The sequence below is a fragment of the Tachyglossus aculeatus genome, chromosome 1, assembly GCF_015852505.1.
Source record: "Tachyglossus aculeatus isolate mTacAcu1 chromosome 1, mTacAcu1.pri, whole genome shotgun sequence".
Classification (NCBI taxonomy): Eukaryota; Metazoa; Chordata; class Mammalia; order Monotremata; family Tachyglossidae; genus Tachyglossus; species Tachyglossus aculeatus.
This window is the reverse complement of record NC_052066.1, coordinates 78,013,781-78,157,959: the sequence shown is the minus strand read 5'-3', so window position 1 is coordinate 78,157,959 and position 144,179 is coordinate 78,013,781. Positions and strand designations below refer to the sequence as shown.

Genomic DNA, 144,179 nt, shown 5'->3' with positions numbered 1-144,179 from the left:
TTCACCACTTGTCTGATGTGTGACTTTGGGCAAGTCACTTTACTTCTCTGGGCTTCAGTTACCTCATCTATAATATGTGGATTGAGACTGTGAGCCCAGTGTGGGACAGGGACTGTGCCCAACCCTATTTACTTATATCCACCCCAGTGCTTAGTACAATTCCTGGCAAACAGTCAATACTGAACAAATACCATAATTATTATTATTATTAATGATTAGCATTACTCTGACTCCTAGGCCTGTGCTTTATCCGCTTGGCCACGCTGCTTCTTTTTTGGTGCATTCTGCTATGGCACCCCTGGGGAGCTCAGTTTTTCTGGTTCTTCCAGTCATGCCATAATAATCCACATGGGACAATTTGTGGGTTATTAGCCAGTACTGTCCCAGGGGACAGCAAGGGGCAGGAAGGGTCAATGAGTTTCCCAGGTTTTTTTTTATGGTATTTGTTAAGCGCTTACTATGTGCAAAACACTGTTCTAAGCGCTGGAGGGATACAAGGTGATCAGGTTGTCCTACATGGGGCTCACAGTCTTCATCTCCATTTTAATAATAATAATAATTCTAGACTGTGAACCCACTGTTCTAGACTGTGAGCCCACTGTTGGGTAGGGACCGTCTCTATGTGTTGCCAGCTTGTACTTCCCAAGCGCTTCGTACAGTGCTCTGCACACAGTAAGCGCTCAATAAATACGATTGAATGAGTGAATGAATAATAACAATGATGGTATTTGCTAAGCGCTTACTATGTGCAAAGCACTGTTCTAAGCGCTGGGGAGGTTACAAGGTGATCAGGTTGTCCCGCGGGGGGGCTCACAGTCTTCATCCCCATTTTACAGATGAGGTAACTGAGGCACAGAGAAGTTAAATGACTTGCCCATAGTCACACAGCTGACAGTTGGCAGAGTATGGATTTGAACCCATAACCTCGGACTCCCAAGCCCGGGCTCTTTCCACTGACCCGCTCTGCTTCTATAAGTGCATCCAGAAGGTTGAGCGTGCAGCTGGGCCCTTCTATTCCAAAGTCTCCTCGCCACCTGGTGGAAAGTTTGCTCGTCGGAGAGCAGCAGATTTAACTCCTCCTATCTCTGCTTGGTGCCTTGACGCCTGGGAAACCAATCATCATCATCATCATCAATCGTATTTATTGAGTGCTTACTGTGTGCAGAGCACTGTACTAAGCGCTTGGGAAGTACAAGTTGGCAACATATAGAGACGGTCCCTACCCAACAGTGGGCTCACAGTCTAAAAGTGGGCTCACAGTCTAACAGTAACCAATGATTACTGCATCTCTGTTCTTCACCTGCAAATAGGGACAATCATATGCACTTGTGTTTCCCTCTTCAGCGGGGCGGTGATGGTGATTAATAATAATAATGATAATGATGGCATTTATTGAGTGCTTACTAGGTGCAAAGCACTGTTCTAAGCGCTTGGGGAGGTTATAAGGTGATCAGGCTATCCCACGGGGGGCTCACAGTCTTAATCCCCATTTTACAGATGAGGGAACTGAGACACAGAGAAGTTAAGTGACTTGACCAAAGTCACACAGCTGACAAGTGGTGGAAGCAGAATAATAATAATAATAATAATAATAATAATAATAATAATAATGGCATTTATTAAGCGCTTACTATTTGCAAAGCACTGTTCTAAGTGCTGGGGAAGCTACAGGGTGATCAGGTTGTCCCACAGGGGGCTCACAGTCTTAATCCTCATTTTACAGATGAGGGAACTGAGGCACAGAGCAGTTAAGTGACTTGCCCAAAGTCACACAGCTGACAGTTGGCAGAGTCGGGATTTGAACCCTTGACCTCTGACTCCAAAGCCCTGCTCTTTCCACTGATCCATGCTGATTAATAAATAAGATCCCAAGACTGAGCTGTCTGATGCAGTGGGGGTGCATTTCCTCCTCATTATTTATTTTTTATACTTATTTTATTTTTACTTATTTATTCATATTAATGTCTGTCTCCCCCTCTAGACTCTAAGCACATTAAGGCAGGCAACTTGTCTGCTAATTCGGTTGTATTGTGCTCTGCACATAGTGAGTGTTTAATAAATAAAATGGATTGACTGATTGATTAATGCCAGCTCTTAGGGACACCACTTCATCCTCCACAATTCTCAAGGGACTACCAAATCAGATGCGGGCAGGCAAAGGTTCATGAGGTGTCATCAAGTGCTGATTATCATTGGAATTTCCTTCCTCCCGGCCCCTCCATCCCACTGCCACTTTCCTTATTTTCCTCCTACATCCAGCTTCCTCTGGTGCACTATTGTAACTCCTCAAATGGCACTGTAGCATCTCACTACAGTATTTGGACTCTCTAGTTCATGACTTGCACGTTTATTCAACCCTGTAATCTAGTAGGATTTTGAGGAATTTTTTTGTAAAAGTTTCGTCTCTAGAAGATCTGCTGAAGGAAAGGTTGCAATTTTATAGGCATTCTCAAGCTTCAGAATCACATGTAAAGCTTCTGTAATAATATGGTAGGTCGGAAAATCAGCCAAACATGTATTAAAGAAGAAGAATTGCTATAATTTAAGGCAAATGTAATTCATTAGGTTCTTTTGGTGTTTTTCAAATTTTCAAGGCCCAGGAGAGTATCATTAATGTATCATTGGCACTCCTCAGATGCAGTAGCAGAGAACACAGTAGAAATTCATTGATTCTTTTTTTTTCCAAAACCATATTACGGGATTATGTCTTCCAGGAACCAAATAGCTTTCATGATTTTTTTTTTAGGTAACATAATGCTTCCAAAGCGTTAGATAAGATCAAAGGATTATGCCCTTGTCTGTATTATTTGAGAAGCAGCTTGGCATAGTGGATCGAGCATGGGCCTTAGATTCAGAAGGTCATGGGTTCTAATCCCACTCCTCCACTTGTCTACTGTGTGTCCTTGGGCAAGTCACTTCACTTCTCCGTGCCTCAGGTACCTCATCTGTAAAATGGGGATTGAAATTGTGAGCCCCTCATGGGACAGGGACTTTGTACAAAATGATTTGTTTGTATCCACCCAAGTGCTCAGTATAGTGCCTGGCACATAGTAAGTGCTTAGCAAATTCCATAATTATTATTACTATTATTATTTTTACTGGGCGAGAATACACAGATTGGAATTAATACATTCCCTGTGCCTCAAGGGGAGTGGGGAGCTCAGGGAAGAGGGAAGCCAAAATTTCACTGAGGAGAAGAGACTGGAGAGAGAGAGACATCAGGAATGATGCAACATTCATAGTGATAATAATAATAATAATTATGGTACTTAATAATAGCAGTATTTGTTAAGTACTTACTAAGTGCCAAGTACTAAACATTGGGGTAGATACAAGGTGACCAGGTTGGATACAGTCCAGGTCCCACATGGGACTCATTTTTTTATGCTGTCTGTAAGTTCATATTATGTGCTAGGCACTGTACTAAGCACTGGGGTGGCTACAAGAAAATCAGGATGGGCACAGCCCCAGTCCCGTCTAGGGCTCACAGTCTTCATACCCATTTTGCAGATGAGGTAACTGAGGCACAGAGAAGTGAATTGACTCGCCCAAGGTCACACAGCAGACAAGTGGTGGAACCGAGATTAGAACCCACATCCTCTGACATCCAAGTGCTTGTTCTTGCCATCAGGCCCTGTTAAGCGCATGGCTCAGTGGAAAGAGCACAGACTATGGAGTCAGAGGTCATGGGTTCAAATCTTGGCCCCGCCAATTGACAGTTGTGTGACTTTGGGCAAGTCACTTAACTTCTCTGGGCCTCAGTTACCTCATCTGTAAAATGGGGATTAAGACTGTGAGCCCCCCGTGGAACAACCTGATCACCTTGTAACCTCCCCAGTGCTTAGAACAGTGCTTTGCACATAGTAAGCACTTAATAAAATGCCATTATTATTATGTGCCAAGCACTGTTCTAAGTGCTGGGGTAGATACAAGTTAATCAGGTTGGACATAGTCCCTGTCTCACATGGAGCTCACACTCTTCTTCCCCATTTTATAGATAAGGTAACTGAGGCCCAGAGATTTTAAGTGATTTGCCCAAGGGCTCACAGCAGACACGTGGAGGAGGAAGGATTAGAGTTCCAGGCCCATGCTCTATCCAAAAGCACACAGAATAAAAGCAAAAATCAGCAGGCTGCTGTGGCTATAGCGGAGCAGGCTGCTAGGGGCAGAGTCCAAGGAACACCATGGGGTCACTTTGCCACGAAGATGATAATAATAATAATGGCATTTATTAAGCACTTACTATGTGCAAAGCACTGTTCAAAGCACTGGGGAGGTTACAATAATAATAGTGATGGCATTTATTAAGCGCTTACCCTCCTCCCCCCTCCATCCCCCCCGCCTTACCTCCTTCCCTTCCCCACAGCACCTGTATATGTATATATGTTTGTACGTATTTATTACTCTATTTATTTATTTATTTTACTTGTACATATCTATTCTATTTTATTTTGTTAATATGTTTTGTTTGTTCTCTGTCTCCCCCTTCTAGACTGTGAGCCCACTGTTGGGTAGGGACCGTCCCTATATGTTGCCAACTTGTACTTCCCAAGTGCTTAGTACAGTGCTCTGCACAAAGTAAGCACTCAATAAATACGATTGATTGATTGATTGATTCCAAAGCATTGTTCTAAGCACTGGGGAAGTTACAAGGTGATCAGGTTGTCCCACGGGGAGTTCACAGTCTTAATCTCCATTTTACCGATGAGGTAACTGAGGCACAGAGAAGTTAACTGACTTGCCCAAAGTCACACAGCTGACAACTGGTGGAGCTGGGATTTGAACCCATGAACTCTGACTCCAAAGCCCATGCTCTTTCCACTGAGCCACGCTGCTTCTCGATGCTGGAGGGCAGGATGGGACAGAAGCTCTATCTGAACAAACAGTAGGCTTGCTTGCATTTCATGTATTTTTATGAAAACCTAATTTGTTCCTTAAAATCATGAATATGTAACTGCCAGGAGTATACATGACACTTGTTTTTCGATGACTCCATGTGTCTAAACCATACTGGCCAATGAAGCAAGTTGAAAGGCGATATACTAGTGGTCAGTGAAACCCTAACCTTACCCCCAAAATCCCTATCCTAACCCTAACACTAACTTGAAACCTAGTCCTAACTCTAAACATAAATATAACCGCAACCCTAGCCCTAACCCCAAACCTTACCCTAGACTTAACCTTAATAGTAACTCTAAAACTAGCAAAAACACTCACCCTAACCCCTCCCCTTAACCCAAACCCTAACCCTAGCCCTAACACCAAAACTTACCCTACTACTAAACCTAACCCTAAGGCCAACCCTAACCTTAACCCTGATAATAATAATTATGGTATTTGTTAAGTGCTTACTTGTCCCATGTGGGGCTCACAGTCTTAATCCCCGTTTTACAGATGAGGGAACTGAGGCACAGAGAAGTTAAGTGACTTGCCCATCCATCAGGTCTGACCTCCCCAAAGTCAATCCCCCTACTTCTCCAATCCCCCGGCTCTCAACACTCTGCTACTCTCCCATCCTTCCCAGCAGTATCCTCAGAGGAGCTCTCCTCCCTCCTCTTAAGTGCTACTCCGGCCACCTGTGCTTCTGACCCCATTCCCTCTCATCTCATGAAATCTCTCACTCCGTCCCTTCTCCCCTCATTAACTTCCATCTTCAACCGCTCACTCTCCACTGGTTCCTTCCCCTCTGCCTTCAAACATGTCCATGTCTCTCCCATCCTAAAAAAACCCTCTCGACCCCACCTCACCTTCTAGTTATCGCCCCATATCCCTCCTAAAATTCCTTTCCAAACTCCTTGAACGAGTCATCTACATGTGCTGCCTCGAATTCCTCAACACCAACTCTCTCCTCGACCCCCTCCAGTCTGGCTTCTGCCCCCTACATTCCATGGAAACTGCTCTCTCAAAGGTCACCAATGACCTCCTGCTTGCCAAATCCAATGACTCATGCTCTATCCTAATCCTCCGTGAACTCTCAGCTGCCTTCGACACTGTGGACCACGCCCTTCTCCTCAACAAGCTATCCAACCTTGGCTTCACAGACTCTGTCCTCTCCTGGTTCTCCTCTTATCTCTCCGGTCGTTCATTCTCAGTCTCTTTTGCAGGCTCCTCCTCCCCCTCCCATCCCCTTACTGTGGGGGTTCCTCAAGGTTCAGTGCTTGGTCCCCTTCTGTTCTCGATCTACACTCACTCCCTTGGTGACCTCATTCGCTCCCATGGCTTCAACTATCATCTCTACGCTGATGACACCTAAATCTGCATCTCTGCCCCAGCTCTCTCCCCCTCCCTCCAGGCTCGCATCTCCTCCTGCCTTCAGGACATCTCCATCTGGATGTCTGCCTGCCAACTAAAACTCAACATGTCCAAGACTGAACTCCTTGCCTTCCCTCCCAAACCCTGCCATCTCCCTGACTTTCCCATCACTGTTGACGGTACTACCATCCTTCCCGTATCACAAGCCCGCAACCTTCGTGTCATCCTCGACTCCTCTCTCTCGTTCTCCAAGCCGTCACCAAAACCTGCCGGTATCAGCTCCGCAACATTGCCAAGATTCGCCCTTTCTTCTCCATCCAAACCGCTACCCTGCTCGTTCAAGCTCTCATCCTATCCCATCTGGATTACTGTATCAGCCTCCTCTCTGATCTCCCATTCTCTTGTCTCTCCCCACTTCAATCCATACTTCACGCCGCTGCCCGGATTGTCTTTGTCCAGAAACGCTCTGGGCAAGTTACTCCCCTCCTCAAAAATCTCCAGTGGCTACCAATCAACCTACGCATCAGGCAGAAACTCCTCACCCTCGGCTTCAAGGCTGTCCATCACCTCGCCCCCTCCTACCTCTCCTTCCTTCTCTCCTTCTCCAGCCCAGCCCACACCCTCCACTCCTCTGCTGCTAATCTCCTCACCGTGCCTCGTTCTCGCCTGTTCCGCCGTCTTCCCCCGGCCCACGTCATCCCCCTGGCCTGGAATGCCCTCCCTCCCCACATCCGCCAAACTAGCTCTCTTCCTCCCTTCAAGGCCCTACTGAGCTCACCTCCTCCAGGAGGCCTTCCCAGACTGAGCCCCTTCCTTCCTCTCCCCCCCCTTCCCCTCTCCATCCCCACCGCCTTACCTCCTTCCCTTCCCCACAGCACCTGTATATATGTATATATGTTTGCATGTATTTATTTGTTTGCATGTAGTTATTACTCTATTTATTTATTTATTTTACTTGTACATATCTATTCTATTTATTTTATTTTGTTAATATGTTTAGATTTGTTCTCTGTCTCCCCCTTCTAGACTGTGAGCCCACTGTTAGGTAGGGACCATCTCTATATGTTGCCAACTTGTACTTCCCAAGCACTTAGTACAGTGCTCTGCACACAGTAAGCGCTCAATAAATACGATTGATTGATTGATTGACTGTCTCTATATGTTGCCAAATTGTACTTCCCAAGCGCTTAGTACAGTGCTCTGCACACAGTAAGCACTCAATAAATATGGTTGAATGAATGAATGAATGAATGAACTAGCCCTAAAGTAAATCCTAATCCTTGGCCTAACCCTAACCCTAACCCTAAATCCAACCCTTACCCTAGCCCTAAAACTAACCCTTACCCTAACCTTAATCCTTACCACAAACCTAAACCTAGTCCTTACCCTAACCCTAACCTTAATTCTAATTCTAACCCCAGCCTTAACCCAAATCCAAAACCCAATCCACATCCTATGTCTAAACCTAACCCTAACCCTTACTCTAACACATCATAAACTTAAACCTAACCCTTACCCTAACCCCAACCTTAACTCTGACTGCAACCCTTGCCCTAATTTTAACCCTAACAATAAACCTAATTAGTTGTAACCCTAATCCTAGCCCAAACCCTAATCCTAAGTGCCCTAGCACTGGTCTAACCCTAACCTACCCTATACCTAACCCTGTTCTTAGCCCTAAACCCTAGCCCTCATCCTAACAATTGTTGTAACCCTAACCATAACCCTAATTTTAGCCCTCTCCCTAACACTAACCCTCACCCTAGCCCTAACCCTAACCCTAACACTAATCCTAGCACTAATGCTAACCATGACCCTAAACCCATCCTTTACCCTAACCCTAACCTTAACCCTAGCCCTACATTTAGTCTTAATCAAAAAAATGTTTTCAGATGGAGCATTACCCTCTGGTAACAAAGAAGCAGCATGGGCTCAGTGGAAAGAGCTCAGGCTTGGGAGTCAGAGGTTGTGGGTTCAAATCCTGGCATTGCCAGTTGTCAGCTGTGTGACTTTGGGCAAGTCGCTTAACTTCTCTGTGCCTCAGTGACCTCATCTGTAAAATGAGGATTAAGATTGTGAGCCCACGTGGGACAACCAGATCACCTTGTATCCTCCCCAGTGCTTAGAACAGTGCTTTGCACATAGTAAGCGCTTAACAAATGCCATAAAAAAGCAGTATGGTCTAGTGGATAGAGCAGGGGCCTGTGAGTCAGAAGGACCTGGATACTAATCCTGGCTCTGCCACATTTGTTTATTGTGTCCTCTGTTACGTCATCTGCAAAACGCAGATTTCGACTGTGAACCCTGTGTTGGACAGGGACTATGTCCAACCTGATTAACTTGTATCAACCCGAGCACTCAGTAGAGTGCCTAGCACATAGTAAGCACTTCATGAATGCCGTAAAAAAACAACAACATACTATGTGCAAGGCACAGTTCTAGGAGCTGGGGAGGCTACACGGTAATCGGGTTGTTCCACGGGGGGCTCACAGTCAGTCCCCATTTTGCAGATGAGGGAACTGAGGCACAGAGAAGTTGTGACTTGCCCAAAGTATACAGCTGACAATTGGTGGAGCCGGAATTTGAACCCATGACCACTGACTTCAAGGCCCGTGCTCTTTCCATTGAGCCATGCTGCTTCTCTAATAGGACCACACCTGTCTACTTGTCCTGTTTTGCTGTCTGTCTCCTCCTTCTAGACTGTGAACCCCTTATTGGGTAGGGACTGTCTCTATATGTTGCCAAATTGTACTTTCCAAGTGCTTAGTACAGTGCTCTGCACACAGTAAGTGCTCAATAAATACGATTGAATGAATGAATGAATGAATGAACAACAAAAAACTGGCGCTCATTCCACTAGCTCATGCTTCTTCTCACGTACATTAAGTGCTGTGGGGCTGAGGGATTTGGGCAATGTCAAGTTCTTAAAGGGGAGGGATCCAAGTGCCCATTCGTTTAATGTCTTCAGCATAATGCCTTTCTTGGAGAGGCTCTGTTCATTCAGCTGCACAGAGCCAAGCTTTCACCACTGGCAGTCATCTGTCATGCTTGCAGTGAGCCGACCCTCTGATCCACCCAAAGAGATCTTGCCAGTGACCTGTCAAGCCGGGGCACAGGGAGTGGGTGGGGCATCCATTCAGGCCCCAGTGCCAGGAGCAGAATGGCACACATCCCTCAGATTCAATACTGTTGCTTTGTAGACTGCAAGCTTATTCATTCATTCAATAGTATTTATTGAGCGCTTACTGTGTGCAGAGCACTGTACTTGATGCTTGGGAAGTACAAGTTGGCAATATATAGAGATGGTCCCTTCCCAACAATGGGCTCACAGTCTAGAAGGGGGAGACAGACAACAAAACAAAACATGTGGACAGGTGTCAGTTCATCAGAACAAGTAGAATTAAAGCTCGTTATGGGCAGGGAATGTGCCTACTAATTTTCTTGGATTGTACTCTCCCAAGCACTTAGTACAGTGCTCTGCATGTAGTAAGTGCTCAATAAATACTATTTATTGTAGGAAGAGAAGAATGCATAAAGAATCTGCTTCAGTCTATACTTTACTCTGCTGCCCGCATTATCTTTGTACAGAAATGCTCTGGGCATGTCACTCCCCTCCTCAAAAATCTCCAGTGGTTGCCTGTCAGCCTACGAATCAAGCAAAAACTCCTTACTCTCAGCCTCAAGGCTCTCCATCTCCTCGCTCCCTCCTACCTCACCTCCCTTCTCTCCTTCTCCAGCCCAGCCCACACCCTCCACTCCTCTGCCAGTAACCTCCTCACTGTGCCTCATTCTTAACTGTCCCGCCATCGACCCCCGGCCCACATCCTTCCCCTGACCTGGAATGCCCTCCCTCCGCACATCTGCCAAACTAGCTCTCTTCCTCTCTTCAAAGCCCTACTGAGAGCTCACCTCCTCCAGGAAGCCTTCCCAGAATGAGCCCCCTTTTTCCTCTCCTCCTCCCTTCACCCCCTAGCCCTACCTCCTTCCCCTCTCCACAGCACTTGTATATATTTGTACATATTTATTACTCTATTTATTTTACTTGTACACATTTACTATTCTTTTTATTTTATTAATGATATGCATATAGCTATAACTCTATTTATTCTGATGGTTTTGACACCTGTCTCCATGTTTTGTCTTGTTCTCTGTCTCCTACTTCTAGACTGTGAGTCTGTTGTTGGGTAGGGACTGTCTCTATATGTTGCCAACTTGTACTTCCCAAGCGCTTAGTACAGTGCTCTACACACAGTAAGCACTTGATAAATATGATTGAATGAATGAATGAATGGAGCTATATTCTGGCAAAATAATACTGGAATTTAGTTATTTGGAGGTGAGTTTGAAGTTCTGTGTTTATGTTCCACACAATTTGTTCGAATCCCAGCTCCACCACTTGTCAGCTGTGTGACCTTGGACAAGCCACTTAACTTCTCTGTGCCTCAGTTACCTCATCTGGAAAATGGGGATTATGACTGTGAGCCCATGTCCTCCCATCACCCCCCAGCCCTACCTCCTTCCCCTCCCCACAGCACCTGTATATATTTGTACATATTTATTACTCTATTTATTTTACTTGTACATATTTACTATTCTTTTTATTTAATTAATGATGTGCATATAGCTATAACTCTATTTATTGTGATGGTTTTGAAACCTGTCTACATGTTTTGTCTTGTTCTCTGTCTCCTCCTTCTAGACTGTGAGCCTGATCACCTTGTATTCCCCAGTGCTTAGAACAGTGCTTTGCACATAGTAAGCGCTTAACAAATGCCATTATTATTATTATTATTGCAGTCTTCGCCCCATAATACATTATTCTTGCTCTTCCACACTCAGAGGGGACATGATCAGGGGCCCCCTAAGGTTTTCATTCAGTTTGCTTCCTGGGATTTTTTTTTTAATGGTATTTGTTAAGTGCTCACTATGTGCCAGGCACTGTTCTAAGTGCTGGGGTAGATACGAAAGTAGTCAAGTTGGACACAGTCCAGGTCCCACTTGGGACTCACAGTCTCAATCCCCATTTTACAGAGGAGGGAACTGAGGCATAGAGAAGTGAAGTGACCTGCCTAAGGTCATGTAGCGGATGTGATTGAGCCCTGATTGGAACCCAGGTCCTTCTGATTCCCAAACCTTTGCTCTATCCACTAGGACACTTTGCTTCTCCGTGGATGTGGAGTTTGCCACAAACGTTTAGGTGGCAACTGAGACTAGATAAGAAATTTAAAGAAAATCAGTGCACTACGACCCGGTTTCATGGGATTGGTGATCACTTATAACAATAATGGCATTTATTAAGCACTTACTATGTGCAAAGCACTGTTCTAAGTGCTGGAGCACTGTTCTAAGTGCTGAGTTCTCAGTGGTTTATAGACTGGGAACTTTTCACTTTTTCTCCCTCCTAATTAGACTGTGAGTCTCAAGTGGGATCTGATAATCTTATATCTATGGGCCTGGGAGTCAGAAGGTCATGGGTTCTAATCTCAGCTCTGCCACCTGTCTGCTGTGTGACCTCGGGCAAGTCACTTTACTTCTCTGGGCCTCAGTTACCACATCTGTGAAATGGGGATTGAGACTGTGAGCCCCACCATGGGACAGGGACTGTGTCCAACTCGATTTGCTTGTATCCACCCCAGCACTTAGTACAGTTTCTGGCACATGGTAAGCACTTAACAAATACTATCATCATTATTATTATAATTATTACCCCAGTGTTTACCATAATGCTAGACACAAAGCAAGCACTTAACAAATACCACAATTATTATTAGTTATTGTGGGATGGGGTCGGGAGCCATCACACCATTGACCTGCCCCTAACCCTGTCCCTTTGTTATGCCATACAGAAGGTCACCAATCCCAAGAAGTCTTCTCCCTGGACATGCCACTTAATGGTAACAGTGGGAGCAGTAATAGCAGTTATAGTATTTATTGAGTTGCCCCCGGTGCAGTGCAGAAATAAGTGCTTAGAAAACGGCAGCACAGAAAATACACGTGAGCCCTACCCTCCAGGAGCTTCCCTGTGAGGGGAGGCAGGCAGAAACATGTTTATAACAGGAGAAATAAAAAAAAATACTATACCATTAAATGACTATAAACATCCAAGTGACAAGGATGAGTGCTAATACAATATGCAAGGGTTAGGAATGGATGGGGAATTGTTCCGTTTGGGGTATTGGTGTTAAATAGGGGAGGCTCGTTGGAGGAAGTGGAATTTGAGCAATTGGAATCTGAGTATGGGGAGGGCCAAGATCTGATCAATATGGGGAGAGAGGGAGTTCAGGCCTGGGATTCTGGCCATAGGCTCTGCCAATCTGATGGAAGTCTGCCCTCGTTGGCTAGAGATGCTGCGGTGAATGCTATTCTTCCCACTGAGGTCTCACAGTTTAATTCTAGCAGTTGTGCAAGTGGATGTTAGTGGCTTAGTGGATAGAGCATGGGCCTAGGAGTTAGAAGGACCTGGGTTCTAATCCCAGCTCCACCACTTGTCTGCTGGGTGACCTTAGGAAAGTCACTTCCTTCTCTGTACCTCAGTTCCGCCATCTGTAAAATGGGGATTAAGACTATGAGCCCCATGTGGGACAGGGACTGTGTCCAACCTGATTTGTTTATTCTACTCCATAGCTCAGTATAGTGCCTGGCACATGTACATCTTTAACAAATGCCACAGTTATAATAATAATAATTTCTATTATTATTATTATTTAAGGAACGGGAACCATTTTTTTCCTACTGAAGCAGCTTTCGTTCATTCAGTCATATTTATTGAATGCTAACTATATGCAGAGCACTGTACTAAGTGCTTGGAAAGTTTAATTCAGCAATAGAGACAATCCCTGCCCACACTAGGCTTACAGTCTAGACTAGGGGTAACATTGGGAACAACTTTGAATGCAGGTAGTATAATGACAAAGACTCAGGAAAGAGGTGTTAATGCTGCTTTGGGTATGGTACAATCTAATAGAATAACAATAATAATAATAATAATGGTATTTGTCAAATACTGTGTGCCAAGCACTGTTCTAAGCTCTTGGGGGGATACAAGGTAATCAGTTGTCCCATATGGGGCTCACAGTCTTAACCCCCACTTTACAGATGAGGTAACTGAGGCACAGAGAAGTTAAGTGACTTACCCAAAGTCACACAGCTGACAAGTGGTGGAGCTGGAATTAGAACCTATGACCTCTGACTCCCAAGCCTGTGCTCCTTCCACTGAGCCACGCTGCTTCTCTAAAAATTGCTTCCCATGTGTCAAGCACTGTTCTAAGCACTAGGGGAGATACAAGGTCATCAGGTCGTCACACATGGGGCTCACAGTTTTAATCCCCATTTTACAGATGGGGGAACTGAGGCCCAGAGAAGTTAAGTGACTTGCCCAAAGTCACACAGCTGACAAGTGACGGAACTCTAACCCACAATCTCTAATCGAGTTCTAACCCACAATCTCTGACTCCCAAGTCCGTGCTCTTTCCACTAAGCCACGAAGCCATGCTACTTCTAATAATAATAGAACTATTGTGTGTTCGTGAAAATGCCAAATCTTATGAAATTGTGTGTCATGAATCATTGAGTCAATGGGAATGAGAGGATTAGGTTCCTGTTATCAGTTTCAACTCACCTATTTCCCACTGACTCAATGATTCAACATTCACAGTTTCAAAAGGATTGGACAAAATCATTATTTATCATTTTTTATTATATCTGCATAACCTTTTTTCAATGAACTTAGGGTGCAGTGCCAGAAATTTTTCAAATAATGAATATTAAACAAGTCTTAATCATAAAACAGTCAAGTGTGGCAGGGAAGAAGAGTGGGACCAAGAGTAAGGGGAACTGAATAGGAGCGTGAAACTGGAAATTAAAAGATGAACAGAAGGACAGTGGAGATGGGAAACAATCAAAATGAACAGTTCCAGACTCTGCCATTCAATGCAACGACTCCTATTGCCAAGGGCAGTGTGGGATAGTAGCCAGAGTGAGACCCTCCCGTGGTGAAAATGGAACCATTCCAGAGTGAGCAGCTCTTCTGATCTTGGTTTCTCATCTCCATCTGCTTTCATCTGAGGGTGAAAGAATTTTAGAGAACAATCTCACATTATTTTATGTGAGCCTCCGTTCCTCACTTGCAACTAGCTCTAGGAAGGGAGGGGGTGCAGAAGAGAGGTAGAGAAGGATCAATCGATCATATTTATTGAGCGCTTACTGTGTGCAGAGCACTGTACTAAGCGCTTGGATCACAAGTGTAGTCATGCAGATTAAAGAAAAAACCTCTCCCATGCCTGCAATACAGTGAGATAATGTGCTGCATGACTACAGGTTCCCTAGTAAATTCAGGTTCCAGTACATTCCTGGAATCCTCTCCCTTTTCCTCTACCAACAACTCAGTATCACTCCTCTTGCTAAAACCCTCTTGCTATGAAACTCCAGTTTATAAGGAAGGGGCTCTGTAGGAGTAATGTTCCTAGCAGCACTGATTCATAGCAGTTGTTTTCAAAACAGATGGGGGAAAATGAACAAAATGGGAGAAAAAGGTTTAGTTAAGTGGATCTATGACACATCAGAAGGGAGACAAGCTGTCAGTGTCAGGGCTGTACATGTCATCACTAGATTACTTATTACCTGGGGACTCAGTACAATACCTTTGAGTTAGAGTAGCTGCAGCATCTGATGAGGGTTCTAATCCCGGCTCTTCCACTTGTCTTCTGTGTGACCATGGGCAAGTCACTTAACTTCTCTGGGCCTCAGTTCCCTCATCTTTAAAATGGGGATTAAGACTCTGAGTCCTGTGTGAGGCAGGGACTGTGTCCAATCCGATTATCTTGTAACTACCCCTGTGCTTGGTACGTAGTAAACACTTAACAAATAGCACAATTATTATCATAATTTTGTGTTTGGTAAAAACCATAATACATTATTATGATGCATAAACTGTTGCTGTTGACTCGAAAAAGCCTCATCCCTCCCTGGTTTCTTTACTGTAGCTATGAAGGTGTCTTTGAAATTCATTATATTATGGTCAAGTAGCATGCATTTAATAGAAACACTCTGATATGACTATGCAGAAGAGTTTTAAAAATGTAGCATGCTTACAGCACCTATAATAAATTAAAAAAATATGTAATGGGGTGCTTGCAGTCTGCTTTTTTATGGTATTTGTTAAGTGCTTAATATGTGCCGGGCACTGTACTAAAGTGATGATGATGATGGTCTTTGTTAAGTGCTTACTATGTGTGAGGCACTGTTCTAAAGTCTGGGGTAGACATGAGGTAATTGGGTTGGATGCAGTCTCTGTCCCACAGGGGCCTCACAGCCTTAACCCCCATTTTACAGATGAGATAACTGGGCACAGAGAAGTAAAGTGACTTGTCCTAGATAATAATAATAATAATGATGGCATTTGTTAAGTGCCTACTATGTGCAAAGCACTATTCTAAGCGCTGGGGAGGTTACAAGGTAATCAGGTTGTCCCACAGGGGTTCACAGTTTTAATAACCATTTTACAGATGAGGTAACTGAGGCACAGAGAAGTTAAGTGACTTGTACAAAGTTACACAGCTGAAAGTTGGCGGAGCCGGGATTTGAACCCACTACCTCTTACTCCAAAGCCCATTCTCTTTCTACTGAGCCACGCTGCTTCTTATGATCACACAGCAGACAAGTAACAGAGGCAGGATTAGAACCCGGGTCCTTCTGACTCCCAGATCCATGCTCTAACCATTAGGCCATGCTGTTTCTGGGTAGATATAGATACAAACTAATCAGGTTGGATGCAATCCATGTCCCACATGGGGTTTACAGTCTTAATCCCCATTTTATGGATGAGGTAACTGAGGCACAGAGAAGTTAAGTGGCTTTCCCAAGGTCACATAGCAAACAAGTAGCAGAGCTGGGATTAGAACACAGGTTCTTTTGGGTCCCAGACCCATGCTCTATCCACTGGGCCATGCTGCTTTCCACTTGTCAGTCATTCTCACATGGGATATAGAAGCCAACTGATATAAGGCAACAGTGACACAAGCACAAGACTGTCTAGGGCTAGTTTTGTCTGCTCGAGTGATCGAGTGATTCCATTTCGATCTCCTTTCTCTCCTGCTTCCCAAATATTTGTAATATAATAATAATAACAGTACTTGTAAAGTGCTTACTATGGGCCAAGCACTGCTGTAAGCGCTGAGACAGATACAAGTTAATCAGGTTGGACACAGCCCCTATCCCACATGGGTCTCAAACTCTTAATACTCATTTTACAGATGAGGTAACTGAGTCTCAGAGAAGTGAAGTGACTTGCCCAAGCTTACACAGCAGATGTATGGCAGGGTTGAGATTAAAACCCAGGTCCTTCTGATTCCCAGGCCAGTGTTCTACCCATTAGGCCACACTGCTTCTCTTCAGTTGTACATCATGATCAGATGTTGGGGGCCGAAAAGTTGCTGGCTCAAGCTGATGAGAGCTATTTCCTAGGGAAGCTAGGGGCTGATCAGCCTTTTTGGACGACCACGTTTAAATGATCCTACCATGAGTCAGGATCCAGGCTGGGGGGTTTCTGGCCAGGGGGCAGTTTCACAATGGGCTTGGTCCCTTGGATTCATCATCATTATCATCATCAATCGTATTTATTGAGCGCTTACTATGTGCAGAGCTCTGTACTAAGCGCTTGGGAAGTACAAATTGGCAACATATAGAGACAGTCCCTACCCAACATTGGGCTCACAGTCTAAAAGGGGAAGACAGAGAACAAAACCAAACATACTAACAAAATGAAATAAATAGAATAGATATGTACAAGTAAAATAAATAAATAAATAAATAGAGTAATAAATATGTACAAACATATATACATATATACAGGTGCTGTGGGGAAGGGAAGGAGGTAAGATGGGGGGGATGGAGAGTGGGATGAGGGGGAGAGGAAGTCATGGATGCCGGGGGAGGCCCCAGCCCCTGGTGAGCTGGGCTGCTGCTCTGGCATTCCCCAGTAATATACCAACAATTTAAGCCAGCACACTGAGATTGTAATCATTATGATATTTGATTATTCTCCTTCTCTTCCTTTTTGCCTGGAGTGGTTAGTCATTTTTCCCTTCAGGCATTGCTGGAGGGTTTTGGGAGAATCGAAAATAGAGGGACTGGGGAAAGGAGGCCACGGAGGAGTGAAAGAGACAGAAACAGAAACAGTTTCAAACAAACTCCTCACCACTGCCTTTAAAGCACTCGATTACCTTGCCCCCTCCTACCTCACCTTACTACTCTCTCACTACCACCCAGCCCGCACACATTGCTCCTCTAATGCAACCTTCTTTCTGAACCTCGATCTTGTCTGTCTTGCTGCTGACCTCTTGCCCACCTCCTGCCTCTGGCCTGGTGTGCCCTCTCTCCTCATTTCTGACAGACAATTACTCTCCTCCACTTCAAAGCCTTATCGAAGGCACATCGCCTCCAAGAGGTTTTCCCTGACAAAGCCCTCCTTTCCTCTTCTCCCACTCCCTTCTGCGTCACCTTGACTTGCTCAGTTTATTAATTTCCCCTCCCAGTCCCACAACACTTATGTACATATCTATAATTCATTTATTTCCATTAATATCTGTCTGTCCTTATAGACTGTAAGCTTGTTGTGGGCAGGGAATGCACCTGTTTATTGTTATATTGTACTCTCTCAAGTACTTAGTACAGTGCTCTGACTACAGTAAACATTCATTATATACAATTGATTGACTGACAGGAAAGAGGAAGAGGGAGGACAAAGAGGCAGACATGGAAAAGATGGACCTAATGATATGACACTAGAATGTGGACCTAGAAAGAGGAAAGAAAATGGAAGAGAATAACCTTGAAACAATAACCTTGTTACAACTCTCCTTCAGGCCCCTTTCCCTTTCACTCATTATTCTTCTGCATCTTGGCCTAGTGGTCCCTCGTGGTGAATCTCACAGTATTGGAGAGCACAACTGCTCTCACTCTTGGAACTCACTTAAGCACAGGCCTAGGAGTCAGGAGGTCATGGGTTCTAATTCTGGCTCTGCCACTTGTCTGTTGGGTGACCTTGGTTAAGTCACTTCACTTCTCTGGGCCTCAGTTACCTCATCTGTAAAATGTGTAATAAGACTATGAGCCTCATGTGGGACAGACTTTGTCCAACCCTATTCCCTCACAGTGCTTAGTACAGCTTCTGACACATAGTAAGTGCTTAACCAGTACCACAATCATTATTAATCCTCCAGACAATTACTTTCCCTCACTTCAAGGCTTTACTGAAGGCACATCTTCTTCAAGAGGCCTTCCCAGACTGTCCCACTTTTCTTCATCTTCCCACTCCCTTCTGCATCAACCTGACTTGCTCCCTTTGCTCTTCCCCCCTCCCAGACCCACAGCACTTGTGCATATATCTGCAATTTTATTTATTTGTATTGATGTCTGTTTATTCACTTTGTTGTCTGTCTCCCCTCTTCTAGACTGTGAGCTCATTGTGGGCAGGGATAGTTACTCTTTATTGTTGTATTGTACTTTCTCAAGCACTTAGTACAGTGCTCTGCAAATGGTAAGGGCTCAATAAATATGATTGAGTGAATGAATTAATATAACAAGACCTTCTCTCCGAGTGCCCTGTTTCTACGGTTTTCTGTCTCCGTGGCTGATCCAGTCAAAATGTCAAGAATAGAATCCATTACTTCAGTGATTTAGTTGGAGTGATGCAAATCTTGCCATTAAAATGCATAACGAAGTCCTCGAGAACAAGCAGAATCATCACCATCTTAGGGTGAACTCGCAACAGTGGACCAAGCTCTTCATGCCATTAACAAGTCTTCTGGACCCAAAGGAAATATTTTAGGGAGAAGCTGGCAAATAGTGGGAACACAATCTAATAGAACTTATGAAACAAACTGTAAAACCGTTGGCCAATTTAAAGTACTAGTTTAAAAAAAATGGTAACAAACAACAAAAGAAGGTTAGCCTAGGGACTCTTTTTGGCAAAATTAAGCATTGGAGATGATTCACAAGTAGGGAGTTATGGTGGATAAAAAAGAGGGTGGATACTGAAATGAAAATCAGACTAGATATTTTGATAGGACTTTTGATAATTGTGGTCATGTATGGCGGGGGCAAAGTAAGTCAGGTTGAAAACATTTATAGAGCTTTCCTGCTTCTTAAGGGAGTCCCTAAAGACTCAGTTCTGGTTCCCCTTCTATTCTTCATTTGTACCCACTTGGATAATTCATTTGCTCCCAAGGCTTCAACTACTATCTCTATTTGGATGCTTCCCAAATCTACCTCTCCAGCTCTGATCTCTCTCTCTCTGCAGTCTCGTATTTTCTCCTGCTTTCAGGACATCTGTACTTACCATGTCCTAATCAAAACTCCTCATATTCCCACCCAAATCCAGTCCTCTCTGTGGCTTTCCCATTACTGTAGACAGCACCACCATCCTTCCTGTCTCACAAGCTCATGACCTAGGCATTATCCTAGACTCACCACTCTCATTCAACCCACATATTTAATCCTGTCAGTCGCTAAAATCCGCCCTTTCCTCTCCATCCAACTGCTACCACATTAATCCAAGCATTTATCGTAGCCCACTTTGATTTCTGCATCAGAGTCCTTGCTGACCACCCTGCTTCCTGTCTCTTGCCACACTTCACTCTGCTGCCTGTATCATTTTCCTATAAAAAACGTTCAGTCCATATTTCTCCACTCCATGAAAACCTCAAGTGGTTTCCCATCCACCTACTCATCAAAGAGAAACTCCTTACCACCAGCTTTAAAGCCCTTAATCACATTGTCCCCTCCTACATCTCCTCAGTGCTCTACTACTACAACCCAGCCCTCATGCTTCACTCTTCTAATGTCAATCTACTCACTGTATCTCCATCTCATGTATCTCGCCACCGACCTCTCACCCACATGCTGCCTCTGGACTGGAATGCCCTTGCTCTTTACATTTGACAGACAATTACTCTCCCCACCTTCAAAGCCTTAAGGCACATCTCTTTTGAGAGGCCTTCTCTGACTAAGCCTTCATTTTCTCTTCTCCCACTTCCTTCTGCATTATGCTTGCACTTGGATTTCTTCCCTTTATTCACCCTTCCCTCAGCCCCACAGAACTTATGTACTTATCCCTAATTTATTTATTTATATAAGTGCCTGTTCCCACCTCAAGACTGTAAACTCACTGTGGGCAGGGAATGTGTCTACCAACTCTGGTATATTGTACTCACCCAAGAGTTTAGTACAGTGCTGTGCACACTGTAAACACTCAATGAATACCATTGATTGATTGGCTGATTGAATTCCACTTCGTGCTAATACTAGTTCATACTGTCACAACTCAACCCAAATTCAGCCCTATGCCAGAAGATTATGGTCTTTGTTGTTGTTGTTGTTGTTGTTGTTTATTGGTATTTGGTAAGTGCTTTCTATGTGCCAGGCACTCTCCTGAACACTGTGGTAAATTCAAGTTAATCCGATTGGTCATAGGCCACACCCCAGATAGGGCTAACAGTCTTAACTTCCATTGTACTGATGAGGTAACTGAGGCACAGAGGAGTTCAGTGACTTTCTCAGCATCACACAGCAGACAAGTGGTGGAACTGGGATTAGAACTCAGTTCCTCTGACTCCCAGGTCTGGGCTCTTTCCACTAGGATTGATTCAGGAGTCAATTGTTAGCTGTTCTTCAATGTGATAGCCCCTCCTCTCACACTGCAGCCAACCTGCCTGGACTCTGGGGATCCAGAGTGGAGGAGTGGTGGAGGAAGAAGGCTGGGTGTGGAAAAACTTGAAATGTATCTGCTAATTAAACAGATTTGCTGACATCAGGCTTAGAGTCAGAGGTAATGGAATGTGCTACAGAAGCATTAGTGTTGTCTGCAGTGGGCCAGCTCTGCTAGGGTTCGTTTCAGGATTCATTCATGACTTAATAATAATAATAATAATAACAATGGCATTTATTAAGCTCCTACTATGTGCAAAGCACTGTTCTAAGTGCTGGGGAGTTTACAAGGTGATCAGGTTGTCCCACGGGGGGCTTACAGTCTTAACCCCCATTTTACAGATGAGGTAACTGAGGCACAGAGAGGTTAAGTGACTTGCCCAAAGTCACACAGCTGACAACTGGTGGAGCTGGGATTTGAACCCCTGACCTCTGACTCCAAAGCCCGTGCTCTTTCCACAGAGCCACGCTGCTTCTCCATGGATGGAAAGGAGGTGGGGAAGCAGAGGTGGGACAAGGAAGAAGTAGGAGGAAGGGGCTAAGTGAAGAGGAGGAAGGAGATGGGGGAGAAGGAGGTGGAGGAAAGAGGCAGGGGGAAGTGTGGAGGAGATGGGGAGGTGGAGGAAGGGGGTAGGGGTAGCTGGGAGGAGGAGATTAGGGAGAAAGAGGTGGTGGAATGTGGGGTGGGGCGGGGAGAGGGGGGCTCTCCATCTAAGAAGGAAGTTACAGGTATGGAATTCACATTTCACAGATGAGGAAATTGAAAAGTTAAGTGATTTGCCCACGGTCAAATAAACATCCATGAGCCACAGTCAGAATTAGAACCCCAATCTTTGAGAAGAATAATAATCTTAATAGCAATTATAATGATATTTGTTAAGCATTTCCTGTGTGCCGGGCACTGTTCTAAGCGCTGGGGTGGATACAAGCAAATCGGATTGGTCCCGATTTTCCAGATGAGGTAACCGGGGCCCAGAGAGGTGGGATGATTTGCCCTAAAATCACATAGCAAACAAGGAGCAGAGCCGGGATCAGAGCTCATTCATTCATTCATTCAATCAATCGCATTCATTGAGTGCTTGCTGTGTGCAGAGCACTGTACCAAGCACTTGGAAAGTACAATTAGGCAACAGACAAAGACAATCCCTACCCAACAACAGGCTCACAGCCCAGAAGGGGGAAGGCAGACAACAAAACAAAACAAGTAGACAGGCATCAACAGCATTAAAATAAATACATAGAATTATAGTTATATACATGTCATTAATTAAATAAATAGTATAATAAATATGGTCATATATACACAAGTGCTGTGGGGCGGGGAGGGAGCAGGAGTGATAGGAAGGAGAGGAGGAGCGACCGTCTGGTGTTTCTTACTGCCTTCTTTCTGTTCACGTTAGAGGTGACCTGCCTTCGTATGGGTTGAATGTTGGCTATGGGTATCTAGATTAATGCCTGGAGAAAACTAATATCCATCCCACGCACTAGACCACTCTCATACTAATCTGCTGACTGTGCCTGACTCTTGTTTCTCTTACCATCAACCCCTCCCTCGTTCTTGTAATTCTCTCCCTCATCAGAGCAGACAAACCACCAGTCTCCCCATGTTTCAAGCCTTATTGAGATCACGGGTCATCCATAAATTTCTCTCTGACTAATCATTTCTTCTCTTCCCACCCTATTTTCCCTCCCTACTACTTTACCCAGGCATTTGAGTCAGTACCTCCTAAGCATTTACCCCCTGCCCCCTCATACTGGTTGCTTCCCTTACTTTTAATTTATATTACTCTGTCTCCCCGACTAGACTGTCATCTCAGTGAGGCCAGCATTCCTGTCCACTTTCCCAAGTCATTAGAACAGTGATGTATACATTGTAATCACACAATAAATATCATTGATTGATTGACCATTGCCTTCCAGGGATTGTCTGTTAAGTCCTGAAATACCTGAATGACAGGGCTTGCAAATTTATACTTAATCTATTTTGACCAATAAAGTCAGAATCATAAGATAAATAACTAGTGCCTGGATACATGATTGACACAACCTCTTCATGTCTCGGTTTCTTCACCTGTAAATTGGGGCTAACAATACAGGTTTTAATGCATATAAAAATCCTCAGAGATATGCTGAAAAAGCAAACAATCAGTCAATCCATTAATGATATTTATTGAGCATTTGCTGCATGCAGAGCACTGTACTAAGCACTTGGGACAGCATAGTACAGTAAAGTTGGTAGACATGATAATTTATAAATTATATATTACAAATTATTTATTTACGTTAATGTCTTTCTTCCCCTCTAGACTGTAATCTTGTCATGGGCCGGGAATGTGTCTACCAACTCTGTTGCATTGTACTCTCACAGAACTCTGCACACAGTAAGTGCTCAGTAAGTACCATTGATGAAGATGAGCCCTGCCCATAAGGAGCTTATAGGCTATAAGGGAATACAGATACTAAAATAAATTACAGATAGGGGAGAAGACAGACATTAAAATAAATTACAGATAGGGGAGATGGGAGATTATAAGGATAGTTCATAGATGTGTGGGGCTGGAGGTGAGGTGAATATCAAGTGCAAAAAGGGTACAAATCCAAGTGCATAGGCAACGAGAAGGGAGTGTGAATAAAAGAGATGATAATAGGAGAGGACAGGGTGGGGAAATGATTGGTTAGTCAGGGAAATCCACTTAGAGGAGATGTGATTTTAATAGGGCTTTGAAGGTGGGCTGTCGAATATGAAGGGGGAGGGAGTACCAGGGCAGAGGATGTGGGCAAGGGGTTGGCAGTAAGTTCTTGAAGGAAGGGTTATAGATGAAACCAAGTGTTTTACTCTTAGAGTGGAGATATTATTGCAGTCCAGGAAGCAGATCAGTAATTGGGAAGCAGGAGACTGAACTCTCTCCCCAAATCAGCCAGGGCCTTGCTATGTTACTGTGGTACCTGTGATTTTTTTTTTAATCAAAGGAAATGAAGATGACAATACCTTGTCTCTAGCTAATTTATGAGATGTATAGTGCCCTGAACATAGCAGAGGCTCAATAAATACCAGTAATGGTGGGAAGATGATCTACAGAGTAATTGCTAACCAAATCTATGCTTCAGTTGGTTTGATGTTTCTCTGTAATTTATATGAATATTGCAGTAATTTTTCATTTAGATATTTCAACATGGAGGGCAGGGGCCATGTCTTGTTTTGGTACATGTCCCAAACATTAAATACACTGTCTTGTGTAAAGTAGGCAGTCGTTACCACTGTTGCTTGATATTCCCTTTTTCCTCCTGAATCTGCTTGTGAGGTCATGTTATGTTCTGTGGTATTTGAGGCTGATATTTTCCTTGCTGGACAAGTGAGTGGTGAAATAGATCTTAAAGCAAGGAAATATTTATTCACTCTAACATAAATATTCAAGGAGAAGAAAGGAAAACAAAGGAAAATCTTGGTAGCCTTTGTTCTTACTTCGGGAATAGTGTTCCTATTATCCTCCTGGATAGAAGCCGGCCTTTGAGATGTGGCACTTGTCATTTCATTATGGTTTTATTCAGCCAGGCTCTTTAAAGACTGCCGATTTAGTTCAGTCATCTGAATACACGTTGAACAGTGATGCACTTTGTTAACATGGTGCTTGTCCTGTCGCCTGCTGACTGAACGGCAGAAGGCACGTTTTTCTTGCGGGTAAAAGGTAAATCTACAGAGAAGCCAGCATGCGGAATGCAATTCCTCTATTTTCTCAGTTTTCTGTTGGTATTTATTTGGTCCCAAACAGATGGAGGAGATAAGTTGAGACAGCTGAGGTTGGAAAGCTACAAGGTAGTAGCAGAGGGGAGGGGCAGTGGGAAGAGGGAGGTGGGGAAAGAGAAAGAAAAGGAGGAAGAGACGGGAGGAGAACAACAACAGACACCGGCAGCTCCTTTGGGGGTCTTATAAACCACCCAAGAAGCCTGTAGGTAAGAAGTTTCGACCCCAGCACCACGGCTGTATTCGGAAGAAAGAACATTTCTGCAGAATGTCTCGACAATGGTGAGTTGAGTCTTTTTTTATGGACTTGGTGCTAAGGAATTTCCTTTCATCCTTTCCTCTGCTGGTGCGTTCATTACCTAGACGATCAGGGCACGTAGAAAAATTTACTTCTTCTCGAATGGCACCCTCTTTCCCCCCCACCGCATTCGCGCCCCCCGCCTCTATTTCTCCATTCTCTCGGGTGTCTATGCAGGCTCATTTTGCAGCAAAGCCAGCTCCCAGCTTTAACTCTTTGCTAGCTGGCACAACAGGCTGCCGTTACCCTCTCTGGTTATCTCTCCGGCCCCGAGAGACGGTCTGCATTTAACCGGTCACCCCTCAGCCCTGAACTTTGACCCCCCCTTCCTTCCCAGGGCGTTCCCCCTGAAAGCTTCAGCCCCGGTCTCTCTCCTTCGGCCCCAGATATGCAGGGGGAAGGGGACCAGGCGGGGAAAATGAAGCCACCCTTCCCAGCCTAGGGTCTCTTCCCTCCTAAGGTATGCTTCCCCCTCCCACATTCCTGAGCTCTGATCTTCTCCCTCTGGCTCAGGCCCGGGAGGGGAAGGTGGGAGTGTTGTGGGCGGGAGCTATCCGGCGTGCTGAACGCCCCGCTTGGCCTTGCAGGCCACCCCGGGAGGCTGAAACCAGAGGTCCATCTTGCACGTGTGTGAGTGGGTAGATATTTATTTGCTTTTGCATTAATTGTATTCCTGGAGCGCTTACCGTGGGCAAAGCGCTGTACTGAGCGCTTGGGAAGATTCAGAAGGAAAAAGGGAATATCAACCAACAATAATAATAATAATGATGGCGCTTTATTAAGTGCTTACTATGTGCAAAGCACTATTCTAAGCGCTGTGGAGGTTACAAGGTGATCAGGTTGTCTCACGGGGGGCTCACAGTCAATCCCCATTTTATAGATGAGGCAACTGAGGTACAGAGAAGTTAAGTGACTTGCCCAAAGTCACACAGCTGACAATTGGTGGAGCCGGGATTTGAACCCCTGACCTCTGACTCCAAAGCCCGTGCTTTTTCCACTGAGCCTCTCTTCTTCTCTAATAAAGTATTAAAGACTGACTACTTTACACAAGACGTTGTATTCAGTGTTTGGGGCATATACCGGAACAAGACATGGTCCCTGCCCTCCAGGTTGAAATATCTCAATGAAAAATTACTGCAATACAATAGAGAATAGCAAACGCATTCCCTCGCCCACAACGAGCTCACAGTCTCGAGGGGGAGAGTGGGTGAGTGTACGTGTGTGCATGGGTTTGTGTGTGCATGATGGGCGGGTGTGCATGCTTTGTTTTGTCATCTGTCTCCCCCCTTCTAGACCCTTGAGCCCGTTGTTGGGTAGGGACCGTCTCGATTTGTTGCCGATTTGTACTTCCCAAGCGCTTAGTACAGTGCTCTGCACCTAATAAGCGCTCAATAAATACGATTGACTTAGTGAGTGTGTGTGTGTGTGTGTGTGTGTGTGTGTGTGTGTGCATGCGCGCACCCCCCATCCCGCCACTTGCCAAAGAGCTGGTCTGGGGTCTCCTACGAGCAGCCGCCTCCCCCGGCCCACAGGGCTACAGAGCTGTGAGTATCCAGGCTTTCATGTTGCTCCCGGACCCTGCGAGCCACCGGGAGAAACGTTCAGTGAACGGCGTCGGGCTCATTTAGGAACCAGGACCCTTCTCCCAGTGTCCCTCAAACCTCGAGGCAAATCCCTCCAAGAGGAAGCCTTCTTCCCCGTCTTCCCCCTCCTCCCCCACAAAAAGAAGATCCCGGGAGGTAAGGGACAAGGGAAGGAAGTCACGGATACAGTGTTCCAGGAAATTAAGGTATTAAAGCTTCTGTGACCACCAGCCACAATGAGGATGAAACAAGTGTTCCAGACGTTCCCTAGAATGGGCAGAGTTGTATCTGAAGTCACTGTGATAGGCCTGTGCTCTATAGGGTTCATTCAGAACCTCAGGTTCTGATTCTGTGCAGAACCATGGCCCGTGCCCCCCCCCCCCAAAAAAAAGACTATCTTTTGTTTTCAGTGTAAGGAAAAGCTATGTATATCTCTTTACGAAATAAGCATATTTTAGTTCCTGCAGACTACATGAACCACTAGCTAAGAGGGGATCTCATTGCTGAATTACCTATAACCTGCTTGGTAATCTCTTTTCTTGGAATTTGTATCCCCCTTTCCCTGACACCAAAAACAAAAAACCAACAACGAAAAATAAAAACCCCGAAACATGACTTATTGTTTTAGTTAATGGATGAGCAGGTTTATGAGTTATTATTTAGATAGAGCTTTTGTTTGGAAATGGAACCCCCTCTCTGAGAAGATGGTACATTCTGCCTTATGCTCTCTGTTAAGTCTCTTCAGTTTTTTCTAGGTTTTATTGATGGTGTTCAATGCCTATTTTTTCATCAAAGGAACATTTATATTTTAAAAAAAGAAAACCGTAATTCATCGAGGAAAATCTGTATTGAAAACAGATTTGGTTGTATTTTTGTTGGGTGAATCAAGCTAATTTGCAGCTTTATTTGTATTAATCTTTCTCAGAATCTACATTGTACTGAATCAATTGGTCAAGGCCTTTAAACTAGTCAGGCTGAATAATAGAGTTTTGAAGTCTCAGGATCTCTGAAATTCAGCAACCTGTGTAGCATAAAGCCTAATATTTACAGTCCCCACCTGGTGGCATTTTCTTTTCTCAGTTTCCTGTATGGTAGGTATGCCTAGAGGGGTATTGCTATAAGATTTAGGTACAGCGGGATTAATAATGACTTTTAAAGTATAACCGTGATTGGTCCACAAGTATTACTTCAACAATGTCAGTCAGTTGATCGTATTTACTGAGCACTTATTGTGTGCAGTGCATGGTACTAAGCACTTGGGAAAGTGCAATGTAATAATAAACAGGCACATTCCCTGCCTGCAATAAACTTACAGTCTAGAGGGGGAGACAGGTGTTAATATAAATAAACAATTATAATAACATAAATGTAATGTTAATACCAGGTCTTTAGGTAGATAAATATGTTCCAAATGCTAATAAAAACATCACCAAATGGAAATATGTATTATATATGATACATTAATTCGCAAAACACTGAAATAAGTACAGCAAACCTTATTCACCCTCACAAGTCAACCATAAAGTCGGGATGGAACAAGTGCTATTGCCCCTGTTACACTGATGAGGAAAATGAGGCTCAGGTAAATAACACCTTTCACATGTTAACATAATATCTTTATCTATAATTCATTCATTCATTCAATTGTATTTATTGAGTGCTTACTGTTTGTAGAGCACTGTACTAAGCGCTTGGGAAGTACAAATTGGCAACATATAGTACAAGTTGGCAACATATAATCTCATTCATCACCCACAATCCCATTTTCCAGGTGGAGAAACTGAAGTGTAGACTGTGAAGTAAGTTGTCTGTAGTTACATAGGAAGGTAGTGAAAGAACCAGAGATGGCCCACTCTGCTTGTTAGCCGGGCTCAGAACAACAGATTAAGCTGTTCCTTGTTCATTGAAAGTTTGACACCAGTGAGCAGAGGGGACAGGGGTGAGTGAGCTGGCTGTTTCTGCTTGGGAGAATATAACATTTGGGTGGTACTAGGCCACAAGAAGCAGCACAGACCTGGGCATGAGAGGACCTGGGTTTTAATCTTGGCTCTACAACTTACCTATTGTGGCTTTTGGCAAGTCATTTAACTTCTCTGTGACTCAGTTCCCTCCTATGTAAAATGTAATTCAATACCTTTTCACTCTCCTATTTTGACTGTGTGGGACAGGGACTTGTCCAAACTGATTATCTTATACCCACCCAGGCACTTAGTACTATGCTTGGCACATAGTAAGTGCTTAACAAATATCACAGTTTTTATTGTTATTGTTATTATTATTAGTAGTAGTAGTATTACAGATTTGAATCTGTGGAATTGAGATCATTGTAGTTGATTAAAGTCTTTAGAAATCTTTTTCTTTGCTCACTTTTTCCAACTCCGAAGATTGTGAGATGCTCCCCATAGTTCTCAAGAATTTATGATTAAGAAACATATACGAATCATATTATTTCTGAAAAGACAAATTCTACCCTTCTGAGAACAATTCCTTTCTCAGACCTTATCAACATTAGTGCAGTGAATGAGGTGATATGAAGGGAAAGATAAATGGATAGATGGGTCAATGGATGATAGAACTGTGAGGTCTTTGGTCTAAAAGGAAGTATTTCTTATTGCAAAAGGCATACTGAACAGCTCATTTAAATATCTCTATGCTTCTAGAATATTTAACAAATGGATTCCAAGGTGCATAGATCTAAATCATTTCAACTACCACAGGCAGATGTTTGCCCTTGGCCTGAAAGGTGATCAACATTTCTCAGGTAGCAAAAAAGAAAAGTGAGTTTGGGCTAAAGATTAATGACATATTCTCTGCATTATAATCCACTTAGCTCAACATGGGTATTTAGGCTGAATCAGTGGAATTTTCTCAGAATTCCAAGGCTAACACATGGTGGAAAATAGCACAGCATTACAAATGTTGTTAAAATGCTCAGCGTTCTTGCTATTTTGCTATCTTATGGACCACTGCTGTCTGAATCTTTGTTTCTGCCAGAAGGGAGTTGGTACTATTAATCCACTTCTCCCTACAGAGGCTGACATCTGTATGGTACAAAACCATCAGCCATCAGAAAAAGAAGATTACTCAGCAAATGGTTAGATTTTTTTTCCAGAGTTTCTAACTGCCATTTGTAGGACTTTCACAGACATGATATTGACTGTGTGACAGGAAGCTCATCCACACCTTCTGTTTAATCAAGGAGTTTACTTGATTGACAGCCGCTTCCCAGGAGTTCACTCCTTGAAATCCTGCTGGCCAAAAATGGAGGGGGCTATGGCTGGAAAAATCTGAACTACTAGTCCTCGCTGATGTCATGGACCTCAGAGGGATGATTATTATTATTATCCATAACAATAATCATATTTATTGAGTGCTTACTGTATGTGAAGCACTATATTAAGCACTTGGGAGAGAACAATATATCATCAAATACATTCCCTGCCCACAATGAGCTTGAAGTCTAGAGGAGGAGACAGACATTAATATAAATAATAAATAAAATACAAATAAATAAATAAATAAATAAAATATAAATAAATACATTGCAGAGGTATACAGTGCAAATGTGTGTGTGTGTGTGTGTGTGTGTGTGTGTGTGTGTGTCCTGTGGGGAAGGGAGACAGTATTAATGAAGGAGCAAGTATGAGCTGCACTGAAGGGAGTCATAGAAGAGGAGAGGAGGGCTCAGTCAGGGAAGGCTTTCTGGAGGAGATGTTCCTTCAATAAGGCTTTGAAGTGGAGGAGAACAATTATCTGTTTGATATGACGAGCGAGGGCATTCCAGGCGAGAGGTAGGATGTGGGTGAGAGGTTGATGGCGAGATAAACAAGATTGATGTACATTGAGAAGGTTAGCATCAGAAGAGTGAAGTGTGAGGGCTGGATTGTAGTAGGAGAGTAGAGAGGTGAGGTAGGAGGGGGCAAGGTTGTTAAGTGCTTTAAAGCCAATGGTAAGGAGCTTTTGCTTGGTGAGGAGTTTTTGCTTGATGCGAAGGTGGATGGACAAACGCTGGAGTTTCTTGAGGAGTAGGGAAACATGGTGTGAACGTTTTTGAAGGAAAATGATTCAGGCAGCAGGATGGAGTATGGACTGGAGTGGAAAGAGACAGGAGGCAAGGAGGTCAGCAAGGAGGCTGATACAATAATCAAGATGGGATAAATGCTTGCATTAGTGTGGTAGCAGTTTGGATGGAGAGGAAGGGACAGATTTTGGCGATGTTGTGAAGGTAAAACTGGCAGTATTTAGCAATGGCTTGAATGTGTGGGTGGAACGTCAGAGAGGAGTCAAGGATTATAGCAAGGTTAAAGGCTTATGAGACAGGAAGGATGGTGGTGCCATCAACAGTGATGGGGAAAGTGAGCAGGAGGACAGGGTTTGAATGGGAAGATAGGAAGTTCAGTTTTAGCCATAATAGGTTTGAGGTGATGGGAGAACATCCAAGTAGTGATATCTTGAAGGCAGATGGAAATGTGAGCCTGCAGAGAGGGAGAGAGATCAGGGATGGAGACGTAGATTTGGATGTCATCAGCGTAGAGGTGATGGTTGAAGCTATGTGAATGAATGAATTTTCCAAGGGAGTAGGTGTAGATGGAGAAAACAAGGGGACCCATAACTGAACCTTGTGGGAAACCCAAAGTTAGGGGGTGGGAGGCAGAAGAGGACCCCGCAATGAGTGGCCAGAGAGATAGGTGGAGAACCAGGAGAGGACAGAATGAGGAAAGCCAAAGTTGGAGAGTTTCCAGGGGAAGGGAGTGGTCGGCAATGTTAAAGGCAGCTGAGAGGTTGAGGAGAATTAGGTTGGAATAGACTAGATTAATAGGTATTGAATATGGCTCCACAAGCACAACCCTCATCTGTGCTAAACCTTCCCCACAGATGTTAGTTTGGCTCTGTATGGATTTGATTTTAAAAGGCTTAAATTTGGGTTAAAATATTTTCTGCTGGAAAAATGTAGGTCCCTTGGTTCAAGCTAAGCAAGTCTCTCTCTAGAAACAGTGATGCCCGCTTATGTGTGTAGTACTTGGAGAGGTGTCGGACTCTATGATGAGAAGATCGTTATGATCATTGTTACCTTTTTCAAACTCGGCATTTTCTATTCATTAGAAGCAATCGATGTCTTGTGCTTCATGTGGCTAATAGAAACCCAATGTGGGAATGCAGCCAAGACTGATCTTTCCCTCTAACAGTTGACAGAGGAATAATAATAATAATAATAATAGTAGTGGTATTTGTTAAGTGCTTACTATGTTAAACACTGGGGTAAATACAAGTTTGTCCCACATGAGGCTTACAGTCTTCATCCCCATTTTAGAGGGTAAATAATAATAATGATGATGATAGTATTTGTTAAACAGTTACTATGTGCCTCAGTTTCCTCATCTGGAAAATGGGGACTAAGACTGTAGGCCCCATGTGGGACAACCTGATTACTTTGTATCCCTCTAGCACTTAGAACAGTGCTTGGCACATAGTAAGTGATTAACAAATGCCATTATTATTATTATTATTATTATTATTATTATTTTTCTCAAGGAATCCTCCCTCACTAATCCCTCATCTCCCCATCATATTTTATGCCCTCTGGTGTCACCTATATACTTTGAGTCCTCATCCTTTAAACATTAAAGTTCCCTCATCTCTTCTATCCACCCAGCCCAAAGTATTTATGTATGTATCTTTAAACTTTGTTGCTTCTCCTACATGTAATTAATTTTAGTGTCTGTCTTCTCCACTATATTGTAAGGTCCTTGAAGGCAGGGATGGTATTTGCTAACTCTATTGTACTTTCTCTCCAGGGTTTAGTATAGTGCTCTTCAAAGAGTGAGCTCTTGATAAAGTCTATTGATTGATTTAAGTGGATGCTTTAATGCTGCAGCTGCTGCTGCTACTACTACTCAGTAATTAAAATGATATTTGTTAAGCGCTTAGCAAATCAGACAGAGTCCCTGTCCCACATGGAACTCAGTCCAAGAGGAATGGAGAACAGGTATTTTTTTTCCTTTCTTTACTGATGAGGAACTGAGGCTCAAAGAGGTTAAATAACTTGCCCCAAATCACACAGCAGGTGGGTGGCAGAGCCAGGTTTAAACCCAGGTCTCCTGATTTCCAGGTGTATCCTCTTTTCACAAGCCCATGCTGCTTCTCTAGGCCAAACTTCTACAGCATCACAGATGACTCAAGGGTTGTAGTTATTCTGCCCAGGAATAACCGTTTTTATCAATAAAGTCCATCTTCTGCACATACATGTACAGGCATGTCTTTGGAAAAGTGGGGGCATTTATTGTTGGAAAATTAGGTTGTGGAGGAGAGATTGGCAGGAGAGGGGAAAGGGAAAGGAACGGACTTGATAAACAGTTCTGTCATTGTTGAGAGAAGGAGGGCAGTTAAGGGTTTAGGGGAGGATGCTTCCAATTCCTGGAGCCCTGGTAAACAATAGCCCAGGGGTTATTGGGACAATCAGTTGATAAGTCAATCAGTTGCATTTATTGAGTATTTATTTATTATGTCTGCTGCACTTTACTAAATGCTTGGAAAAATACAATATAACAGAGTTAGTAGACATGTTCCCTTGCATACCACGAGCTTACAGTCTAGAGGGAAAATCGGACATTAATATAAATGAATTCATTTTTTATATGTTCATAAGTTCATTCATTCATTCAATCGAATTTATTGAGCGCTTACTGTGTGAAGAGCACTGTACTAAGCGCTTGGGAAGTACAAGTTGGCAACATATAGAGATGGCCCCTACCCAACAGCAGGCTCACAGTCAAGAAGGGGGAGACAGACAACCAAACAAAACATATTAACAAAATAAAATAAATAGAAAAAATATGTACAAATAAAATAAATACATAGAGTAATAAATGTGTACAAATATATATACATATATGCAGGTGCTGTGGGAGGGGAAGGAGATAGGGCTGGGGGATAGGGAGGGGGAGGAGGGGGAGAGGAAGTAGGGGGCTCAGTCTGGGAGGGCCTCCTAAGTGTCATGCAGCTGAGGGGGGAGTGAATAAAGGGGGCAAATCCATGTGCAAAGGTGATGCTGAAGAGAGTGAAAGAAGAGGAAATGAGGGCTTAGTTGGGGAAGGCCCCTTGGAGATGTGCTTTTAATAAGGTTTTGAAGGTAGGGAGAGTGATCGTCTGTCCGATATGAAGAAGGATGGAATTCTAGGCCAGAGGCATCATGTGGGTGAGAAGTCAGTGGCGAGACAGGTGAGATTGAGGTACATTGAACAGGTTGGCATTAGAGAAGCAAAGTTCGTGTTCTGGGTTGTAGTAGGAAATCAGGGAGGCAAAGTAGAAAGGGGCAAGGTGAGCAAGTGGTTTAAAGCTGATGGTAAGGAGTTTCCATTTGATGTGGAGGTGATGATGATGATGATATTTGTTAAGCACTTACTATTTGCAAAGCACTGTTCTAAGTGCTAGGGAGGTCACAAGGTGACCAGGTTGTCCCACGGGGGAGCTCACAGTTTTAATCCCCATTTTACAGATGAGGTAACAGAGGCCCAGAGAAGTGAAGTGACATCCAAAGTCACACAGCTGACAGTTGGCAGAGCCAGGATTTGAACCCATGACCTCTGACTCCAAAGCCCGTTCTCTTTCCACTGAGCCACCCTGCAAGCAACCACTGAGGGTTCTTTAGGAATGGGGAAACATGGACTGAACAGGTTTGTAGAAAATGATCCAGGCAGCAGAGTGAAGTATGGACTGGAGAGGGGAGAGACAGGGATAGTACTACTCTGGCACCTGTACTAGTTACTGTTTTTAACCACTAAGGTTTTTGTTTCTGTTGCACAACTCCAGTGTGGTATTTCTTAGGCAATTACTATGTGATGAGCACTATACTAAGTGTTGGGATAGATGAAAGATAATCACATTCTCACATGGGGCTCACAGTCTATTTAGGAGGGAGACTACACTTTTTATCCCCATTTTACACAGAAAATTAAAATGATTTGCCAAACTCAGGCACAGAGAATTGAAATGACTTGCCCAAGGCCACACAGCAAGCAGTTGGCAGAGCCGGGATTAGAACCCAGGTCCTCTGACTCCCAGGTCTATGATTTTTCCACTAGACCACATCATTTCTCCACTGAAGCAGAACTTGTTTCCTCAAGTTAACTCTATTGAGTTAAGGAGGAAAAAAAATGCTCCTCTGACTTGGTCTCAAGTCATGAGTTATACAGAAAATAGAACAATCCTGCACTCCATGAGAGCAATTGTAAATGTCTCCCAGGAACAGTCTGAGAAATTTAACAATTAACCTTTGATCGTCAGCAGATGACAGCCCACCCAGGTGGCAGGAAACCCTCACCCTTTGATGGGACAATTTTAGAAACAGGATACCACCTGGGAGATAGGTGTCTTATTTGGCTTTCTAGCTAACACTCAAGTTATAAACATCAGTAATTAAATTAAAAACAAATGGACCAGAAATGTGCTTCAGAAATCTAGCATGCTCTGATGGAATAGAAACAAAATAATAAAACCACCCATAAGTCAAAACCTAAATAGAACAAAAAAAACCCACCGACTCATTGATTTCTAAAAAAACATGTATAAGAACCAGAATGATAGTAAAATGTGGATTAAATGAACAGAATATAAGAAACAGCATTGCATAGTACAAACTGACCAGGACTGGGAATCAGTACATTTGGATTTGAATCCTGGCTCCACACTTGCCTGTTGTGTAACCTTGGGTAAATCACTTAATATTTAGTGCCTCAGTTTCCTCATCCGTAAAATGTGAGCCCCATGTGAGGCAGGGATTTGGTCTGACCTGATTGACATGAATCTTTAGAGAAGCAGCTTGGCTCAGTGGAAAGAGCACAAGTTTGGGAGTCAGAGGTCATGGATTCTAATCCTGACTTCACCACTTATCAGCTGTGTGACTTTGGGCAAGTCACTTAACTTCTCTGTGCCTCAGTTACCTCGTCTGCAAAATGGGGATAAAGACTGTGAGCCCCACGTGCGACAACCTGATTACCTTGTATCTACCCCAGTGCTTAGAGCAGTACCTCACATAGTAAGCACTTAACAAATATCATCATTATTATTACCCCCATGCTTAGTACAGTACTTAACAAATATCATTTTGATTTTCATTATTATTCTCTTTGCCTCAGTTTCCTCATCTGTAAAATTAATTCATTCATTCAATCATATTTATTGAGCACTTACTGTATGCAGAGCACTGTACTAAGCGCTTGGTAAGTACAAGTTGGTAACATATATAGACGGTCCCTACCCAATAGCAGGCTCACAGTCTAGAAGGGGGAGACAGACAACAAAACAACAGATATTAACAAAATAAAATAAATAGAATAGTAAATATGTACAAGTAAAATAAATAGAGCAATAAATCTGTACAGACATATATACACGTGCTGTGGGGAGGGGAAGAAGATAGGGCAGAGGGAGGGGGAGGGGAATGAGGGGGAGAGGAAGGAGGGGGCTCAGTCTGGGAAGGCCTCCTGGAGGAGGTGAGCTCTCAGTAGGACTTTGAAGGAAGAGAGCTACCTTGGCATATGTGCAGAGGGAGGGCATTCCAGGCCAGGAGGAGGACATGGACCAGGGGTCGACAGCGGGACAGGTGAGACCGAGGCACAGTGAGGAGGTTAGTGGCAGAGGAGTGGAGGGTGCAGGCTGGGCTGTAGAAGGAAAGAAGGGAGGTGAGGTAGGAGAGGGAGAGGTGATGGAGAGCCTTGAAGCTGAGAGTGAGGAGTTTTTGCCTGATGCGCGGGTTGATTGGTAGCCACTGGAGATTTTTGAGGAGGGGCATAACATGCCCAGAGCGTTTCTGCACAAAGATGATCAGGGCAGCAGCATGAAGTATAGATTGAAATGGGGAGACACAGGAGGATGGGAAATCAGAGAGGAGGCTGATGCAGTAATCCAGTCAGGATAGGATGAGAGATTGAACCAGCAGAGTAGCGGTTTGGATGGAGAGGAAAGGGTGGATCTTGGCGATGTTGCGGAGGTGAGACTGGCAGGTTTTGGTGACAGATTGGATGTGAGGGGTGAACAAGAGAGCAGAGTCGAGGATGACACCAAGGCTGTGGGCTTGTGAGACGGGAAGGATGGTAGTGTCGTCAACAGTGATGGGAAAGTCAGGGAGAGGGCAGGGTTTGGGAGAGAAGATAAGGAGTTCAGTCTTGGACATATTGAGTTTTAGATGGCGGGCAGACATCCAGATGGAGATGTCTTGAAGGCAGAAGGAGACATGAGCCTGAAGTTAGGGAGAGAGAGCAGGGGCAGAGATGCAGATTTAGGTGTCATCAGCCTAGAGATGATAGTTGAAGCCATGGGAGTGAATGAGTTCACCAAGGGAGTGAGTGTAGTTAGGGAAAAGAAGGGGTCCAAGAACTGACCCTTGAGGAACCCCTACAGTAAGGGGATGAGAGGGGGAGGAGGAGCCCACAAAAGAGACTGAGAATGAATGGCCGGAGAGATAAGAAGAGAACCAGGAGATGACAGAGTCTGTGAAGCCAAGGTTGAATAGTGTGTTGAGGAAAACGGGGTGGTCCACAGTGTCGAAGGCAGCTGAGAGGTCGAGGAGGATTAGGATAGAGTAGAAGCCGTTGGATTTGGCAAGCAGGAGGTCATTGGTGACCTTTGAGAGGGCAGTTTCGGTGGAATGCAGGGAATGGAAGCCAGATTGGAAGGGGTCGAAGAGAGAGTTGGCATTGAGGAAATCGAGGCAGCAGGTGTAGACGACTCTTTCAGGGAGTTTGGAAAGTAATGGTAAGAGGGAGATAGGGTGATAACTAAAAGAGGAGGTGGGGTCAAGAGAGGGGTTTTTTTAGGATGGGGAGATCGTGGACATGTTTGAAGGCAGAGGGGAAGGAACCAGTGGCGATTGAGCAGTTGAAGATGGAATTTAAGGAGGGGAGGAGGGATGGAACGAGAGATTTCATAAGATGAGAGGGAATGGGGTCAGAAGCACAGGTGGCTGGAGTAGCACTTGAGAAGAGGGAGGAGATCTCAACTGAGGATACTGCTGGGAAGGATGGGAGAGTAGCAGAGAGGGTTGAGAGCTGGGGGGTTGGAGAAGGGGGAGGAGTGACTTTGGGGAGCTCAGACCTGATGGAGTTAATTTTACTAATGAAGTAGGAGGGCAGATCGTTGGGAGTGAGGGCTGGAGGAGGGGGAGGAACAGGGGGCCTGAGAAGGGAGTTAAATTTATGGAAGAGCTGATGGGGATGATGGGCATGGGTGTCAATAAGGGAGAAGAAATAGTTTTGTCTGGCAGAGGAGAGGGCAGAGTTAAGGCAGGAAAGGATAAACTTGAAGTGAACGAGGTTGGGAATGAATATCTGTTCTCCTCCCCCCTTGGGCTGTGAACCCCATTTGAAATACATCATATCTACCCAGGTGTTTTAGGACAGTTCATGGCACAGAGAAAGCCTTAAACTAATACATCAATTGTCTTGTCTTATGCTATCATGTCATCTCTAACCCATAGCGACGCCATGGACACATCTCTTCCAGAGTGCCTCACCTTCATCTGCAATCATTCTGGTAGCATCCCCATAGAGTGTTCTTGGTAAAAATACGTAAGTGGTTTACCATTGCCTCCTTCCGTGCAGTAAACTTGAGTCTCCACCCTCGACTCTCTCCCAGGCCGCTGCTGCCCAGTGCAGGTGAGCTTTGGCTTGTAGCAGATTGCTTTCCACTCGCTAGCCACTGCGCAAGCTAGGAATGGAATGGATATTCATTCATTCATTCATTCAATCATATTTATTGAGCGCTTACTGTGTGCAGAGCACTGTACTAAGCACTTGGGAAGTACAAGTTGGCAACATATATGCCTATTCTGGACTCTCCCTCCCATAGTCGAGGCTGGTAGAGTACTGGAAACTCCCCATATGTGACCCTGGGCGGGGAATACCCCAATTACTAGTTATAAAAATTTCACTGTGCTCTCTAGAGAATTGGAAGTGCATTGCATATATAAGTTGTCCTACAAACTTCAAGAAGGCACCACTGAAGGTGAAAGTGACCCAAATGTGCCAACATGATTAAGAAGTCCAGTTAGTGACCCCAGGTCCTGGCTAGATTGTGTACGCAAAAAAGAAAAGGGTGACACTTGTTGCATTGCCATGTTTGTTGCCTGCAGTACCTGGGACTACTTTGGTTAACTCCTTTCACAAGGCACGTTTTTTCTAATGAATCCTCATAACATACCCTAAGAGAATTTAGATGTATTTGTGTATGTTTTATAATCAGTGACATTTATTGAGCACTTATTGTATGCAGAACACTCTACTGAGTACTTGGGAGGATACGGTACATACAATACACATAACCTCTGCCCACAGGGAGCTTATAATCTTGTTGGGGAGAAAGGTAGTAGAGTAAATTACAGCTAGGGGGAATGGCAGAGTATAAGGGTACATACACACATAAGTGCTGAGGGGCTGGAGGTGGGCTGAATATCAAAGTGCTTTTAAGGGATACAGACCCAGGGGCATAGGTGATACAGAAGGGAGAATTAATAGGGTGGGGAAATGAATGGTTAGTTAGGGAAGTCTTCTTGGAGAACATATGAAATTAATAGGCTTTTGAAGATGGGGAGAGTGGTGGTCTGAGTGTATGAAGGGGAAGGAAGTTCCAGGTCAGAGGACAAGGGGTTGGCAGCAAGACAGATGAGATACTAGGAGGATTGCAGAACTAGTATATATTTGAAGAAACTGAGGCACAGTCACAACCCGGCATTTTTTCAATTTATTGAGCTTAAAAGTCAATTCATCCTACTTCTATTTTCTCTCTTCATCATCATCAATCGTATTTATTGAGCGCTTACTATGTGCAAAGCACTGTACTAAGCACTTGGGAAGTACAAATTGGCAACATATAGAGACAGTCCCTACCCAACAGTGGGCTCACAGTCTCAAAGGGGGAGACAGAGAACAAAACCAAACATACTAACAAAGTAAAATAAATAGAATAGATATGTACAAGTAAAATAAATAAATAAATAGAGTAATAAATATGTACAAACATATATACATATATACAGGTGCTGTGGGGAAGGGAAGGAGGTGAGAAGGGGGGGATGGAGAGGGGGACGAGGGGGAGAGGAAGGAAGGTGCTCAGTCTGGGAAGGCCTCCTGGAGGAGGTGAGCTCTCAATAGGGCCTTGAAGGGAGGAAGAGAGCTAGCTTGGCGGATGGGCAGAGGGAGGGCATTCCAGGCCCGGGGGATGACGTGGGCCGGGGGTCGATGGCGGGACAGGTGAGAACGAGGTACAGTGAGGAGATTAGCGGCGGAGGAGCGGAGGGTGTGGGGTGGGCTGTAGAAGGAGAGAAGGGAGGTGAGGTAGGAGGGGGCGAGGTGATGGAGAGCCTTGAAGCCCAGGGTGAGGAGTTTCTGCCTGATGCGCAGATTGATTGGTAGCCACTGGAGATTTTTGAGGAGGGGAGTGATATGTCCAGAGAGTTTCTGGATAGAGACAATCCGGGCAGCAGCATGAAGTATGGATTGAAGTGGAGAGAGACACGAGGATGGGAGATCAGAGAGAAGGCTGGTGCAGTAGTCCAGACGGGATAGAATGAGAGCTTGAATGAGCAGGGTAGCGGTATGGATGGAGAGGAAAGGGCGGATCTTGGCAATGTTGCGGAGCTGAGACCGGCAGGTTTTGGTGACGGCTTGGATGTGAGAGGTGAATGAGAGAGCAGAGTCGAGAATGACACCAAGGTTGTGGGCTTGTGAGACGGGAAGGATGGTAGTGCCGTCAACAGAGATGGGAAAGTCAGGGAGAGGGCAAGGTTTGGGAGGGAAGACAAGGAGTTCAGTCTTCGACATGTTGAGCTTTAGGTGGCGGGAAGACATCCAGATGGAGATGTCCTGAAGGCAGGAGGAGATGTGAGCCTGGAGAGAGGGGGAGAGAGCAGGGACAGAGATGTAGATCTGGGTGTCATCAGCGTAGAGATGATAGTTGAAGCCGTGGGAGCGAATGAGGTCACCAAGGGAGTGCGTGTAGATCGAGAACAGAAGGGGACCAAGCACTGAACCTTGGGGAACCCACACAGTAAGAGGATGGGAGGGGGAGGAGGAGCCTGCAAAAGAGACTGAGAATGAATGACTGGAGAGGTAAGAGGAGAAGCAGGAGAGGACGGAGTCTGTGAAGCCAAGGTCAGATAGCGTGTTGAGGAGAAGGGGGTGGTCCACAGTGTTGAAGGCAGCTGAGAGGTCGAGGAGGATTAGGACAGAGTAGGAGCCGTTGGATTTGGCAAGCAGGAGGTCATTGGTGACCTTTGAGAGGGCAGTTTCCGTGGAATGTAGGGGACGGAAGCCAGACTGGAGGAGGTCGAGGAGAGAGTTGTTATTGAGAAATTCTAGGCAGCGCGTGTAGACAACTCGTTCAAGGAGTTTGGAAAGGAATGGTAAGAGGGATATTGGCCATGCTTTCACTTTGCCATGCTAATCAACTGGTCAGTGGTATTTATGGAACGCTAATTCTGTGCAGAGCAATGTACTAAGCACTTGGGAGAATACAGTACAACAGAGTTGGTAGACATGTTCCCTGTCCACAAAAAGCTTGGAGTCTAGAGGGCTGTAGAGATGGTTCACATGGCAAATTGAGATGGGAAATGGTAGGGGTAAAGGGTGGGAGTTGAAGCCTGGGGTTGTGCGGATGCATGCTAGGTTCCTGAGGGGATCTGTGATATTGGACATCAGGCGTTGGCTTCACCCTGCTACCTGGTGTTGGACATCAGGTGCTGGCTTCACCCTGCTACCCAGCAGGATTCCTATACTGGCTCCTTGAACTTCCCCTAGAGGGTCTGAAACCTGGGCAGAGATGATGGTACATAGAAGGGACTTGGGGGCCCCAGAAAGTGGATATGAGGCTTGGAAAGGGTCTAGAAACCCAGAAAAGTAGCATGGCCTAGTGGATAGAGCACAGGCCTGTGAGTCAGAAGGACCTGGGTTCTAATCCCGGCTCTGCAACTTGTCTGCTGTGTGGCCTTGGGTAAGTCACTTCACTTCTCTGCATCTCAGTTCCCTCATCTGAAAATGGGGATTAAGACTGTGAGTCCCACATGGGACAGGGACTGTGTCCAACCTCATTACCCCAGTGCTTAGAACAGTTCTTGACACATAGTGCTTAACAAACACTATTATTATTATTAAAAATTAGCAGCAGAAGTAGCCTGGGACCTGGCTCCAGATTGAGCTGTGGATGTGGCTTGCCTCTGGTGGTACTTGTGGCAGGCAGAACTGATTCCCCGGCATGCTTCCCTCGGGCAGAAGTGTTCACTGCCAGTACTTATTGAATGTCCACCAGCCTAAATATGGGCTTCTCCTTGGCATAGAGCAAAGCCAGTAGATTTGGGTGTGACTAGGCTGGGCCGTTTCCACCTGTTTAACACTTTCCCGAGTGTGAGCCCCATGTGGGACAGGAACTGTGTCCAACCTGCTTAGTTTGTATCTACCCCAGCATTTAATACAGTGCCTAGCACATAGTAAGCACTGAAATACCATTAAAAAAAATTCCGATGCTCAGCAGTTTGTCATTGGACCCTGACTGAATATCAATTTCCAATGAGGAAGAACAATAGGCAATCCTTTCTATATCAATGCATGGCTTAGTGGATAGAGCATGGGCACGGGAGTCAGAAGGACCTGGGTTCTAATCTCAGCTCTGCCACATGTCTGCTGTGTGACCCTGGGCAAGTCACTTCAGTTCTCTGTGCTTGTTACCTCATCTGTAAAATGGAGATTAAGAGTGTGAGCCTCTTGTAGGACAGGGACTGTGTCCAACCTGATTAACGTGTACCTACTCCAGCAATTAGAACTGCTTGGCACAAAGTAAGCACTTAGAAAGTACCATAATAATAATAATAATAATAATTATTATTATTATTATTATTGACACAGCAGCTCTTATTGAACCATCACCCAGGCTGTAAACATAAGGTCTAGGCAGTCTGATTTTGAAAGTAAGTCTTCAGGTCACTTTAACCTCTTCCATTACACCATGGAATAATGACCATGGAGTGAGGCCAGATGAAAAGTGACCTTCTGGGCTCCATACCAATGTGTTGCAAAAACATAATAGGTAAAAAAACATTTCTGACATGTCCTAAAGGAAATCAGTCTTGGGAGAAAACACACTCCCTTTTTCAGTCAAGCAAATCAACGATGTCCCCATACTTCACAAAATATTTTTAGTAGAACATCACACTGTTTCCGATGGGCTGAAACTCCCTCCCCATCTCATCTGACAGTCCAGAGCATCTTCACCTTTGAAGATCTCCTAAAATGTCACCTCCTCCAACAAGCTTTTCTCAATTAATTCCTAACACCCCAAATCAGATCAACCCATCAGGCATCTCTAGCACTTACATATTGATTTATTTATATTCTTCTTTGCTAGCTGTATATATAATGTTCTATATATCCTACAATCAGTTTGATTCTACAATTATATTCCTCCTGTTTACCTATTTGTAAGTATTTTTATGTTCATCTCTCTCATTAGAATGTAAACATATTAAGGGCAAGGATATATCTTATTCTAGTGTACTTTCCCAGGCACTTAGTACAGCACAATACACCCAATGATTGCTCAATAACTACTACTATTACTATTACCACTACAACTACTGCCACTCTTACTACCACCACTAGTATTGAAAGAGTTTTTTGCTAAATTGATGTGAATTGGCCCCATCTGAGAATACCTTTTGGGATGCTGGAAAGAAATGAAAAATAATCTCTTGTTCTGCTTTTGGGTTTGTGATTCCTGACTCTTCCTCTCTCCTACACCCATCTCCCTTTTCATAATAATAATAATGGAAACAATAATTATGGTATTTGTTAAGCATTTACTATGGGCCAGGCATTGTACTAAGGGGTGGGGTGGATACAAGAAAACTGGGTTGAACACAGTACCTGTACCATCTGGGGCTCACAGTCTCGATCCCCATTTTACAGAAGAGGTCACTGAGGCACAGGGAAGTTAAGTGACTTGCCCAAGGTCACCCAGCAGACAAGTGGAGGAGCTGGAATTAGAACCCATGACCTTTTAACTCCCAGGCCCATGCTCTATCCACTACGCCAAGCTGCTACTCTCGTTCTTTGTACAACAATAACTGACATATTTACTGACCACTTACTGTGTGCAGAGCACTAACTAGTTGTAAAAGTACAGTGTAACAGAGTTGGTAGACACATTCCCTACCCACAAGATCTGTGGTTTGGAGAGGAGTTTACAGACTAGGGAAAAATTTAAAGTCCAGAGGGATCTTAGAATCACAGTCTAGTTCTTGTTCACCTGAATGGACTGTGAGTATCCTCTCCTGGGACATTGACTTGGCATTGTAAATGTCTGTACCTTGGGCTAAATTATTAACAAAATTAAATCAATGGCGAAGCAGCATGGCCTAGTGTAAAGCATATGGCCATGGAAAGCAGAGAAGCAGCGTGGCTCAGTGGACAGAGCACGGGCTTTGGAGTCAGAGGTCATGGGTTCGAATCCCAGCACCACCACATGTCGCTGTGTGACCTTGGGCAAGTCACTTGACTTCTCAGAGTCTCAGTTACCTCATCTGTAAAAATGGGGATGATGACTGTGAGCCCCACGCAGAACAACCTGATCACCTTGTATCCCCCCAGGGCTTAGAACAGCGCTTTGCACATAGTAAGAGCTTAACAAATGCCATTATTATTATTATTATTATTATTATATGGGCCTGGGAGTCAGAGGACTTGGTTCTGATCCTGGCCCTGCCACTTATCTGCTGTCACATAACCTCTCTGTACCTCAGTTACCTCATCTGGAAATAGGGATTAAGATGGTGAGCCCTATATGGGACAGTTGGCTGTGTCCAACCTGAATAGATGTATCTAATTAAGCACTTAGTGTGGTAACTGGCACATCATACTAAGTGCTTAACTAACACAATTATCTGGGAGAGAATTTCTGAGATGAGAATGTTGGCTCTGATAATAAGGGATGCTGGGTCCAATTCGTATGTCTTATGTTCAAGAGTGGGGCAAAGATCAGGCTTTCTGAGGAAATGAGACCTGTGATAACACCAAATTAAAATGGCATGATGGATGTGATGTTTTTCACGATGTAAGTGATGGTGCAGAGGCCAGAGGTAGTCAGTCAGTCAATTAATCATATGTACTGAGTGTTTACTGGTGCAGAACAGTGTACGAAGTCCTTGAGAGGGTAAAGCATAACAATATAATCGACACATTCCCTGCCCACAACAAGCTTACAGTCTAGAGGGGGAAATGGGGAGATAGATGGAGCAAAAGTCATTTGGAGTCATGGACAGGAGCCGGAGGGAGAAGAGGGGCAAATGAGAGATGAAGTATGGCCTGGTTGAGTGGCTTGTGATAAATTGGACCCCACTGTGGAAAATGGCATTAAGATTCTGTCTCCTGTGGTTCCCTCCACAGAAACTGATGTGACTGAGCAGAATGGAGATGAGAAGGGGCAGGACCTTCATCAAGTCCAGTCTGCAGCTTTCCCATGAGAAGTCAAGTGCGGCAGACGCGGCTGCCAGAGGCCGGGATGGTGGAGCGGTGACAGGCCCTGGCCCAATGGGTGATGGGCAACTCTCAGATGAGGAGGGTCTTCGGGCTAGCTCGGCCACCCAGAAACCGTATCGATTTTCCAACGAGGCAGCACGGCTGGAGGCTTACGAAAACTATGCCGCCTCTCCGGGGTCCTCGTACAAACTGGTGAGGAAGAGTAAAACTCACGACTGCGTGATTGATGCAGACAAGACAGAAGGGCGGCTTGTGAACAGCCTCAGCTTTTCTGGGGTTGGAAATCACTTGAGTTCTCCTGGCAAGAGAGAGCCGGCCGTGAGTCCCAGTCAATCCAGCTGCAGCAGCCAACAGATGATCGACTACCGAAACTTCGTACCTCAGATGCCTTTTGTGCCGGCGGTGGCCAAAAGTTTCCCGAGGAAACGGATTTCCCTAAAACGATCGAAGAAGGGCTTCAGGGACATATTCCACATGAGAAAAAACAAGTCAGAGGGCTTGGCGTTTCTGGTGGAAAAGGACAGGGGGCCTCCTTCGCCCGGCAGTCAGAATGACCTGCCGGGAGGAAAGCAGGGGAAATATCCCTTCAAGACTGGGGAGACCTTGGCTGCTGACTGCTTGGCTCAGGACCTGTCTGACAGTGAGCTGCAGTCTGACTCCTCTTATGACTACTGTGGCGCCCTCTGCGAAGACGTGGCTTCCCTCAAGAGCTTCGACTCCCTCACCGGCTGTGGGGAGATCTTTGCCGACGAGAGCTCCGCCCCGCTGGAGTTGGAACCCAGCAAGGAGAGCCTGGCCCAGAGAGCCAAGCCCAAGGAGAACTCAGCGGTGGGGTCTTTCCAGGGAGGGGTTGAACAGTTGGCCTCTCCGGCCCAGAACGAGGCTGCCGACCTGGCCAGGTTCTGGGACAACATCAACAGGTCAGTGAGGCTTCATCAGAATGCACTGTTTGACCGCAGGTTGCCAACCCAGCCTGGGGGGGACCCAGGGAAGGGGAGAATTGAGGCTGCTGCTGCCGCCCCAATGCCTGGTCAGCCACTGTCCCCAGGGAGGGATCCCAGCAGCTCCAAGGACAGCTCCATCGACACAGGGACCCCAAAGAGTGAACAGCAGGAGTCCACCTCCACCAGTGATGAAGGGTACTATGATTCCTTCTCCCCGGGCCTGGAGGATGAGGTGAAGGAGGCCCAGACACCTGGGACACCCGGCCGGTTCCCCCGGGACAGCTACAGTGGTGATGCCCTCTACGAACTCTTCTATGACCCCGGGGAAGCCAAAATCAGCCCCATCCTCGACGATGACCTGTGTGTGTCAGAGAGCATCTCTGAGCAGGCTGTTGATGTCCCGCTGTCAATTTACAGCTTTCACTTGGGGGCTGAGGAGACTCTGGCCCCACGGCCTGCTGTGGACATCATAAGTCAGGGCTTCCTTCACAGCACGTGGAAGGGCAAGGAGTGTTTGCTGAAGCTCTGTGACACCGAATTGTCCCTCACCATGGGGATCATCAACTGGCTGAGGAAAAACCCCAGCATGGTTTCCCCCTCCGAGCCTCTGAGGAGCCCTCCAGCCCAGCTGAAGGGAAGCGGGGAGTCTATGGCGCTCCCCAGTACCCCCACGAATGTGGCCTCGATGAGAGAAGCTGCCCCCCAGGAAGCACTCCCTGAAAGGTCAAGCGGGTGGAGGGTTGGCGGTGTCCAGTTGTCGCCGGGTGTGGGCAGTGAGCAGAGTCCATGGCCCGACATGACAAATGAGTACTGGAATGTCGGCCCCCAGAGTAGCTCAGCCACAGGTGCCTCACAGGGGAGGGGAGGGAACCATCTTGGGGGCCTGATTGAAGGATCCAGACTCATGGGTGCCAGCAATGCCCTGAGAGATACTGAGGCGAGATCGGCAGGCCTCGTGCTTGAGCGAACACCGGATTCGGCTGACGATGGAGCCGAGAAGTGGCCCGCTTCCCAAGAGGACAAGACCCCTGGAAAGACCTTCATAGCTTCTGGAGCTCTGCTCAGACACTGTCCCCAAAAAGTCTCTCAGGTGTCTGTAGAGAAGGAAGAGTATGAGCCATCCCTGGGATATCCCCCTTTACTTGAGGCAGCCCCCAAGGATTCTCCTGAGCCCCTGGGAAGAAACCGAGCTCCGTGTGCTAATTTTTCCTCCACTGGCGACATATCAAGGCAGCCCCTCACCCCTAGCCCTTTCCAGAGCTATATCAGTCCCTCTTCCCGAGACGGTGAAGTAGAGATCGTTCAACTTTTGGAGCGCTGCATGACTCAAGTGGCATCCTTAAAAATCAGCTATGAAAATAAGCATCTGGAAGATAAATTCATCAGGAAGGAAATGAGCAATGTGATCTGTAAAATGTCTCAGTTCAAAAATAGTGTTCTGCTTCAAGATAAATGCCATTTCATTACCCCGGGGTCAGAACACCCCCTTCTCTCTCCAGCTAATCAGCTTCAGGAGGCCAGTCCGGAGATTCGACATCCATATTGCCTCGTGAGCCCAAATGGAGGGCTTGTTCATTTGAACGATTCGAAAAGCAGAACAGGTTTCATAGACCATGTGGGTCAGGTTACCCCGAGTCAAATCAACTTTGAGTATGCACCGCTGAACAATCCAACTTTCTCCTATACTAGAGACATTCAGTTAGAACTCACTCCAACTGATCCTACTTCCATATTGCACTTGAACAGGCCAACTTTTTTACCTCTCTTTGGCTCAGTTGGCTCAGATGCACCAGATAGCTTGTCCCAGATTTCCTGTGCAATGAACAATTCCCCAGAAAAACTGATTCAGGGCAATGAAACTAGACAGTACAGCCCATCCCCCGGTGGGCTCCCAGAATGCCATTGTGACTTACTGTCTCCAGTGCCCAAACACCCAAGCCACATGGAAGTGATGGCGGCAGGAATAACAGGGGATGAGAAAAACCTCTAGAAGACACAAACCTGGTGAGTCTTGGAAAACTAAGATCTAAAAATACCATCTATTTCCAATTCCTTGACCCTGTCGGCATGACAAAATGATTTCCTGAAACCCCACTGGTCTTTTATCTGAAATCCCCGAGTGAACTCTCTCCACTTGTTGATAACTTTCCTTACATGCAAGGGAAAGGGGAGGGAGATGGGAAGGTGGGCAACAAGTGTTTTAATGGATGGCCTTGATGGTTTGTTCGAGAGAGTTAAATAATGTCAGCAGTATGTGTTCGACAATGCAAAGGGTCAACTGGGAGGTAAAATCTTGCCTATTCCACCCCCCCAGTCTCCTCCCCCCCTCACTTTCTGTGACTTTTGATTTGGTGATCCCTTGTTGGACAGAGATTATTGATTCTTGTGTTATTTAGGGATTGTGTTATAAGCTGGGCCAGAGGAAGGAGCAAGAGTGACTGTTTGGTTTTTACAGTCCTGTTTTCATCCGCTTTGTCCCCTGTCTGGTTGCCTTCATGTCTGATATCTTTATTTGAAGTGCCCAACCTCCCTCCAGCACTGCTGAGCTCTGGGGCTTAGAAAGTGACCTGGAGCAGTAGGGAGGGTTAGAGCCCTCCTGGCCCCCCATACCTCCCTTCACCAATTTCTGCAAAAAAATCTTGTCATGTGTCTTAATGATACCATATGTTACATGATGCGACTGCCGTCTGTGGCCTTCATGTTGGCTAAGGGAGGCCTGGTATTCTCTTCTGCTGTCAGAGGCCACCCTGGGAAAGGGGGATTGAATTGAGAGCTGTCCCACTGACCTCACTAGGCAGGGCCCCCTGCTGACTGAGGAGACTTTGGCAGAGAGGAACGTTCCCTGACTCTGTCACTTCCGTGGATCTCTCTGGGGTGGGCAGCCTTACCTCTGGGAGGTAGCCTTGCTCTGGACTCAGAATCCTGGGCAGTCAGACTTAAGTCCAGTGAGGGTCAGAGCAATCTGATGGGACAGCTTGGGACTTCCCTGGCCTTAGAGAAGCGAAACCTAAGCAGTGTGGTCTAGTGGATAGAGCCCGGGCATGGGAGTCAGAAGGACTTGGATTCTAATCCCAGCTCTGCCACTTGTCTGCTGTGAGATCCTGGGCAAGTCACTTCACTTCTTTGTGCCTCAGTCACCTCATCTGTAAAATGGGGATTGAGACTGTGAGCCCCACATGGGACAGGGACTGTGTCAAACCTGATTTGCCCGTACCCCCACCAGAGCTTAGTACAGGACCTAGCACTTAGTAATCACTTAACAGTTACCATAATCATTATTATTATTAAGAGCAAGCCTAATGCAGCTCTCTAAATAGCCTCTCCTTCTTCAGCATCCCCACAAATCTTGCTACTGCACTGGTCCCAAATGGAATCTATTTTCCCCTCTCTCAAGCATCCAATTTAGAATTTTACTAGCCAGTGTGAAGAGTGGTCTTCTCTCCTATGGCACTAAAAACAATTCCTCCCATTTCTTTGACAAGCATGCAACTGCTACTACCGGACTGTATGTGGCCTTAGTTATGTGTGGAGAGGGGTGTTGGGAGAGGGCTAATACTGGGGAGCCCCACTGGATTTTCTCTGACTTGGACCTACCAATAAAATGGAAGCTGTTCTGAGTTCCTGAGAGCCCTGGTCTTGACAAATAAATAATAATAATGATGATAATAGTAATAATAATAATAACAATACTTAAGTGTTTGTTATGTGCCAAGCACTGTTCTAAGTGCTGGGGGAGATGAAAGTTAATCAGGTTAGGCACAGTCCCTGTCCCATATGGGATTCATTGCCTTAAGTAGGAGGGAGTAGGATTTAATCCCCATTGTACAGAGGGGGTAACTGAGGCTCAGAAAAGTTAAGTGACTTGTCCAAGGTTACATGCAGAAATGTGGCAGAGCTGTGATTAGAACCTGGCTTCTTTAACTCCCAGGCCCGTGGTCTTTCTACTAGGCTATGCTGCTTATTCTGGCACTTTCTCAAGTATGTTATTTTCCCCAGATCTAGAGATGCCCAATTTTAAATCAGATTCTCTGCAAGTGAATTAGAATAGCCATTCCGATTTACACAGGAGGCGATGGTTATTTTGAGAATGGCTCAACAGACAGCTTGTGGGTTCATGGGGACTCTCAGTTCTATTTTGGAAAGCAACACAGGCTCTGGATCCTGTTGATATAAGGAGGAGTGGGTGGGTGGAGATGAAAAAATGGAACTGCTGTTCATATGTGTCATGGATGTTGCTATAAAGGCACGATGAAGGGGTGGATTTGTAAGAACTCTGCCTTGACTGAGTTCTTGGGAAAATGCCATATAGACAGTAAGCGGGGGTCATGGGCAGGGATCTTTTCTACCAACTCTATTATATAGTACTTACTCTGTACACATTAAGTGCTCGATTAATGCAATTTATTTGAAAAAGTGAAAGTACAAACTCCCGGAAAAAGCTAACAACACTGTGAGGATGGGACCACCATTTAGCTGAATACCCCAGTAGATAAACATTCAGCTTGATACCTGGAGTTGCCACCACCCAGCTCCATTTCGCTCAAACATTTCATGAAGCTTGGTTGGCTCCCCTAGTTAGGATTGAGGAAACGGGGATATTTAACAAAGCTGAAATGACTTGCCCTTGGTCCCACAGAAACCAATGGCTGAGCCTGTTTTAAGACCTCCCACCTCAAATTGGGTGAGACCTTCTTGCATTACAGGGGAAATTTTGCTAGCCATGTAAGGTGGAGCCAGAGGGAGCCACTCATTCACTTTGAGAAGACAGAAGGTCGTTGACAGTTGAGGAGGTGGGGGTGGGGGAAGGGAGGAAAAATGGGTTGTGACTGACTCCTCCTTCACCTGACCCCTTACTTCTATCCCTAATGGAATCTATTAGGCCCTAATGGAATCTATTTTTCTCTCCCTCAAACATCCTATTTAGTATCTACTAGTAGGTGTAAAGAGTAGTCTTCTCTCCTATGGCACCAAAAACAAGTCTGCTAATTTAGAACAAAACAATGAAAGAGGGAAGGGATATCCATTTCTGAGGGCAAGTTTGCAAGACAAATCCTTTGATTTCCTCAGAATAAAGGAGCTGCAGAAAGACCAAGAATTATAGAATGGATTAAGGGGTAGAAAGTGTGTCCCTGGGGAAGGCAAAGAGCTTTCTTGACAGAGATATTATACAAAAATGTGCCGCAGAGTTGGTCGGCCCAGCCCAAATTTTTCCTAAAATGATTAATTGGAGAATTTCATTCAGGCCTCAAATGTCTTCATCTGCTCAGCTGTTCTAGAGGCCTGGGAAAGAAGAATTTGTGTTAATTCCATTTTGGGTCTCCTCTAAACAACGTGCTGGAATGGCCTTATAATGTGCTGGAATATGGCTGGAATGGCCTTTTGTGACTGTAGGCCTATCCTTAGTGTCTGAGTGTGACTTGATTAAAAACACTTTCCACTTGTCTAGACATTGGATGCTTGCAATTCCTCTCTTCCAAAAGACTAACCCTAAAAATGAATAAGCCTCAAATGTGTACTAGGCATTTTTCAAAAAAGCTCAGGCTGAGTTTGTGTGCATCTATCTGTATCTATATCTATCTGTCTATTTATTATTTATGTCTCTCTCTCCCTATGTATGTGCGCACACACACACACACACACACACACACACACATATATGTATTTATATATATATGTGGCTTGTTTGGTTTTGTTCTCTGTCTCCCCCTTTTAGACTGTGAGCCCACTGTTGGGTAGGGACTGTCTCTATGTGTTGCCAACTTGTACTTCCCAAGCACTTAGTACAGTGCTCTGCACACAGTAAGTGCTCAATAAATACAATTGATTGATTGATTGATAGATTGATTCCCTCACAGACACTTTATGATGGCAGCCTGCATTCCTTACCCTGGTGATTGCACATTTAAACACAAAGCAGAGAATTGGGCTTGTGGAGATGATGAAGATGATGATGATAATGATGGGCACTGCCCCCTCCCCCACAACACACACAATGAATATTTCAATTCATGAGGGTTTGCTTGTCAGCTATCTGTCTTTCATGTATTTTTGGGTGAGATTTACCACCCAAAGAAATAAGGTGGGAAAAGCCCCTCTTACAAAGCACTTTTGTTAGTAAAATAAACCCTTGGATTCTTAGGCTTCAGAAAACAAAAGTCTACAGTCCTGAGGCTGTAGATTTATTGTAGTGGTTCCCAAGGCACTTTGCTTGCACACAGAATGTATAGAAACACTCTAACATGGAACACAAAATGATTGCAGCATGAGCTAATATTATACTATTGAGTTACCAAGTATAACTTTCCTGCTCAAAATGGTCCCTGAAAAAAAGAAATGGAGCAGAGAAGCGACAGGCTTTTGCCTTTTTTTGTGCATACAAGTGTTAGACATCATATGCCTAGACACATGGGCTTGATGCTAAATTAAACAATTTTCTCCTTCATTGAATGTTATTCCTCCAGGCCCTGGATGTCAGACTTGTCCCATGTTTTTTGTTTTTTTTTTCCTAGATTCAGGCCCCAGAATCACAGCCAAGTGATGTAGAAATAAAGAATGACTCATATTATGGTACAAGATCCAGATTATAGATTTCCCAGAGGTGGTTTCTGCAGGGTGGAAGGGGATGTAGAGCTCGGGAGATGAACTCTATTTGAGGAGAGATATATGAACCATAAATCATTTTGAATGAGAAAAGATTGATTGGCCTCTTTGTCCCTGGCTGAAGCTACAAGGTTTCCATGGTAACAGATGGATGGGAATGCCCCCTTCTCTCTAACAGCAGGGCCATGGACAGGATTGTTGTTTTGACACCAGGTGTCCCCGTGAGCTCAGGTGAGCAAAGCAGAGGTAGCTTTTGACCCCGATAATAATAATAATGATAATTGTAGTATTTGCAAAGTATTTACCATGTGCCAAGGACTGAGCTGTATACAACACAAGCAGATCAGACATAGTCCTCATCCCATATTGGGCTAGCAATCTAAGGGGGAGACAGAATAGGCACCTTATCCCCCTTTTGCAGATAAAGAAACTGAAGTACAGAGAAGTTTAGCGCCAGACAAGTGGCAGTGCAAAAATTAAATCCCCAGTTTCCTGGCTTCAGTTCTGTTATGCTCTTTCCACTAGGCAACTCTGCTTCCCTTTTAAACAGTAATTTCAATTTCCTTCATGACCTGGTTTTTTTTTTCTTGGTAGCCAGCACTACTAGTAGTGTTATCTTCAGAATGAAGAATTACCGAATGGCAGAATGGGTTGACTTGAGTTTTACCTCTCTTCCATTCCTCTCATCGTGGCTGGGTAGAGGGGGCTAACGAGTAGCAGAATAGGCATAGGCAGTATCCGGAAGAGAAGCAGAGAGCCTGAAAAGTCCACAAATTGCGTAACTGGAAGAGAACTTTAAATAACCTCTCCATTGGGTGCAGAAACAGACATTGCATTTGGCGACTTCAATTACTTTTTTATAATGGCATTTATTAAGCACTTGCTATGTGCAAAGCACTGTTCTAAGCACTTGGAAGGTTACAAGGTGATCAGATTGTCCCACGGGGGGCTCACAGTCTTAATCCCCATTTTACAGATGAGGTAACTGAGGCACAGAGAAGTTATGCGACTTGCCCAAAGTCAAACGAATTACTCCCTCAACGAAGGGCCTCTGTTTGAGGAATAAATGGTGGCCTGGGATGGGGAAGAGCATCAGGGCTGCTGCCCCTTTCTGAATTCTGCCTCTGCCTTTAGGCTTTGAAGTAATTTTTCCAATGCTTCCACTATAAGTAGTTACCGTCTATAATTCACTTGTCTTTTCTTTGTGTCTGTTCTCCGCCAACAAGACTGTGAGCCCCTTGTGGGACAGAGATCGGGTCTGAAGCAGCATGGCCCAGTGGCTAGAGCACGGGCCTGGGTGTCAAGGACCTGTGTTCTAATTCCAGCTCTGCAGTTATCTTCAGTGTGACCTTGGGCAAGTCACTTCACTTCTCTGGGACTCAGTTACCTGTAAAATGGGGATTAAGACTGTGAACCCCTTGTGGAACAGGGGCTGTTTCCACCCCAATGTACTTGTATCCACCCCAGCGCTTAGTACATTGCCTGGCACATAGTAAATGCTTAACAACTACTATTATTATTATTATTATTACTGTGTATCCACTCCAGTCCTCAGTATTACTGGAACATAATACATGCTCAAAAAATACCTTAACTAGCTAACCATGATGAAAAAAGTCCATCAGAAGAGTAAAAAACCCCCCAGCACTTCCTCCTGGCCCCTGCAGCGCTGCAAAAGAGTCCTTTCCAGATCACTTCAACTGCCCAAAATAACTTCTTATTTGAGCCAAAAACCTTGACTAAGCCAAGGTGGGCTTCACTATGAACACAAAGTTAGAGGATGAGTAAGAACAGACTGTGGCAGAGGAGGGGTTTTAGGGCCATGCTGGAGATACTTGATTTCAAATTTTTGCCAAAAAATTTGAAAGTGAGGAAACAGGGGCATATGGGGGTAGGTGGAGAAGGAAAATAGAGAGGAGTTAAAAAAGAAGGGTGAGGGGAAGAAAGAGAGAAGGGACAAGAGAAAGGTGAGAGAAAAATTGAAAGGGGAGAGAGAAGACGCAAAGAGAAATGTAAATCAATCAATCAATCAATGAGATTTATTGAGCACTTACTATGTGCAGAGCACTGTACTAAGTGCTTGCGAAAGTACAGTACTTCATGGGCTCCTCTTCTGTCCCCCACCCCCTAACTGTAGGGGTGCCTCAAGGATCAGTTCTGGATCCCCTTCTATTCTCCATGTTCACTCACTACCTTGGAGAACTCATTTGCTCCCATGGCTTCAACGGCCATCTCTATGCAGATGATACCTAAATCTACATCTCCTCTCTCTCCAGGCTCACATCTCCTCCTGCCTTCAAGACCTCGCTATACTTAGATGTTCTCCTGTCACCTCAAACTTAACATGTCCAAAACAGAGCTCTTTATCTTCCTATCCAAACCCTGTCTTCTCCCTGACTTTCCCATCACTGTAGACGGCACCACCATCCCTCCCATCTCACAAGCCCGTTACCTTGGCATTATCCTTGACTACTCTTTCTCATTCATTCAGTCGTATTTATTGAGTGCTTACTGTGTGCAGAGCATTGTACTAAGCGCTTGGGAAGTACAAGTTGGCAACATATAGGGACGGTCCCTACCCAACAACGGGCTCACAGTCTAGAAGGGGGAGACAGACAACAAAACAAAACATGTAGACAGGTGTCAAGTCATTAGAACAAATAGAATTAAAGCTAGATGCCCATCACATGCACATTATCTTATTCAACCCACATATTCAATCTGTCACCAAATCCTACTGGTCCCACCTTCACAACATCACTAGAATCTGCCTTTTTCTCTCCATCCAAGCTGCTATCATGTAAATAATAATCATTCTCCTATCCCACCTAGACTACTGCATCAGCCTCCTTGCTGACCTCCCAACCTCCCATCTCTCCCTACTCCAGTCCATCTTTCACTCTGCTGCCCGGATCATCTTTCTACAAAAACATTCAGGACATGTAACCCCCCTTCTCAAAAATTTCCAGTGGTTTCACATCCACCTGTGTATCAAACAAAAAAATCCTCACCATTGGCTTTAAAGAACTCCATCATCTTGCCCCTTCCTACCTCATCTGGCTTTTCTCCTTTTATAACCCAGCCTGCTTACTTTGCTCCTCTAGTGTTAACCTTCTCACTGTGTCTCAGTCTGGCCTGTCTTGCTGCCGACCCCTGGCACATATCTTGCCTCTGATCTGGAATGCTCTCTCACTTCAAGTCCCTTCTGCGTCACCCTCATTTGCTCCCTTTTTTTCCCTGGGCCCCTCCCAGCCCCACAGCACTTATGTATATATCTGTAATTTTAGGTATTTATATTCATGCCTGTCTCCCCCTCTCTGGACTGTGAGCTTGTTGTGGGCAGGGAATGTCACCATTTATTGTTGTCTTGTACTTTCTCAAGTGCTTAGTACAGTGCTCTGCACACGGTAAGTGCTTAACATATCATCATCAATCGTATTTATTGCGCGCTTACTGTGTGCAGAGCACTGTACTAAGCACTTGGGAAGTACAAGTTGGCAACATATAGAGACAGTCCCTACCCAATAGTGGGCTCACAGTCCTAAAGGGTTCACAGTCTAAACATATATGACAGAATGAATCAATGAATCGATTGATTAGCAGGCACATTCCCCACCCATAACAAAACAGAAAAAAGGAAAGTTTTCTGGAGCACAGGGAAGAGTTAATAGAGAATCAGCAACAACAAGTCTCCCAGATGACCAAACCACCTAAAGTTATTGATTGGAAGCTTTTCCGAGAAATGAAATTACTTTTACATGTCTGTTCATTTTCCTTTTTAATCTAATTTCACTCTGCTCACATAAGTAATATCAATACATCATTTTCTATCTTTGTAATTTTCCCAGTCCTGGTTCAGTGCTTGGTGAAGTGAGTGCTTAATCCATATGGTGGTGATGATTCTGGAACTTTTCCACAATGAATCTTTCAAATTGGCTTCTTTGTAGGGAGCCCAATTCCCCAAACATGGACAGGGGTAAATCTCTGCACCCCAGAACTGTTTCAGGGGGTGCTGACTTCCCTCCCTGATTCTGCTGGGGAGAATCCCTGTCCCCTCCACCCAGTCCCTAATCCTGCTGTAGGGGCAGAGGTCCCAGGCCAGGCAGTGGGTTCTTTGCGTGGCCTGCACACTCTAGAAACACAGTTGCTATATGTAGATCAGTACCACAAAGAGCAGTGGCACAGTTGGAAGAGCCAAGTCTTGTGACTGTCCAGGATATGGAACTGGGTTCTCGGACTGGCCTGTGGTGGTAACCCTATGGGGGTCCTAGGGCAATCTATTCCAAGGAACACCCCAGATCGCCTTCCCCAAACCCCAACAGGGCCTCCAAGACTGGGAATCAGCCAGGAATGTCTGCAGGTCTATGAAATAGTCCAAGGCTAAAGGGTTCCCTCAGGCCCAATCCCCTAGCTCTATATCACCAATAATAATAACTGTGGTACTTGTTAAGTGCTAACTATGTACCAGGCACTGTAGGAAGCGCTGGGATAGATTCAAGATAATTGGGGCTCCCATGGGATTCACAGTCTTAATACCCATTTTGTGGATGAGAAGCAGTTTGGCTCAGTGGAAAGAGCCCGGGCTTTGGAGTCAGATGTCATGGGTTCGAATTCTGACTCTGCCACATGTCTGCTTTGTGACCTTGGAAAAGTCACTTCATCATCATCAATCGTATTTATTGAGAGCTTACTGTGTGCAGAGCACTGTACTAAGCTCTTGGGAAGTACACTTAACTTCTCTGGGGCTCAGTTACCTTATCTGTAAAATGGGGATGAAGACTGTGAGCCCCATGTGGGACAACTTGATCACCTTTTATCCCCCCAGCACTTAGAACAGTGCTTTGCACATAGTAAGTGCTTAACAAATGCCATCATCATTATTGTTATTATTATTTTTATGAGGAAACTGAGGCCCAGAGAAGTTGTGACTTGCCCAAGATAATAATAATAATAACGGTATTTATTAAGCGCTTACTGTGTGCAAAGCACTGTTCTAAGCACTGATCACATAGCAGCCAAGTGGTACTGCTATCCTAATCATCCTTCTATCCTAATCCTCCTCGACCTCTCAGCTGCCTTCGACACTGTGGACCACCCCCTTCTCCTCAACATGCTATCCGACCTTGGCTTCACAGACTCCGTCCTCTCCTGCTTCTCCTCTTATCTCTCCGGTCGTTCATTCTCAGTCTCTTTTGCAGGCTCCTCCTCCCCCTCCCATCCCCTTACTATGGGGGTTTCCCAAGGTTCAGTGCTTGGTCCCCTTCTGTTCTCCATCTACAAGCACTCCCTTGGTGACCTCATTCGCTCCCACGGTTTCAACTATCATCTCTACGCTGATGACACCCAGATCTACATCTCTGCCCCTGCTCTCTCCCCCTCTCTCCAGGCTCGCATCTCCTCCTGCCTTCAGGACATCTCCATCTGGATGTCTGCCCGCCACCTCAAACTCAACATGTCGAAGACTGAACTCCTTGTCTTCCCTCCCAAACCCTGCCCTCTCCCTGACTTTCCCATCTCTGTTGATGGCACTACCATCCTTCCCATCTCACAAGCCCGCAACCTTGGTGTCATCCTCGACTCCGCTCTCTCGTTCACCCCTCACATCCAAGCCGTCACCAAAACCTGCCGGTCTCAGCTCCATAACATTGCCAAGATCCGCCCTTTCGTCTCCATCCACACTGCTACCCTTCTCATTCAAGCTCTCATTCTATCCTGTCTGGACTACTGCATCAGCCTTCTCTCTGATCTCCGATCCTCGTGTCTCTCCCCACTTCAATCCATACTTCATGCTGCTGCCCATATTGTCTTTGTCCAGAAATGCTCTGGGCATGTTACTCCCCTCCTCAAAAATCTCCAGTGGCTACCAATCAATCTGCGCATCAGGCAGAAACTCCTCACCCTGGGCTTCAAGGCTCTCCATCACCTCGCCCCCTCCTACCTCACCTCCCTTCTCTCCTTCTACAGCCCACCCCGCACCCTCCACTCCTCTGCCGCTAATCTCCTCACCGTACCTCGTTCTCGCCTGTCCCGCCGTCGACCCCCGGCCCACGTCATCCCCCGGGCCTGGAATGCCCTCCCTCTGCCCATCCGCCAAGCTAGCTCTCTTCCTCCCTTCAAGGCCCTGCTGAGAGCTCACCTCCTCCAGGAGGCCTTCCCAGACTGAGCCCCTTCCTTCCTCTCCCCCTCGTCCCCCTCTCCATCCCCCCCATCTTACCTCCTTCCCTTCCCCACAGCACCTGTATATGTGTATATATGTTTGTACATATTTATTACTCTATTTATTTATTTATTTTACTTGTACATATCTATCCTATTTATTTTATTTATTTTGTTAGTATGTTTGGTTTTGTTCTCTGTCTCCCCCTTTTAGACTGTGAGCCCACTGTTCGGTAGGGACTGTCTCTATATATTGCCAACTTGTACTTCCCAAGCGCTTAGTACAGTGCTCTGCACACAGTAAGTGCTCAATAAATACGATTGATGATGGAGCTGGGATAAGAACCCAGGTACTCTGACTCCTAGGCCCATGCTCTTTCCAGTAGGCCACACTGCCTTGGGCCAGTCACTTACCTTCTCTGTGCCTCAGTTACCTCATCTGTCAAATGGGGATTAAGGCTGTAAACCCCATATGTGATATGTACTTTGTCCAATCTGATTACCGATTATCAATTTGATTATAGAGAAATAGAATGGTCTAGTGGATACAGTATGGGCCTGGGAGTCAGGAAGACCTAGGTTCTAATTCCGGCTCCACCACTTGTCTGCTGTGTGACCTTGAGCAAGTCACTTAACTTCTTTGGGCCTCAGTTACCTCATCTGTAAAATGGGGATTAAGAGTGTGATCTCAATGGGGGACAGGGACGGTATCCAACCTGATTTGCTTGTAACCACCCCAGTGCTTACTACAGTGTCTGGCACATACTAAATGCTTAACAAATAACACAGTCATCATTACTATTACCATTAGTACCTTGTATCTACCCATGGCACATAGTAAGAGTTTAACAAGTACCATAAAAAGGGTGCCTAGCTGATTGTCCAAAGGTGTTGTCAGTTAGTCAGTCAATCATATTTATTGAGCACTTACTGCGTGCAAAGCAGTATACTAAGTGCTTACATTGTACAATATAACAATGTAACAGACACATTCCTTGACCGTGAGCTTAAGTACAAACTATAAGATCACTGCTGGCATTTGGCAGCATCCTTGGCCTGAGATTCAGAAGGCCATGGGTTCTAATCCTGAACCTCCCCTTGTCTTCTGGGTGACCTTCAGCAAGTCACTTCACTTCTCCATGCCTCAGTTACCTCATCTGTATAATAGGGATTGAGACTGTGAACCCCACAAGGAACAGGGACTGTGTCCAACCTTATTTGCTTGTATCTTAGTATAGTATAGCGCTTAGTATAGTACCTGGCACACAGTAAGCACTTAACAAATACCATCATTATTATTATTATCATTCCTGCACCTAATATCTTTAAGGACAATCAGAACTGAGAGATTCTGATACATGCCAGTCAATCATATTTATTGAGCACTTACTGTGTGCAGAGCATTGTACTAAATACTTGGGAGAGTACAATATAACAATATAACAGACACATTCCCTGCCCACTAAGAGCTTTCAGTCTGGGGGCACAGTGACCATGTTCAGTGTTCCTGCACAGGGTGATATGGGGCAATTTAATTTTGCCCCCTTTATGAATTTGCAAAGGGCAGCCTCCTCCCATACTGCCCTTCCACTTGGGTGGAAGAATATGGTTTTATTACCCTTATTTCATTAATGAGTGGTTGGTAAAGTCACTCCCTGACAGTAAGCTATATTCTCTTTCACTAAATGATAAGCGTGTTGTTTGGAAGAGTAAATTACACCTATTTAAGTGTCTAATTTACTACCAGGAAGGGACTGTTCATTTTTTGTCAATCTAATTTTCACTTCTCCAGTATAAATAATACCCATTTATCATTTTATACCTTTCTTGAAGTTTTCCCAGTGCCTAGTCTATTTCACTACAAAATGAGAGCTTAATCACTAAACACGACAGTTCTTGGGGGATTGCCATTTGAAATGCCCTCTCTTCCTCCCCACCCCCAAGTTTAGCCCTGAGCTATTTGGGAAGATGTTTTGTGTGTGATGCTTGAAAACTAGCACTGCAACCTCTAAGCAATAATATGGTCCAGCCAGGTTTTCCCACTTAGTAAATGAAGATGTGGAATGAAGGATGCATTTAAGGATGGAATTACTGAAGTCTAGTCGAATGACGTCTATTGCTTCTCCATTACCTATGTAGTCTGTCACATAGAGGGAGAAGGGAAGGAAGCAACCTGGCCTAGTGGAAAGAGCACGGGTCTGGGAATCAAAGGACCGAGTTCTCTTTGTCACCTCCCTGCTGGGTAGCCTTGGAAGTCATTTAACTTGTCTGTGTCTTAGTTTCCTCATCTGTACAATGAAGATTTAAAGCCTGTCCTCCCTCTTCCACAGACTAGGAGATCACATGAGACAGGTACCGTATCTGAACTAATTATACTGTTTCGGCCCAACTGTTGGTCCAATATTGGCACATAGTAAGTGCTTAACAATACTATGATTGTTTTGCCAGCACAATTTGCTTTCTTTCACAAAGCCACGGTGATTGGTACTTCTAGGTGGCTGTTTGGTATTTGTCCTACTCTTTCCAGGGATCATTGTTAATTGACTGATCTGAAACAACTGAGACCTCCCTTTTAATTCATTCATTCAATCATACTTATTGAGCACTTACTGTGTACAGAGCACTGTACAAAGAGCTTGGAAAGTACAATTCAGCAATAAAGAGAGACAATTCCTGCCCACAACGGGTTTACAATCTAGAAGATGAGATTACAGTCTAGAAGACGGGCTTCCCCTTTGTAAAATTGGTACATTAATATACTCCTAGTTCTCAAAGATTTCTCCTTTCTTCTGCAAGTTCTCAGAGATAATAGTGACTGTGCAGTAGCACATTCCAACTCCTTAGATACCTTAGAATGTGTCTCATTAAGGCCCTACTGATTTAAATCCATTCAACTTTGTAAATTACCTTTATAATTGTTTCTTCCCCTGCTATATTCAAGTTTCACATTGATTTTCCAACTTGAGAAGGATATGCCTTGGTCACCTGCTTACTTTTGGTCTTTTGGAAAGACAGGAATAAAAAAAAAAGAAGAAATTCTCTGCTTATTCCCAGGCACAATTTCTTCCTGGCCGGGGGAGGAGTGGTGGCGACATTTTCCCTGCTTCTTCTCTTCTGCCTAAAATATATCTTCATTTATTTAAGAGGAAGAACAAGATTGTGCATTTAGGGAAGAAACAAAAGCAACATCATGAAAGCATGTTTGAAGGATAGACTGTCTGGCATAGCAGGAAAAGACCAAAGATCATGGTTGCCCAGAAGTTGCTATTCATCACTATTTATTTCTTACATGAAGCAGTCAGAACTCTGAGGAAAAAGAAATGGGATAAACAAATATTAAATGGAAAATAAGACTGCCCACTCCTCTGGTCATTCCACTGTGATTCACAGCTCTCACAAAGATGGAGTTGTCTTTCCTGCTTGTCTGTGCATTTTCAATCAAGCTGGTTGCCTCAAAAAGGCCCACCAGGCTGTTGCTATAGTAACTAACTCCCAGTCTTCCAAACAGACAGAAACAGGTACAGAGAAGGCATGGTTTGCAGGGTTGAGAGATTCTTGGGTGATATCTTTTCAGTTATTTATAAAACAATGAATTAGTTATCAGTATCAGGAATTTCTTTTGGATGATATTTTGTTCTAAAAACTCAGCCATGCATCCCACAGCTACTGCCCTCACAGCCATAAAACAGCAGGGAAGACATTTGGAAATGCCTGACTGACTTTGCCTTGCTTTGTCCCTTGAAGTAGTTGGTGCTTGAGGCTCCAAAATGTAGCTTGAAACCCAGAGTCTTCAATTACTTCTTTTCTGATCATTTAACAGCTGTGACTTGATTTGAAAGCAGTAACCTCTCCCTAAAGACTTCAAAATGCTTTGAGGATTTTTTACCTTCCTCTAATTAATTCATGCACATTATGGAGGTAGGAGGGAGCAAGCATTATAATGATGATAATAATTGTGGTATTTGTTATAATAATAATGATGGTATTTGTTAAGCGCTTACTATGTGCCAAGCACTGTTCTAAGCTTTTGCCCCTGGCTGGACACCGGCTGCCTGCTGGCTATTTAGTGGTTGCCAGCTAGCTCTGAAGCCCACAATTCCATTGTGTACAGTTGACAGTTATTTGAGCAGACCTGGAGGTTTGGTTGGGACCCAAGTGGATCTGAGGGCCCTGAGAAAGGGTCGGGGCAGGGAGTGGGGAACACAAGTTCTGCTTCCTCTAGACTGTAAGCTCACTGTGGACAGGGAATGTGTCTGTTTTGTTGTTATGCTGTCATCTCCCTAGTGCTTAGTATAGTGTTCTGCACACAGTAAGCGCTCAATAAATACGATTGACTGACTAAACTCTGGGGTAGATACAAAGTAATCAGGTTGTCCCACTTGGGGCTCACAGTCTTAATCCCTATTTTACAGATGAGATCATGAAGGCACAGAGAAGTTCATTCATTCATTCAATCGTATTTATTGAGCACTTATTGTGTGCAGAGCGCTGTACTAAGCATTTGGGAAATACAAGTTGGCAACATATAGAGATGGTCCCTACCCAACAACAGGCTCACAGTCTAGAATGGGGAGACAGACAACAAAACAAAACATGTAGGCAGTTGTCAAAATCGTCAAAACAAGTAGAATGAAAGCTTTATGCACATCATTAACAAAATAGAATAGTAAATATGTACAAGTAAAATAAATAGAGTAATAAATCTGTACAAATATATACAAGTGCTGTGGGGAGGGGAAGGAGGTAGGGCGGGAGGGATGGGGAGGAGGAGAGGAAAAAGGAGGCTCAGTTTGGGAAGGCCTGCTGGAAGAGGTGAGCTCTCAGTAGGGCTTTGAAGGGAGGAAGAGAGCTAGTTTGGTGGATGTGCGGAGGGAGGGCATTCCAGGCCAGGGGGAGGACGTGGAAGTGACTTGCCCAAAGTCTCACAGCAGAGAAGTGGTGGAGCTGGGATTAGAACTCATGGTCTCTGACTTGCAAGCCCGTTCTCTTTCCACAAAGCCAAGCTGCTTGCACTTGCTAAGAGCCAAGCACTGAGGAATATACAAGATCATCAGGTCAGACACATTTTTTTCCCTCATGAGCTCACCATCTAAGGAGGAGGAAAAACAGGTATTGAATCCCCATTTTTGAGGCTGTGGAAACTGAGGCTCAGAGAAGTTGAGTTGCTCCAAGTCACAGAGCCAGGATTAGAACCCAGGTCCTCTGACTCTCAGGCCTGTGCCCTTTCTGGTAGGTCATGTTGCTTCCCATTATTTTTTCAATTGGAAACAGGGGAAAACTAAAAGCTGAGAAATGAACAGTTTTCCTCAAGATCTTTTATTAAATTTTTGAATGTTTTTTGTTAAGTGCTAACTATGTGTCAAGCACTGTACTAAGCACTGGGATAGATACAAGCTAATCAGAATGCAAACTGTCCATGCCCCATAAGGGGCTCCCAGTCTTACTCCCCATTTTACAGATGAGGTAACTGAGGCACAAGGAAGTTAAGTGATTTTCCCAAGGTCACACAACAGACATGTGGTGGAGCCAGAATTGGAACCCAGGCTCTCTGACTCAGGTCTGTGGATCCTATGGAGAGACCCAGGTTTGCAGCAATGTATCCTGGGATGGATGTCCCTTAGTTTATCTTCTTCAGTCAGTAAACTGTCTATTTTTTTGTCCCTGGGTGTCCTAACCCTGGCTTGATCATTGTCTTACTTTACGCTTTTAACTTCCCTTGGACTTAGGTTTTCATTCATTCATTCATTCAATTGTATTTATTGAGTGCTTACTGTGTGCAGAGCACCTGTATTAAGTTCTTGGAAAGTACAATTCAGCAACATATAGAGACAGCCCCTACCCAACAACAGGCTCACAGTCTAGAAGGGGGAGAGAGACAGCCAAACAAAACAAGTAGACAGGTGTCAATACCATCAAAGTAGATAAATAGAATTATAGATATATGCACACCATTAATAAAATAGAGTAATAAATATGTACAAATATACACAAGTGCTGTGGGGAGGGGAAGAGGGTAAGGCAGAGGGAGTGGGGGCAAAGTGGAGGGGAGGAGGAGGAGCGGATAAGGGGGTGGCTCAGTCTGGGAAGTCCTCCTAGAGGAGGTGAGCTCTCAGTAGGGCTTTGAAGGGAGGAAGAGAGCTAGTTTGGCGGATGTGTAGAGGGAGGGCATTCCAGGCCAGAGGTAGGACGTGGGCCAGGGTCAGTGGCGAGACAGGTGAGAATGAGGCCCAGTGATGAGGTTAGCAGCAGAGGATTAGAGTATGCGGGCTGGACTCTAGAAGGAGAGAAGGGAGGTGAGGTAGGAGGGGGCAAGGTGATGGAGAGCTTTGGTTTTACAACTGTACAGTGGGGAGCGTGGGTGTGAGGGTGGGAGAGGGAAATGATGGAATCTAATTGAGGAAATCTAATTGGGTTCACATCCAGCCAGATAGAAATGACAGAATTCCTTTTCCCTGTTTCCAGATGAGTGTTGCTGCAACATGGAGATCCAAGCCTTCCAGTCACAGAAAAAAAAATCACATCCTAAAATGATCTCTCAGGGTATTTTCCTGCAAATTGTGGATGGGAAGGCTTTTCTCCTCCATAACTCAGAGATATTGTGAGAATGAAGGAGATTGACCTGCTAAATGCTTAGAGCCTTTCTTTGCGCAAAAATGCTTCTTTGTGCAGAAACACTCTGGGCATGTTACTCCCCTCCTCAAAAATCTCCAGTGGCTACCAATCAGCCTACGCATCAGGCAACAGCTCCTCACTCTCAGCTTCAAGGCTCTCCATCACCTCGCCCCCTCCTACCTCACCTCCCTTTTTTCCTTCTACAGCCCAGCCCGCACCCTCCACTCCTCTGCCGCTAACCTCCTCACTGTGCCTCGTTCTCGCCTATCCAGCAGTTGACCCCTGGCCCACGTCCTCCCCCTGGCCTGGAATGCCCTCCCTCCACACATCCGCCAAGCTAGCTCTCTTCCTCCCTTCAAAGCCCTACTGAGAGCTCACCTCCTCCAGGAGGCCCTCCCAGACTGAGCCCCCCATTCCTCTACCCCTCCCCATCCCCTCGCCCTACCTCCTTCCCCTCCCCACAGCATCTGTATATATGTTTGTACAGATTTATTACTCTATTTATTTTACTTGTACATATTCACTATTGTATTTATTTTATTTTGTTAACATGTTTTGTTTTGTTCTCTGTCTCCCCTTTCTAGACTGTGAGCCTGCTGTTGGGTAGGGACCGTCTCTATATGTTGCCAACTTGTATTTCCCAAGTGCTTAGTACAGTGCTCTGCATACAGTGAGCACTCAATAAATGCGATTGAATGAATGAATGAATGAGTGAGGTCTCCTGCTGGGGAAAAGATGACCCGGGGGCCAATGAAGTAGGCATTTGAGCTGGTAACCTGATTCTGAGACAAAGATGTGCCCCTCTGTGCCTCGCTGTCAACCCTTATGACTCTGGCCTCTTGATTGCACCCCTCCCTTAGCATGGAACACCCTCCCACTGCAACTTTGCCAGACCAAAGCTCCTCCCATCACTTAAGCCCCAGATGACTTTTTCAAAAAAAGTCAGGTGTAAGCTTCCTATATTTTTCCCATCACCTTCTACATTCACTTTCACACCCACATCCACTCCCTTATCCTTCTCAGACATCTCTCAAGAGGAGATTTGCGGGCTTTCCAAATGCACCACCTTTATGTACGTCTCTGACTTCATCCTTCCTCATCTTTGAAAATACTTGTTCCCACTCCTCCTTCCTTCCTCACTGCTTATCTTCAACCACTCAGTCTCTGATGGTTCCTTACCCTTTTTCTTTAAGCATGCTCACATCTCCCCTATCCTAAAAGCACCTTCTCGGGACCCCACTGCATCCTTTAAGTATTGCTCCATCTCTCTGTCTCCGATTCCTATCCAAATTCCACTTTGTCTCCTCCAATTCCCTTCTTTATCCTCTACAATCCAGTTTCCATTCTTTTCATTCTACTGAGACTGCTCTCTCCAAAGTCACCAATGACCCTGCCTTGCCAAATCTCACAGATTTCATTCTGTCCTAATTCTCCTCAACCTCTTAAAAGATTTCAATACTGTAAAACACCCCCTTATCCTGGAAACAAACACTGTCTAACCTTGGTTTCTCTGACATTGTGGTTTTCTGGTTCTCCTCCTATCTTTCTGGCTATTTCCTCTGCCATATCCCCAACCATGGGTGATGATGATAATAATAATAATTAAATGGTTAGAATGTGCCAAGCTCTGGGATTGGTATGTGATTATTTTAAAAATATTTTGAATGAAGCTTTTCTTCTGTGAAGCTTTAGGGACTTAACCAACATTAACTCACTTAACCACTCTGCTTTTCAAGGAGGAAACTGGGATATCAGGAATGAGTCTCATTATTACACAAATGAGAGAAATGGAGAAAAAAGTGATTAAAGGTCATATAACCTGTCAGTTGAGGTGAGAATTCAAATCTGATTTCATCATCCACTCCATCCACAAAAGTTGTCTGAATCTCTCTTCTGAAAACGCAGAGAGGGGTTTAGAAAAGTTGTCAGATGGTTCTTTGTGTACTTCTGAGTGGTTTATTTGGCTTGCTTTGGAGCCAGATTTCTATATGGTGATTTTTAGCACACAATTCAGCTAAGCACACAGGGCAATTCTATCACCACACAGCTGCTACAGTAACTTTTTGTGAGAAGCCCGAGTTGGGGCAGAATGTCAGGGACTGTTCCTAATTTTCACCTGCATTTTTTTCCAGTGCTTAGCACAATGTTCTGCATAAATAAAAGCTTAATAAATACCATTACCACTAGTAATTCAACTAAGTAGCCTCTTCTACTAGAAGAATCTGTGCTGTGGTCAAATACCAAAAGGCTGTAGCAAGTAGAGGATGCATTCTTCATATTATAGCCTTCTTAAATTACACTGCACCTGTTTTACTCTGTTAGGTCAATGCATGATAAATAATAGTAGTAGTAATAATAATAATAATAATATTTATTTGTGCTTACTATGTGCAGGGTACTGTACTAAGCTCTGGAAAATAATATATAAGTGTGTATTAGACACAGATCTTGTCCCTTGAGGGGCTCACAGTCTATGAATACAGAGTGGTAAGGGGAAGAACTGGAGACAGACATGGGGAGCAATGAATCACTAAAACATTAAACAGCATAAGGGATAAGGACAAGTAACCAGTGCACAAAATAAAAACAAAAGTCAGTGGAGAGCTGTGGCTAGAGGAGCTGAATTTCTCCTCATGAGTCAAAGTCTACAGCCATGGTGACACAGTCACTAGCTTCCCTGAGATTCCCCGAGGCCTCAAGCTTCAGTTGCTGTTCTCATTCCAGTTTGGGAGGTGGTAAACAGGATGGGACAGGGTCTCCTCGATCATGCAGAGGGGAGCCAGTGCCAGCCTTGGGTGTTGAGGAGGGAAGGCAGTTTGCTTGCATCCACCCCAGTGCTTTGTACAGTGCTTGGCACATAGTAAGAGCTTAACAGACACCACAATTATTCTAGTTACTATTATTGGCCTCAGAGAGGGGATGAGAGTGCCCAGGGAAGTGAGGCTGCAGTTGCTGGATGCTTCATTCAGCTGTGGAGGGGAAGAGGGGCTGAGGAGGCCCAGTAACACCCGTTATGCCCGGCCCAGAGCGTAGAGCATTCCAGGGAAAGGTAGAGAGTTCCTCATCTAAGGTCGGGGGAGGCAGGGGCTGAGAGCACATGTATGTTCTTCACCCAGCTGAAATGGAAAAGGTGGGCTGAGGAGGCAGAGCACCGTCTTTTACACTGGGCTTGGGGCATAAAGCATGCAGGCAGAGGCAGATAGCGAGTTCTTCAGCCTATGGTGGGGAGGGGCTGAGTACATGCACAGAGGCAATATTAACGATAAAGCAACTCTCAGGCAGCGCAGCATAACAGAGAAGCAGTGTGGGCTAGTGGACGGAGCACGGACCTGGGTGTCAGCAAGTAACTGGGCTCTAATCCCGGCTCCACCACTTGTCTGCTCTGTGACCTTGGCAAGTCACTTCACTTCTCTGTGCTTCAGTTTCCTCATCTGTAAAATGAAGATTAAGACTGTGAGGCTCATGTAGGATATGGAATGTGTTTAATCTGATTAGCTTGAATCTATCCCAGTACTCAGTATATTGTGAATGCCTAACAAATACTGTACAAAATATATAGCATAGCAAAAAACAAAAGTTTAGAACAAAATAACTAAGTGTTCCTTCCTCACTGAGATAAAACTAGTTACATTTAGTATTCTTATTCTTTTCATGAATTGGTGGGGATGGACTAAGAGCCCTCTACCAATACTAAATGAGAAGCAGTCTGGGACAGGTAAACAATTTCAATATTGAGCTCTCCATTTTTTTATTTAACTGTTCAAACTATCTTTGAAAGTCAATTGAAAAGATATTTTTAAAGTGCATGGAGAAGACAAAGTTAGCCAGATTTGAAGTCTGCTCTCCCGGGATTTTGAATGAAGGGGGAGACCTCAAAGTGTCGACCTCTGTCTCGGTTTGGAGCCATAAGCCTTCCACAAAGCTGGGCCAGGCCGTGTTGTTCCCATTAGGATGCAGGGTTGCAGCTCCTTCCCGATGGCCATGTGGTAGCCAATTACTGACGGTCTGTAGAGAATAATGGAGTCTCCAAGGACACTGATTTAGAATGTCTGGGCTGCTCAGGGAAGCAGGACTAGCTATCAGACTTTGGGCCATCCTGTGTCAAGTTTCAGAGAAAAATGCTCTACTAGGCAGGCCAGCCCAAACAAGAGCTTCTGTGGTTTTGAACTTGTAATTTTTATGGAACTAAGTCAGAGACAACTCAACAGCATAAGAGAAAACAAAACAAGTATTGCAGGCTCTAATGTCATGAAGCTGGGACTAAGCTACTGAGAAAGGTTAAAGAGGGGAAAGAGAGGTGGCTCTTATAAATACTTTAGGGGTTTCAAGCTCCAAGTCTCCTCTTTGTCATCATTTCATCTTGGGGCCCAAATCACTTTAATGAGTATATGTGGGTGGAAAGTTATCTCTGGAGGAAAGGGTAAGTTCTGATCCCTGACTAAAATGACAGCAAGACTGCTGTTCCTTTATCCTGTCTTTAAAGAAAAATAGATCAAGCCAAAAGATTTGCCCGAGAAAGTGACAGAAAAACCATTTCCTACTGCTTTCAACTTATCTGATTCAGGAGCCAGAGGAGGAGCTGGAAAAATTGAGATTTAGCAACTTTAGAGAGCATTTTTTAAAAATGGTAATTGTTAAGCGGTTGCTATGTGTCATGCACTGTGCTATACACAGGTTTTGATACAAGATAATCAGATTGGACACAATCCCTGCCCTGCATGGAACTCACCGGCTAAATTGGAGGGAAGAGGATTTAATCCCCATTTTACTGATGAGGTAACTGAGGCACAGGGAAGTTAAGTGACTTGCACAAGGTCACACAGCAGACAAGGATTATTCATTCAATCATATTTATTGAGCGCTTACTGTGTGCAGAGCACTATACCAGATTAGAATCCAAGTCCTCTGACTCACAGGCCTATGATCCTTCTACTGGGCCTTGCTGCTTCTCATGGTAATAAGGGATACGTGACCTCTCGCCCTCCTCCAGTCTCCAGCTTGAAATGTCTTCCTTCAATACCGACAATGACTCTCCCCCACTTCAAAGACTTATTGAAGGCACATCTCCTTTATGAGGCCTTACCTGATTAAGGCCTTCTTTCCTCTTCTCCCACTCCCTTCTGCGTCACCCTGACTTGCTCCCTTTATTCATCGCCCCAGCCAGCCCCAGAGCATTCATGTACGTATCTGTAATTTTATTCATATCGACACCTGTCTCACTTATTAGACTGTAAGCTCACTGTGGGCAAGGACTATATCTGTGGTCTTTTTATATGGTACTCTCCCAAGCATCTAAACAGTGCTCTGCATAAAGTGCTCAATAAATACCACTGACTGACTGACTGACTCACGGAGGAATAAGACCAGGAGGAGAGGCTCCCTCCCTTATACTCACACTGCTCCCTCAGCTTTCGCTGCTGCCCACTCTGGCCCTGCTCCTGTGGCTGTCCCAGAAGCCATTTATGCCTTGACCTCTGGTCCTGTGGCAGCTACGTGCCCCACCTCAAGTTTTTCATTCAAACCAAGGTGTCCTATGAATTGTTCTAGAAGTATCCATTAGGTCTGGAAGTATGTCAGCGTGGCTCAGTGGAAAGAGCCCAGAATTTGAAGCCAGAGGTCATGGGTTCAAATTCTGGCTCCACCAATTGTCAGCTGTGTGACTTTGGGCAAGTCACTTAACTTCTCTGGGCCTCAGTTACCTCATCTGTAAAATGGGGATTAAGACTGTGAGCCCCCTCTGGGACAGTCTGATTTCCTTGTAACCTCCCCAGTGCTAAAACTAAATGTTTGGGAAGTACAAGTTGTCAAAATATAGAGATGGTCCTTACCCAACAACGGGCTCATGGTCTAGAAGGGGGAGACAGAGCAACAAAACAAAACATGTGGACAGGTTTCAAGTCATCAGAACAAATAGAATTAAAGCTAGATGCACATCATTAACAAAATAAATAGAATAGTAAATATGTACAAGAGTAAATATGTAAATATGTACAAACCTGTACACCCCATTAACTCCTTGGCAGTGGGTTTTGCTTATATTTTGGCCCCCCAGTACCCCAATACTGTACTTTGCACTTAGTAGGTGTTCAGTAAATAACATTTCCCCCTTTAGAGTCAGCTCATTGTGAGCAGTGACTGTGTTAGTACAGTGCTCTGCAAACAGTGAGTTCTCGATAAATACGACTGATTGGTGGATTGAACATTGATGAAGATGATGGAAAAGGGAAAGAGAGAGGAGAAGGAAGAAGAGAAGAAGGAAACTCAACAGCCTATCCTTCATCTCCCTACTACTACACTATCGCTGCTCCTGCCCCTGCCTGGGTACAATCCAGACTCATCAGATAAAATTGGCATCCTAATGGGTGCCAACCCACAGAAGCTTTTCATGCAGTGTGTCAGGACCAGGGATACCAAACATTTGTAAAATTAATAATAATAAAAATAATAATAATTGTGGTATTTGTTAAGTGTTATGCACCAGGTACTATACTAAGTGCTGGGGTAGATACCAGGTAATCAGGTTGGACATAGTCCCTCTCCCTCATAGGTCTCAGAGTCTTAATCCCCATATTACAGATGAGGTATCTGAGGCCCAGAGAAATGAAGTGACTTACCCAAAGTCTCAAAGCAGACAGGTAGTGTAGATGGGACTGTAACACTCGTCCTTCTGACTCCAAGGCCCATTCTCTACCCACTAGGCCACCCTGATGCTCATGGACCAACTGCTGCAGCTGTGCCCATCCTGCAAGCGTTGGAGCAGATGTGCCCAGTAATGTAGTCACTGCCCAAAGAGCTGTAAATTTCCAGGCTGTCCATAAACATGAGCTAAAATTTATTCTAGTTAAAATATTTGAATATCTGTAAATTCCATGGTGGGATCTGGTTGGTCACTGCTCCAGCAGTGCGGTGGCATCTGAGACCATTTCGGCTGCAGAATTTTATGCACGATTAAAATCTGGGCCCATCTCACCTGATCCAGCACATCTCCCATCCCCTAACTGAAGGTGTTCCTCTGGGGTCAGTTCTTGGTCCCCTTCTGTTCTCCATTTATACTCACTCGCTTAGTGAACTCATTCGCTCCCACGGCTTCAACTATTACCTCTAAACAGATGGCACCCAAATCTACATCTCCTTCCCCTTCTCTCTCCCTCCCTCCAGACTCATATCTCCTCTTGCCTTCAGGACATCTTCACCTGGATGTCCACCCACCACCTAAAGCTCAACATGTCCAAGACTGAGCTCCTTATCTTCCCTCCCAAACCCTGTCCTCTCTTTGACGTTCCCGTCACTGTGGATGGCACTACCATCCTTCCCGTCTCACAAGCCCACAACCATGATGTCATCCTTGACTCCACTCTCTCATTCACTCCACACATCCAATCCATCACCAAAACCTGCTGGTCTCACCTTCACAACATCGCCAAGATCCGCCTTTTCCTCTCGATCCAAACTGCTACCTTGTTGGTACAATCTCTCATCCTACCGCGACTGGATCAGCTTCCTTTCTGATCTCCCAACATCCTGTTTCTCCCCACTTCAGTCTATACTTTACTCTGCTGCCCAGATTATCCTTCTACAGAAGCACTCTTGGCATGTCACTCCCACTCCTCAACAATCTCCAGTGGTTGCCTATCAACCTTCGCATGAAGCAAAAACTCCTCACTATTGGCTTCAAAGCTCTCCATCATCTTGCCCCCTCCTACCTCACCTCCCTTCTCTCCTTATGCAGCCCAGCTCTCACACTCTGCTCTTCTGCCGCTAACCTCCTCACTGTGCCTCGTTCTTACCTGTCCCACCATTGAACCCTGGCCCACGGTGCCCTCCCTCCTCACATCCTCCAAACTAGCTCTCTTCCTCCCTTCAAAGCCCTACTGAGAGATCACCTCCTCCAAGATGCCTTCCCAGACTGAGCCCCCCTTTTCCTCTCCTCCTCCTCCCCTCCCTATCGCCCCTACTCCCTCCCCCTGCTCTGCCTCCTTCCCTGCCCTACATCACTTGTGTATATTTGTACATATTCATTATTCTATTTATTTTATTAATGATATGTATATATTTATAATTCTATTTATCTATTTTGATGCTATTGATGCCTGTCTATTTGTTTTGTTGTTTGTCTCCCCCTTCTAGACTGTGAGTCCATTGTTGGGTAGGGATTGTCTCTATATGCTGCCAACTTGTACCTTCCAATTGCTTGGTACAGTGCTCTGCACACAGTAAGTGCTCAATAAATACGATTGAATGAATGAATGAATGAACATCTGGTCGTATTTCTGAGGAGGCAGGGGGAGCTGAGACTATCGTCCATGCTCGGCTCTACTAGCGGAAACAGAGATTGTCAGCATAAAATTCTTTAAAATTCAGGCCAAGACTTTGCTGAAAACCTTCACCTAGGAGCCCAGATTTATTCAATTTTGAAATTATTTGAAAAACAAAATATCATCAGTACAATGTTTTTGGTAATTAAATTGTATTTTCCAGGGCTAAACTGAAAAAATTTGCATATTTTCATTTACTTTGAAAACAGAAGGCTTTGATTAGAATAGTATGATAAACCTCATGGCCATAGAATGGAGAATTAATTGTGTCTTCTGCAGTTTACCAAATCACTTCAGATTACTTTATTATCTCATACAAGTCATGGAACAGTAAGCCACAGTGCCAATGCAATAAACACCAAGAAACAACAATTTGTCATCGGCTTGATATATCATGCATCATTCTTTAAATTTACCCATAAATTTAGTACCATAACTAACCACCAGTGCCGTTTTACAGTAACAAAACACATTAAGAATACTTGCAAGATAATACACAAATTTAATCAAAACTGTCTGGGCAGATGATATTACTCTCAGTTGTAACTGATGAAAATGGTCATTTCAGTCTGGTAAGGAAGAGTCCAATTTCAATCTGAAGTGACAATAAAAATGAAGGGTCTATTCTTCAGAATGAGTATAAACCATTATCAATCAATCACTGGTATTTATGGAACCCTTACCGGGTGCAGACATGATGCTAAGCACTTGGAAGAGTACAATAAATAGAGTTAATAGTCATGTCACAGTTAGTAGACATGTTCATCCCTCTCAAGATCACACCTGGTGAGTTTCTAGTACTCTACCAGTCTCGGCTATGGGAGGGAGAGTCAAGCAGAGGCATACCCATTCCATTCCTAGCTCGGGCAGTGGATAGAGAGTAGAAGGCAATTTGTTACAAGCCAAAACTCACCTGTGCTGGGCAGCAGTAGCATGGGAGAGAGTCGAGGGCAGAGACTCAAATTTACTGCATGGAGGAAGGCAATGGTAAACCACTTCTGTATTTTTACCAAGAAAACTGTATAGATACACTACCAGAATGATTGCAGATAGAGAGTGGGTGTGCTGAGAAAGATATGTTCATAGAGTTGCTATGGGTCAGAAACGATTCGACTAAGACAAGACTAGACATGTTCAATTAATAGTGATGAAAAGATGATGGTATTTATTAAGCACTTACTGTGTGCCAAGCACTGTGCTAAACACTGAAGTAGATAAACTAGATCAGACACAAGTTCCTGTCCCATGTTTGAACTTAGAGTCTAAGAAGAAGGGAAAACAGATCCTTCATTCTTTTTGAACAGCTGAGCTTCCTGAAGAACAGAGAAATCAAATAACTCACCCAAGGTCAAGTAGAAAGTGGTGACTAAGCTGGGACTATAACCTGGTCTTTTGACTTCCAGTTCTCTGTTTTTTCCACTAAGGCACTCAGCTTACTCATTTGGATTCAAAATCCCATCATTAGTTCCGTTTACTTTGATTATGCTGAAGGTTCTCATTTTGTGAAACTATCTGCATAATTTAAGTCCTTCACTCATTCATGAATAATTCAGATAATTGGGAAAAAAGGGGGACTTTGTGGGGAAGAAAGGAGGGGCTGGATTATCCTAAGTAGTTGTCAATGATCCTTGAATTCACTATTGAATTGCTCTTCTCCATTTCACTTTGTACTATGTGAATCCTTCCTCTGGGAGTCTCTAATTTCACTCCTTTCTAGAATCTCTGATTTCTCAACTTTCTGTTACTATTATTTCTATATCCTCCCCCTTCCCTTCAAGTGTTTATATAATTTAATGAAATGTAGTTATTGTCTAGTAGTAGAACTATGTTGATAATGAAGAAAGACATTTACCTACATAAATTAAACGTTTAATGATAATGGTAATATTAATAGTGATAAATCATCATCATCATCATCATTTATTATTCACTTATTTTGTGTCAAACAGCTACTAGGCCCTGGGGTAGATACAAGTTAATCAGGATGGACAAAGTCCATATCCCACATGGGGCTTACAGTCTTGAGAGGAAGAGAAACTAGGCATTGAATCCCCATTTTACAGATGAAGAAACAGAGGCAGAACAGACAAGAAGGAGAGCCAGGATTAGAAACAAGGTCCTCTGACTCTCAGGTCCGTGTTCAATTCATGTTCAATGTTTAAGAAATCTCTAAATAAGTAAACCAATCGGAGTAAACCAGCCTAATCTCCTTGACCTTTCATCTGCCTTTGACACTGTTGACCACCCCCTTCTCCTGGAAATGTTATCCAACCTTGGCTTCACTGACTTTGTCCTCTTCTGGTTCTCCTCTTATCTCTCTGGCAGTGCATTCTCCTTTGTGGGCTCCTCCTCTGCCTCCCACCTCCTAAACGTAGGGGTCTTTCAAGGTTTAGTTCTGGGTCCCCTTCAATTCTCCATTTACACTCACTCTCTTGGAGAACTCTTTCAGTCTGGTGGTTTCAACTACCATCTCTATGAAGGTGATATTCAAATCTACATCTCCTCTTCTGATCTCTCTCCCTCCCTCCACACCTGCATCTGCTCCTGCCTTCAAGACATCTCTACTTGGATGTTCTTGTTTCACCTCAAACTTATGTCCAAAACAGAGCTCCTTATCTTCCCACTCAAACCCAGTTCTATCCCTGACTTTCTCATCACTGTAGACATTACTACCATCCTTCCCATCTCACAGGCCCATAACCTTGGCATTACCATTGATTCCTCTCTCTCATTCAATGCATATATTCAATCATCACCAAAATCCTGTTGGTCCCACCTTGACAACATCGCTAAAATCTACTTTATCCTCTCCATCCAAACTGCTACCATGTTAATACAATCAATCATCCTATCCTGCCTAGATTACTGCATCCGTCTTCTTGCCGACCTCCCAACTTCCTATCTCTCCCCACTCCAGTCCGCACTTCACTCTGCTGCCCAGATCGTCTTTCCACAAAAATGTTCAGGACATGTCACCCCCCTCCTCAAAAATCTCCAGTGATTACCTATCCACCTCCATATCAAACAAAAACTCCTTACCATTGACTTTAAAGCACTCCATCACCTTGCCCCCTCGTACCTCACCTTGCTTCTCTCCTTCGATATCCCAGGCCACACATTTAGCTCCTCTGGTGCTAACCTTCTCACTGTGCCTCCATCTCTCCTGTCTCACTACAAACTCCTGGCCCACATCCTACCCCTGACCTGGAATTTCCTCTCTCCTCAAATTCGCCAGACAATGACTCTCACCCCGTTCAGAGCCTTATTAAAGGCACATCTCCTCCAAGAGGCCTTCGCAGAATAAGCTTCATTTTTCTTCATCTCTCATTCCCTTCTGTTTCACCCTGACTTGCTCCCTTTACTCTCCTCCCCCACCCTAACAAGAGCCCCATAGCACTTACATAGATCTCTGTAATTTTATTTATTTGTATTTATGTCTGTCTCCCCCATTCTAGACTATGAGCTCGTTGTGAGTATGGAATGTCACTATTTATTGTTGTCTTGTATTTTCCCAAGCAGTTAGTACAGTGCTCTTCACACAGTAAGTGCTTAATAAATGGAATAAACCCTTAAATTGAAATTTGCCTCTGTGTGGCCCATCCTCACTAAAAAAAGAATTTCTCATTTCACTCAAATTACAAGGTTAACTTTTAGATATATAAGAATAGAGATAGAATAGGAGAGTAAATGAAACTGTAGTTGAATCCTTGGACAAAAGGAAAGCCTCAAAGGGAGGTAAAGGGTGGCTGGAAAGTTTGAACAATTTCACCTTCATCCTTTCTTCACGAACTGGCTGTGTCCCCTTGAAGCAGGAGATGCTCATCCCAACCAGATCAGCACTTCTGTAGAGGAGCAGCATGGCTTAGTGGAAAAAGCACAGACTTGGGAGTCAGAAGGTTGTGGGTTCTAATTCTGGCTCTGCCACTTATCAGCTGTGTGACTTCGGGCAAGTCACTTTGCTTCTCTGTGCCTTAGTTACCCCATCTGTAAAATGGGGATTAAGACTGTGAGCCCCGTGTGGGACAACCTGATTACCTTGTAACTACCCCGGTGCTTAGAACAATTCTTGGCACATAGTAAGCACTTAACAAATACCATCATCATCCTTGTACTCTACCATCTCCTCGATGTGTAATTTATTTTAATTTCTGCCTCCCCCTGTAGACTGCAAGCTCCTTGTGGGCAGGGATTATGTCCACTAACTCTCTTATAGTGTACTTTACCTACTGATGATGATGATGATGATGATGATATTTATTAAGTGCTTACTATGTGCAAAGCACTGTTCTAAGTGCTGGGGAGGATACAAGGTGATCAGGTTGTACCACGTGTGGCTCACAATCTTAATCCCCATTTTACAGATGAGGTACCTGAGGCACAGAGAAGTTGAGTGACTTGCCCAAAGTCACACAGCTGACAAGTGGTGGAGCCGGAATTTGAACCCATGACCTCTGACTCCAAAGCCTATGCTCTTTCCACTGAGCCATGCTGCTTCTCATACCTCTGATTGCCTTTGATACCTTAAATCACCTGACAAATTTGCTCTCAAGGGTTATATTAACAGGAGTTGTCTTTAGAATTTGTTGAGTTATACTGAATTAAGGGTGTTTTCAGATCTAGTCATTAGGATGTAGCTAAACTCTCCTGAGGATTTCTGTAGTGAAATTGTAACCAATCAATTTTTCCTTCTTATTTATGTTTTAGATAATTTCTTCATATATGTGCCTTCTGAGTTTCATTTTGGTCCAGCCAAATCTGATACCGTTTGCTATTCTGCTAGTCTCAATCATTCAGTCTTGGACATCATTTTAAGAGCAGAGAACATGTCTTCTCACTTGACTGCACGCTCCTAAGCAGTTAGTATTTTGCTCTGCACCCAGAAAGCTCTCAGTAAATACCATTGATCGATTGCCTGTAAGCTCACTGAGGGCAGGGATTGTGTCTATAAATACTATTGTATTGTACTCTCATAAGTGCTTAGTACAGTGCTCAGTACATTGTCTTGTCATCAACTCATAGTGACTCGGTGGACACATCTCTCCCAGAATGCCCCCCCCTCCATCTGCAGTCATTCTGGTAGTGTTTCCATAGAGTTTTCTTGGTAAAAATACAGAAGTGGTTTACCATTGTCTTCTTCCATGCAGTAAACCTGAGTCTCTGCCCTCAACTCTTTCCCATACTACTGCTGCTCAGAACAGGTGAATTTTGCTTGTAGTAGATTGTCTTACACTCTCTAGCTGTGGCCCAAGTTAGGAACGGAATGAGTATGACTCTACTTGACTCTCCCTCCCTTAACTGAAACTGGTAGAGTACTGGAAACTATCCAGATGTGATCCTGAGAGGAGGGCTCAGCACATAGGAGGCACTTAATAAATATTATTGATTGAGGGGACCCCATACACTACAATGGCTTCAACTAGCACCTCTATGTAGAAGACTCCCACATCCACCTCATGGGCTTTGATCTTTCTCCTTTGCTGCAACCTCTCATTTCCTCCTGCTTCCAGGGATCTCAATTGGGTGCTCAATATATCTGAAACTGAAATTTTCTTCCAACCCCAGCCCTCTCCTCCTTCTACCTAACTTTCACATCACAGTCAATAACTCCACCATTGTCCAATAATAACAACGATAACGATAATAATAAAAGTGGTGTTTGTTAAGTGCTTACTATGTGCCAGGTGCTGTTCTAAGCACTGGGGCAGATACAAGCTAATCAGGTTGGACAGAGTCCCTGTCCCCTATGAGACTCACAGTCTTAATCCCCGTTTTACGGGTGAGGTAACCGAGGCCCAGAGAAGTGAAGTGACTTGCACAAGGTCACACAGCGGACAAGTAGCAAAGCAGGGATTAGAAGCTAGGTCCTTCTGACTCCCAGGACCATGCTGTATCCACTAGGACATGCTGCTTCTCTGCTCCCATTTCTCTAGTCCTTACCCTTGGTATTATCCTCAGTTGTTCACTCACTTTTAACCTTCAAATACAGTTTTTCACCTTGTCCTGTCAGTTCTAGAATTTCATTCATTCATTCATTCATTCATTTGTAGTTATTGAGCGCTTACTGTGTGCAGAGCACTGTACTAAGCGCTTGGGAAGTACAAGTCAACAAAATATAGAGATGGTCCCTACCCAGCAACGGGCTCAGTTCTCCAAAAGTACAGTTAGAATCAACTAGAATCAGCTTACTTGGTAAAGCCTTTCAAGATGATATTATGAAGGTTGAACTGAGAGGATTTAGTAATAGACTGAATTTGTGCTTTGAGTGAGAGAGATGATTCGAAGTTAATGCCAAGGTTATGAGGTTGTGAGACTGGGAGGATGGTGGTCCTGTCCACGGTGATGGGAAAGACATGGGGAAGACAGGGTTTGGGTGGAAAGATAAGGAGTTGATGATGGTGATGATGGTATTTGTTAAGTGCTTATTATGTGCCAAGCACTGTTCTAAGTGTTGGGGTAGATACAAGGTTATCAGGTTGTCCCACGTGGGGCTCACGGTCTTAATCCCCATTTTACAAATAAGGTAACCGAGGCTCAGATAAGTTAGGTGACTTGCCCACAGGCACACAGCTGACAAGTGGCAGAGCCAGGATTAGAACCCATGACCTCTGTCTCCCAAGCCAGTGCTCTTTCCACTGAGCCATGCTGCTTGGACATGTTATGTTTGAGGTGTCCGCAGGACATCCAAGTAGACATATCCTGAAGGCAGGCGGGAATGTGAGACTGCAGAGAGGGAGAGAGATCAGGACTGGGGATATAGATTTGGGAATCATTCACATAGTGCCTTAAACCACTAGCTCTTTTCTTCCTACTTATCCACTATCTTCTCCCACTATACCTCAATTCTTCCTTTTCATTCCTTTCAAGTTAACCTGTGTCTCATTTCTCCTGCGGCTGATCTATTTCTCAAGCTATTACTCAGGAGTGCCTTCCTGAACTCCCCTTCCTTCACATTTGGCAGATCATTGCTTTCTCCATCTTCAAAGCCTTTCTGATATCACTTCTCCAAGAGGACTTGGTGATTTATTTTCTAATCTTCCCATCGCATATTTTCCCAGGTGCCACTTCAGCACTTCCACACCACCTAATCGATTAAGTACTCCACAACCTCTCATTGCATTTATGTACACATTTTTATACTCTGTTGCTTCCTCCTACAGGTAATTAATTTTAGTTTCCATCTCCCCCATTTAATTGAAATTGTATTTAGGCAGGGGCCATGTATACTCATTTTATTGCACTCTCCCAAATGCTCTGTATATAGTATCACTCACAGTGCACTGTTGATTGATTTATAGTTTAGTGTCTATAATTGGGGGCCATAACCTTTTTCTTCTAAATCCTCCCATTTCCTTGGGATACCTTGTTCCTTTTAAAGTCAGATATGGTGTTGGAGAAAGGAAATCTAGATTGTTGAGAATAGGGCACCCACTTGGGCATCAGAAGTCTCTGCCACTTGTCTGCCATGTGACTGACCTTGGGCAAGTCACTTACTTCTCTTAATAATAATAATGATGGCATTTGTTAAGTACTTACTATGTGCTGAGCACTGTTCTAAGTGCTGGGGGAGATACAAGGTAACCTTAGTAACCTTATCAGATTTCACAGATTGTAGCCTCCCACTCCTCCCTCCTAATGTGGGTAATTATCTGACTCAAGACTTATGAAATTGGATAGGGACTTGTAAGTTTGTCTCTAGAATGTAAGTTTATTGTGGGCAAGGAATGTATCTAATCATTTTTATATTGTACTCTCCCAAGTAGTTAGTAGTGCTTTGCACACAGTAAGTGTTCAATAAATACAATTGAATGAATTGAATGGACTACCCTTTGCACTGGTATCTCAGTTGAGAAGCAGCATAGCCTAATGGTTAAAGCCTGGGCCTGGAAGTCAGAAGGACCTGGGTTCTAATCCTGGCTCTGCCACTTGTCTGCTGTGTCACCTTGGGCAATTCACTTCACTTCCCTGTGCCTCAGTTACCTCAACTGGAAAATAGGGATTGAGACTGTGAGCCCCATATGGGGCAGGGACTGTGTCCAACCTGGCTAGCTTGCATCTACCCCAGTCCTTAGAACAATGCTAGACACATAGTAGGTGCTTAACAAATGCCATTATTATTATTATTATTATTTAATAATAATAACCACCCACTTGGTGTAATATACTAAGCATTTGGGAACTACAAAAGAAAGAAGATACACATTTCCTGCCCATGGGGAGTTTATATCTGGAAACAGACTCAAATATATTTAAAACTAGAACAGTCTGATAAATAATTGAATGTACAACTGACTAATGTTTACACAAGACTTCTGAGACTGAGTATAAGTTGAATGTTGGGAAAACTGTAGTCTGCTGGATTTGAGGTGGGAGGGAGGTCCAAGCTGGTGGAAACAACAGGAGTGAAGAGACAGAGGCAGGAAAGTTCAGTTAGACCCAGCCACATTCCCTCTGGGGCTTTGGCTCTACGTTTCCCCTCAGAGCACCTGTACCACACAGTGGGCATTAGCTACTGATCAGGTGTCCTCCTGTCACTCTTGTATGGGGGCATTGCCAACTCGGAGAAGCGACAGCAACTCCCCACCAAGCCACATGTGGTGAATGGGCTACACAATCATTCTGTGGTTTGCAAATCTACATTTCCCACAACAAATGAAAAGCTTCTAGAAAACCCTTGTTTTTCAAATCCTGTTGATTAAAACATTAGTTTATGATCTGCTGATACCGCCCTTTCCTCTGATTGGTTTCCTTAGGCAGGATATGATTGAGGGAAAAATCTGCCTTTGAGTCCCCCATACAAGTGACATAATCCTTCCTGGTTTTGCATGTGGGAGAGTGGGTGCCATCACAATGCAGATGTTTCTTAAATCTACCTCTCCAGTCCTGATCTTTTCCTCCTCTGCAGTCTCATATTTCCTCCTGCCTTCACGACTTGCTCTGCACACAGTAAGCGCTCAATAAATACGATTGATTCTTTCCTGCATGTCCTGCCAACACATCAAACTTAACATGTCCAAAACAGAACTGCTCACCTTCCCACCAAACCCTGTCCACCCCCAACTTTCCCATCACTATAGAAAGCACTGCCATCCTCCCCTCCTGGCAAGACTATAACCTCGGCATTATCCTTGACATCTTTCTCATTCAACCCACGTATTCAATGTCACCAAATCCTATCAGTTCCACCTTCACAACATGGCTAAAATCCACCCTTTCCTCTCCATCCAAACTATTACTATGTTCCCTGGCACTTATCCTATTTCACCTCTATTACAGCCTCCTTGCTGATCTCCTTGCCTCCTGTCTCTCCCAGTTACAGTCCCTACCTCACTTTGTTGACCAGATCATTTTCCTATAAAAAGTTGAGTCCTTAGTAATTATGGTACTTGTTAGTGCTCACTATGTGCCAAGCACTGATCTAAGCACTGGGGTAGATAGAAGTTAATCAGATTGGACACAGTCCCTGTTCCCAAGGGGATCACTCTTAATCCCCCTTTTACAGCCGAGGTAACTGAGGCACAGAGAAGTGAAATGATTTGCCCAAGGTCAAACAGAAAACATGTGGTAGAGTTGGGATTATAACCCAGGTCCTTCTGATTCCCAGGCCCAGGGTCTATCCATTAAGCCATGATGCTTCTCTTGTTTCCCCACTCCTCAAGAACCTCCAGAGGCTTCCCATGCACCTCTGCATCAAACAGAAACTCTTTTATCATTGGCCTTGGAACACTCAACCAGCTTTCATCCTCCTATTTCACCTCACTGATTTCCTTCTGCAACCCAGCCCACACACTTTTCTCCGCTAATGTCAACCTACTCACTACACCTCGTTGTCATTTGTTTTGCCACCAATCCCTTGAAGGTATCCTTCCTCTGGCCTGGAACTATCTCCCCCTCCATATCTGACAGGCAACAATTCTCCCCACCTTCAAAGCCTCAGTCAAATCACATCTCCCTCAGAAGGCCTTCCCCAACTCGGTTCTCATTTCCCCTACTCTCTCTGCTTTCTGAATTGCCTTTGCAAGTGGATTTGTACTCTTTGATCATTTGGTATTCACCCCACCTTCAGCCCCATGGCACTTATGTGCATGGCTCAGCAGAAAAAGCATGGGCTTGGGAGTCAGAGGCCATGAGTTGAAATCCCAACTCAGCCACTTGTCAGCCGTGGGAGCTTGGGCAAGCCACTTAACTTTTCTGTGCCTCAGTTACCTCATCTATAAAATGAGGGTTAAGACTGTGAGCCCCACGTGGGACAACCTGATCACCTTGTATCACTCCCAGTGCTTAGACCAGTGCTTCACACATAGTATGCACTTAACATATATTATGGAAGCAGCATGGCTCAGTGGAAAGAGCACGGGCTTTGGAGTCAGAGGTCATTGGCTCAAATCCTGTCTCTGCCACTTGTCAGCTGTGTGACTTTGGGCAAGTCACTTAGCTTCTCTGTGCCTCAGTTACCTCATCTGTAAAATGGGGATTAAGAGTGTGAGCCCCACGTGGGACAAACTGATCACCTTGTAAACTCCCCAGCGATTAGAACAGTGCTTTGCACATAGTAAGCACTTAATAAATGCCATTATTATTATTATATCCATAGTGTCTGTCTCCCCATCTAGACTGTAAGGTCTATGTGGGCAGGGAAAGTATCTACCAACTGTGCTGTATTGCACTCTTCCAAGTGCTTAGTACAGTGCTGTGTACGCAGATAGTGCTCAGTAAATACCATTGATTGATTAGTGGACACTCAGCTCGCACTGTATCTTACTTCTCATGGCAGCAGACACTCTGTTTCCCAGGTCACCTGACTACCAGAGAAGCAGTGGTTCTTAGTGGATGAAGCAAGGGCTTGTGAGCCAGAGAATCAGGGTTCAAAACCCGGCTCTACCATTTGCCTGCAGTGTGAACTTGGTCCATCAGTTAACATGGTTTATGCCTCAGTTTCCTCATCTGTAAAATGGAGATTCCACACCTGTCCTTCCTCCTACTTAGAGTCTGAAGCGCATGTTGGAGAGGGTGTGTATTTGATCTTATTATCTTGTATCTATCCCATTGCTTAGAACAGAGCTTGTTGCGTAGTAAGCAGTGAATAAATATTATTATTATTATTATTATTATCATTACCAGTCCCATGCTCTTTCCAGAGCAAAATGAAAACTTTGGGAAAGGGGATATCAGAGCTGCAGAAAATGGGAGGGAAGGCAGATTTGATGTGTTGGAAGATTGCCTGAGCTGATTCACACTTCCTCTGCTTCTCCTTTTTTTGTGTGGTATTTGTTAAGTGCTTACTATGTGCCAGGCACTGTTTTAAGCACTGGTGGAGATACAAGATAATCAGGTTGGACACAGCCCATGTCTAATATGGGGCTCACAGTCGTAATCCCCATTTTACAAATGAGATAATTGAGGCACAGAGAAGTCAAGTAACTTGCCCAAGATCACAGAGCAGACAAGTGGCAGAGCAGGACTAGAACCCAGGTCCTCTGGCTCCCAGGCCTATGCTGTATCCACTAGGTTGTGATGTGCCACAATGGTGAGAGCCCAACACAGGGTTTTGAGGAGACTACAAGAGCCCTAGGACGGCATGGGCATCTCTGCCCTGCCTTTTCTCAGTTGTGAGCTGCCCTCCTACCCTCTGCAGCCCAGCCTGGATCCGTGGCTGCACCCCAGCCCCATAGAGATAGAAAGGGAGAGAGGAGCGGGCCCACAACACAAAAGGGCTTCCCTAATTGCGGTGTCCATTAAGTATTTACTTTGTGTCAAGCACTGTACTAAGCTCTGGGATTGATAAGGTACAATCAGGTGATGCAGTCCCTGTCCCACATAGGGCTCATAGATTTTATACCCATTTTATCCTCATTTTACAGAAGATGAAACTTAAACAAACGGAAGTAAAATGATTTACCCAAGGTCACACAAGCAAGTCTTCTGACTCCCAGTTCTGTGCTGTACCCACTAGGCCATGCTGCTTCCCTCCATACAGTGACCTCTATGGAGACTCTTCGGAGAGTAGTGGACGTGCAGACCTGGGGGCTTTTGCCCTCCTTTTGATTGCAAGTGAATTCCCCCAGGAAAAATGTAGTGGGCCAAAGTGAACCCCCAAATTGCAGCTCTTGACCTGATTGTGGAGGAAGTCCCACCCTGCCTTCCGCTCCTACCCCAGCCCCTATTCGCTAGCAATGCTGAAACTGATTCTTAGTATACTGAGAAAGGGGATAGTTGCTCAGTAAAGCCACTGAGAAAACAGTCAGCCTTTGGGGAATTTGCAAAACAGGAGCATCTCTGTCTGTAAAGTCAGATTGGCTTCACGTTACCAGCTAAAGTTAATGAAAAGGAAGTGTGGGAGCAGAGGGCAACCACTGGACAGGTATCTCTAGATTTTATGTGTTGTGAACACTTGGAACTGGGGGTACGCTTTTATTCATTCATTCAAACATGTTTATTGAGTGCTTACCGTTGCAGAGCACTGTATTAAGCACTTGGGAAAGGACAATTCAACAATAAACAGTGACATTCCCTGCCCACAACGAGCTCACAGTCTAGAGATGGGGACACAGACATCAGTACAAAGAAATATAATTGCAAATATGTAAATAAGAGGTTTGGGGCTGGGAGGGGGGAAGAGCAAAGGAATAAATAAAATTACAGGTATGTACATAAGTGCTTTGGGTCTGGGAAGGGGGAAGAACTAAGGGAGCAAGTCAGGGTGATGCAGAAGGGAGTGGGAGATGAAGAAAAGTGGGGCTTAGTCTGGGAAAGCCTCTTGGAGGAGATGTACCTTCATGCCTTTACTTTGATTGATTGATTCATTCATTCAATCATATTTATTGAGCACTTACTGTGTGCAGAGGACTGTACTAAGTGCTTGGGAAGTACAAATTTGGCAACATAAAGAGATGGTCCCTACCCAACAATGGGATCACAGTCTAGAAGGGGGAGACAGACAGCAAAATAAAACAAGTAGACAGGTGTCAATACTATCAGAATAAATAGAATTATATCTATATACACATCATTAATAAAATGAATAGAGTAATAAATACGTACAAATATACACAAGTCCTGTGGGGAGGGGAAGGGGCTGGGCAGAGAGGGGGGGTGGGGGCGATGAGGAGGGGAGAAGGAGGAGAGGAAAATATGGGGGCTCTGTCTGGGAAGGCCTCTGGGAAGGTGAGCTTTCAGTGGGGCTTTGAAGGGAGGAAGAGAGCTAGTTTGGTGGGATGTGTGGAGGGAAGGCATTTCAGGCCAGAGTTAGAACGTGGGCCAGGGGTTGACGGGGGGACAGGCGAGAACGAGGCACAGTGAGAAGCTTAGTGGAAGAGGGGCAGAGTGTGAGGCCTGGGCTGTAGAAGGAGAGAATGGATGTGAGGTAGGAGGGGGCGAGGTGATGGAGAGCTTTGAAGCTGATACTGAGGAATTTTAGCTTTTTGCGAAGGTTGATAGGCAACCACTTTTTGAGGGGGGAGTGACATGCCCATAGCATTTCTGTACAAAGATAATTCAGGAAGCAGAGTGAAGAATAGACTGAAGCAGGGAGAGACAGGAGGATGGGAGATCAGAAAGGAGGGAGATCAGAAACGAAGTACGGTAAGTATATCAGCTTGACAGGACTATAGAGGGAGAGCTGGAGTGGAGTGGGTGAAGACATTGGAAACATAGGAAGAAACCCTGAATGATAGATTTAAAGCTAAAGATCAGGAGTTTCTGCTTGGTACAGTGAGGATTGGGTAGCCACTGGAATCTTTTGGGAAGGGGGGATATATGTCATTCCTAGCTGTGCCATGCATGACATTGAGCAGTGGGTTTATTTAGGCAATGAGAGTCAACCAACTGGTTTTTCAACAACCCCGAGGGTTGGCTTTGGGTCAACACTCATCAATTGTAAGGGAGTCGATGCCCTGAAGTGGTGACTTTTGTCCAGGGAATTCATTCTTTAATAATATTCTGGTGTTTGTCAGGTGACTGAGCAGACATCAGGGGCTCCCCTCAGGGGAAACTGAGAACTATCTTTTAGCTTAGTCAAAAACCCTTGGGTGTATATATAATCTTTGGACAATAATCCATTTTACAGTCAATGTTGCATTCTGATTTCTCTAACCAGGAACATTGTTATGTCTGTCTTCTCTGTTAGAGTCTATGCTTTTGTGAGCAGGTAATGTACCACATGCGTCTGTTATACTTTCCCTTTGCTTACTACACTGTAACCCAGTGGTTGCTCAATAAATATCATTCTTACTAAATCCTAAATCACCTAACTTCTCTGTGACTCAGTTACCTCATCTGTAAAATGGGGATTAAGATTGTGAGTCCCAGGTGGGACAACCTGATAGCCTCTTATCTACTGCAGCACTTAGAACAACACTTGGCACATAGTAAGCGCTTAACAAATACCATCATCATTATCATTATTGTTATTATTAAATCCTGCTCTATGTTGCTGTTTGTCCTGGATTTGGGCAGGTGAGTTTAGCAGATGAGTTAAATCAGAAGAGAAACACCTTTAACCTTTCTTATAAATAAATGTGGGGAGAAAAGCACAGGACCCTAGGCCTGTTAAGAGTAAGAAAGGCTGTAAAAGCACAATAGCACAAAAAAGTAAAAAGCACAAAAGCACAAAAGCCCCTTCTAGACTGTGAGCCCACTGTTGGGTAGGGACCGTCTCTATATGTTGCCAACTTGTACTTCCCAAGTGCTTAGTACAGTGCTCTGCACAAAGTAAGCGCTCAATAAATACGATTGAATGAATGAATGAATGAATGAAAAACAATATATAAGGGCCTCCAACAGGATCTATAACATCAGATTCTTGGACTTCTGTGCCTAAGAGTCCTGAAGAGTTTCTTCCTTGGGTTGATCTTAAAAATATGCTTAGTGTTTCAATCCCACAGCTTTGATTTTAGCCTCATGTCCCACTTACTAATGAATCCCTTGCCACCAAATAGTCACATCTTTCATCTAAAATAATTACAGCACCTAAAACAATTATCCCATCATTCAGAAATTGAATAATTGACTTTCTAATGAGGACCCAGATGGGAACATGAAAAGCCCAATGAAAATACCCTTGCCCTTATGTTTTTTGAAAAGTAGTATTTTTCAACCTCATCTTGATTCATCATTGCACCCTAACATTTTTGATGAAAATTTAATGACACCTAATTGATTTATGTATTTAATTTAAAATGCTAGCAGCTGGTGGCAGATGTTTTTGTCATCTGCTTGGGTCAATGTCCTGTCCCCTCTAATACTCTAGGGAGGCAAAAATCATGCTAAAACTGAAATTATGCATGAGTAAGTATCTGAACTGACATAGCCAACACCTGCCTTCCTTTGCAGGAAACGAAGCTCCTCAAACGGCTGGGATTTTAGTATATCTTCTAATTTGTGTGTACAAACCCAAATTTAATGGAACATGAATTAAGGGTTTCACTGTTGATCATCAGATGATTGCCAGCTTGTGATTGTGAGAGAGTTCTGGCCAGATTTCACAGCCTTTACTCTAGAGAAGACTTTCTGAATGGAAAAAAAAAACATTATAGGCTTGATCTTTAGATAACTTCAAGAGGCAATTTTTTTCCAAGTCCAAAGTCAAATTTATAACAGCCTGGGGTGCTTCTTTCTGCTATTCTCATTGCTTTTCCTGGATATGGAGGCAGGTAATGAAAATTCACACCACAGGGTTTTAGCTTTTCCTCAGCAGTGGAGGGGAAAAAAACAACTCTACTGCTATCAATAATTTACCCCGAATGCAGTTTGAATATGAACGTAGTCAGTCTGTCTACTGATCCTTAGTCTCTTGCTGCATGTATTTTTAATCTGTGGGCTGCTTATGCCCTGGGGAGGGCACAGATGTGAAACGGGTCTAAAAATAGGTGATCCAGGTGTAAGGAAGCCAACCCAGGGACTCTTCTACTCAACGGCATTAAAGCAAATCCAGGGGAAAATATCACTGGGTGAGTCAAGGGATTTGACTGGGAAAAGCAAGAGAGCTTAGCATTTCTTTTCACACCATATAAATGAAGATTGTACAAAATAACACAAAGTAACCAATATGACAGAGGCTGCCAGCCTCTAGAGCTTGCCTTATATTCATTCAATCATATTTACTGAGTGCTTACTGGGTGCAAAGCACTGTACTAAGTGCTTTTAGTCCAAAGACCACACATTAGACATATATATCTATATGCCTACTACATTTTTAAGAGCTAAAATATATGTCTTCCCTCTCATACACGTACACAGATGCCTGAATGTTGTCAGCCATTGAGAGAAGCAGCGTGGCTCAGTGGAAGGAGCACGGGCTTTGAAGTTAGAGGTCATGGGTTCAAATCCCAGCTCCGCCAATTGTCAGCTGTGTGACTTTGGGCAAGTCACTTCACTTCTCTGTGCCTCAGTTATCTCATCTGTAAAATGGGGATTAAGACTGTGAGCCCCCCCGTGGGGCAACCTGATCACCTTGTAACCTCCCCAGCAATTAGGACAGTGCTTTGAATATAGTAAGTGCTTAATAAATGCCGTCTTTATTATTATTATTATTCAGGGCCCATATGGTAATGGCTAGTAAATTGGACAAGGTGAGAAAAGGGAAAAGCCAATCGCTTTGCCACTGTCCATGTCCCAATTCAGTCTCCCAGTGGACTCCCAGTCTTTTCTGCCCTCTCATATACTAATGATAATAATGATTCATTCATTCAATCGTATTTATTGAGAGCTTACTGTTTGCAGAGCACTGTACTAAGCAATTGGAAAGTACAATTCGGCCACAGTTAGAGACAATCCCTACCCAACAATGAGCTCACAGTCTAGAAGTGGGGAGACAGACAACAAAACAAAACAAAGCAAGTGGACAGGCATCAATAGCATCAATATAAATAAGTAGAATTATAGATATATACACATCATTAATAAAATAAATGGAATAATAAAATAATAAATATGTGCATATACACACAAGTGCTCTGGAGCGGGGAGGGGGGCAGGGCAGAGGGAGGGAGTAGGCGTGATGGGGAGGGGAGAAGGAACAGAGGGAAAGGGAGGCTCAGTCTGGAAGACCTCCTGGAGGAGGTGAGCTTTCAGTAGGGTTTTGAATGGGGGAAGTATGATTGTTGGGCATATTCATTCATTTCATTCATTCATTCAATCATATTTATTGAGCACTTACTGTGTGCAGAGCGCTGTACTAAGCACTTGAGAAGTACAAGTTGGCAACATATAGAGATGGTCCCTACCCAACAGTGGGCTCACAGTCTAGAAGGGAGAGACAGAGAACAAAACAAAACGTATCAACAAAATAAAATAAATAGAATAAATATGTACAAATAAAATAGAGTAATAAATATGTACGAAAATATATACATATATACAGATGGAGGAGGGAGGGCATTCCAGGCCAGAGGTAGGACACGTGATAACAATGATGGTTTTGTTAAGGCCTTCCAGTTTGTTAAGCACTGTACTGAATATTGAATAGATAAAATAATAAAAATAATAATGATAATAATTATGGCACTTGTTAAGCGCTTACTATGTGCCAGGCACTGTAGTAAACATGGGGGTGGATACAAGCAAAATGGGTTGGACAGTCCCAGTCCCACATAGGGTTCACAGTTTCAATACCCATTTTACAGATGAATCAATCAATCAATCAATCACATTTATTGAGCGCTTACTGTGTGCAGAGCACTGTACTAAATGCTTGGGAAGTACAAGTTGGAAACATATAGAGACAGTCCCTACCCAACAGTGGGCTTACAGTCTAGAAGGGGGAGACAGAGAACAAAACAAAACATATTAACTAAATAAAATAAATAGAATAGATATGTACAAGTAAAATAAATAAATAAATAGAGTAATAAATATGTACAAACATATATACAGGTGCTGCGGGGAAGGGAAGGAGGTAAGACGGGGGTATGGAGAGGGGGACGAGGGGGAGAGAAAGGAGGGGGAAGTAACTGAGGCACTGAGAAGTGAAGTCTCTTGCCTGAGGTCACAGAGTAGTCAAGTGGTGGAGCTGGGATTAAAACCCATGACTTTCTGACTCCGAGGCCTGTGCTCTATCCACTATGCTATGCTTCAAGTCCCTGTCCCACATGGAGCTCACAGTCTAGTGGAAAGAGCCTGGGCTTGAGAGTCAGAGGTCGTGGGTTCTAATCCCAGCTCTGCCACTTGTCTGCTGTGCAACCTTGGGCAAGTCACTTAACTTCTCTGTGCCTCAGTTATCTCATCTGTAAAATGGGGATGTAGACTGTGAGCTCCACCTGGGACAACCTGATGACCTTGTATCTACCCCGTGCTTAGAACAGTGCTCGGCACATAGTAAGCGCTTAACAAATACCAACATTATTATTATTATTATTAAGTAGGAGGGAGAACAAGTATCAGATCCCCATTTTACAGATAAAGAAACTGAGGCACAGTGAAGTTAAGTCTCACGGCAGGCAAGTGGTGGGGCCAGAATTAGAACTCAGGTACTCTAATTCCTAGGTCCGTGCTCTTTCCACTGGGTCACACTGAGCTTGTTTTCCCCTCTGTAGCGCTCAGTGATCCTTTTCTATCCAGTGTCCTAAGAGCATGGTTTCTTGGCGGTCAGAGCCAGTGAGACAGAAATGGGAGGTTGGAACTCCGGTGGGGTCTGTTCATTCATTCGTTCATTCATTCAATCGTATTTATTGAGCGCTTACTGTGTGCAGAGCACTGTACTAAGTGCTTGGGAAGTACAAGTTGGCAACATATAGAGATGGTCCCTACCCAACAGTGGGCTCACAGTCTAGAAGGGGGAGACAGAGAACAAAACAAAACATATTAACAAAATAAAATAAATAGAATAGATATGTAAAAATAAAATAAATAAATAAATAGAATAATAAATAAATACAAACATATATATATATATATATGTATATATACAGGTGCTGCGGGGAGGGGAAGGAGGTAAGGCGGAGGGGATGGGGGGGGAGGAGGGGGAGAGGAAAGAGGGGGCTCAGTCTGGGAAGGCCTCCTGGAGGAGGTGAGCTCTCAGTAGGGCTTTGAAGGGAGGAAGAGAGCTAGCTTGGCGAATGTGCAGAGGGAGGGCATTCCAGGCCAAGGGGATGACGTGGGCTGGGGGTCGACGGCAGGACAGGGGAGAATGAGGCACGGTGAGGAGGTTAGCGGCAGAGGAGCGGAGGGTGCGGGGTGGGCTGGAGAAGGAGAAAAGGGAGGTGAGGTAGGAGGGGGAGAGGTGATGGAGAGCCTTGAAGTCCAGGGTGAGGAGTTTCTGCCTGATGCGCAGATTGATAGGTAGCCACTGGAGATTTTTGAGGAGGGGAGTAACATGCCCAGAACATTTCTGGACAAAGACAATCTGGACAGCGGCGGTTGAGAAGGCACCAGGGCAGTGATGTGCATGGGGCTGAAGAGTCAACTTGTGGATTAGGGAGGCCTCTCTCACATTTGCTCCCAGTGACCCACACACCAATATGACAGAGGTTCAGCAGGTGGATAACCACTATAGAGGGTCTTAAAATTTGAACTACAGCATGGGCTCGGGAGTCAGAAGGACCTGAGTTCTAAACCTGACCCTGCCACTAGTCTGCCGTGAGACCTTGGGCAAGCCATTTCACTTCTTTGCACCTCAGTTCCCTAATCTTTAAAATGGGGATTACAACTGTGAGCCCTACTGTGGGGCAGGGACTGAGTCCAACCCAATTATCTTGTACTTACTCCAATGCTTAAAACAGTGCCTGGTGCATAGTAAGTGCTTAACAGATATTATGGTTATTATCATTATTATTATTATTATCGGCTGACACTACCCATTACCACCATCAGGACCATTGTTCTCTTTGTGTGAGAGCAGCCTGATGATTGGGACTGGTGGCTGACATATATGGTTTTTTGAATATCTTTTATATGCTGTAGTAAGGATGTTCTGACCAATATATAGTTGCAGATATCTTAGATGTTTTAATTTGTGCCAAACAGGCAAACACATTTCCCTCTTTCCCCACTTTCTGTCTTTGGTTTTGCTTTGCCTTGATTCCCTGTTTCTCCTCCATTCCCTTGTCTGACATTTAAATTGAACTAATGGAGTTAAAGCTTTTCCTTTTAGTTCTTAAAATGGAGTCGATACAAGTAGCTTCTAAAGTCAGTATCGTTTTCTATTACTGAAATAAAATCTTTGTCTCCTTAGAAGGTCACTCACTTCTGCTTACTCTCGATTAAGGTGTTTCCTGATCCTTGACTTTGCATTTGGCTGCTGTGGAAATGAAGGCTGAGGCAGGGACTGATGGATTGATTAAGATGAGAGAAATCAGAACCTCCCATTCTAGGTTCACACCATTTGTTTCTGAATTATGGTTCTTTAGTTTTCCATTCTAATACCTGTTGTTCCAAAGAAGCTTACAAATCCTATGATGGTTGTGCTTTAATTGAATCCTTATTACCTTTAACAACAAGCTGCCAAAAGATGACTCTTACATGTTTAATTAGTAACTGCATTACTAAAATAATTGAAACTTTAAATATAAATAGATTAAGGAAAAGGACCCGCGGGCAAACCAAACTTTCCAGCATTTGACATTTTCAATGAAATGGGCCTGACCTGTTATAACCCTGCTGCTCTGGTGGATCTGATAGAGGCTATCAATTATGATCCATTCCCTGGTCCCTAGGGCTTCTTGATGTAGACATATGTGAATTAGAATAGACCAGTGTACTCATCTTCATTGGTAACTTGTACCCACATTGGAAACCTTTAGGGATAAAAGGCTAATGGGTCCTTTGTGCACTGACATTTGCATACATGACCTTATATCATGGACCTCCTACTTTGCTTGGGGTCTGAATATTTCCTATTCTCATAGTTCTTTTTTCGCTTTTCTCCTTTCTGACTTTTTGCCTTTTTCTTAGAGTTTGTGTCTACCAATCTTATTGTATTGTGTTCTCCTAAACACTTATTTAGTATTGTGCTCTTCCCACAGGAAGCACTCAGTAAATACTTTTGATTAAATGATTGATTGATTCCTCTCCTCTGAGAGAGAATGGGGAGAAGTGATAAATGGGGGTGCTTTGGGCCACTTTGGGAGGGTTTTTTAAAAATGGTATTTATTAAGTGCCTACTATGTGCCATGCATTGTACTAAGCATTAGGGTAGATACAAGATGTTCAGAGTGGACACAGTCCCTGGCCCATGTGGGGCTCAGAGTCTAAATAGGAGAGAAGTCTTTAACGACTTTGACCCCTTCCTCACATTCCTTCTCTCCTTCTCCATGCCCACTCTGATCCTCGGAGACTTCAATATCCACATGGATATCCCTAACGACTCCTCTGCCGCCCGCCTTCTATCTCTCCTTGACGCTGCCAACCTCTTCCTCCACCCCACCTCACCCACTCACCAACTTGGTCATACCCTCGACCTCATCATCTCCTACCGCTGCACTGTGTCCACTCTCACCAACTCTGTGATCCCTCTCTCTGATCATAATCTTCTCACCTGCCTCCTCACTCACACACCTTTCCCCCGTAAATCTGTATTACTCCCTCACAGAGATCTCCGCTCTCTGGACCCCACCCATCTTTCGGAGCACCTCACACCCCACCTCGCCGCCCTCTCCTCTCTACCCAGTCTTGATGATCAGATTACTGCTCTCAACTCTACCCTTTCTACTCAGCTAGACTCGCTCGCTCCCCTTTCCCTTCGCCGCTCTCGCACCACTAACCCACAGCCCTGGATCACTGCCACTGTCCGCCTCCTTCGCTCTTATGCTCGAGCTGCCGAACGCTGCTGGCGAAGGTCTAAACACCATGCCAACCTCGTTCACTTCAAGTTTATCCTTTCCTGCCTTAACTCAGCCCTCTCTTCTGCCAGACAAAACTATTTCTCCTCCCTTATTGACACCCATGCCCATCACCCCCGCCAGCTCTTCCGTACATTCAACTCCCTTCTCAGGCCCCCGGTTCCTCCCCCTCCTCCTTCCCTCACCCCCAACGATCTGGCCTCCTACTCCATTAACAAAATTCAATCCATCAGGTCCGACCTCCCCAAAGTCTCTTCCCCCCTTTCTCCAACCCCCCGGCTCTCAACACTCTCTGCTACTCTCCCATCCTTCCCAGCGGTATCCTCAGAGGAACTCTCCTCCCTCCTCTCAAGTGCTACTCCGGCCACCTGTGCTTCTGACCCTATTCCCTCTCATCTTATGAAATCTCTCGCTCCATCCCTTCTCCCCTCCTTAACTTCCATCTTCAACCGCTCACTCTCCACTGGTTCCTTCCCCTCTGCCTTCAAACATGCCCATGTCTCTCCCATCCTAAAAAAACCCTCTCTTAACCCCACCTCACCTTCTAGTTATCGTCCCATATCCCTCCTACCATTCCTTTCCAAACTCCTTGAACGAGTTGTCTACACGCGCTGCCTAGAATTCCTCAACAACAACTCTCTCCTCGACCCCCTCCAGTCTGGCTTCCGGCCCCTTCATTCCACGGAAACTGCACTCTCAAAGGTCACCAATGACCTCCTGCTTGCCAAATCCAACGGCTCATACTCTGTCCTAATCCTCCTCGACCTCTCAGCTGCCTTTGACACTGTGGACCACCCCCTTCTCCTCCACACGTTATCTGACCTTGGCTTCACAGACTCCGTCCTCTCCTGGTTCTCCTCTTATCTCTCCGGTCGTTCTTTCTCCGTCTCTTTTGCAGGCTCCTCCTCCCCCTCCCATCCTCTTACGGTGGGGGTTCCCCAAGGTTCAGTGCTTGGTCCCCTTCTGTTCTCAATATACACTCACTCCCTTGGTGACCTCACTCGCTCCCACGGCTTCAACTATCATCTCTACGCTGATGACACCCAGATCTACATCTCTGCCCCTGCTCTCTCCCCCTCCCTCCAGGCTCGCATCTCCTCCTGCCTTCAGGACATCTCCATCTGGATGTCCGCCCGCCACCTAAAGCTCAACATGTCGAAGACTGAGCTCCTTGTCTTCCCTCCCAAACCTTGTCGTCTCCCTGACTTTCCCATCTCTGTTGACGGCACTACCATCCTTCCCGTCTCACAAGCCCGCAACCTTGGTGTCATCCTCGACTCTGCTCTCTCATTCACCCCTCACATCCAAGCCGTCACCAAAACCTGCCGGTCTCAGCTCCGAAACATTGCCAAGATCTGCCCTTTCCTCTCCATCCAAACTGCTACCCTGCTCATTCAAGCTCTCATCCTATCCCGTCTGGACTACTGCACTAGCCTTCTCTCTGATCTCCCATCCTCGTGTCTCTCTCCACTTCAATCCATACTTCATGCTGCTGCCCGGATTATCTTTGTCCAGAAACGCTCTGGACATATTACTCCCCTCCTCAAAAACCTCCAATGGCTACCGATCAATCTGCGCATCAGGCAGAAACTCCTCACCCTGGGCTTCAAGGCTCTCCATCCCCTCGCCCCCTCCTACCTCACCTCCCTTCTCTCCTTCTCCAGCCCAGTCCGCACCCTCCGCTCCTCCACCGCTGATCTCCTCACCGTACCTTGCTCTCTCCTGTCCCGCCATCGACCCCCGGCCCACGTCATCCCCCGGGCCTGGAATGCCCTCCCTCTGCCCATCCGCCAAGCTAGCTCTCTTCCTCCCTTCAAGGCCCTGCTGAGAGCTCACCTCCTCCAGGAGGCCTTCCCAGACTGAGCCCCTTCTTTCCTCTCCCCCTCGTCCCCCTCTCCATCCCCCCGTCTTACCTCCTTCCCTTCCCCACAGCACCTGTATATATGTATATATGGTTGTACATATTTATTACTCTATTTATTTATTTATTTATTTATTTTACTTGTACATTTCTATCCTACTTATTTTATTTTGTTCGTATGTTTGGTTCTGTTCTCTGTCTCCCCCTTTTAGACTGTGAGCCCACTGTTGGGTAGGGACTGTCTCTATGTGATGCCAATTTGTACTTCCCAAGCACTTAGTACAGTGCTCTGCACATAGTAAGCGCTCAATAAATACGATTGATTGATTGACTGATTGATTGAGAGAGTATGATTTGGTCTCCATTTTGCAGATGAGGAAACTGAGGTACAGAGAAGCGAAGTGACTACCCAAAGTCACACAGCAGGCAATTGGCAGAGCTGGGATTAGAACTCAGGTCCTCTGACTTCCAAGCCCATTCTCTTTCTGTTAGGACGTTCTTCTTCCCAAGGATGGCTCCAGATATGGCTAAGGCAGGCTATGCGATGCTACACTGAGTCAGTCAGTCAGTCAGTCAGTCTGTGTACTGAGTACAGAGCACTGTACTAAGTGCTTGGGAGAGGATGATACAACAATTCCCCCTTCTAGACTGTGAGCCCGTTGTTGGTTGGGACCGTTTCTAGATGTTGCCGGCTTGTAATTCCCAAGCGCTTAGTACAATATTCTGCACACAGTAAGTGCTCAATAAATAAGATTGAATGAACAATGAAAAGACACATTCCCTGACTAAAGTGAGTTTACAATATATAGGATAGTGGAGTGTTGGCTAGGGATGATGCACAGCCTGGCAACCCTTACTAGAACATCTGAGAAAGATGGATATCCAGCAAGACAATCTGGCACCCTCTGGTTAGACAACATACTTGGGTCCCCTCCAAAAATACTTCTAAGTCTTTGAGAAGCACAGCAGAAGCCCATAACGGGTTGCCTACTCTCCAGGCCTTACACTTTAATGAAGGAAACAGATATATATATATATATTCACAAGCAGTGGAGTCAGAATAAATAGAACTGATACTTCTATCAAATATATGCATATACACAAATACAGAAGCTGAAAAAATAATCAGTGATTGGACAAGTGCAAGAGATGTCTGAAGGGTTTTAAGATTCAGGATACTAATAATCTGATCATTTGGGAAGGCTTTTTGGAGGAGTTCAGATATCAGGAGGGCTTTGAAAAGGGGGAGGGTTGAGGATTGGTAGATTTGGAGGTGAAGGGAGTTCCAGGCCCTGGGGAGAACATGAGTGAGAGGATGGAGGAAGGCAAAGACCAGAGGTGTGACCAGGCAGTAGTGGGCTTGCAGGGAGTGAAGAGGTTAGGCAGACAAGAGGCGGCTGAGGAGGCAAGACAGTATAGTGAGAAGATTTTACACCTGGGAGTCAGGGCGCCCATGTTCTAAACCCAGAGCACTGAATTAGGCACTTGGGAGAATACAATGCAAGATAGTTGGTAGATGTAATCCCTGCCCACAATGAGCTTACAATTTTGAAACATAGTTGCCACCACAGGAACTTTGACCAAATTTAAGGTTTTTGAGTGAAAATTGGCAAAATGATTTTAATTGACCCAAGACACTCAGATTTGGGAAAAATGTATCTGGTTTCTTTTATTTTAGAATATTGATGTCTGTCTCCCCATCTAGACTGTAGGCTCAATGAGGGCAGGGAATGTGTTTGCTTATTTTTTTATCGTACTTTCCCAAGTACTTAGTACAGTGCTCTTCATATAGTAAGCATTCAAATGAATGAATGAATGAATGAAGGCTAGTAAGTAAGGAGGAGAGTCTTCTAGACTGTGAGCCCACTGTTGGGTAGGAACCGTCCCTATATGTTGCCAAATTGTACTTTCCAAGCGCTTAGTACAGTGCTCTGCACATAGTAAGTGCTCAATAAATATGACTGAATTAATGAGGAGAGCTGATGGAGAGTCTTGCAGCTGTTGGTAAGGAGTCTTTGCTTGATGTGGAGGAAAATGAGTAGGCACTGGGTATTTGAAGGTAGGGGATATGTGTGCTGAACGATGTTTCAAGAAAATGATTTGGGCAGCAATAGGGCTTATGGGCTGTTGTGCAGAAGACCTGAGAAGAGACCAACACAGTAGTCTAATTAGAGTGCGATGAAAACCTGAACCAGGGTAGTAGCTGTATGAGTGGAAAAGATGAATCTATCAATCAATGGTATTAATTGAGCGCTATGTGCAGAGCACTGTACTAAGTGCTTGGAAGAGTATAATACAGCAGAATTAGCAGACACGTTCCCTAACCATAATCAGCTTCCAGTCTAGAAGGGGAGACAAACATTAACATGAATAAATAAGGGTTCACAGCAAGATTGGCTGGTTTCAAAAGTAGATTGGATGTGAGAGCAGAATGACAATAGGGAGTTGAGGATGTCACCAAGGCTGTGGGATAGACTTACAGGGACAACGGTGTGCAGGTGTATAGCTGTGTGACTGTCACTTGTCTAGTGTGACCTTGGGCAAGTCACTTAACATCTCTGTGCCTCAGTTACCTCATCTGTAAAATGGGGATTAACACTGTGAGCTCCAAGTGGGACAGGGACTGTGTTCAATCTGATTACCTTGTATCTACCTCAGTGCTTAGAACAGTGCTGGGCACATAGTAAACACTTAAATACTATAAATATTTATTTATTATTTATTTACTTATTTAATGACATTTATTAAGCGTTTACTATGTGCAAAGCACTGTTCTAAGTTCTGGGGAGGTTACAAGGTGATCAGGTTGTCCCAAGGGGGGCTCACAGTCCTAATCCCCATTTTACAGATGAGGGAACTGAGGCCCAGAGAAGTGAAGTGACTTACCCAAAGTCACTCAGCTGACAATTGGCGCAGGCAGAATTTGAACCCATGGCTTCTGACTTAAAAACCCATGCTCTTTCTACTAAGCCACGCTGCTTCTCTTATTATTATGGTGTGGTCCATGGAAAGGGGAAGTTGGGAGGAGGAGAGTATTTAGAAGGAAGGAGTGATGACAGAGCTATGACAGAGATTTGAGTGCTATAAATTGAGAACCCTGTCTAATGCAATTTATTTTCCTTGGGTTAACAAATATCTAGGCATAACACTGGTTGCCAATGTAATTTTAAAATCTAATATAATAATAATAATAACGATGGTATTTGTTAAGCACTTACTATGTGCAAAGCACTGTTCTAGCAATAATAATAATAATAATGGCATTTTATTAAGTACTTACTATGTGCAAAGCACTGTTCTAAGCACTGGGGAGGTTACACGGTGATCAGGTTGTCCCTCGGGGGCTCACAGTCTTAATCCCCATTTTACAGATGAGGTAACCGAGGCACAGAGAAGTTAAGTGATTTGCCCAAAGTCACACAGCTGACAATTGGTGGAGCCAGGATTTGAAACCATGACCTCTGACTCCAAAGCCCGTACTCTTTCCACTGAGCCACGGTGGATTTGGATCTCCTCATTGTACCTGAGATATCAGTAATAAAGTAGAATGAGTTTTGCTGTTTGTTCTTCTCCAAAGCACATACAGTTCTATAAAATGGTAATGAGACCAACTTCAAAAGGTAAGGGAGTGAAGCTTCTACCTCAGGGCACACTGCCAGAGGGCTTAGTCCAGGGGAGGCCATGGCTAACAGAGGTTGAAAATAGGAAAACACACAGCCTCTTTCTGTCCACTTTGGAAGCAAGACCCATATTGTCAGGAAATTGGGAGGACAGTGGTGTGATTCTGGAGAAATAATAATTATTGCGGTATCTGTTTAGTGCTTATACGTGCTGGGCACTGTACTAAATGCTGGGGTGGATACAAGCAAATTGGTTTGACATCATCTCTGTTCCACATGGGGCTCATGGTCTTAATCCCAGCTCCACCACTTGCCAGCTGTGTGACTTTGGGCAAGTCACTTAACTTTTCTGGGCCTCAGTTTCCTCTGCTCAAAAATGGGGATTAAGACTGTGAACCCCATGTGGGACAACTTGATTACCTTGTATCCCTCCCCCAGCGCTTAGAACAGTGCTTGGCACGTAGTAAGTGCTTAACAAATGCCATTATTATTATTATTATCCCCATTTTACAGCTGAGGTAACTGAAACATACAGAAATAACTTGTCCAAGGTCACAGAGCAGACAAGTGGCAGAGCTGGGATTAGAGCCCATGACCTACTGATTCCCAGACCCCGGCTCTATACGTTATGCCAATCGTTCCTCCTCTAAGCAAAAAAGGGGTGGGTGCAGGGCTCCCTCTGGAGAAACATTGTAAATTGAGGTGTTTGAGGCAGACGTCTGGATGCTATGCTGTTGGCCAAGTTACAGGTGGACATTAGATTGCTATAGTCCTCACCACTCTGTTTTCCAAGATGTTTGGAATAATCTAGACGGAAGTACATGGATTTTGGGCCAGTAGGGTGAAAGTATCCACCTGAGTGTAGAGCTGAGCTCTAGAGGGGAGTGAGGAAAGGAAGTTGGGCTCCTTTTGCTGGGAAGTGGGAATGAGATAGCAGGTACTGACTCCTGTCCTGGGAAACTAAAGGCTAAATTGGCTACATGGGGCAAGTTATTTTCCTCTTCCTCCAAACTACATTTGAGATAAAACGGAAGGTTTGTGGATAATTCCAGATTAAACCCAGGTTTTCAGAGATCTGTTGAGCAACTCATGAGAGATTTATAGGTGTTAATCAGTCCTAGAATCCTTCAGGAGCTGTGGATAATTATCTTGTGAACTTTATCCCATATTCTATTTTTTCTCCATTTTCCAAATTAAATTAAATCCTGTTTGTTTCTCTTTCTTACTTGTGGGTACAGCTCAGCTACGTCCTCTGTGACATGACATATAGCTTTCTTACAACTGGAACCAACATGCCCTAGTGGAAGGAGCCCAGGCCTGGGAATCAGAGGATCTGAGTTCTAGTCCTGGCTTTTCCAGTTATCTGTTCTGTGACTTTGGGCAAGTCACTTCATTTTGCTTCAGTTTTATCATCTATTAAATGGAAACTCGATACCTGTTTCTTCCTACTACTTAAATTGTGTGGGACCTGATTATCTTGTATCTCCCCCAGTACATAGTCCAGTGCTTAACACATAGTAAGCTCTTAACATATGTTGTTGTTATTATTATTATTATTATTATTATTATTATTATTATTATTATTAATGGAGTCCTGGCTGGGATTTCTAGGTCCATACCTGTCTCTAATCCTCCAAAACACAGCATGGTTAGGACTCGCCCTGGTGTACAGGTATATGGCAAAGCAGCCCTAAATTGTTTCCAGAAAAAAACCAAATTATCCTCTGTATCCTAGTAGTATTCAGCACAATGACGTAATGACATATGGGATGGGAAGAGTTGGCAGATTTTTTTTTAAGTGTTTACAATGTACCAGGCCTGTACTAAACACTGGGGTAGATACAAGCTAATTACGTAGTCCCTGTACCACATGGGACTCACAATCTTAATCCTCAATTTTCAAATGAGGCACGGAGAAGTTAAGTGACTTGTCCAAGGTAACATAGGAGACAAGTGGCGGAGCTGGGTTTAGAACCCAGGTCCTTCTGACTCCCAGGCCTGTGGTCTATCCACCCAAACATGCTGCTTCTTTTCCCTCTTCAATGTGGCCAAATGTCTGAAGTTGATCCAGTTGTCCCGAGTCATACCCCCTGAAGCCTAGTCAAGGTCACTCCATTCTTGAAAGGCTTTCCTACTTTTGGCTCTATGCCAACCTTTCTAAAACACTCTCCCTCTCCAGTGATCAGAGAGGAATCATTTTACTTCCCCACTAAGTGATTGCAACTCAGTGCTACTAAGATTGACATTTCTCTGCAGGAAACTCATGTTGAAACCCCAAGGGATTAAATTATAGACACCATAATGGTCTGTGATCAGATTCAATTACCCTTTCAAAAGGAGAGAAATAAAATGCTTGGGAACCTTCCACGTATCCTGATTTCAAAAATCACCTGTGAGAAAAAGGCTTCAGAAATAGTTTTATAGAGACTGAACCTCTGCAGTCCTAGAAAGTGGAATAACATGAGCTCTGTTTTTTCTATGTTTGCCGATCCCTGACAGGACAAAATACTGTAGTTCCATTTTTTAAAATTATTATTAAGGTATTTGTTAAGCACTTACTATGGGTCAAGCACTGTTCCAAGTGCTGAGGTAGATACAAGTTGATGTGGTGGATACAGTCCCTGTTCCACATGGGCTCACGGCTTCATTCATTCATTCATTCAATCATATTTTTTGAGCGCTTACTGTGTGCAGAGCACTGTACTAAGTGCTTTGGAGGTATAAGTTGGCAACATATAGAGACGGTCCCTACCTAACAACGGGCTCACAACTTCAGTAGGAGGGAGAACAGGTATTGAATTCCCCTTTGGCAGTTGAGGAAACTGAGACACAGAGAAGTTAAATGAATCTCAAGGTCACACAGAAGTCAAGTGGCAGGGCAGAAACTAGAACTCGGGTCCTTTGGCTCCCGGGCCTGAGCTTTATCCACTAGGCCACACCCTTTCCTATTTCTTCCTATCTTTTATCATTTGGTCATTGGCTCTGACAGAGTTCAGATTTTTGAACTGTGCCAGGCATTTGTTCTATTAAAGATGAATTTATTTCCCCCAGCACTACTTTTTATGTAAGCTTTCACCTGGAGATTTCCAAGTGCTTACCAGCCAATAATTAATTATATCTGATAGCAAACATTCTCACTGAAGCAGATAAGTATTATTATAGCTATCTTGAAACAGCTGTAAGTGAGTAGCAATTTTTGGCTACTTCTGACCAAAGGTCTAGGGGGCAGAAGTGAGGGGGTGGTGATTGGTTTTCTTTAAACCAGCAATTGAAAGTACTGCACCTTATTTCTGGTCTACTAGAATTTGGTCAATTCTTGGCATTTTCTTCCTCAGTATTATACACAATGAACTCTCAGTTAGTGCCTTCAGTCTGTCTCTTTTAGAATTGAAATATATTGAAAAATATGAATGAGGGATTGTTGCCAGTTCTTAGGAAAGAGCAATTTTATAGACTAGATGGTCTCCTACTCAGAACTGTAGGCCAAATTGCTTTTACTAGGGAGTCAAGGCTATTTTGTTCATGAAGCCTAGCCTGCGGGTGAACAATGTTGATTTATTATTGTTATATATATATATAATGTGAGTCTCATACTAGGGTGTCAGGCCAACAGCCAAAGGGTTGGAGGAAGGTTATTTATTCTCAGAGGATACTAATGGAGCAAATGGATGGCATCAATCTCTTTGGTTCCTCTGTGAGCCCTGAAAGCAAGCTCTCATAGGAGTTTGGTATGAAAGGGAATTATGTTATGTGGCTTTTTAACTAAAGAAGAAAAAAACCTTAATTTGATTTTGCTTTCATAGTGAGATGATACTCATAACTGACACCTCTGCTATGGGGGTAAAATCAATGTTAATAAAAATAGTCTATATATTCTCTAATTGGGCATAGTATATAATTGAGAAAAGACTAATTGAGATGGGTATGTCCTCGATGTGAATGATAGTCTTGCTTCCTGATAAATTAAAAGTGTTAAACATGGGAAGCAGTGTGGTCAAGCAGTTAGAGCATGGGATGGGGAGTCAGAGGACCTGGGTTCTACTTTCTGCTCTGCCACTTGTCTGCTTTATGACCTTGGGCAAGTCATGTAACTTCTCCATCCCTCAGTTACGTCATCAGAAAAAATGGGCATTAAGACTGTGAGCCCCATGTGAGACATGTGTTCAACCCGAGTAGTCTGTATCTACCCCATTGCTTAGTGTAGTGCTTGGCACGTAGTATGTGCTTAACAAATACCATAAATATAGGACCCTCAGATGGATCACCAATACAGAATTGGCAAACAATTCATGTGTTTTGGAATTTGGGATCCAAATCCTGCTGGAATTTACCGTACTCAACAGTAGGAATGTATTTGACGGTAAAGCTATTTCAAGCTCTGTCAAGGTGGTGGTATAACCAGGATCACTGCATCTCAATCCCCAGGCTGACTGGGGGAGAAAGTAGAATTGTAGAGAAAAAGATTACATTAAATTCTTAAAACGCTCTAAGGTACTGCAAGAGAAGATAAATGGAGCCTTTTCTTTCTTAGCTTCAATATTCTTCACCAACTTTTATTTTTTTATGGGGCTTAAGTGTTTACTGTGTATCAGACACCGTACTAAGTGCTGGGGTGAATACAAGATAACCGGGTTGTACACAATGCTTCTTTTTCATTTGACATATCCTATCTTTACCCATTTTTCCCCATCTTGCTCTCTTCCCTGGACCAAAGTTACCTTCTAACCATACTCTGCTCTCAACTTTCCCACTTCTGATTGCCTCCTTAATCTTGCTATTCACCACCTTGGCAGGATGGAGAAAAGTAGCTGCAGACTGGCACTTCCTCCACAATACCTCAGGAAGACTGGGAGGCTGTTGCTGTAGTGGTCACTGTGGGCACGATTGGAACTGTGGACCCTGAGTTGTGAGAAGCCTGAAATCGTACTCCTTTAGCCACAGTACCCTACTGAGTTTTGTTTTTGTCTTAATGTTCCTTTAGTATTGTATTTCATCTCTCCTTATTTATCCGTCACCAGTTCCCCTACTCCTTTTTACTTTTAGATTGATTTCCCCCTCCACCCATGAGGAACAGGGACCCTGTTTAATTTCCACCTGTGTATTATTTCCTAGCACTTAATACAGTTTTCTCCACCCAGTAAACACTTAATAAATACTATTGCTACTATCTTTTTTATTATTACCTCCTCCTAGAACTCCCTCCCCTTTCAAAAATGCTGGGTTCCATCTCTTAACATCTTCAACCTCTCCTAAAATTCCATCTTCTTCAAGAAGCCTTCACTGATTAATTTGTAACAGCTCAACATCCCTTCTTGGCACTTAAATAAGTATACCTATCCTAATCACTTGTGTTTATCCAATTATATGCTTCTATCATTCCACTATTTTAGCTTGACACATTTATGCTACTAACTGTTATATTGTTGTTGTTCCTCTTCCTACTATTATCTGAAAATACTTAAACTATCCCTCTAAGTAGAGTGGATGCTTCTTGAGGTCAGGAATTGTAAAACTTCCTTCTGGTGTACCCTCGCTAGGCCTTGGGATGCCCAGTTCAGAGTAGGTACTCAATAAATGCTACTGATTGATCAATAAAACTTGCTTTTATTCAGAAATGTATGGACTGAATTGTTATTTTTTTAACCTCACATTCTATCTGCATATTTTTTGAGGATTTTTAAGGTAATTTTTCTTTCATTAAACATCACTTACAACCTAATATGAGGTTCAGTTGTGATAGGAGAACATGTTATTTTATGTTTTTTTCAGTGCTATTTTTCTATGTTCAGTGGTTGGGTATTAAAACTTCTGTATAGAACCACATTGGTTTTATGTTAAGCCAATTCTTTCAGCTGTCCATTTTGAAAAGTCTTTCTCTTTCACAAGGATAGAGAACATCAGGTATGAGGACAGTTTGGTTAGGATGAAGATTGATTTTTAGATCATCTTTGACTTTGAGTCTGTTACTGATGAACAGTGTAATGAACCAGACTAAAGTCCATACCAAGACAATAGTGACATTTATGAAATCAGTGGTATTTATTGAGCACCTATAGTGTGCAGGGTGCTGTGTTAAGTGCTTGGAAGTGTACAATATAACTCATTCACTCCCATGGCTTCAACTACCATCTCTACGCTGATGACACACAAATCTACATCTCTGCCCCTGCTCTCTCTCCCTTTCTTCAGGCTCCTGTCTCCTCCTGCCTTCAGGCCATCTCCATCTGGATGTCTGCCTGCCAACTAAAACTCAATATGTCCAAGACTGAACTCCTTATCTTCCCTCCCAAACCCTGCCCTCTCCCTGACTTTCCCATCACTGTAGATGGCATTACCATCCTTCCCATCTCACAAGCTTGCAACCTTGGTGTCATCCTCGACTCCGTTCTCTCATTCACCCCACACACCTAATCCATCACCAAAACCAGCCGGTCTCACCTCCACAACATTGCCAAGATCCACCCTTTCCTCTCCATCCAAACCGCTGCCTTGCTGGTTCAATCTCTCATCCTACCCCGACTGGATTACTACATCAGCCTCCTCTCTGATCTCCCATCCACCTGTCTCTCTCCACTTCAACTCATACTTCACTCTGCTGCCTGAATCATCTTTGTACAGAAACACTCTGGGCATGACATTCCCCTCCTAAAAAATCTCCAGTAGCTGTCTGTAAACCAAAAGCAAAAACTCCTCACTCTTGGTTTCAAGGCTGTCCATCACCTCGCCCCCTCCTACCTCACCTCCCTTCTCTCCTTCTACTGCCCAGCCCTCACCCTCCACTCCTCTGCCGCTAACCTCCTCACTGTACCTTGTTCTCACCTGTCCCGCCAGCGACTCCCAGCTCATACCCTTCCCCGGACTGGAATGTCCTCCTTCCGCACATCCGCCAAGGTAGCTCTCTTCCTCCCTTCAAAGCCCTACTGAGAGCTTGCCTCCTCCAGGAGGCCTTCCCAGACTGAGCCCCCTTTTTCCTCTCCTCCTCCCCATCCCCCCGCCCTACCTCCTTCCCCTCCCCACAACACTTGTATATATATTTGTACAGATTTATTACTTTATTTTACTTGTACATATTTACTATTCTATTTATTTTGTTAATGATGTGCATTTAGCTTTAATTCTATTTGTTCTGATGACTTTGACACCTGTCCACATGTTTTGTTTTGCTGTCTGTCTCCCCTTTCTAGACTGTGAGCCCGTTGATGGGTAGAAACTGTCTCTATATGTTGCCAACGTGTACTTCCCAAGTGCTTAGTATAGTGCTCTGCACACAGTAACTGCTCAATAAATATGACTGAATGAATTGAATGAATGAATGAATCACATTCCTACAAAAACAGTCGGTCCATGTTTCCCCACTCTTTAAGAACCTCTAGTTATTGCCCATCCACCTCCATATCAAATGAAAACTCCTTATCATCAGCTTTAAAGCACTTAATCACCTTGGCCCTTCCTACTTCACCTTGCTGCCCTTCTACTATAACCCAGCATACACACTTTGCTCCTCTAATGCCTATCTACTCACTGTACCTCCATCTTGTCTATCTCCAACCTCTTGCCCACATCCTGCCTCTGGCCAGAAATGCCCTCCCTCTCCGTACCCAACAGACAATTACTCTCCCCACCTTCAAAGCCTACTGAAGGTACATCTCCTCTAGGAGGCCTTCACTGAAAAAGCCTTCATTTCCTTTTTTCCCACTCCTTTCTCCTTTGCCCTGATTTGGTCCCTTTATTCACCACCCACTACCCCCACAAACTCAGCCCCACAACACTTATGTACATATTCATAATTAATGAATTTATATTAATGCCTGTCTTCCCCTATAGAATGTAAGCCCACTGTGGACAGGGTAATGTGTCTATTATATTGTATCTCACTCGCAGTTAATATATTGTTCTATACACAATAATCACTCAATAAATATGATTGATTGATTAAAATCAATGGTTTTATTGGGCAAGGAGGGCTAATTCTCTGCAGAAGATGCTAGTGCTAGAAAAAGTCCAGGGAAGACATGGAAAAGGTAGACCAGCTGCTAGATGGATAGAGACCATAACAATGATAACAGAAGAACCGTTAGAAAGGTTAGGGATTATGGCAGAGGACAGGGCATTCTGGAGAAAGTATATCCATGGAGTAGCTATGAATCAGAAATGACTCAACAGCACTTAATAATAATAATAATTACTGTGTGTAAAGCACTATACTAGCAGCTTGGAAGAGTACAATACAACTGAGTAGGTAAAATCATCATCTGGATGAAAACTGTAAGTTCGTGTGAGCTTTGGCATGAATCTGGGCAGCCTAGTGAAGAATGGGCTAGAGTGGGGAGGGACAGGAGGCAGGGTGGTCAGCAAGGAGGCTGATGCGATAATCAAAGTGGGAGAGGGTAAATGCTTGGATTATTGTGGTAGCTGTCCAGATGGAGAGGAAAGGGAAGATTTTAGCAATGTCATCAAGGTTGAGTCTACTGGATTCAGTGATAGATGGAATATGAGGGTTGAATGAATGAGATGAAGTAAAATCAAGGTTATGGGTTCATGATAGAGGTAGGATGGTAGTGCTGACTATGGTGATGGGGAAGTCAGTGGGAGGACAGGGTTTGAATGCGAAGATAGGGAGTTCTGTTCTGAATGTGTTAAATTTGAGGTGATGGCAGGACATTCAAGTAGAGATGTCTTGAAGGCAGAAGGAAATGCAAGACTGCAGAGAGGGAGAGAGATAAGGAATGGAGAAGTGCATAGAGGTGGAAGCCATGAGAATGAATGAGTTCTGTGAGGGAGTGAGTCTAGATGGAAAATCAAAGGGGACTGAGAAATGAACTTTGATGGATTCCCCAGGTAAGGGGTGTGAGGCAGAGGAGAAGCTTATAAACAAGACTGAGAATGAGCTGCCTGAGAGAGAGTAGGAGAACCAGGAGAGAACGATGTCAGTGAAGCTAAAGTTGGATATTTCCAGGAGAAGGTGGTGGTCGACAGAGTTGAAGGCAGCTGAGAGGTTGAGGAGGATTATGATGGCATAGAGGTTGGTGGAGTTGGTAAGGAGGAGGTCATTTGTGACCTTTGAGAGGTTGTTTTTTTGTAGAGTGAAGGGGATGGAAGCTAGATTGGAGCGGGTCAAGGAGAGAATTAGCAGAGAGGAACTAGAGGCAGCAGTTGTTGAAAACTGGCTCAAGGACTTTGGAGAAGAACACGAGGGAGATGAAACGTTAACTGGAGGGAGGCTTGGAGTCAAGGGAGGTTTTTTTCAGATAGGGGAGATGTGAACATATTTGAAAGCAGTGAGGAAGAAGCCATTAGAGAATAAACAGCTGAAGATGGAGGTCAGGAAGGGAAGAGGGAGAGGGCAAGTCCTTTGATCAAGTGCAAAGGAATGAGGTTAGATGCTCAGGTGGAGGGGGTGGAATTTGAGAGAAGGCAGATCTCTTGAAATACTGCTGGGAAAGATGGGAGAGAGGTGCAGAAGAGGCAGGAAGAGGGAGGGACTGGAGAGGAACAGGGAAGATTTTAGGGAGATCACACCTAATACTTTCAATTTTCACAATAAAGTAGGTAGCCATGTTACCAGGGGCAAGAGAAGGGGAGATAAAGGGGAGTTGGGGTTTGAAGAGGAAGTAAAACATCTGAAACGACTGGTGAGGGTAATGAGCAGAGGTGTCAGTAAGGATAGAAAAATAATTTTGCCAGGCAGAATTAAAGCACACAAGGATGAACTTGAGGGTGACAAGTTTGGCCTGATATCTAGATTTCCTCAAGCAGTGTAATGCAGCTCATGCACAGGAGGGAAATAAATGGACTTTGGATGTGATCCAAGGCTGTGGGTTAGTGATACGAGATCAGCAAAGAGCTAGGGGAATGAGAGAGTTGAATTCAGTACAGTGGGGTTGAGGGCAACAATTTCTTTACCAAGGTAAAATAGTTTTGGTATGGAGACTAAATGGGGCATGATGACCTGAGAAAATCGAAAGTGGTCAAAAAATTGGAAGTTTTGGGGGAACAGAAACAATTTAACTCTGCATATTCAGCTGAGAGAATACTGTCACTGCCAGTCAGATGAAAATTACTATTCTGTAATTTCTTTAGAGGAATAGCTCCCCATCAAACAAAATGGAGTAATAATCGGTGATCACTGCTCTTGAATGCTCACAGTAGTATATGAAACACAATACATTTAGAATTAAAACCCTCCTAAAATAATGACATCCATAAAACGAATATAACCCTTCTGAATATATCACCAACTAGTTAGGATAATTTAGAATACTGAATTTGATCTGAATATTGGCTTTGTATCCCTTTAGACTTAATAATTTTCAGTTGAATGTCCCAACTTTGATGCATTAAGCCTTTTTAATGAAGGTTGAGTGTTCTTTTTTTTTAAGGCCACATCTTGTCTTTTGGGGAAAGTTGACTGCAAATCATAAATCTAAATGTAGAGTTAGATTAAGAATGGGATGGTGTCAGAAAGCTCTGGATATGAATTAGATCATTGGTTAATTTTATCAGGTTTCTGAGGGCCCTTCCAGTTTTGTGAGAGTGACTTAAAAAGAGCCTGCTGATTCCAGGAACCTATCTGTCAGCTGGGAGAATGACCTGAAATATTCTATGACCAAGAAAGGGAAAAGACAGCTGTGTCCTACTGAGCACCAGCTGCTGTACTGACAATTCTGTCTCTCATTAGGGTTAGCTTTTCTCCTTGCCTTTCTACAGTGCTCTCTACATGGCAGCTATTTTCAGTGTGATGGAAAGAAGGATGGGGGGATAAGAGAAGGGTAAGGATGTCTTGAGAGATTTGGAACGAAAATAGTGTCTTTTGTTTTGGGATCTTGTGAATTTTTTCTAAGACTCCAGGGGGAAAAGGCACCGTGCTTTCTATGTGTGGTCATAGCTGACATTAAAAATGTAAGTTATGGCTTTATGCTGAGTGAAGACCAAACTTTTACTTTCTGGAGGTAAAAGGGGAGTTTGCTCTGTCATCTACCATGTTGTTTGCATTCAGAATAACACAGATTGTTGACATTCACAGAAGTAGGTATATTATTAAAATTCCTAACAGGATATTGATTAACCAGTGAATTCAATAATTAACATGGTATGGCAGCTTAATTTTGACACTTTGAATAGCATTTTTAAGAGTCTCCAGGCTCAAACCAGATCATGACTTTGAAAAATATGAATATTCACATCAGCTTTGAAAGTATGACAAGGTCAGATTTGCCTGGAATAATGAAGAGGTTAGTTCTCAAATTAAGACATATTCCTTCCATTTAGTGTTTTCACAGCCTTAGCAAACTCAAGTAATCTCATTGACAGGTGTGCCTGAGGAAGTGAAAATTACTGTGTTTTGAGTGCTCCATTAGCTAAATTAACTCTGGTACTTTAGAGTAACAATCAACTGTATTTCCTAATATCTCACTTGACAATGATCTATTGCTCTAATATACTTGCTAGAGTGAAAACCTGTTGAGGGAAGGGATCCAGTGGTATTTGTTAAGTGCTTACTATGTGCCCAGCACCGAGAAGCAGCATAGCCTTCTGGCAAGAGCATGGACTTGGGAGTCAGGGGACGTGGGTTCAAACTCTGCCTCCACCATGTGTCTGCTATGTGACTTTGGGAAAGTCACTTAACTTCTCTGTGTCTCAGTTCCCTCATCTGTAAAACGGGGATTAAGACTTTGAGCCCCACATGGGACAGGTACTGTGTCCAATTTGATTATCTTGTATCTGCTTCAGTGCTTAAAATGGTACTTGACACATAGTAAGCACTTAACAAATACCATTATTAAATTATGCAATTATTTCATTAATAAGCATTGGGGTAGATACAAGCTAATCAATTTGGGCATAGTCCATGTTTCACATGGGGCTCATGACCTTAATCTCCATTTTACAAATGAGATAACTGAGGCACAGAGACGTTAGGTAACTTGTTACACAGCAGACCTCTGGTGGAGCCACATCATGTCTACTCCTTTTCTTATACCCTCCTAAGCACTTAGTGCAGGGCTCTGCACATAGTAAATGCTCAAATTATCTTGAGTGACTAAACTGCTCCTTCGGGAAACCTGTAAACCAGTCTGGCTTCCATCCCCTTCATTCCACGGAAACTGCCCTCTCAAAGGTCACCAATGACCTCCTGCTTGCCAAATCCAACGGCTCATACTCTGTCCTAATCTTCCTCGACCTCTCAGCTGCCTTTGACACTGTGGACCACCCCCTTCTCCTCAACACACTATCTGACCCTGGCTTCACAGACTCCGTCCTCTCCTGGTTCTCCTCTTATCTCTCCAGTCGTTCTTTCTCCGTCTCTTTTGCAGGCTCCTCCTCCCCCTCCCATCCCCTTACTGTGGGGGTTCCCCAAGGTTCAGTGCTTGGTCCCCTTCTGTTCTCAATCTACACACACTCCCTTGGTGACCTCATTCACTCCCACGGCTTCAACTATTATCTCTATGCTGATGACACCCAGATCTACATCTCTGCTCCTGCTCTCTCCCCCTCTCTCCAGGCTCGCATCTCCTCCTGCCTTCAGGACATCTCCATCTGGATGTCTGCCCGCCACCTAAAGCTCAACATGTCGAAGACTGAACTCCTTGTCTTCCCTCCCAAACCTTGTCCTCTCCCTGACTTTCCCATCTCTGTTGACGGCACTACCATCCTTCCCATCTCACAAGCCCGCAAGCTTGGTGTCATCCTCGACTCCGCTCTCTCATTCACCCCTCACATCCAAGCCGTCACCAAAACCTGCCGGTCTCAGCTCCGTAACATTGCCAAGATCCGCCCTTTCCTCTCCATCCAAACTACTACCCTGCTAATTCAAGCTCTCATCCTATCCCGTCTGGACTACTGCACCAGCCTTCTCTCTGATCTCCCATCCTCGTGTCTCTCTCCACTTCAATCCATACTTCATGCTGCTGCCTGGATTGTCTTTGTCCAGAAACGCTCTGGGCATATTACTCCCCTCCTCAAAAATCTCCAGTGGCTACCAATCAATCTGCACATCAGGCAGAAACTCCTCATCCTGGGCTTCAAGGCTCTCCATCACCTCGCCCCCTCCTACCTCACCTCCCTTCTCTCCTTCTCCAGCCCAGCCCGCACCCTCCGCTCCTCCGCCGCTAATCTCCTCACCGTACCTCGTTCTCGTCTGTCCCGCCATCGACCCCCAGCCCACGTCATCCCCCGGGCCTGGAATGCCTGCCCTCTGCCCATCCGCCAAGCTAGCTCTCTTCCTCCCTTCAAGGCCCTGCTGAGAGCTCACCTCCTCCAGGAGGCCTTCCCAGACTGAGCCCCTTCCTTCCTCTCCCCCTCGTCCCCCTCTCCATCCCCCCCATCTTACCTCCTTCCCTTCCCCACAGCACCTGCATATATGTATATATGTTTGTACATATTTATTACTCTATTTATTTATTTTACTTGTACACATCTATCCTATTTATTTTATTTTGTTAGTATGTTTGGTTTTGTTCTCTGTCTCCCCCTTTTAGACTGTGAGCCCACTGTTGGGTAGGGACTGTCTCTATATGTTGCCAATTTGTACTTCCCAAGCGCTTAGTACAGTGCTTTGCACATAGTAAGTGCTCAATAAATACGATTGATGATGACGATGATGATAAAAGGACTCACTTTAGTGTTCTTATTCAAAATACCTCCAAACTTCATTTTCAAAACTTTAACATCTGATTTGTGGTGAGATTTTTGGGGGGACACTTCTAACTGGGTTGGAAGAGGGGTGTGTGTGGGGGGGTGTTTAAACATTTTTCTTAAACTATATTTATTATCTTTAACCATTTATTCAACTTTTGGTTTTACATGCTGATTTCAGAAACCTAGAGCAAATCTTGGAGTCCCTGCATTCAAATTTCACAGCATTGTTCTGTCTGAGTAGCCCCAGTAAGAGTCACTTTTGACACACTTAAAGTTGTATAAACCTCTCTCCCATGAGGCAGTGCTTTTACAAATCCCCCAGATCTCAATCCAAGCTTATTTTATCAGGCTCTTTCGCTCCTGCTAGGGACTCATGTCTTCTTAGCTTTCCAGTAAGAAAGCTCTGATTCTTCCTACGTGGTGAGTTTGTTGTGGGCAGGGAACATGTCTGCCAACTCTGTTACAGTGTTCTCTCCCAAGCATTTAGTACAGTGCTCTACACACAGTAAGAATTCAATAAATATTATTGATTGTTGGAATCATGCAAGGAAGAAAATGACCTGATTGGTAGCAAAATCCTAGCTATGGGAACGCTTCTTCAGGTGAATAATCAAAGTCAACTTATTTCAGAAGGGAAGCAAAGATAACTGACATTCCATTAGCACCATGGCCTGGGAATCAGAGGACCTGGGTTCTTATCCCAGATCCACCACTTGCTTGCTGTGTGACCTTGGGCAAATCACTTCACTGCTCTATGCCTCAGTTCCCTCATAAGCAAAATGGGGATTCAATATCTGTTCTCCCTCTTACTTAGACTTTGAGCCCCATGTGGGTCCTGATTATCCTGTATTCATCACAGTTTGTGGCATATAGCAAAGGCTTAATGAATACCACAATTATTATTCCTGGCATGTATATAAACATAGATAAGAGAGAGCACTATTTAAGAAATATGGGCGAAAACCCATTTCTGGCTAGTTATATTTCACTTCTGAGATCCAGAAAGATATATTTGACTAAATTTAATGTAGAATCCTCTAGTAAGCTGTGAATACTGTCTTTTATAATATGGAAGGAAACCCTATCCTCTCCTCCCAGGCTGAAATTTAGTGGGTCATTCATTTAAAGCATTATTCAAAAATCTTCTCACATATTTTTGGAAAGTGTATTTTGGAATCCCCAAAAGTGAATCTCTGGCATTTTTAAAGTCTTACATATTTTGTTTTCCTTAGGAAAAGCCTGATTCAGTGCACATGTGTATATTCTCTCTCTCTCTCTCTCTCTCTCTCTCTCTCTCTCTCTCTCTTTCTCTCTCTCTCTCTCTCTCTGTCTCTCCTCCCCCTGCAAAGCAGAGGCCTTTTGAATTGCAGATTAGGAGATGAAGAGGTGAAGAGGTCTGGATAATTTCATCTCTGATGCCTAAAGCAGAGAGAGGGAGAATTATGAAATGACGTGGAAGGGAAACAGGACCTTAGTGGATGAAATACAAAGGAAATAAGAAAAATTCACTTCTAGACTGCATCTACTCTGCACTGAACTGGATAAATATGATATATCAGATGATCTTCCACAATCCATTCATACAACTAAGTTTTTTATCTGTGGACAGAATTCTTTAATGAGGGCAATCTAGGACATTATTTTGGTGTAATTTTCCTGAAGCTGGAAGAGGAGAATTAAATGTATTAATGACAATGATAATGACTGTGGTATTTGTTAAGCACTTACTATGTGCCAGGCACTGTACTAAGCACTGAGGTGGATACAGAAGCAGCGTGGCATGGTGGAAAGAGCATGGGCTTGGGAGTCAGAGGTCGTGGGTTCTAATCCTGGCTCTGCCACTTGTCAGCTGTGTGACCTGGTCACTTAATTTCACTTGAAGTCACTTGTCACTTAATTTCTCTGTGCCTCAGTTACCTCATCTGTAAAATGGGGATGAAGACTATGAGCCCCACGTGGGACAACCTGATTACCTTGTATCTACCCTAGCACTTAGAACAATGTTTGGCACATAGTAAGTGCTTAAAACCCAACATTGTTATTATTATTATTTCAGGCAAATTGGGTTCAACACAGTCCCTATCCTACATGGGTCTCAATACCTATTTTACAGATGAGGTAACAGACAAGAGAGAAGCTAAGTGACTTGCCCAAGGTAACACAGCTGACAAGTGGTGGAGAGAAGATTAAAAAATTTAAAAGATTATAACTTTGGACTCCCAGACCCATGCTCTACCTACTATGTGTGACATCCAACATACAATTTGGATTTAGATTTCACCCATCAGAAACTCATTGCCTAATCCATTCCTTACTCATTGCCTATTCCATTAAGCTGAAAGATGGCATGACCATGAAACATTTCCTGCATATAGATGGGAAAACATGGATGGGCTCGAGGGCTCTTTTCCCAATATTCAGTTTTCTGCTATCAATGAATATTTATTAAAGCCTTCCCAAAATACTGTGCAAAAATGACATTAAAAACTCTTTAAACCTTTCCTTGTTAATTGACCTTTGGCTCTGGTAAATTAAAGTGCTCATTCTTAAATGTGATGTCACTCATTCCACGATGTGCTCAGGATGTTTATTATGGTCACAATTTATTTCAGGCATATTAGTATCAATCAATCACTGGTATTTATTGAGCACTGGATGTATGCATAGCACTTACCCAGAACTTGGGAGAGTACAATACAACTGAATTGATAATAATTAATAATAATTATGAAACTTGTTAAGCACTTACTATGTGCCAAGCACTGGGGTAGATACAAGGTAATCAGGTTGTCCCAAGTGGGGCTCACAGTTTTAATCCACATTTTACAGATGAGGTAACTGAGGCACAGAGAAGTTAAGTGGCTTGCCCAAGATCACACAGCAGACAAGTGGCAGCATCAGGATTAGAACCCACATCCTCTGACTCCCAAGCCCATGCTCTTTCCACTAAGTCACAAGATATGTTTCCTACTCACAAGGAGTTTACAGTCTAAAGAAGAGACGGACACTGAAATAATTATGGATTGGGGAAATAGCAGGGTATAAGGATATAATAATCAATCAATCAATCAATCATATTTATTGAGCACTTACTGTGTGCAGAGCACTGTACTAAGCACTTGGGAAGTACAAGTTGGCAACATATAGAGCCAGTCCATACCCAACAATGGGCTCACAGTCTAGAAGGGGGAGACAGAGAACAAAACCAAACATACTAACAAAATAAAATAAATAGAATAGATATGTACAAGTAAGATAAATAAATACATAGAGTAATAAATATGTACAAACATATATACATATATACAGGTGCTATGGGGAAGGGAAGGAGGTAAGATGAGGGGATGGAGAGGGGGACGAGGGGGAGAGGAAGGAAGGGGCTCAGTCTGGGAAGGCCTCCTGGAGGAGGTGAGCTCTCAATAGGGCCTTGAAGGGAGGAAGAGAGCTAGCTTGGCGGATGGGCAGAGGGAGGGCATTCCAGGCCCGGGGGATGATGTGGGCCAGGGGTCGATGGCGGGACAGGCAAGAACGAGGCATGGTGAGGAGATTAGCGGCAGAGGAGCAGAGGGTGCGGGCTGGGCTGTAGAAGGAGAGAAGGGAGGTGAGGTAGGAGGGGACGAGGTGATGGAGAGCCTTGATAATAATAATAATAATAATAATAATGGCATTTATTAAGTGCTTACTATGTGCAAAGCACTGTTCTAAGTGCTGGGGAGGTTACAAGGTGATCAGGTTGTTCCACAGGGGGCTCACAGTCAATCCCCATTTTACAGATGAGGTAACTGAGGCACAGAGAAGTTAAGTGACTTGCCCAAAGTCACACAGCTGACAATTGGCAGAGCCGGGATTTGAACCCATGACCACTGACTCCAAAGCCCGTGATCTGTCCACTGAGCCATGCTGGGATATGTACATAAGTAGTGTGGTATTGAAGGTGTGGTAAATATTAAGTGCTTAAAGGATATAGATCCAAGTACACAGGTGATGCAGAAGGGAGAGGAAGAAGGGGAAATGAGAGCTTAGTTGGGGAAGCCGTCTAGGAGGAGTTGTGATTTAAATGAGGTGAAGAGGGTGGTGGTCTGGCATGTATGAAATAGGAGGGAGTTCCAGGCTAAAGCGGGGGTATTGGCAAGGGGTCAGTGGTGCGATAGAGGAAATCAAGGTTCACTGAGTAGGTTGGCATTAGAGGAGCCGAATGTGTGGGTTCAGGTGTAATGGGAGGTCGGTGAAGTAAGGTAGTAATGTTATTACTACTCTCCCAAACAGTGCAGTATTCTGTACTAAGTATTGTCTCAGCTTTCACAACATTGCTAAAATCCACCCTTTCCTCTCCATCCAAACTGCTCCCACATTAATACAGACACTTATCCTAACCCACTTCGGTTATTATATCAGCCTCTTTGCTGACCTCCCTTTCTCCTGTCTCTCCCCACTGCAGTCCATACTTTACTCACTGCCTGGATCATTTCTCTACAAAAACATTGAGTTCGTGTTTCTCTTTCCCTCAAGAATCTCCCAGTATTTGCCAATCCACCTCTGCATCAAATAGAAACTCTTTACCATTGGCTTTACAGCACTACATCACCTTGCCCCCACCTACCTCACCTTGCTATTCTTGTACTACAACCCAGTCCTCACACTTTACTCCTCTAATGCCAACCTACTCACTGTACCTTGATCTCTTCTATCTTGTCACCGACCTCTCTTTCACTTCCTGCCTCTGGCCCAGAACATCCTCCCTTTTCATATATGACAAACAAATTACTCTACCCTCTTTCCAAGCCTTGTTGAAGGCACATCTTCTCCAAGAAGCTTGACTAAGCCCTCATTTCCTCTTTTCCCACTTCCTTCTGCATCATCCTGAGTTGCTCCCTCTATTCACCACCCATCTACCTCAGCCCCACAGCATTTATGTACATATCTGTAATTTATTTATTTGTATTGATGTCAGTCTCCCCCACTGGACTGTAAACTCACTGTGGTCAGAGAATGCATCTGTTATATTTCTATGTTGCACTCTAAGCACTCAATAAATATGATCGATTGATTGACTGACTGGAACTTGTCTACCAACTCTGTTCATTCATTCATTCAATCGCATTTATTGAGCACTTACTGTGTGCAGAGCACTGTACTAAGTGCTTGGGAAGTACAAATTGGCAACATATAGAGATGGTCCCTACCCAACAGCGGGCTCACAGTCTAGAAGGGGGAGATTGACAACAAAACATATTAACAAAATAAAATAAAATAAATAGAATAAATATGTACAAGTAAAATAAATAGAGGAATAAATATGTACAAAAATATATAACTCTGTTATATTGTACTCTCCCAAGCACTTAGTACAGTGCTCTGAACACAGTAAGTGCTCAGTTAATAAGATTGATTAGGACCATATGGGGCAGATATTATGAGCTGTAGGGAGTAGGTATCTTGTGACCATTTGACATATGAGGAAATAGGCTCAGAGAAGTTCAGTGACTTGCCCCAAATCACACAGCAGGTCAGTTGCAGAACTGGGATTAGAACAAGGGTGTCCTGGCTTCCAGTCTCATATGCTTTCCACTGGGGTATTCTCCCTAGTCTGTGCATCTGGGGTATGACTATATTTTAGAGTAAGAGATGCAGGATTATCAGAATTCCAAAGATTGTAGCCTCTCACTCTTCTCTCCTAATGTGCTAATTATCCAACTCTAGACTTAAGAAGTAGGATATGGCCCTGTAAGCTTGTCTCTAGACAGTAAAACTGTGGGCAAGGAATGAGTTTATTTACTGTTATGTTGTACTCTTCCAAATGGTTGGTACAGTGCTTTGCACACAGTAAGCACTCAATAAATACAATTGAATGAGTTGAATGAATAGTTCACCCTTTGCACTGGTATCTCAATTGGGAAGCAGCATGGTGCAGCCTGGGAGTCAGAAGGACCTGGGTTCTAATCCCAGCTCCCCCACATGTCTGCTCTGTGACCTTGGGCAAGTCACTTCATTTCCCCGTGCCTCTGTTACCTCAACTGGAAAATGGGGATTAAGACTGTGAGCCCCATGTGGGACATGGACTGTGTCTTATTCTGATTAGCTTGGATCTACCCCAGCACTTAGAACAGTGCCTGATACATAGTAAGCATTTAACAAATACCATTAGAAAAATTTGGCTTTCTGGTGGGGAAGATGTTTTTCATTTCAGGAGCAATCAATCAACTCGTGTTATTTATTGAATGCTTACTGGGTACAAAGCAATATACCAAGTACTTGGAGAGTACAATACAGCAGAGTTGGTATCAAGTTTGGGCACCTTGCTCAGTGTATTCCCAGTGAGGTGTACTTTGCTGCCTTTGTGACAATCTCATCCAGGATTTAATAATAATGATGGCATTTGTTAAGCACTTACTACATGCCAAGCACTGTTCTAAGCACTGGGGGGGATACAAGGTAATCAGGTTGTCCCACGTGGGGCTCATAGTCTTAATCCCCATTTTCCAGATGAGGAAACTGAGGCACAGAGAAGTCAAGTGACTTGCCCAAGGTCACACAGCTGACAAATGGCAGAGCTGGGATTAGAACCCATGACCTCTGACTCCCAAGCCTGGGCTCTTTCCACTGAGACATGCTGCTTTTCTAAACTACTTTAGCTACTTCTCATGTCAAATGATGAAAGCTCTGGGGTTCTGTACTTCAGAAGAAGCAGCTCAGATTAAAATATAGGATGCTGAATTAATTTGGGATTAGAAAGAATTGAAAAGCCAAATAGGCTCTGTGAGCTGTTAGGAATGAATATTAAACTTCCTTCCTCTTTTAGACTGTGAGCTCCATGTGCAAAAAGGACTGTCTTGGCTTGTATATCTTATATCTACTTCAGCACTTAACATAGTGAGTACATAATAAATACTATTAGTATTATTTTATGTACAGCCTCAGGTTTTCAACTTGGATTAGAAATTTTGAGGTTTGTGGTTCATCCTATATGTGGTATTTATAAAATATAATCCACATGATCTTAGTCTATAGCCCTCCCAGATAGACATTCTGGAAGCTCTAACTAAATGGAATAAAGGTCTAGCACTCATATGGTTTCAATTTATAGTGCAAATCCCAGTCCTGGAAGCAGGCCACTGTCTAATTGCTCAGATAATTTTAAACATTTTAGTTTAATTTTGCCATCAATCTAGTGTATCATTTCCTACAGTTTCTTCCTTGGGTCAGCTATTTGGATTTAATAATGATGATGATGATTAAGCAGATATTATGTGCCAAGCACTGTGCTAAATGCTGCAGTAGATTCATGGTAATCAGATTGAACACAACCCCTGTCCTTCACAGTGTTCACAGTCTTAAAAGGAAGTGAAAACAGGTATTTTATCCACATTTAATAGAAGAGGTCACTGAAGTTCAGAGAGGTTGAGTGGCTTGCCCAAGGCCACAAAGGAGGTGAGTTGTACAGCCAGGGTAGAACACTGGTGACATCTAGACCATGCTACCTCCCTAAATCTCCCATAGGTCTCTAGGGGGCTGCAATGGGGGTGTGATTTGGCAGAGGGGATTTGGATTAAAAATTTGTCTGGGCATCCTATCAGTTCTATCAGTTCCTAGAAGAAAAGGGCAAATTACAACCCAACATGGTGCCACCACTCCCTGCCAGTCATATGACATGACTTGAGACTGGTGTGGCACCTGTCCCCTCCCCCACCTGTACTCTTGCAGCCATGATGGAGGCAGGGGTGCAGCCCTACCCCAGTGGCCCTGGGGAATTTATTTTTTGGTCTTTGTTAAACAAGAAGAAAACAAACCTGAGTCTTCTTATTTTGCCTCCTCTGTTTGCCCCAGGATGAGGCCAGGGGGTGGAGAGTCTGGAGAGGAGCTGGAGGTGGTTTCCTACTTTTCCAGCTCTGGTGCCGCGCTGGAGCTCAGGATGATGAGTCGGGCGATTCATTCATTCAATCATTCAGTTGTATTTATTGAGGACTTACCGTGTGCATAACAGTGTATTAAGGTCTTGGGAGAGTAAAATACAACAAAAAGCCTACCTATTCACCACAAGCTCACAGCCTAGAGGTGGGGAGACTGGCATTAATATAAATTAATTAATTACAGACATTTACATAAGTGCTGTGGGGCTGGGAGGGGGAATGAACAAAGGGAGCAAGTCAGGGTGATGTCAAAGGGAGTGGGAGAAGAGGGAAGGAGGGCTTAGTCAGGGAAGACTTCTTGGAGGAGATGTGCCTTCAATAAGGCTTTGAAAGGGGTGAGAGTAATTGTCAGATTTGAGGAGGGAGGGTGTTCCAAGCCAGAGGCAGGATGTGGACAAGAGGTTGGCAGCGAGATAGATGAGATCAAGGCACAGTGAGAAGGTTAGTATTAGAGGAGGGAAGTGTGCAAGCTGGGTAGTAGTATGAGACTAGTGAGGTGAGGTAGGAGGGGGCAAGGTGATAGAGTGCTTTAAAGCCAATAGTGAGGAGTTTCTGTTTGATGTGGTACTGAATGAGCAACCACTGAATCTTCTCGAGGAGTGGGGAAACATGTCCTGAGTGTTTTTGTAGGAAAATCATCAAGGCAGTAGACTGAAGTATGGACTGGAGTGGGATGAAACAGGAGGCTAGGAGGTCAGCAAGGAGCCTGATGTAGTTATCCAGTCAGTATAGGATAAGTGATGTTTATTAATGCAGTAGCAGACTGGATGGAGAGGAAAGGGCAGATTTTGGCGATGATGTGAAGGTGGAACTGACAGGACTTAGTGATGGATTGAATATGTGGGTTGAATAATAATAATCATAATAATAGTAATAGTGGCATTTATTAAGTGCATACTATGTGCAAAGCACTGTTCTGGAGAGGTTACAAGGTGATCAGGTTGTTCCACAAGGGGCTCAAAGTCTTAATCTCCATTTTATGGATGAGGTAACTGAGGCCCAGAGAAGTTAAGTGACTTGCCCAAAGTCACACAGCTGACAGTTGGCAGAGCTGGAATTTGAACCCCTGACCTCTGACTCCAAAGCCCGTGCTCATTACACTGAGCCATGCTGCTTCTGTTTGATGTGGAGGTGAATGTGCAACCACAGAAGTTTCTTAAGGAGTGGGGAAACATGTCCTGAGTGTTTTTGTAGAAAAATCATCTGGGCAGTAGACTGAAGCATAGACTGGAGTGGGATGAGACAGGAAGCTAGGAGGTCAGCAAGGAGCCTGATGCAGTAATCCAGTCAGTGTAGGATGAGTGATGCTTATTAATGCAGTAGCACACTGGATGGAGAGGAAAGGGCAGATTTTAGCGATGTAGTGAAGGTGGAACCAACAGGATTTAGTGATGGATTGAATATGTGGGTTGAATGAGAGGAGTCAAGGGTAACTCCAATGTCCCTCCCCTCCACTGTGCCCCTGCCGGAGCAGCCTTTCTGTCCCATGGAGTTGTAGCATAATCTCTCCCGAGGAGCCAGGACAGAGGAGGAAACCGCCCTGGGGATGGCCCATGGGCCCTCACTGGGCCTGGGTCCCCCCCACTCCTTCAGAGCTTCATGTCAAGATCAGTTCTCCTTTGCCCCAGGGATGCTCCTTGGTCCAAAGACTGGGAAACCTAGCAAATTAAACTAAGAAGACAGTCAATCAGGAGTTGCTGTAAACCTCTTGTCTATCCAATCAACTTGAAGGAATTCACCTGATTAGTAATATGATCACTCATCCTATACCTCCTGGATGATTGCATCAGGCTTCTTTCTGACCTCCGAGCCTCCTGCCTCTCCCCACTCCAGTCCATACCTCACTCCACTGTCCGGCTCATCTTTCTACAGAAAAGTTCGGGGTATGTCACCCCCCTCCTCAAAAATCTCTTGTGGTTGCCTATCCACCTCTGTATCAAACAAAAACTCCTCACTGTTGCCTTTAAAGCACTCCATCACCTTGCCCCCTCCTACCTCACTTCGCTTCTCTCCTTCTACAACCCAAACTGCACACTTTGCTCCTCTGGTGTTAACCTTCTCATTGTGCCTCGATCTCTCCTGTCTCACTGACAACGCCTGAGCCATGTCCTACCTCTGGCCTGGAAAGCCCTGTCTCCTCAAATCTGCCAGACAATTACTCCCCCCCCCCCCACTTCAAAGCCTTACTGAAGGCACATCTACTCCAAGTGGCCTTCCCAGACTGAACCCCCACTTTTCCTCATCTCCCACTCCCTTCTGCTTCACTTTGATTTTCTCCCTTTGCTCTTCTCCAGCCCATCCCACTTCACTTAGGTATATATCTGTAATTTTATTTATTTATTTGGATGTCTATTTGTATTGATGTCTGTCTTCCCCCCCACCCCAGACTGTGAACTCATTGTGGGCAGGGATTGGCACCCTTTACTGCTGTATTGTACTTTCCCAAGTGCTTAGTCCAGTGCTATGCACACAGTGAGCGCTCAACAAATACGATTGAATGAATGAATGATGTATGGTTGTCCATAGAAAAGCAGCATGGTGTAATGGATAGAGCAAAAACCTGGGAGTCAGAAGGTCATGGGTTGTAATCCTGGCTCCGCCACTTGTCAGCTGTGTGACCTTGGGCAAGTCTCCTAACTTTTCTGTGCCTCAGTTACCTTACCTGTCAAATGGGGATTAAGATTGTGAGCCCCACATGGGGCAGCCTGATTATCTTGTATCTCCCCCAGCTCTTATAACAATGCTTGGCACATAGTAAGCGCTTAACAAATACCATTATTAGAGTGGTTTGGATGCTCATGGATATGAATCCGTTGCAGTGAGTACCAATACTTTCAGAAACACTAGGTGGCGCACTCTCACCATCCCTTCTGGTGTAAAACCTCCTGGAGAGGTAAAGTAGCGGGAGGGGAATTTTCTAAAGAGAATGACATAGGAACTTGTCCCCAGGAATTAAATCTAGTGCTTGTGGTTTGCGCAGTGCGACTCACAAGCTTTCGTTCGCGCAGCACCTCAGAAATTGATTATTTCTCATTAACCGTGAAGCTTGTTTCAACCATCCTGGAACATCTATCATGACTATTATTTTAATTGTATTTGTTAAATGCTTACTATTCATTCTATCGCAATTCCTGAGCACTTACTGGGTGCAGAGCACTGTACTAAGCACTTGGGAAGTACAAGTCGGCAACATATGGAGACGGTCCCTGCCCAACAACTGGCTCACAGTCTAGAAGGGGGAGACAGACAACAAAACAAAACATGTAGACAGATGTCAGACGATCAGAACTAATAGAATTATAGCTATATGCACATAATTAACAAAATAGAGTAGTAAATATGTACAAATAAAATAGAGTAATAAATCTGTACAATATACACAAGTGCTGTGGGGAGGTGAAGGAGGTAGGGCGATGGGGATGAGGAAGAGGAGAGGAAAAAGGGGGCTCAGTTTGGGAGGCCTCCTGGGGGAGGGGAGCTCTCAATAGGGCTATGAAGGGAGGAAGAGCGAACTATGTGCCAGACACTGTACAAGCTAATCAATTTGGACACGGTCCATGTCCCACATGGGGCTCACAGTCTTAATCCCCATTTTACAGATTATTTAACTGAGGCACAGAGAAGTTAAGTGACTTGACCAAGGTCACTTAGCAGACACATGGTGGAGCCAGCTTTAGAAGCCAGGTCCTCCGACTCCCAGGCCTGTGCTTTTTCCACTATGAATGCTCCTTCCCAAAGATAACCTTCACTTCTTGGAATCTCTGTCCATTTGACTCCAGAGACTGGTAGATATTATGATATTTGTTAAGAGTTTATGAGGAGTCAAGCACTACTCTAAATTCTGGGGTATGTATGTATAAGCTAATCAGATTGCACACAGTCCCTGTTCCACATGGAGCTCACAGTCTAAGTAGGAGGGAGAATAGGTATCTTATTGTCATTCTACAGTTGAAGAAACTGAGGCACAAATAAGGTAAGTTAGTTGCCCAAGGTCACACAGAAAGACATTGGCAGAGCCAGGATTAAAACCCAGGTCCTCCGACTCCCAGGCACTTGCTCTTTCCACTAGGCCATGATGCTTCTCAAGATATAGTAATCATGAAGGGAAAATTTGGTAAAAAAATGTGACCTTGAGTGATTTGAATTCTTATTTGATCAACCACAGTTCTTGATGGTTGAATTTCTAGCTCCCTTTCAACTCCACTGTAGATCTTCTCTGTGTAGGCACCCACCTCAGACACTCAGGCTTTGATTACCATGGTAGCGGATGAGGAAGATGATGAGTTTTCTGTTAAGGATTACAAATGGGAACTTGCCTGAGGGAAATGCTTATGCTGATGATGGCTTGTATAATGCCACATCCCCACCTGTCATTCATTCATTCATTCAATCATATTTATTGAGTGCTTACTGTTTGCAGAGCATAGTACTAAGCACTTGGAAAGTACTATACAGCAATAAGGAGAGAAATTCCCTGCCCACAATAGTCTGAAATGTTCCATCTCGGGGAATAACTGTGAAAAGTTATGCAGGCGGGGTGTAACATATTGCTAAGCCTTGTTTTGTTCTTTTTCCACTTGCCAACTTCATTTACACCCAAACTGCCTACAGCCGAGTGTCAATGTTGTACTATACTGATGGCATTTATTGAACACTTACTATGTATCAAGCATTGTGCTAGGCACTGAGGTAGATATAAGAGAATCAGATTGGACACAACGCTGCCCCACGTGGTACTTACAGTCTAAGGGAAAGGGAGGACAGATATTTAATTCCCATTTTATGCATGGGAAAACGGAGTTACTGAGAAGTTGAGGAACTTTGCCAAAGTCACACAGTAGGCAAGTGTCAAAATCCAAATTAGAACTCATTAGAACTCTGGTTCTCTGACTTCCAGTCCTGTACTCTTTCCTCTATTACTCTTGGTAGTCTTGGTGGCCTTTGCCACCTCTTTTAGCTACCTATTTTTCAGGAGTCCTACTGGGCTTGTTCATCTCAAGGAATGTTCTAGGTGGTTCTTTTCCTCCAATGATATTGCCCAGCAGATATTCCCCTATTTGCCGAGCTGTGATGAGAAACCACATTTTCAGAGCCATGCTTTGTCCACTGGACTAACAGCAGGGTACATTCCCCTGGAAAACATGTTAATATTGTGAAATCAGTCCTTTTTTAATTTCATGGTATTTGTAAATGATAATCATACTAATAATGATGGTATTTGTTAAGCACTTCCGATGTGCCAGGCACTATTCAAAGCACTGGGGTAGATCCAAGGTACCCCAGATTGCTATCCAGCAGTAGCTTCACAGACTCCATCCTCTCCTGGTTCTCCTCTTATTTCTCTGGCCCCCTCCCCCTCCCATGCCCTTACTGTAGGGGTTCCTCAAGGGTCAGTTCTTGGTCCCCTTCTGTTCTCTACCTACACTCACTCCCTTGGTGAACTCATTCGCTCTCACGGCTTCAAGTATAATTTCTGAGCTGATGACGCCCAAATCTACATCTCCACCCCTGCTCTCTCTCCCTCCCTCCAGGCTCGTGTCTCCTCCTGTCTTCAGGACATCTCCATCTGGATGTCTGCCCGCCATCTAAAACTCAACATGTCCAAGACTGAGTTCCTTATCTTCCCTCTCAAAACCTGTCCTCTCCCTGACTTTCCCGTCACTGTAGACAACATTACCATCCTTCCCATCTCACAAGCCCGCAATCTTGCTGTCATCCTTGACTCTGTTCTCTCATTCATCCCAAACATCCAATCCATCACCAACCCCTGCTGGTCTCACCTCCACAACATCGCCAAGATCCACCCTTTCCTCTCCATCCAAACCGATACCTTGCTGGTTCAATCTCTCATCCTATCCCAACTGGATTACTGCATCAGCCTCCTCTCCCATCTCCCATCCTCCTGTCTCTCCCCACTACAATCTATACTTCACTCTGCTGCCCGGATTATCTTTGTACAGAAACACTCTGGGCATGACACTCCCCTCCTCAAAAATCTCCAGTGGTTGCCTGTCAACCTACGAATCAAGCAAAAACTCCTCACTCTCAGCTTCAAGGCTCTCCATCACCTTGCCCCCTCCTACCTCACCCCCCTTCTCTCCTTCTACAGCCCAGCCCGCACCCTCCGTTCCTCTGCCGCTAATCTCCTCACCGTGCCTCGTTCTCACCTGTCCCGCTGTCGACCCCCCGGCCCACGTCCTCCCCCTGGCCTGGAATGCCCTCCCTCCACACAACCGCCAAGCTAGCTCTCTTCCTCCCTTCAAAGCCCTACTGAGAGCTCACCTCCTCCAGGAGGCCTCCCCAGATGGAGCACCCTTTTTCCTCTCCTCCTCCCTTCCCCATTGCCCCCCCCACCCTACCTCCTTCCCCTCCCCTTAGCACTTGTATATATTTGCACATATTTATTACTCTATTTATTTTACTTGTATATATTTGCTACTCTATTTCATTGATTATGTGCATATAGCTTTAATTCTATTTATTCTGGTGGTTTTGACACCTATCTACATGTTTTGTTTTTTTGTCTGTCTCCCCTGTCTGTGAGCCCGTTGTTGGGTAGGGACCATCTCTATATGTTGTTGACTTGTACTTCCCAAGCGCTTAGTACAGTGCTCTAAACACGGTAAGCACTCAATAAATACGACTGAATGAATGAATCCACGCTAATCAGGTTGGACAGGGTCCATGTCCCATAGAAGGCTCACAGTCTTAATCCCCATTTTAGAGATGAGGGAACTGAGGCACAGAGAAGTTAAGTGACTTGCCCAAGGTCACACAGCAGACAAATGGTGGAGCCAGAATTAGAATCCAAGTCCTTCTGACTCCCAGGCCAATGCTCTATCCACTAGACAAGCTGCTTCTCAGTTCTTCCCTTTGACCTTTCACCCGACCACGTTTTCTCACTTATCAAATCTCAAGTATCTTCTCCTGGCCTCTGCCTCTCTTCAATACTCCCTTACATTCTGCAGAACACCTGTTAATTTGCATTTCTGTTCTCTTTACATTTTGAGCTGGGCTTTGGATAAATGTTATATTTAGATTATAGATTTCCCCCTCAGATATCTTCCTGTTCACCTCAATAGCCTTTGAAAGGTCCCTGGCTCCTTACTTCAAGGCAGGATTTCATATTCTAACTCTGATTCTTATGGGAACAATGCTAACAATTTTAAGGGTGTTAACATAACTCTCATAGAGTGGCATTAATAGAAGTTGGCAGGTCTAAGAGCATATAATAATTATGGTATTTGTTTTGTTCATTCATTCAATCAAATTTATTGAGTGCTTACTGTGTGCAGAGCACTGTACTAAGTGCTTGGAAAGTACAAGTTGGTAACATATAGAGATGGTCCCTACCCAACAGCGGGCTCACAGTCTAGAAATTTTGTGCTTCCTATGTACCAGGCACTTACGAAGTGGTAAGTACAAGATAATCAGGTCAGACCCAGTCCTTGTCCCATATGGGGCCCACAGACTAAAGGAGAGGGAGAACAGGTATTAAATCCCCATTTTACAGAAGAGGAAACTGAGGCCCAGAGAAGTGAACTGCCTTGCTCAAGGTCACACAGCAGGCAAATGGCAGAGCCAGGATTAAAACCCAGCTATTCTGATGATGATGATGCTGGAATTTGTTAAGTGCTTACTATGTGTGAAGCACTGTTCTAATCACTGGAGGGGATGCAAGGTGATCAGGTTGTCCCCCGTGGGGCTCACAGTCTTAATCAGGAGAAGCAGTGTGGCCTAGTGGAAAGAGCACAGGCTTGGGAGTCAGAGGTTGTGTGTTCTAATTCTGGCTCCACCACTTGTCAGCTGTGTGACTTTGGGCAAGTCACTTAACTTCTCTGTGACTTAGTTACCTCATCTGTAAAATGGGGATTAAGATTGTGAGCCCCGTGTGGGAGAACCTGAAACTTTGTATTTACCCCTGCACTTAGAACAGTGCTTGGCACATAGTAAGTGCTTAACAGATACCATTATTATTATTATTATTATTTTTATTATTATTATTATTATTAATCCCCATTTTACAGATGAGGTAACTGAGGCTCAGAGAAGTTAAGTAACTTACCCAAGGTCACACAGCAGACATGTGGCGGAGCCGGGATTAGAATCCATGACCTCTGACTCCCAAGCCCATGCTCTTTCCACTGAACAACACTCCTCTTCTGACTTGCAGCTCTGTTCTCTCTCACTAGGCCAAACCTATCAAGGAGTAGAACAACGGGAGTACAAGCTGGTCAAAATTGTGTTTCTTTGGCAGAACTGTCTGTTGAGGAAGTTTACACAATACCTGTCAGTTCTCTGCTCTTGCTTGTCCTATTTCTCCCTGTCAAACCAAGAAATTCACACCCTCCTTAAACCACATTACTCCTTAACCAGATGACCTAATGGCCCCAAGACACTCTGAGCATATTAGAGCATTTCTTCGTTAGCTAGTACAAATTTGTGTTGTCAAATTTAAGTTGCTGCTCTTTATTGGAGTAAGCCATAAATACTAAATACATGGAAACTCCCATTTGAAGATCTCAAATTACTTCATGTACCATTTCTTATTGGCTCTGTTTTTGAATTTATTTTTACATGTTGGCTTAGAAACCTTTAGGGCATGGGTATGATTTAAATAATTCATACTGAACACAACTACCATATGTCCTACATGAAATTTGTGAAGCACAAGAAATGCAATTAGCTTCCAAAGCCATTTGAAATTTTTAAAAAATTATGGGTATTAAAGTTGATTTACCTCATTCCCCCTCACCTTCTAAAAACACTTGCTCCCAGTCTTCTCCACTCCTTAAATACAGCATCATACATTGTTTTTGCCCTATTTCAATGAATGTAGGGATTTGACCAAATTAATTCAGTGAATCTGTAGTAGTCATAGTAATAGTATTCACTGAGTGCCAACTGTGTGTAATGTATCATTCTGAGTGCTGGAAAAGAGAACGGTAGAGAAGTCAACACTGTTTCTGACCCTCCACGTGCTGGGAATCTAAAAATAAAGTGGGGAGGGGTTTGGCAATAGGCACATTTCTTTCCCCCAAAAACGCTTTCAGAATTGAATACTCTGGGGACCGGGGATGTATCTCGCCCCTCCATTGGCTACCTGAGAGTGAGATTGAAGGGGAAGGAATTTAAAGGGTTTGAGCACTCTCATCACTGTGGAAACAGCTCTCTACAGGGTTGTCGCTTGGGGATGGGTTGGGAATTGACTCACCTTTCAGATATGGGGGTGTAATGGAAAGCCAGAAACTATTTAAAATCTTAGCTGGGCTGGGGAAGAGAGCTTGGTTCTATTTCTGGAGACACCTGCAAAAAAATCCAAGAGAAATGGCATCAAAAGATTTCAATTGACCTTATGGTCTATGGCCATCCTTCCTTCCTTCCTTGAGTTTAAGGTGAAAGCACAAAACTATACTTGATAACTATACATAATAATAGTAATAATAATAATAATAGTGGTATTTGTTAAACACTTACTATGTTCCAGGCACTGTACTAAGCAGTGAGGTAGATAAAGCAAATTGGGTTGGGCACAGTGCCTGTCCCATATGGGACTCACAAGTCTCAATCCCTATTTTACAGTTGAGGTAACTGATGCACGGAGAAGTCAAGTGACTTGCCCAAGGTCACACAGCAGACAAGTGGCAGAGCTGGAATTAGAACTCATGACCTTCTGGCTCCCAAGCCCAAGCCCTAGCCACTAAGCCATGCTGCTTCTGATTTACTCTGATTGGTTAGTGAACTCACATGAGGCTGAATATGCCAGTGAAAGCTTGTGGGTAAACTGACAGCCTCCCGTGATTGCTTCTTGAGTGAGTATTATTGTATGCTTTGATGCCCCCATTTTTATTAATCTTTGGGTGAACATTTTTCAGTAACATGTCCAAGGATGTTCAGGCAGCTCTGCCTCTGGACAGCAGTCAAAGGAAAATCAATCAATCAATTACATTTATTGAGCCCTTACTGTGCACAGAACACAGTATTAAGCACATCAGATTACAATATAACAGCTCTCTGCCCATAAAGAGCTTACAGTCTAGGAGGACAGAATCACAGATATATACTATAGCTCTGACCAATTTATTTTTACTCTTAAAATGCTAAACTCTCAGTAAAGCTTGGCAGAAGAGAAAGTTGTAGAAGGTTCAGATTCCTTCAAATAACTGAATCTTGCAGAACTGTGATTTGTTGGTTTTTCGTGCTTTTCTGATGTAGTGTGCTGTCCTCTGGATTGTCGTTAGGAAAAGAAGACTAAAATCCCTCAGTCTGTGCCACAAAGATTCATTACAACTGCCTCAGAGAAACTAAGGGAACAAACTGGATGAAACATGGGCAAAATAGTTAATGGAAACTGATCATCTCTTTCTTGCTGGCCGTAAGTAAGCAGCTGGAGATCCGTGAACTGCAGTCAAAGGGATCTGGTTTCTAGTGCCAATGTTCAACCCATATCCTGGGCAAATTTTACTAAATTACTTGACTTCCCTTCCCAGCAAGCTTCTTGACAAAATTCCAGTTGGGGCTCAATAAGAAAATGCTCATAAAATGCTGTGAGTTCATCGAATGCGGAGTTTCAACAGTAAGAGTCTCAACCCATCATACATATTGAGTGATTAATCCTTCATTCATATTTATTGAGTGCTTACTGTGTGTAGGGCTCTGTACTAAATTCTTGGGAGAGTACAATATAACAAAGCAACAGAGTTAGTAGACACATTCCCTGACCACGCATTTACAGTCTCGAGGGGGAGGGAAACATTAATATGAATAAATACATTGTGGATATGTGAGTAAGTACTGCGGGGCTGCGTGGGTTGGTGAATAAAGGGAGCAAATCTGGGTGATGAGGAAGAGAGTGAGAGAAGAGGAAATAAAGGTATTGGAAGAAATGTGCCTCCAATAAGATTATGAAGGTGTGTAGAGTATTTTTCTGTTGGATATGAAGAGGGAGGGCATTCCAGGCCAGAGGCAGGACATGGGTGAAAGGTTGGCAGCAAGATAGATGAGTTCCAAGTATAGTGAGTAGATTGACATTAGAGGAGGAAAGTATGCAGGCTGGGTTGTAGCAGGAGAGCTGCGAGGTACTACAGAGAAGAAGGAGAAGGGTGGTTGAGTGCTTTAAAGTCTATGGTAAGGAGTTTCTGTTGGATGTGGAAGTGGACTTGTACTTTCCAAGCGCTTAGTACAGTGCTCTGCACACAGAAAGCACTCAATAAATACGATTGAATGAATGAATGATGGGCAACCACTGGAGGTTCTTATGGAGTGGGGTAACGTGGACTGAATGTTTTTGTAGAAAAATGATCTGGGCATCAGAATGAAGTCTGGACTGGAGTAGGGAGAGGCAAGAGTCAGGGAGGTCAGCAAGAAGGCAGGATAGGATAATTGCTTGGATTAATATGGTAACACTTTGGATGGTGAGTACAGGGTAGATTTTAGCAATGTTTTGAAAGTTGAACCAAAGGGATTTGTGAATGTGGGAGAAGCAACATGGCCTAGTGGATAGAATATGATTAAGTGCTTAGTACAGTGCTCTGCACACAGTAAGCTCTCAATAAATATGATTGAAAGAATGAATGAACTAAGAGTCTGAAGGACCTGGGTTCTAGTCCCAGCTCCACCACTTGCCTGCTGTGTGATCTTGGGCAAGTCACTTAATTTTTCTCTGTCTTAGTAACTTCATTTGCAGGTTTGCCCTTTGTGGGACATGGTCTAGGTCCAACCTGATTAGCTTGAATCTACCCTAGTACTCATAACTATGTGCCTGGCACATAGTTAGTGCTTAACAAATGCCATTAACAAAAAAGAAAATGAGAGGTAAGTCAAAGATAATGCCAAGCTTACAGGCTTGTGAGAAGGAAGGATGGTGGTGCTGTGCTTTTAGACTGTGAGCCCACTGTTGGGTAGGGACTGTCTCTATATGTTGCCAACTTGTACTTCCCAAGCGCTTAGTACAGTGCTCTGTACACAGTAAGCGCTCAATAAATACGATTGATGATGGTGCTACAGTGATGGGAAAACCAGTGTGGGGGACAACATTTGGGTGAAAAGATAAGGAGTTTTGTTTTGGATATGCTTTGAACATGTTTTGGACATCAGGTTTGAGGTGATGACAGGACATCCAAGTAGAGATGACTTGAAGGCAGGAGAAAATGTGAGACTGCAGAGAGGGAGAGCAATCAAGGGCTGGAGACTCAGATTTGGGAATAATCTGTATAGAGGTGGCAGTTGAAGCCAAGGGAGCAAATGAGTTCTCCAAGAGAGTGGGTGTAGATGGAGAATAGAAGGGAACCCAGCACTGAACCTTGAGGGATTCCCACAGTTATGGGGTGGGAGGCAGAGGAGGCACGAGACTGAGAATGAGCTGCCTGAGAGAGAGGAGGAGAACTGGGAGAGAACAGTGTTGAAGCTAACGTTGGATAATGTTTCCAGGAGAAGGCGGTGGTTGACAATGCTGAGGCAACTGAGAGGTTGAGGAGGATTATGATTCATTCATTCATTCATTCAACCATATTTATTGAGCACTTACTGTTTGCAAAGCACTGTACTAAGCACTTGGGAAGTACAAGTTGACATGGCATAGAGGTTGTTGGATTTGGCAAGGAAGAGATCATTTGTGACTGTTGAGAGGTTGGTTTCCATAGAGTGAAGGGGAAGGAAGCCTAATTGGAGGGGGACACAGAGAGAATTGGAGGAGAGGAACTTGAGACAGCAGGTGAAGACAACTGGCTCAAGGATTTGAGAGAGGAATGGTAAACGGGAGACATGGCATTGACTGGATGGAACCGTGAGGTCAAAGATGGGTTTTTTTAGGATAGAGGAGACATGAGCATATTTGAAAGCAATGGGGAAGAAGCCATTGGGGAGCCATTGGAGAGTCTTTAGATTACCTTGTGCAAAGGACTGTACTAAGAGCTTGGGAGAGTACAGTAAAATAAGTAGAAGTAATCCTTAAGTAGAAGTAATCTTTAAGTAGAAGTAATACTATATATGTGTGTTTATGTATTTTTATACAAGCATGAATACAGTGGAATGGCGTTCAGGTGTGGTTGTGAGTACTGAAGTGTTGAAGTGGCAGTTAGAAAGGAAATAGAGTTTGGAGATAAGAGATTAATCAGCGAAAGCTTTCTGGAGGGGATGAGATTTCAGAAGTGTCTTGAAGACGGGGAGAGGAATGATTTTCCATAAGTGAAGTGGGAGGGAGTTCAGGGCACGAGCAAGATGTCAGAAACAAGAGAGACAACAAGGTAACGTAAACAGATTCCTTAAGAGGAAAGAAGCAGGAGGACTGGTGAGTAGTGGGAGAGGACTGAGAATAAGTAAGGAGAGAGATCTGATTCAGGACCTTCAAATTAATGTTAAGTGGTTGTTCCTTGACTTTCCTATGAATCAACACATTATCGTGGCAGGAGAGTTTGTGTATGCTGATGAAGCTTAGAGTTATGCCACTGAGAGATATTCTCTCATCAGGATTACCAATAATGGAAAGATCTAAGATGAAGTGTCAGACAAAGTTGATTCACCTGTGCTGGGCAGCAGTGGCATGGGAAGGAGAAACAGCATGGCTCAGTGGAAAGAGCTTGGGCTTTGGAGTCAGAGGTCATGGGTTCAAATCCTGGCTCTGCCACTTGTCAGCTGTGTGACTTTGGGCAAGTCACTTAACTTCTCTGGGCCTTAGTTACCTCATCTGTAAAATGGGGATTAAGACTGTGAGCTCCCCATGGGACAACCTGATCACTTTGTAACCTCCCCAGTGCTTAGAACAGTGCTTTGCACATAGTAAGCACTTAATAAATGCAAATAAATAAAAAAGAGTAAAAGGTGGATGATCAAGTGATCAAAATGTCAAAGACAATGGCAGAGACTCAAGTTTTTACTTTGAGGAAGAAGGCAATGGTAAACCACTTTCATATTTTTTACTAGGAAAACACTGTGGACTACATACCAGAATGACTACAGATGAAGATGGGATGTTCTACCCAGAGCTTAGAACGGTTCTTGGCACATAGTAAGCGCTTAACAAATAACTTATTCAGTGCTTTGAACAGTGCTTTGCTCATAGTAAGCACTTAACAAATGCCATCATTATTATGTTCTGGAGAAGATGTGTCCATGGAGTTGCCATGAGTTGGAAACGACTCAGAATTTGACAACAGTAAGTTGTTCTTTGAACTGAGAGGAAAGGGCAACCAGTAGAGGTTTTTGAAGAGTGGGGACATGTGTAACTAATAGTTTGTAGAAAAATGTTCCAGATGCAGAGTGAAGTGTAAACTGTTGAGGTCAGAGAAAGGATGCAGGGTGGTCAGTGAGGAGACTGATACAGGAGTCAAGTTGAGATATAAGTGCCTGGACCATTGTAGTGGAAGTTTGAATAGAGATCTGATCCTTTTGTTAAGAACCAGTCAGTGTCTCTTAGGGGAGCACCCTCTGCAGAGAAGCATTGGAAAATACACCGTCAGTTTTTGTGAAGAAAGCTGGGTAGTATGAAATGAAAGTCTTATTTTAAAGCAGAAGAAGGGTTCAGTACACGTGATGGTCCCCAGTAAAGTACTACAGATCCACCTCAAATCTGGGATTTCACCTGCATGACAGAATGGATTATAGTGCTGGTGGTTTCCACACAGCCATTTGCACTTTTCTGATTCCTTCCAGTCCTGCTCCCACTGGTGCAAGGAGTGCAACCAGCGAGCAGCAATCAGTCAATTAATCAATCAGTGGTATTTACTGAGCATTTATGAGTGTAGGTTCGCTAAGTACCCAGGACAGTACCAAATAATAGAGTTAGAAGACACAATCTCTGAGGTCAAGACTTTACAATCTAGAGGGGAGACAGGCATTAAAATTAATGACATGGATATGGATGTAGATATGAGTGATTTGGGTGCCGAAGATAAGACCCCTGAAATCAGTCAGTCAATCGTATTTATTGATTGCTTACTGTGGGCAGAGCACTGCACTAAGCACTTGCCAAAGTACAATAGAAAATAAACAAACCCATTCTCTGCCTTTCTGAAGTGTTATTAGCATAAGGCCAATGCTGAGACATAAACCAGCAGGTGGTACATGTAGAGGTATTCCATTTAACATCCAATACAAAAATGTTTTCCTCTGCATGTTTGTAAAAAAGATCATTGATTTTCTTTTTTCTCAGAAGAATTACTGATTTTCACTGAGCTGCCCTTCTCTGTAGTCTCTTTTAGTTCTATTCATTCTGATTTTTGTGGGGGGTACATTTTTACAATTTAAAGTGTGGAAATGAAGAAGTAAGATGGACAGTGAAACCCAGGTTTCTGCTGGTGAAGATACTAGTATGATAGGCAGATTAATAATAATAATAATAATAATGATGGTATTTGTTAAGCAGTTACTATATGCCAAGCACTGTTCTAAGTGCAGGGGTAGATACAATGTAATCAGGTTGTCCCACGTGGGGCTCACAGTCTTAATCCCCATTTTACAGGTGAGGTAACTGAGGTACAGAGAAGTTAAATGACTTCCCCAAGATCACACAGCAGACAAGTGGCACAGCTGGGATTAGAACCCACAACCTCTTACTCCCAAGCCCGTGCTCTTGCCACTAAGCCACTCTGCCTCTCTAAGGTTAAGGAATTAAAGTAGTAGTATTGCCTAGTAGAAAGAGCACTAGACTGGTGGTCAAGGCACCTGTGTTCTAATCCCGGCTCTGCTGCTTGCCTGCTTGCTCTGTGACCTTGGGCAAATCAAAACTTCTCAGTTTCCTTCCTATGAAGAAGAGGTTAAATACCTGTTTGAATTCATTCAATCATATTTATTGAGCACTTACAGTGTGCAGACCACTATACTAAGTGCTTGGGAGAGTACAATATATCAGTAAAAAGACACATTTCTTACCCACCATGAGCTTACAGTCTAAAGCGGGAGACAGACATTAATATAAATGAACAAATTACAGATATGTACATAAGTGCTGTGGGGCTAGGAAGGAGTATGAATTAATGGAGCAAGTCAAGGCAATGCAGAAAGGAATGGAAGAAGAAGAAAGGAGGTCTTAGTGAGGTGGGAACCCCAATCCTCAACTTCTCAGCTGCCTTCAACACTGTGAATCACCACCTTCTCCTCAACATACTATCCAACCTTGGCTTCACAGAATCTGTCCTCTCCTGGTTCTCTTCTTATCGCTCCAGCCATTCATTCTCAGTCTCCTTTGTGGGCTCCTCCTCCTGCTCCCATCCCCTTACTGTAGGGGTTACTCAAGGGTCAGTTCTTGGTCCCCTTCTGTTCACTAACATTCACTCCCTTGGTGAACTCATTCACTGCCACAGCTTCAACTATCACCTCTACACTGATGACACCCAAATCTACATCTCTGCCCCTGCTCTCTCTGCCTCCCTCCAGGCTCATATCTCCTCCTGCCTTCAGGACATCTCCATCTGGATGTCTGCCTGCCAACTAAAACTCGATATGTCCAAGACTGAACTCTTTATCTTCCCTCCCAAACTCTGCTCTCTCCCTTACTTTCCCGTCACTGTAGACGGCACTACCATCCTTCCCGTCTCACAAGCCCACAGCCTTGGTGTCATCCTCGACTCAGCTCTCTCGTTCACCCCACACAATCTGTCACCAAAACCTGCCAGTCTCACCTCCGCAACATTGCCAAGATCCGCCCTTTCCTCTCCATCCAAACCGCTACCTTGCTGGTTCAATCTCTCATCCTATGCCGACTGGATTACTACATCAGCCTCCTCTCTGATCTCCCATCCTCCTGTCTCACCCCACTTCAGTCTATACTTCACTCTGCTGCCTGGATTATCTTTGTGCAGAAATGCTCTGGGCACGTTACTCCCCTCCTCAAAAATCTCCAGTGGTTGCCTATCAACCAATCAAGCAAAAACTCCTCACTCTCAGCTTCAAGGCTGTCCATCACTTAGCCCCCTCCTACCTCACCTCCCTTCTCTCCTTCTACAGCCCAGACCACACCCTCTGCTCATCTGCTGCTAACCTCCTCACTGTGCCTCGTTCTCACCCATCCAGCCATCGACCCCTGGCCCACGTCCTTCCCCTGGCCTGGAATGCCCTCCCTCCACATATCCACCAAGCTAGCTCTCTTCCTCCCTTCAAAGCCCTACTGAGAACTCACCTCCTCCAGGAGACCTTCCCAGACTGAGCCCCCTTTTTCCTCTCCTCCTCCCCATTCCCCCGCCCTACCTCCTTCCCCTCCCCACAGCACTTGTATATATTTGTACATATTTATTACTCTATTTATTTTACTGGTACATATTTACTATTCTATTTATTTTGTTAATGATGTGCATATAGCTTTAATTCTATTTGTTCTGACGATTTTGACAACTGTCTACATGTTTTGTTTTGTTGTCTGCCTCCCCCTTCTAGACTGTGAGCCCGTTGTTGGGTAGGGACTGTCTCTATATGTTGCTGACTTGTACTTCCCAAGTGCTTAGTACAGTGCTCTGTGCACAGTAAGCGCTCAATAAATATGATTGAATGAATGAATAAATGAATGAACGAATGAAATATATTCAGTCTGATTATCCTGAATCTAGTCATTCACAATGCTTGGCTCATTGTAAGTGCTTAAAAAACACTAATTATTATCATCTTAATTATTATCTTTGTCATCATCATCATCATCATTATTTTTGTTGTTGTTATTAGATTTAAGAACCAGAATGTTGGAAACAAGCTAGTGGAAGTCAAAGATTTTCAACATATAGGAAATTTGTCAACACTATGTGTGCTACATAAAGACTACCAAACTTTTCTGGTGAAGAGCAAAATCAATTGTTTAAATTAAATGGTACAGACAGGACCCTATTCTGGGTTCCACAAAACAAAATTTGCAATCTAGGGTTTTTTCCTCCATCAATTTAAATGGAAAAAACGTTCATCACATTCTGTTTGTATTTCAGGTGCTGCAACCAGGAATCCACATGTACATTATCAAGACTCTTCTTCTGTCTGCTGTTTGAAGTTGGGTGCTGCTCTCCTGAAATAGAATTGGAATAAAGTATAGCAAGCATATATTCCCAACAATGCAAAACACAGCATCAGGCTCCTTGGTATTCAACTACAGGGCATTTCAAAGGAGAGATAATGTCAGAATCGTTACAGACCTAAACAAACCTGGTATCAAGATGATTAATAAGCAGTTGCTTTTGCTGGTTTTCTCTGTTTCCTTGCAGAATCTAGAGAGTTTGTTTTTTTAAGTTGACTGCCCAATGGAAGAACAAGACTGATATATATTTCCTTTCAGGAACTTCCTTGTGATCCATGCACTATAGAGGTCTGAAGTTTTGATGTTTTTTTTAAATGAAGAACTAAGTCCAGAAAGTGGCCATTTGTTTTCTAATTTGTAGCGTCTCACCCTGTATTTCATTAAAGTCTATGTGTCCTGTAATTTCTAAATTTCTACTGATTCCCTATCGGGCTTCCTGAATGTGGACTATAACTTTTAAAAGTATCTTTTAAAATATTCCTATTTTGAATGGAAATTGTATCTACACATTGAAGTACCTCTTGATTTTTAAACAAATGTTTTTTTAAATGTGTAAAGAAAGGAAACTCATAAGAAGTGGGTTAAAATAGCTTCCCACCCTTCTCTCTTGTAGGTGGTTTTTTTTTCACCATTATTTACAGTCTAGTGGCATCAAAGGTTAGGGTTATTATAGTTTCTTGACTTTCTGTTTGTTGCCCTGGAGGAATCCTCAGGAACTAAGTTATGGTTTATTTACATGATGGGGATGATAAACAGTAAGCAAGCACTCAATAGCTTTTGGAAATCAAAAGTTAGAGAAAGAACTTGCTCCTCAGAAGATCAGGAGGAGGAAGATTTTGTTAAACAGCCACACTGTTCCAGTCAGGCACAAAGAGGAACACTGCAGGGCTTCAGAGTCCCAGCCTCTAGGAGTAACATTCCCAGTACTTGTCATCCCCTGACTTGGTTTCACGGTCTGCCTAGGTTCCACAACATGGCCCTAGACCAGACTCAGATTGTGTCATATGACTAGTGGGGGAAGCGACTGTGTTGGATCGTAGTTCAACCTCTTCTCCTCAGGGCTGGTAGAACTGTTAGGATGCCTAGGCAATTGCCCCTATGCAAATTGCAGCCCTGTCACAGGGCCTTCCTTGTTCCATGTCATTTTGGATCCTCCCTAACTGTGGTTTCCAAGATCAGTATATTACATAAAGGGAAGCAGTGTGGCCTACTAGAAAGACATAAGCCTGGGTCTCAGAGGACCTGGTTTCTAATTTTGGCTCCTCAACATACCTGCTGTGGACCTTGGGCACGTCACTTCTGTATGCCTCAGTTCCCTCATCTGCAAAATCAATACCTGTTATTTCTCCTACATTTCAAAAAAAATAGAGTATTTGTGAAGTGCTTAAGATGTGCCACTCTAGTGCTTCTAGACTGTGAGCTCCTTCTAGACTGTGAGCCCACTGTTGGGTAGGGACCATCTCTATATGTTGCCAATTTGTACTTCCCAAGTGCTTAGTACAGTGCTTTGCACACAGTAAGCACTCAATAAATATGATTGATTGATTGCCAGGCACTGTACTAAGCACTGAGGAATATACAAGCTAATCAGGTTGGACACAGTCCACGTCCCACTTGGGGTTCAGAATCTTAATCCCCATTTTCTAGTTGAAGTAACTGAGGCACAGAGAAGTTACTTGCCCAAGGTCACACAGCAGACAAGTGGCAGAGCTGGGATTAGAACCCAGGTCTTTCCACTGTTATCCACTAGGCCACAGTGCATCTTAAACTGTGAGCCCCATGTGGGACTTGATTTTCTTGTATCTACCCCAGCACTTAATAGAATGCTTGGCACATAGTAAATGCTTAACTGAGCCAATTGTTGGGTAGGTACCATTTCTATATGTTGCTAACTTGTAATAATAATAATAATGATAATGATGGCATTTATCAAGTGCTTGCTATGTGCGAAGCACTGTTCTAAGCGTTGGGGAGGTTACAAGGTGATCAGGTTGTCCCACGTGGGGCTCACAGTCCCAATCCCCATTTTACAGATGAGGTAACAGGTACAGAGAAGTTAAGTGACGTGCCCAAGGTCACACAGCTGAAAGTGGCAGAGCTGGGTTTTGAACCGATGACCTTTGGTTCCAAAGCCCGTGCTCTTTCCACTGAGCCACGCTGCTTCTCTTGGACTTGGACTTGTGCTCTGCACACAGTAAGCGCTCAATAAATATGATTGAATAAATGAATGAAATAAACAAAACTATTATGATTTGTCCTTCTAAGTCCTCCAACCACCATTTCCAGGAGCTTGGGAGGCTTCTCGTTATAGATGTTTCAGTGAACGGTGAAAACACACCTACATGGGCTGATTAGCATATTGTAAATACAATTTCTTCACCAATTCTACAATGAGAGGTTTATTTTTTTTCCCTTAATGTCACCAAAACTCTTCTACCTAGGAAGAGCATGAAGAATTGTGTTGCTTTTTTTTTTTTAGTCTCTCAGTGGCACTCTTCACCTTTGGCTGGATGCTCTAAACTTGCTGAAACTGAATTTGTGTAAAACTCAGTGTATGATGCATTGAGATTAGGCATCTGTACGCTGAAGGAAAAAATCATGTCACAGGTTTCAATTTTTTCTGAAAGAATCTGTGAAGGGTGGGGCTTTAATATTACCCATATTGATATTAACGCAGGCTAGTGAAAACATTTATTAGAAATAACCTGTGCCCTAAAATGCAGATTGTTCTGCTAGTGCCTGGGGTACAGTTCAGTGCTTAGCACATTGTTGGTGCTCAATCATTGTATATAAATATAATTTGTAATAAGGAGAATACAATCAAGGTGTATATTCATCAAGTTGCTCCTAACAAACAGCCCAAGGATGGACCTGTTAATCACTGAGCTTTAAACAGGTGTATACACATGTGTACACCTAGAAAATAAATTGGTGTCTAGTTCTGAATATCAATGGCCCATTGTGTGATAGAGGGACTGATGGAACCTCTAAGTTTTTCTTCCTTGTATGCATATGGCCCAGACTTGCATGTCTTTATGATTCTGTCTCCAGATTTGTTTGCATCTCTGGACATGATGGACACAACTGCATGCTTTGATTAATGATGGGTAGTATGATGTGATGGATTTTTCTATTGCCCAAATGTTATAAACTGCAGCATTTGTGAATAGATTTTGAATAGATGTTAATTTGTGAGACACCAAATTCATATACTCAATGGAAATGCACATATTGTATTATAGTATTTTTGCAAACATTTTCAAGGTAATGGAATGAGACAGCAATGTGACTTCAGGCTGCAGAAATGATTTGCTTTTGACAATAAGGCAATGGCTTTATCTAGTTGGTGTTCTTCACAGAACATACATACACTCTTCAGAAGAATTAGAGGGATGATATTGGAGACTCTTTTCTACTGTTTCAAAAAAAATCCTCAAGTGACTCTTTAGTGTGGAGATCAACCACCACGGCATGGAGGAGACAAACTCGTATTTCATGTCTTTTGTCTCGAGAAGTTCCAAAGTACATTTTAATCTTTGAATACAGAAAGCACTTCACTCTTCATAGTAATGCAGCCACATCTGGAAAAGAACACTCAAATGAGACCATCCAGCAATTTGGAAGTAGTAACCTATTCAATTGTCAAATTAGATAGAGACTTAAAAATAAAT

The 144,179-nt window shown here is 44.1% G+C and overlaps 1 protein-coding gene across 1 annotated transcript; it reads left to right on the top strand.

The window, feature by feature from the left end:
• Nucleotides 1-24,884: 24,884 nt before the first annotated feature.
• Nucleotides 24,885-140,948, top strand: AMER3 (APC membrane recruitment protein 3). The gene is made up of 3 exons (XM_038748121.1): nucleotides 24,885-24,979; nucleotides 45,004-48,044; nucleotides 140,423-140,948. Exon 2 carries the CDS (start codon nucleotides 45,025-45,027, stop codon nucleotides 48,028-48,030), a length of 3,006 nt encoding a protein of 1,001 aa, XP_038604049.1. The 5' UTR covers nucleotides 24,885-24,979; nucleotides 45,004-45,024; the 3' UTR covers nucleotides 48,031-48,044; nucleotides 140,423-140,948.
• Nucleotides 140,949-144,179: the final 3,231 nt, after the last annotated feature.

What these genes read in the sequence shown, in the direction of transcription:
- AMER3 (XM_038748121.1), top strand. Translation starts at nt 45,025, where the DNA reads ATGGAGATGAGAAGGGGCAGGACCTTCATCAAGTCCAGTCTGCAGCTT.